Source organism: Seriola dumerili, unplaced genomic scaffold (genome assembly GCF_002260705.1).
Source record: "Seriola dumerili isolate Sdu_G_001 unplaced genomic scaffold, Sdu_1.0 BDQW01000432.1, whole genome shotgun sequence".
NCBI classification, from domain to species: Eukaryota; Metazoa; Chordata; class Actinopteri; order Carangiformes; family Carangidae; genus Seriola; species Seriola dumerili.
Genome location: NW_019174687.1, coordinates 96089 through 240267, shown reverse-complemented (window position 1 = coordinate 240267; position 144179 = coordinate 96089). Strand labels below are relative to the sequence as shown.

The following is a 144179-nucleotide window of genomic DNA, read 5'->3' as shown; positions in this document are numbered from 1 at the left end:
CCACGAGTGGAGGTGACGTCACGGCTAGAGCTAGGGGAGAAGGTGACGACGTCACACCAGGAATCAGGAGAGGCAGTGACATCACACCAGGAACTAGGAGAGGTGGTGACGTCACACCAGGAGCAGTCGTCGACGCCGCTGGAGGACACGAAGCAGCGGCCGTCGGCACCACAGGAAAGACGGGAACAGTCGTCGACGCCGCTGGGGAACACAGAGTAGCGGCCATCGACACAGGCAGGGCAGAAGACAGCGCTGGCGATGCCACTGGGGAACACAGAGCAGCGGCCATTGACAGCACCGGAGGGGCAGAAGATGTAGCAGTCTCAGGAGAGGCCTGAGCCTCGGGGAACGCTGCAGACTTTGGAAAGGGCGGAGCCTCGGGGAACGCTGCAGACCTTGGAGAGGGTGGAGCCTCGGGGAACACTGCAGACCTTGGAGAGGGTGAAGCCTTGGGGGACGCTGCAGCTGCTGAGGAGGGGCTAGTGGCTCGTCAGCCCGCGGACAGGGCATGTGGTGCAGGATTGGGCCGGACCGCTGACAAGACACGTGGAGCAGGAGTGGGCCGGACCGCAGACAGGACACGTGGTGCAGGAATCGGCCGGTCCACCGACAGAACACGTGGTGCAGGAATCGGCCGGTCCGCCGACAGGTCACGTGGTGCGGGAGTGGGTTCAGCAGGGACCAGACCACCAGCAGTGTCTCTCCCACTCCGCCGGTGCTTCCCGCCCCACAGGGAGCGTGGTCCCCCTCGGGCCAGCCGGGTTCCATGGTAGGCAATCCTGCCATAGTCCAAGTCCGAGCCGGCTGACCCGATCCCGTAACCCCTAATCCCCGTGGCGTTACAGGCTACCGGCGAAGCAGGTGAGGCAGGCGGAGCTGCGCGGCTGGTCTGCTCGGCATGTGTAATATTGTGGGCCCAGGCAGCACAAGGAGGACACAGAACTCGCCATCATATATTCCTGGGCTTTTAATCGATGATAGTGACAGACAAAAGAGCACACAATTCATACATCACTTCCTATATAAAATACTTCCTGACAGGACTTCCTGTCAGGTCCACCCATGGATCCTACAGCTCCCTCTATCTAACTCCAGAAGTATTTAGGATACTACAGCATGCTTAGCCGCCTGTCTACAAAAAAACGCAAAAAGAGTTATTACCTTCGCTGAGTCCTGTGTGGGTGGTATCATTCTGTCAGGGTCCGATGAGGCAGGGGTGAGGGTGAGAGACTCAGATGCGGAGGAGGTACCAATGTGCAAGAATTTATTTAAACAAAAAAAACCAAAATCCATACATGAGACGATGACGAAACAGACACCAAACCTAACAACCGACAATGATATCACAAAGACGAGACAGAGCAAGGGCTTTTTAAAGAAACGGAACTGATTAACAATGGAGAACAGGTGGGGAAGGGTTAGGGTTAGGGTTAGACACAGGTGGGACACATCAGGGATGTGTCAGGTTTACACCACCTAAGACATTTAATACTGACACAAAGAAGAGAAAGACAAGAGCGTTATTTCTTACTCGCGAGGAGAACGGACAGAGATATGCTCAGTTACAATCTCCAACCCGCTCTGAGCATATTCCACCGTCTCCTCTCTTTTTATTATCACATAAGGCATTCCAAGCATTCTTTGGTTACAAGTCATTGCTTTATCTTAAAGAACTGAGAATTACACACGAACAATATGATGGGCGCCTGACTATACATAGTTCACATGTTCATCCCCTGATGTAGAAGTAGAACAGGCTGGTTCCAGTCTGCTCTATGCATCGTGACAGCTTGTGCTCTCCTCCAGCAGCTACTACCTGCAAAACAACTTCATCACAAGACAAACTATATGCATGATTATTATCATAAGACAAACTGTATGCATGATTATAGGATTGTAAAGCAGGATACATGGTTAGTTAGTAAATATGAGATAAATTCATATATACAATTATTCCAACAGGATGATTAACAAAAGGAAGCAAAACTAGAACTCAGACACTGGGGTGACATGACTATCAAAATAAAACAGGAAGTGCACGGGGAAACAGAGCACAAGACAGGGAAGATTAAACTAAACACCAGAAACACCCAAACCAGAAACACTCAAAACCCTGAACAGAAACCCAAAAACACAGAAAACCAAACCAAGAAAGTCCAAAAACCAAAAACCTGGAGCCTCCAGGCTGAGACCATGACATTAACAAATCATCCACATACTGAATTACAGTACTTGAAACATCTGAGTGTTGCAGATCTTGGGCTAGCACCCTGTTAAAAAATTGTAGGGCTTTCTACAAAGCCCTGTGCTTTGTGTATATGTGTACTGCTGTCCTTGATAAGTGAATACAAACAATTGTTGTGAGTCTGGATGTAGTGGCAAACTGAAAAAGGCTGAACATAGGTCAATGACTATATACCAGCATTTATCAGGTAGAATATTTGAGAACAGTGGGTATCTCGGCAACAACAATGGAGCTGATGGCTCTTAGGTCATGCACTAATCCATAATCATTAGTATTGAGCTTTCTGATTGGAGTATTGCAGGAGGAGCTTTTTGTTTTTACCAAAACCCCATCAGGCCTTGAATTATGGGCTTGATTCCTTCTATAGCATGCTGCTTCAGTGGATATTGTTTTCTGTATGGCAACTTGGCTCCTAGTTTGAGCTTAATGTGTATAGGTGGCGCTAGTTTAATCTTACCTACGTCAGTATTATGTTTTGACCATACTTCCTGTGGTACCTGCTGTTCTAATAAAGTTTCATGTTCTGGTGTTAATGGCATCAGTGCAGGTGTTCTTTCGTTAAATATGACTTTTTCTACTACCCCTTCATCACACACTCTCAATGATATTCTGATCTGGAGCTGGACCCAAATGCAACCGCACAAGGGAGTAAATGCAAAATGTTTTAATAACAAAAGATCACTGATGAAGCACGGGAAAACACAGGAGATAACAACAGCAGACACCGAGGACCATTTCAGCAGACGAACCGACACAGAAGAGGAGCACAGAGACTAAATAGACACAAGGGAGGCAAGGGTGATTGAACACAGGTGAAACACATCAGGGCGGGGCAGACAATCACCAAACAGGGAAACAGGACAAAGACAGGAAGTACAAACATCAAGAGACACACAAGGAAACTGAATACAAAATAAAAAAGGAAATAACAAAATCCAAACATAAATAGTCCTTCATGGTAAACCATGACAGAACCAGTCTTATAATTAAGATGGAAGTGTCACAGCAGCAGCTGCTCCTTGTGGTCCTATGTATACATCCTGATTAACCATATATAATGGTTTTCTATTCATCAGTTCTTCCCAGCATTCCTCATAATCTTTATGCTTTTGCTGTTCATCCTATAGAAGAGTACAATGGAGTGGCAGTTATGGTTCATCAGCTTTCTCCACCTGAGTTTGTACCCATGGTTTCCATGTTTCCCACTCATGGAGCAGTTGTGATTGTGACATCAGTTTGAGCCAATACATTGTTGGCTGGACTAGGCCGATGGCTTCCTGTTGTGTCAGTGATGGCATTATTCCAGCTGGTGGATCTTCACGGTAATCTACATAGAGGCCATCTTGTGTGCACATGATGTTAGCTTTTAGAGGGCTAAAAAATGTCTCTCCCTAGGAGGTTGATAGGTGTATTGTCCTTGTGCTTTCTTTATTATGGGACACTGAAGTTTGGCTTCATCTTGTTCGTCCTCTTGCTCCCCTTCTGGTCTTCTGTATTCTGGCCATTGATTTGTGGGTATGTCTACTCCCACCCATCTTCCACTTCTCAGGTACATGGGTAATAGTTCTGACATGTCTCTTATGTGGCGTGTCTGGCAGTCTACCAAATCTGACAGTTTTTCGCTGTCTAGCCATCGATTTGTTTCAGGTGAATATTCTTCTGATACCAAGACGCTATTCAGCTGCATCCTCACTCTTTGTGGTAGGCCAGTTGATGCCTGTACACTTTTAACCTACTCCATACTTTCTTTCCATACAGCGTCCATCTTTCTGTCTTCCTCCTTCAGTGTGCTTATCTGCTCCTCTAGTCGAATGGTTTTCATCTGCGTCTTGTGTGCTGTCCTTAGGATGTCATTTACGGCTCCTTTCCAATTTGCTTCCAGGTTTGTATTGTCCACTTGACATTAATGGCAATTGTCTGTTTCTTTTTGGGTTCTTCTTGGGGCTGCTGTCATTACTTGTTGACCTTTGACCTCTTTTCAGTTGTTGCATTTTGGGGGTTTTTCTGCATCTTCATTGTTTAACACAGCAGCTTTTTCCACCACCTGCTGATACTTTCTTTTATCACCTCTGATAAGTGAATCTTCATCTGAACTTTCAATCCGTCTTGTGTTGCTGGCCACTGTCTTTTCCTCTTCTGCTTTTATCCAAACATGTCTTTGTTTTCCCTCTGTCACTTGCTTGTTTATTCCATGTCACTGTAAACTTCCCCTGCAGCTCCCTTTTTATTTTCTGTTTCCTGTTTTCATCTGTTGCCCTCATCACTGGGAATTGTCCCACTCCAGGCTTCCTGTCGGGCCAAGATGGTGGTGGTCTGACAGGCCATGGTGGGGCAGTAGGCTGCTGTTCTAATCTGTTTCTGTCTCTGCAAATGCACTGCTTGCTAGTGATCTGGGGATTTCAAGTATTTCATCAGCAGTAATGCCTGGCTTATATTTTTCTTGCCCTTATAGAGTTAAATTCCAGTCTCTCTCATCTTCTCCTTGGGTTTTAACGATGTATTGGAATCCGCTTGCCTCCCACGTCATTCTCCTGGGAACGATATGATACACAGCCGTGTGTTCACTACTACACTGTTTTTCTGCTCTTTGTCTTGCCAATGGTCCAAGCCCTCTTCATTGCTGTAGGTATGCTCTAACCAGAAATGTGTCCTTATTCCATGTGTCTCTATATCTCCTTTATTTTCATAATGTTCTAAAGAAGACACCTCATTTTCAATACTACTATCTCACTCATTCATCAGTATTGTTCTCCTCAGGGGTAATAACAATAATAATAATAATAATAATAATAATAATAATGATAATGATAATGATAATGATAAACTTTATTTGTGTAGCACCTTTCATACAGGCAATGTAGCACAAAGTGCTTTACAACAAAGAAATGACATGCACCGAGTGCTTCACATGAAAAGAAAAGACATAAAATTAACATAAAACATTGTTAAAAGCATTGATCTAAAATTAAAAACATTAATGTAAAATGAGATAAAATAATAATAATAAATCATTAAATAGGCAGGGCATAAATGTGGCGCAAAATGCAAATTTCAGAGCTAGTTAAAGGCTAAAGTGAAGAAATAAGTTAAGCTTTCTTTTAAAAATACTTAGTAAGCTGGCTTCGTATGTATGTATGTACAGTATATACAGTTGTACAATTGTATGTACAGTTATCAACAAACAGTTTAAATCACTATAAACAGTGTTTTATTGTTTTTTCACAGTTACTATTGACACGCACTATATACAGTGCCACTGTCCCTCAGCAGAGCATGCTATAACTCTCTCGCCATTCGGTAGGCCCCTTAGCAATGCATTCAATAACTTCTCCCGCCGTCCCGTAGGTCCCTTAGCGGTGCATACAATAACTCTCCTGCCATCCAGTAGGCTCCTTAGCGGTGCATGCAGTATCCAGTGTTGTGCATGAACGCATTCAATGAACGGCGTAAACGCTGCATGACGTCTCCATAGACACGGCTCAACACAGCTGGTGCTAGCGGTACAGACTGTTTTAAATGTACCTTATGTATGTGATTCATCAGTGGTATACAATAATTCATTTAGTTTTGGAGTGGCAATGATTTGGTGCAGGTGATGGATGGGTAGAAGGAGGTTCCATTGAAAAAGAATAGCGGCCTATTTATTTAATAAAAAAGAAAAACCTGAACTTGCTAACTAACATTTTCATCTGTATGAACTGAACTTTGAACTAGTTCTTTTTAAGTGTGAACTGGCACAACATTGGCAATATCGCTTATCACTACTCTCTCAGACTCAGTCCCATGCCTGTTCAGAGCCTCTTTTCCCCAGAGTAAGAGGCGGTAGCCGCATGGACTGTCTTATCTTTAATCTCTCATAGACTCAGCCGCTCTTCCAGTCTGACCCTGTCTACCCTGGAGCAGCTCATCACCCAGCTGAAACACTACTGGGTCTACCAGGTACAGAGGCTTGTAATGATAACCAAATCCCCCACAAAACACAAGGTTATAAGCCAGCATGCAATACACACATTTAGCAGCAGTTGATCAAATTAACTCACTCTTTCCGCTCTATGATGATATATAGCAAATATATTACACTTAGACACACATTAAACACACTTGGATTCAACTCTGTTCACCAGTGACTGTAATCTATTCACAGTTTTAGTACTGTTAGTTTTGGTGCCTGTTTTTAAATTTTAACACTTTTCATGCTTAATTTCTCATTTATTTTTGACTAGGTTCTTTAGAGAAGAGACATTCTGATTTACCTCACCTGGGCAGAGACTCACTGCACTCAGTGAGTTGCACTCAGACACAATCAGAATTTGAAGAAATTAAAAAAGGCTCTGCAGGGGCAGGGGTTCACAGGCTTCTGTCTCTCCTGGCTGGCTCGCCAATTTATGTTAAAGAAAAGAAGTCCAGGACTGGAGTCAAAAAAGAAGTCACTGGAGATGGTCAAAGTACTATGCAATAGAATTTATTCTTTCACAAGAATTAAAGCAAGATCAGACCCTGGTCCGAACTGAAGACAGAATGCCTGTGCATCTTATATAGTTATCAATCCCGTCTTCTTTGGTAGACTCTCAACCTATTTTTCTAAAAGGAACCTAGCATCACCTTGGAAATAAGGTGTCTAGTCTGCCCTGAATTTCCCCAAACCAGGCTACCAGGTTGTGATAATGGTGCCAGAAGTCCAGAAATCCCCTAACTTTCCCCAACCTGGGCCTTGCCAGTGCATACTCTGTTGACGCCATATTTTCCAGCTGCTTTCCAATCTTTTTTTTTTTTTTTTTTTAAAGGCGTTACTCCTTCCTACGAGGGTACTTGGTGTAACAGACTTATTGCAGCACTTGGTGTAACAGACCTGCTGCAACAAAGGCTGACTCACATGCAGTCTCACCTCAGATATACAGTATATATAGCTGACACATTGTGATTATATGTTTAACATTCAGTATATTTATAATGCAGAGTACATATTGATATACATGTTAATGAAAGTGTACTACAACACTTGTGTGTAGTAGGTAAATAGCCTGTGTGTCTGTCTGCCTACCTACCTGCCTGGTTGTGTGCTTGTCAGTCTGTGTGCTTGTCTCTGTGTCAGTTAAATTGACAAACTGAAATTAACTGCCAAATTTTTCCTGACTAAAACTGTAGTGAAACATATTTCCAGTGAAAACTGTTGAAATGTGTGTAAATCATTGTCTTGTATTTAGTGTTGGAGCAGTCTGTAGCTGGACTTTGTCAGAAATCAGAGGACTCTGATTTGAACCTCCCATCCCACAGGTTTCCATGGTGACTTTAACTGCTTAGTTTGTACTGAGTGAGACAGCGATTCACTTGAAATATACCTCTCAAACTCAGACTCACCAGGAAAATAACTGTATGAATGTGTGTGTGAATGGATGAGTGGTCAATAAGACTAGAAAAGTGTAGATATTCAGATAGTCACAGTGTAGGCTGGAAAATGGCTGATGGCATGAACCATTCACTCAGGGGTAACTGTTATCACATAAAGGCATATATTTTCTGAGAGAGGAGACTCTGCTGAACGCAGTGATATAAAATATTTGTCTGTGGTACCGAAAATGTGGCATGTGCAATGATATACCTCTTGCTTTTCCTCCTGATTTTCTGCTCTAATTTTACATTACAGTGAATGGGGCAGTTGGATGGTACTCCTGCCCGTTTGAAGGGCATAAGACAAAGACAAATTGCCAACATTCTGGGAAGAATTTATGTGTGAAGAGTAATAGTTGTGGCCATGAGGATGAGTTAGACAGGATTTTTTTATGCAGTTAAACCCATTCTCCCACTCTAGCTGTGATGTCATCCACTCTAACCTCCTTCAATAGACTCCCATTATAAATTCAAAAATTGCCAGAAAAAGTAGTAGTAGTTCTGAAGTTCAAAGAGGAGAAGATTTTAGAGGGTTTGAACATTCTCTCAATTCATTTTAATGGGGAAAAAAATGAATATTTCCAAAATCCTGAGACATATTATTGAGAATTGTAATACCCTGCATGTCCCGATCAAGACACACATTTTGACGTTTGAACTGAGTTTCTACGACAAACAGTGCAGGACTAGTTAGGTGCCAAAAAAGTGAGCAGAAAAAATATGATAAATGAAATTTTGCAACCTGAATGAATTTGTGTCAGTGTCTTCATAATAGAAATAAACTATTCAAATACCTTTTTAACAAAGTTAGACACAGAAGCAGAAATGTGTAAAATTTGTTCTGATAGATCTCATCTCTATGTCACAGACTTGACACATATTTTTAGCTTCAGAATGATTTATACTAGGGATGCCCCTATTGATTGCCCGCCAATAATGATCGGACGATTTTCATTAAAAATACGTGATCAGTAGATTGGAATTAATGCTTCCAGTCAACGATCACCTTAAAACACCTGTGGTTAATATTCTGGTTTCTGCATCTGACAGAAGGGCTGTGTGCCGTGTAGTGAAGTCCAGCCTCCCTCCTTGTTCATTGCGGTGGGCAGAGCTGGCTCTTTTTCATCAGGAGGCTCAGGTCCTTTGATGTCTGCAATGAAATGCTGCACGATTTATCAGTCAATGGTGGCCAGTGTCCTTTTTTATGCTGCTGTCTGCTTGGGCATAACTGTGAGCAGCCCAGAAATAAGTTTCAGAAACTCACAATCACCGATCAAAGCATCTCACATGGAGGCTCCAACACTGATGGGAGCCACAATGGAGATAAACAAAACCTCCACTGGACTTTGTAGACTTTGGTCTGCATCATGGTTCTCTTGCTCACTTGCTCTCTTGGCTATAAAAATTCACCCCGACGCTTGAATTGAAAATGTTCCACTCAGTAAACATGTTCTGCTACTGTAAACAAACACTGAAATATTGATTTACTGTCATGAGATACATAGATTTACATGTCAGCTTCTATTTATTTAAAGCTTCTATTTATTTAGCGCTCTAATTACCTGATGTTTGGTCGTAGCATCACTGTCGTATCACAGCTGGGTAACTATCTCAGTATAGCTCTATTACCTTGTTGGTTTATAAGTCTGTATAGTAGTTGTGTCCCAGTGTAGCTCATTTCTCCACGTCTGCACACTATCTCTCTCACCTCTGCTTTCCTCTTCCACTTTAGATTGTTGGCTCCAGGGGCCCCATAGAGATCAACCCCAGAGACACCATGGCTAAAGAGAGCAGCATCATGGGAGTGGCTCTTTTCTTTGCCACACCGGTACAAAGCAGTGACATCACACAAGCCATGTTTTAAACACACTTAATAATTGTATCTGGTTGGGATTTGTATGGATTTGGGATTTTTAAAGCCTACACACACTTTGGATGAGGTTACATGAGACAGATTCATGCAACATAGCTGTATGTGACTGAGATTAATGAAAGTTGTTCTACGTATAAGCCAATACACTTAACTGAAATGCTGTATACGAATTGGACTGGCAGAAAGGCAGTCAGAGAGCGCAATCCTCTTCCAAGGCCAGTGTCTAATAGAGATGAAACGGTATAAAAATGTAATATCACAATTATAGTGACCAAAATTATCATGGTTACCAGTATTATCACGTTGTTGTTTAAATGTGCCAGTAAAGCACAAACTGAAATAATTTCACCAAATGAATATTTGCATTTAATATGTCAACACATCTATTTCATAGATGAGGACAAAGGACCATTAGCAGTACTGGGTTTGCCTGCTGCATGCCCACTCTGTAAACAAGGGAATAGAAAAAGTATTATTATCATCATTATTATTCTATTAATGTTTTATTATATTATTATATAATTATTGTTATTGTTACTATTTTCTGTGCTGTGAAGTCTTTCAGCACAGACACTGTAGACTGACCTGTTACCTGTCCAGCATCAGGCTACACTGCACTCAAGGATGAAACAGTGATCAGCCCAGAAATAAGTTTCAGAAACACACAATCACCGATAGAAGCATCTCACACCAAGGCTCCAACACTGACGGGAGCAACAATAGCGACGCAACGGATCCATTTTATCCAGTTTACAGAGCAGCTAGTCTGTGTGTGTGCTCTGTAGCTGCAGTTGTGTGAGTCCTCTCCGAACTGAAAGGCAAAGTCATCTGACAGTGTAAAAAGTCAGTCGTCTTTTTTTTTATTAGGTTTACCTACGTTTAAAAAACCTGCTTATACTCACTAATTTTGGTCCAAAAAAAAGGGTATTAGCAGGCTGAAAAATCTCTGGTGATGCCATGTTTCACTGCAGAGTCAGGTGATAATTCTCTGTTCCACCATGTTTTGACCAACAGAAAACAAACCCACGCTGCTTTCTGTGCATGTGTCTGGGAGACTGTTGCTGGTTGATGCCGTACAGTACCTAACGTGAGTTAAATTAACCATGGTAATTGGCCACAGTTATAGTGATAATTCAAATTTAAACCATAATAAAAACCGTCAGGCATTTATACTGTGATTTAGCATGAAACCAGTAACCATTTCATCTCTAGTGTCAAACAATATGCACAAGACATCACAGAAAAAAATTTAAATTCATGTGCCTCAAAATTGAATGGCTTCTTCCCATAATCCTGCTGAAAAATAAATGTGCTAGAGGTAATAATGGACACCAAACAACTTTTGACATGGAGACAAGAAAAACTGATCCTGATATAATACTCTAGTTAGTAAAAATAATTCTTATATATATCTTCCCTCCATCTTCCTTTGTCAGGAGGAGAAAAAGGAGTGTGCAGCATTGCTCTACGCAGGGATGGAAACTGGTTGGCTGCATCCAGTCGTTGGTTCCCAGTATCCACTTGACAAGGCTGCCCAGGCCCATCATGACATTATTGAGTCCCCTGGGGCTGCTGGAAAGATAGTCTTGACCATGTGATGACACAACTGTATCACAAGTTGAAGCTCACCAAGTAGGGTTCAGACGGGGAGACTCTTAACAGGCTGCTACAACAAGCAAATTATTATTAATATGGTTGCCTTTAAGTTTAAGTGTTGCTGAAAATGACCTTTTTACTAAAATACAAACAAGCTTATTGATGTTCAGTGTTGTTCCTCAAATTGAAAAAGGCAATGACAGTAATATTAACTTGACATGACAGGCACTATGACTATCTGTATTTCATCATTCATTTTAATAAATCATGCTTACAAGGAATGATGTAAAAAGTTTCAGGGAGAGTCACTGTTGTATTGTATTCTCCACTTATTCAGCTTGATCTGATCACTTTGTTTTTACAGTACAAGACTAGCTGGCCTGGTTACTTTGGCTACCTATGTAAGTTTTATGAAATTTGCCATGTTCATTGTAGTAAACCCTCAAGTCTCCCTGAGCCACTTAGCTCTATGGGCTGTGATGACATATACTTATATTAAAGTCTGTACCTTTATGTGGACAAACTGATTCCTTTCTTGGTAACTTTAGTGCACAATTGCTGGAGTAGGAGCTGCTCAGGTGCAAGACTAACAAATACTTAGCTTTATGTTTAGCTGTAATTTATATTTTTAGAATAACAGTGTGAAAATGTGAAAGGGTCTGCTCATAGTGATGAACCTACAGATAATTATCACCTGACTCTGCAGTTGCAGCTCATTGTTTATCTCTGTCCTGCAACTTTACTGTTCTGTTTCATTCTCTCACTGCTCTTATAGCAGCAGAAAATATTAAACCTGTAGTACACTACCTGCTCAGCTTGTTAACGCTAATGTGTTAGCAAATAACAATTGCTTATTTACTCATCCAGCAGACACACTGTCCATCTGATGGACTACAAGTTCAGATTCACTCTGCTTAAAGCTCTGTTTTGGTGTCCAACTACTTCAGAGAAAAATGTCTGGCTCTTCAGCTGATAAATGTTCCATACCAGCTGGTTGCTAACAGTCTGGCTGTTGTTTGGTGCTGTGAAAGTAGTCGCCTGGAAATGAAGTTAGTGAGGACAGAGTTTGTGGTTATCTAAAATAAATAAAAATATGGAGCTAAAAGATGCTAAAATGCTCTGTAGAGAAAGGGTTAATGGAATAGTTGGTAACGAATATCTGTGGGTTCATTGTTACTACAAGCAATCCCCTCCACATCACTAATAGTCATTTTGTCCATTGTTTATATAAAATTGTGGTTACTGCAGCTTTAAGTGAATGTTAAAGAAAAGGTAAAGGTAAATTTTGTCCTCATTTGCTCATTACAATTATCTTCAGACCAAAATCCCAAAATGTGACCTGTCTTTTCTCTCTGTGCTTTTAAAGACACAACCAGCAGATAGGAACTCTGCATCTTCCTGCCAACTTTAAGAGTAAAACAAATGAAAACATTTTTTGAAGCTTTAAATTGTGAATGAAAATAAAAGAAATTAATAAAAAAAATATTTTTTATAGATAGTCCTATTAAATGGAAGGTGGAAAGTAAGATAATGGAAAGTGAGTCAGACCTGACATCTGTGCCTCTCAGGTGACAGCCAGCTCTACTGAGCATGCTCCAGACATGGCCAGGTAACCTAAGCTAGACATACACAGTACCTGCTACACCACTATAGCAACCAGCAGCAGACAGTTCCACAGAGCTACAGTTCATTCTTATGGATTAATATGCGAGTGGACTGTACCATCCCCTCAGCAGGAGTGGAACTTTGGTTTCTGATGGATGGGTAAGCAGTTTGTAATGGGTTTTCAAATGATCTTGCTCTCTAACCATTATTTGTTTGGTTTAGGTGGAGGTGTATGGATGTTCAGAAACTGAAGCAAAACAACTGATATAAAGCAAACCAAGGAAATCAAAGACTTTCTCACAAGTTCAGTGTTCTCTTTGGTGTATGAGAAAAGATAGTATGAGAGGTTGACAGCTCATTAACTGGGTATCATGGAAAGTGTGTGTGTGTGTGTGTGTGTGTGTGTGTGTGTGTGTGTGTGTGTGTGTGTGTGTGTGTGTGTGTGTGTGTGTATTTCAGAGGCAGCCTGAAAAGAAATTGGCATGCACTACTTCCAATGCATATGACAGTGACAATAAATAAACTGGAGCTTGATTTAGAGTTTGTTAATCAGCTGTGCATATTTTTTCTCCTAGTGAAATAATTGAATTGTCTCATCATAGTCTTTTCGGATGGAGGGAGAGGATGTATACGTGACCCTTGGGATTAGTGAATCTGATTCAAAGCGTGAAGGAAAATTTGGACCAAAGACTAAAGATGAGGAAAAAATCATTAAAATTTCAAATCACATCTAAGAGAGAAACCTGACATATTTACAACACCTTGTAGACCACACAGTAATGTCGTATGAAAACGCTTAAGTGAAAGCCATACTATTTAAAATGTTTGAGGTGAGTTTGTACTAGTCCTTAAACAGTAATTCATTAACTATCGCAAACTGGCAAGTACACCAAGTCTGGATTACAGGCAAAGTGGGGAAACTGCCCTGGACTGAGACTTTGCAGTGATATGATTACGTTTTTTGGTAGCCTAGAATGCAACCCCTAAAACATAATGAAAAACTGAATAGTTACTGCATTGAGCTAGGTCCTGCATTTTGATGCGTTTTAATACCTTTAATATTTCAGTTGATAGTGTGTTCAGTGAAATAATGACTGTCATACAGCAAATTTGGGGTTGGTGTCTTGGGGTTAATCCAGCCCTGATGTAAACCAGTCATAGACGACACACATTACCAACTGACTCTGTTGAGAGTCAGTTAGTCAGAGTCAGTACTAACTGAGAGTCAGTCAGCACTAACTGATCTCTAGCTAGATCTCTAGCTTTGGATGATCACATCACACAGCAGTAGTGTTTAACTTAAAACTACATTCAGTCATTTTTTTTACGATTTTGATGATTTTATGTTGAGGTTTGATGAGAACATTTAGACTGTACCACAGTTTGTCACGATATTACACCAACATTGGAGTAGCTCTCTGGTTGGTCATGATCACTTGGGTTATAACATGGGAACATTGGTTTTGTGGAGTAACTCATGTTTTTCATCAAAGAGGACAGCCCACTGAAGGAAAGTCCATTAGGAAAAGAGCTTCAGCAGAAACATGATAGGCCTCATTCAGCTACAATGTCTGGCTGTCATCCATCAGAGTTCCCTAGGGACAACCTGCACCTCCTCTGATGATGCCACACATAAAGTATCTCTCTCTCTGTCTCTCTGTCTCTCTCTCTCTCTCTCTCTCTCTCTCTCTCTCTGTGTAATGGGGCTCCCAAAAATCGGATGCCAATCCTGAGGAAGACAATTTATTGTAGAGGCAAATGACTTAATACTATTTTTTTGTAGCTGTGTGTGTGTGTTGGGGGGGTTCATGTCTATGACAAGAATTTTGGACATAAATATCAATAAAAAAATATTTTTTTAATGTATGATTACAAGGCAGCTTTACTTGTATGGCACATTTTAGGGTACCACATTACAATAAGACTACCCTTATAAAGGATTTATAAATGGTTTATAACTAGGCTATTGAGTCGGTTGTTAACACTTTATAAATCATAAATTAGACATTATAACCAGGTTACAATATATTGATGCACGTTCACTATATGGCAAGATCAAGTTAATGCTTACTACTCATTAATCTTACTAATGTGTTTCTACCATTTAAGGAGCCTCATTGTAACTGATTAATAAATTATGATGCGTTTTACACTTTATAATAAGGCTCCTTTTATCAGTTATAAATGTTTGTAACTACCTGCAATGCTAAAGTCCTAAAGAAGATATCAGCCAGAAAAAAGCATCTCAATTTTAATATCCACTGTGCAGAACAATCTGATACCATGAATTATAATATATATGAATTATAATTTATACAAATATGTGAAGAAGCAGCAGGTACAAACACTTGATGATGGAGAAAACAAAGAAAGCTCAATAGCTAATGAGATGTGGCTGAACAGTACAGATACATGTGGGATCACTATTTGGCAAGCAACAGATCACTGTTGCTCCTCCTTGAACCGTCACCTTACCGTGGTGGAGGAGTTTGAGAGCCCTAATGACCCTAGGTGCTATGTTGTTGGGGGCATTTTGCCCCTGGTAGGGTCTCCCAAGGCAGATTGGTCCTAGGTGAAGGGCCAGACGAAGAACGGTTCAGAAGATCCCAATGATGAATACTATCCAGAACCCGAGTACCCGGCCCGGAGGGACACCGCCCTGGAGCCAGGCCTGGGGTTGGGGCCCGTGGACGAGCGCCTGGTGGCCGGGCCTTAGCCCATGGGGCCCGGCCGGGCCCAGCCCGAACCGGCTACATGGGTTCGTCTCCCAGTGGGCTCACCACCTGCAGGAAGAATCAGAGGGATCCGGTGCAGTGTGGATTGGGCAGCAGACCAAGGCAGGGGCCTTGGCGGTCCGATCCTCGGTTACGGAAACTGGTTTTTGGAACATGGAACGTCACCTCTCTGGCGGGGAAGGAGCGGGAGCTTGTGGAAGAGGTCGAGCGATACCGGCTAGATATAGTCGGCCTCACCTCGACACATAGCGTCGGCTCCGGAACCGAAGTCCTTGAGAGGGGCTGGTCTCTCCTCTTTGCTGGAGTTGCTCCGGGTGAGAGGCGGAGGGCCGGGGTGGGCTTCTTGGTGTCCCCCAGGCTCTCTACCTGTACGTTGGAGTTTACCCCGGTGGACGAAAGGGTTGCGTCCCTGCGCCTTCGGGTCGGGGATCGGGTTCTGACTGTTGTCGTCGCTTATGCGCCGAACAGCAGTTCAGACTACCTGCCCTTTTTGGAGTCCTTGTGGGCTTGCTGGAAGTGCCCCGAAAGGGGACTCCATTGTCCTACTGGGAGACTTCAACGCTCACGTGGGCAATGACAGCGTGACCTGGAAGGGTGTGGTGGGAGGAACGGCCTGCCCGACTCTGAACCCGAGCGGCGTTCAGTTATTGGACTTCTGTGCTAGTCACAGCTTGGCCATAACTAACACCATGTTCAAACATAAGGATGTCACAGGTCGCACTTGGCACCAGGACACCCTAGGTCGCAGGTCTATGATTGACTTTGTAGTCGTATCATCAGACCTGTGGCCACATGTTTTGGACACTCCGGTAAAGAGAGGAGCAGAGTTGTCACACCGACACCCACCTGGTGATGAGTTGGATCAGATGGCGGGGGAAGACGCCGCGCAGACCTGGCAGGCCCAAACGGGTTGTGAGGGTCTGCTGGGAAAACCTGGCGGAAGAACCCGTCAAGATGATTTTCAACGCACACCTCCGGCAGAGTTTTCGACCACGTCCCGAGGGCAGTGGGGGACATTGAGTCCGAATGGGCCTTGTTCCACTCTGCTATTGTTGAGGCGGCTGTTGCAAGCTCCGGCCGCAAGGTAGCTGGGGCCAGTCGTGGCGGTAACCCCCGTACCGCTGGTGGACACCGGTGGTGGGGGAAGCCGTCAGGCTGAAGAAGGAGGCCTACAGGGCGTGGTTGGCCTGTGGGTCTCAGGAATCAGCTGACTGGTACTGGCGCGCAAGGGGAGTGCAGCTGCGGCAGTTGCTGAGGCAAAAACTCGGAACGTGGGAGAGTTCGGTGAGACAATGGAGGAAGACTATCAATCGGCGCTCCAAAAAGGTTCTGGCAAACCGTCCGACGCTCAGGGGGGAAGGGCGGCATTGAGGAGCTGCTGACGTCAACTGAGGAATATAGTGGGACGGTGGAAGGAATACTTTGAGGAGCTCCTCAATCCCACCAACACGTTTTCGTAGAGGAAACAGAGCCAGAGACCTGGGGATGGATGATCTAATCTCCGGGACAGAAGTCGCCGACGTAGTGAAACAACTGCGCGGTGGCAAGAGCCCCGGGGTTGCTTGATGAGATCCGCCCTGGGTATCTCAAGGCTCTGGATGTTGTAGGGCTGTCTTGGTTGACACGCCTCTGCAACATTGCGTGGACATCGGGGGCAGTGCCTTTGGAGTGGCAAACCGGGGTGGTGGTCCCCATCTTTAATAAGGGAGACCAGAGGGTGTGTTCCAACTACCGTGGAATTACACTCCTCAGCCTCCCTGGTAAGGTCTATGCCAGGGTACTGGAAAAGAGGGTCCGATCGATAGTTGAACCTCAGATCGAGGAGGAGCAATGTGGTTTTCGTCCTGGGCGTGGAACTGTGGACCAGCTCTTTACCCTCGCTAGGGTGCTGGAGGGAGCATGGGAGTTTGCCAATCCAGTCCACATGTGTTTTGTGGATTTGGAGAAGGCTTACGACCATGTTCCCAGGGGCACCCTGTGGGGGGCACTCCGGGAGTATGGGGTGGATGGCCCCTTGTTAGTGGCCATTAAATCCCTGTACCAAAGGAGTGTGAGTCTGGTTCGCGTAGCCGGCAGTAAGTCGGACCTGTTCCCGGTGAGGGTTGGACTCCGCCAGGGCTGCCCTTTGTCACTGGTTCTGTTCATAACTTTTATGGACAGAATTTCTAGGCACAGCCGGGTGGTGGACGGGTTTGGTTTCGGTGGCGGGAGGATTTTGTCTCTGCTTTTTGCGGATGATGTGGTCCTCCTAGCTTCATCGAACGGCGACCTTCAATTCTCGCTTGGGCGGTTCGCAGTAGATGAAAATCAGCAACTCCAAGTCTGAGGCCATGGTTCTCAGCCAGAAACGGGTGGATTGCCTGCTTCAGGTCAGGGGGGAGGCTTTGCCTCAGGTGGAGGAGTTTAAGTATCTCGGGATCTTGTTCACGAGTGAGGGTAGGATGGAGCGGGAGATCGACAGGCGGATTGGGGCGGCGTCAGCAGTGATGCGGACGCTGAATCGGTCCGTTGTGGGGAAGAGGGAGCTAAGCCGGAAGGCGAAGCTCTCAATTTTCCGGTCGATCTACGTTCTGATCCTCACCTATGGTCATGAGCTTTGGGTAATGACCGAAAGAATGAGATCGCGAGTACAAGCGGCCGAAATGAGTTTCCTCCGCAGGGTGGCCGGGCTCAGCCTTAGAGATAGGGTGAGGAGCTCGGTCATCCGGGAGGGACTCGGAGTAGAGCCGCTGCTCCTCCATGTCGAGAGGAGCCAGTTGAGGTGGTTCGGGCATCTAGTGAGGATGCCTCCTAGACGCCTCCCTGGGGAGGTGTTTCGGGCATGTCCCACCGGGAGGAGACCTCGAGGTCGACCAAGGACACGCTGGAGGGATTATATCTCTTGGCTGGCCTTGGAACGCCTCGGGATTCTCCCGGAGGAACTGGTGGAAGTGGCTGGGGAGAGGGCCGTCTGGACCTCTCTGTTGAGGCTGCTGCCCCCGCGACCCGGATCCGGATAAGCGGGAGACGACGAGACAGATCACTGTTGCCGTTTTTATCTAATGTGTTATAACAACTTATAAATGCTTTATAAAGTGTTGACAAGTTAATTAATAAACTAGTTATAAAATATTCATAAATCCTTTATAAGGGTAGACTTATTGTAAAGTGGTACCCATTTTAGACAGTAGGGCAATTCAAAGTGCTTTACAGAGCAATAAAATATAAAACATAATAAATGATACAGATTTACAATCAAGAGAAAGAAAAGTAAAGAGAAAAAATGACGATTTACAATTTAAAATTCACCTTTAAAAATAGCAAAAGTGCAGACAAGAGGTGCTAAGATCAAAAATTTTGAGTGATTTAAAATTGAGATCAAAAATGAGATAGTAGTCATTACAGGGTGGAGTAGGCAGTTAAAAAAAGGAACATTTTTAGCTTTGACTTAAAATTGGGCTTGTCTCACATCATCTGGTAGGTTATTTCAGGTTTGTGCTGCATGATAACAAAGCGCTGCTTCACCATGTTTTGTTCTACACCTTGGGACGGTCAGTAGGTAAGCCCCAGATGACCTAAGGATCCTAAAAGGTTCATATGTCACGAGCATGTCATAGATATATTTGGGCGCTGAGCCACAGAGTAATTTATACACAAGCAGCAAGATTTACCATTTACCATTACAGTAATATAATCTACTGAAAATTAAGGCATGGGTGACCCTTTCAAGGTCTTGCTTTGACATTATTCCTCTCACTCTAGTAATGTCTTTTAAATGGTAGTAGGCAGATGAAGTTGATTTGATGTGGCTGTGGAAATTTAAATCTGAATCCAGGATAACACTAAGGTTTCTTTCTTGAATCATAAGAAATAGGGATTCAAGGTGAGAGCTGACATTTTCCTTCTGTGGCCCAAAGACAATTATGTCAGTGTTATCTCTGTTAAGTTGGAGAATATTTTGAGCCTAATCATTTATTTGCTCAATACAGTGACACAGAAATTCCACAGGTGAGTTCTCTCAAACACTTGGTGGATAAAGGGAAGCGCTGCTTGCCTGAAATGAACTTTTGTCCTTTGTCTGTTGTCAGTTACTTGCTCCACTGCATTTTAAGGCATTTTTTTTTTTTGTATTTTTTCACCTGGTCAAAACAATATGTCACAGACATCTGCTCTGACTTATGGTTACCAATCGAGACAAAGTACTTCCTGTCATGAAGATAATGACTTGAACCATTTAAGGACAATTCCAGAAAGTCCTACCCAGTCTTCTAGTCTTTGTAACAAAATTGTATGATCCACTGTGTCAAAAGCAGAACTTAAATCCAACTATACTAAAACAGAAAGTTTGCCTGAGTCGGTGTTCAGGCAAAGGTCAATTATTACCTCTATGAATGCAGTCTCAGTGCTGTGATGGGGCCGAAAACTTGGCTGAAAGTTATCAAAGCAATTGTTCAGATTTAAAAACTTGCTAAGTTTTGGGTGGACAACTTTTTCAATAACTTTACTTAGAAATGGTAAGTTTGATATAGGCTGATAATTGCTCATTACAGTGTCATCATAATGCTCTTCTGTAGGAGAGGCTTGATGACTGCAGTTTTCAAAGGATTTGGAAAACTCAGAATGGAGAGAGGCATTAACTATAAAAGTGTATTGTTTTAACAGGCTATTCAGTACTGTTTTAACAAAGCTAATGGGTAAAAAATTAAGCAGCAAGTGGAAGAACTGAGACATAATTTCTTCTAGTATTGTTCTATCATCGACTGACTTAAATTGTGTCATACCTAACAACTTACCTTGGGAAGACTGCAGTGATGGTACTTGCATGTCTGATGCCTTGAACCTTGTCATTAAAAAAAGACTGCAAACAGGTTATATTTGCTGGTGGAAACAAGTTCTGTAGATATTGGAAACAGAGGGTTAGTCCGCAGTAGCGAATAACATACGTGAGTCGATACTGTTTTTGTTGATGATCTTAGAGCTCATCTTTTTGTTCTGTCATGCTTCAATCTCAAATCTAAAATTTGTTGGATTTGGTGGATTAAATACGAGCAGCATTCTCATTATTTTTGTCCAACTAAATCTCCATTCGAAACATAAGATCAAGCTTATAAGAAGTTATATATAAATAATTGATTAAAAGTGACTTATTACCCAGAGACCGGATAATTAAAAACAGGTAATTTTAGGTTTGTTGGAGCAGGGCCGAAGATACTTTGCTTACACCGAATTTAAATAAGATTTGTGGGATTGGAAGATTTTACCGCAATCTTATCGAATCTTTGCCTTGACACTGAAGGTATTGTACTTGGGACATGTTGTCTCTCCCTGGGCCTGAGGTAGCTAAAGGACAGATTATGAATAACAGTTCTTGAATAGAGGCCCAGGGTGCCCTAGTTGCTGCCAATACTGATAGCCGATGCTCTTGTGGTGTCCAAGGCCTTGGAAGCCAGTAGTTTGGGTACAGGTTGAGGTGGACAAAGTAGCCCAATTCGGGCCAGTTGAGGATGGAAGGGCGGGGCACATGGGGGGCAGGTTAGCTGGCTGCTCTCTAACACCATTATTTCCAGGGCCCTTCAGACCATTTAAAAAATACTGGGGGTGAGCGGGATCATTTTAATACCAGATTTTACCAAGTCCTCCGTCTGGCTTTTGAACCTAAGATGTGAGACGGGAGGGAATGGATGTTAGAGAGTCAGAGGCCCTGTTCAGACCTGGTATCAACATGCGTCTTCAGTGATCTGAAGTTGACAGCTCTAAGTTCGTCAGTTCACACCTGGCTTTAAAGTGTGTCTCCAGATGCCTTTCGAGACCACTTGTGATGAGATCTCACTTCCTGCTTATATGCAAATAAACAGGTATGTGTTGTTATTTTTGGACAATAGACAGATGGGTCTGTTGTCTATGTGCTTGTATGTGACTGTGTGTGAGTGAGTGAAAGCAAGCCAGTGAGCATGGCAGGGAGCGGTTGAGCAAATCAATGTGCTGCACACAGGTCTTACAGGGAAATAAAGCTTTCCATTTGAAATGGTAAAATATTTTCGGTTCATTATGAAACTGTGGTGGGACTAATGAGACTGTGGCAGAGGACGTCAGTAGTAGTTGGTCCTTCAATTTTGCCAGGATGCATTTGTGTTCACACTACAAAAAGAATGTGAACATGTGTTCCAGACCACCTACAAATGTGGTCTGAGTGATTGGATCTCAAATGTGTCCTCAGGTGTGTTCACCTGAACTTACAGCTCTCCACTTGTGATCGGATCATCCGAGACAGATGTTAATACCAGGTCTGAACATGGTAAGAAGAGAGTGATGATACAGTTTGGGGGGGGTTCCAGGGCTGGGCTGGGAGTAGTGATGAAGGAGAATCCACAGGGAGGGCAGGTGGAACAGTGTCACTGTTGTCATCCTGCTGCTNTTTTTTTTTTTGTATTTTTTCACCTGGTCAAAACAATATGTCACAGACATCTGCTCTGACTTATGGTTACCAATCGAGACAAAGTACTTCCTGTCATGAAGATAATGACTTGAACCATTTAAGGACAATTCCAGAAAGTCCTACCCAGTCTTCTAGTCTTTGTAACAAAATTGTATGATCCACTGTGTCAAAAGCAGAACTTAAATCCAACTATACTAAAACAGAAAGTTTGCCTGAGTCGGTGTTCAGGCAAAGGTCAATTATTACCTCTATGAATGCAGTCTCAGTGCTGTGATGGGGCCGAAAACTTGGCTGAAAGTTATCAAAGCAATTGTTCAGATTTAAAAACTTGCTAAGTTTTGGGTGGACAACTTTTTCAATAACTTTACTTAGAAATGGTAAGTTTGATATAGGCTGATAATTGCTCATTACAGTGTCATCATAATGCTCTTCTGTAGGAGAGGCTTGATGACTGCAGTTTTCAAAGGATTTGGAAAACTCAGAATGGAGAGAGGCATTAACTATAAAAGTGTATTGTTTTAACAGGCTATTCAGTACTGTTTTAACAAAGCTAATGGGTAAAAAATTAAGCAGCAAGTGGAAGAACTGAGACATAATTTCTTCTAGTATTGTTCTATCATCGACTGACTTAAATTGTGTCATACCTAACAACTTACCTTGGGAAGACTGCAGTGATGGTACTTGCATGTCTGATGCCTTGAACCTTGTCATTAAAAAAAGACTGCAAACAGGTTATATTTGCTGGTGGAAACAAGTTCNTGGGTAAAAAATTAAGCAGCAAGTGGAAGAACTGAGACATAATTTCTTCTAGTATTGTTCTATCATCGACTGACTTAAATTGTGTCATACCTAACAACTTACCTTGGGAAGACTGCAGTGATGGTACTTGCATGTCTGATGCCTTGAACCTTGTCATTAAAAAAAGACTGCAAACAGGTTATATTTGCTGGTGGAAACAAGTTCTGTAGATATTGGAAACAGAGGGTTAGTCCGCAGTAGCGAATAACATACGTGAGTCGATACTGTTTTTGTTGATGATCTTAGAGCTCATCTTTTTGTTCTGTCATGCTTCAATCTCAAATCTAAAATTTGTTGGATTTGGTGGATTAAATACGAGCAGCATTCTCATTATTTTTGTCCAACTAAATCTCCATTCGAAACATAAGATCAAGCTTATAAGAAGTTATATATAAATAATTGATTAAAAGTGACTTATTACCCAGAGACCGGATAATTAAAAACAGGTAATTTTAGGTTTGTTGGAGCAGGGCCGAAGATACTTTGCTTACACCGAATTTAAATAAGATTTGTGGGATTGGAAGATTTTACCGCAATCTTATCGAATCTTTGCCTTGACACTGAAGGTATTGTACTTGGGACATGTTGTCTCTCCCTGGGCCTGAGGTAGCTAAAGGACAGATTATGAATAACAGTTCTTGAATAGAGGCCCAGGGTGCCCTAGTTGCTGCCAATACTGATAGCCGATGCTCTTGTGGTGTCCAAGGCCTTGGAAGCCAGTAGTTTGGGTACAGGTTGAGGTGGACAAAGTAGCCCAATTCGGGCCAGTTGAGGATGGAAGGGCGGGGCACATGGGGGGCAGGTTAGCTGGCTGCTCTCTAACACCATTATTTCCAGGGCCCTTCAGACCATTTAAAAAATACTGGGGGTGAGCGGGATCATTTTAATACCAGATTTTACCAAGTCCTCCGTCTGGCTTTTGAACCTAAGATGTGAGACGGGAGGGAATGGATGTTAGAGAGTCAGAGGCCCTGTTCAGACCTGGTATCAACATGCGTCTTCAGTGATCTGAAGTTGACAGCTCTAAGTTCGTCAGTTCACACCTGGCTTTAAAGTGTGTCTCCAGATGCCTTTCGAGACCACTTGTGATGAGATCTCACTTCCTGCTTATATGCAAATAAACAGGTATGTGTTGTTATTTTTGGACAATAGACAGATGGGTCTGTTGTCTATGTGCTTGTATGTGACTGTGTGTGAGTGAGTGAAAGCAAGCCAGTGAGCATGGCAGGGAGCGGTTGAGCAAATCAATGTGCTGCACACAGGTCTTACAGGGAAATAAAGCTTTCCATTTGAAATGGTAAAATATTTTCGGTTCATTATGAAACTGTGGTGGGACTAATGAGACTGTGGCAGAGGACGTCAGTAGTAGTTGGTCCTTCAATTTTGCCAGGATGCATTTGTGTTCACACTACAAAAAGAATGTGAACATGTGTTCCAGACCACCTACAAATGTGGTCTGAGTGATTGGATCTCAAATGTGTCCTCAGGTGTGTTCACCTGAACTTACAGCTCTCCACTTGTGATCGGATCATCCGAGACAGATGTTAATACCAGGTCTGAACATGGTAAGAAGAGAGTGATGATACAGTTTGGGGGGGGTTCCAGGGCTGGGCTGGGAGTAGTGATGAAGGAGAATCCACAGGGAGGGCAGGTGGAACAGTGTCACTGTTGTCATCCTGCTGCTGGCTCTTGCTCTGTGGGGAGACTTTGGCTGGCAGAGAGGGGGGAAGTTATCAATGAAGTTTCTTCCTTGACACTCACAGGCATTAGAAAGCTATGTATTCAGTGCAAGTAGGTGGCTGATTTATTTATCTTTCTGTCAATAGTTGGGAGAGGCCCACTGATGACTGACTGAACCTTTCATTGTTTACAGCACTGATAGCACAAGAAGGATATCTCTCTCCTTCACAGATTCACAGGCACAGATTCTTTGTCCTTGTGTGCTTGCTCTGTATGCCAGTGTTAATTTCACATCTCCACTTGTGAATGAGATCATTTTTTCCCCTGCTTCCCATTCATAAAAATGCTTTCCGGCTCATTCACATTTAGTTCAAACAGTGGTTGATATTTGTTTTGAGCCGTATGCCTGGTGATGCTGTATTTCTTCTTGTGATGCCAGCATTTCTTTTTCTGATTCCTTTTTGGCTTAGCACCAAGTGTATGCCAGGCGGCAGTGGTATCAGTCTGTTTGGGTCCTGCTTTAACAAGACAGACACTGTATCATCCAGGTTTAGGATATTTGAGGTAGCATCATGATAAACACTACTTTTATTAGTGGTAGCATTCTGGTTAGCCACAAACTTAGCAGTCTTACCACTGGTTGTTACAGCGAGTGTCTCATGAAGTCCTTTCTCAGCTTCAGTTGGGGAAAAGAAATCCAGGTCTGGGCCAGAGTTTAAGTCTAGACCTCTTCACCAATACTTAACTTTCAACAAAGCTTGCACATTTACTGGACTCACAAAAGATTCAAAAAAGAAGTCAGTAGAGATGGTCAGAGTCCAATGAAATAGAATTTATTCTTTTACAAGAATAAAAGCGAGGTCAGACCTGGATCCGAACTAAAGACAGAGTGCCTGTGCACCATCATATATAGTTAGTAATCCCTTTTTCTTAGGTGGGCTCTCCACCTATTTTCTAAAGTGAACCTATCATCGTCATGGGAACAATGGTGTCCAGCCCTGCGTAGAATTTCCCCAAACCAGGCATGCCAGGTGAAAGTAGTGGTGCCAGGTGTCCAGAAATCCCCTAACTTTCCACAACCTGGGCCTTGCCAAGGCTCTAACACCATTTTTTCCAGGGCCCTTAAGACCATTAAAAAAAAAAAAACTTTATTCCCTCCAGGTTCCATTCTATAACAAACTTACTTCTGCAATGGCTGGTTTGTATACAGATATAACCTCAGTTGCGAATATAACTGTTATATTGAGTGTATAAGTTTAACATTCAAAAGTGTTTATAATGCATAGTATATTTTAGTGAAAATTTACTACCACACTTCCAGTGTAAAAATCCTCATCTGTAGGATGGTATTTTTCTGTAGCTATTTCCGACAGTTTTGGCATGATGAGCCTGTTGTGGATTTTTCAGGACTCAACACATTCTTGTCACACAGTTTGTTTATACTGCAGCACCCACTGGTCTGAGCCATTCCCTGTTATTACTGTACTCTTTATCTTCAGGGTCCACGCGACATGCAAGTTTCAGTTTTCACTTTATATTCCATGTAACTTTCGGTGAACACAGGAGAAGTAGAGGTGAAAGTGTGTGTGTCACTTCTCTCCAATCACAGTGAAAGTCTCCAGTGATGAATAAAAATAATACTGTCAGGATTGGTTGCATTTTATATAAAGTATGTCAGTGAGAAGTGAAGTCTACATTCACCTGAGCAGAGCTGGACAGAGGTGATAAGTGATTATTTATATATAATGATGTACTTATATGTTTTAAAAAACCCAATAGATGATGATGACAGTGATGAAGCTCTATTAGGTTACAACCCTATGGAAGAGACCTCACACACAACATGACCAGGGAGTATAATGCACTGTAGTGAAGTAATAAAGTTTTTCTTTTCTTTAGTATATCATTTTTATGCTGGGTTTTTTTAAGGAAATGTGAATCTATCAGCAGGTGTATTGCTGATGTTGCTGCTGGCAGTCATCATGGCCCTGCATGTGTCCCCCCAACCCTGCTTTCTCTGTGGTTTGTTCTGAGGATGCTGTCATCTGCCACAGACTGGCTCACCTTATAGGTAACACACATACTGTACGTGCACACCTCAGTAACAGATATGTTACCCAATCTAAATAAGAGTAATTGTATTGACATTAATTTTCCCTCACATACACTGCATTAATATGACAAACTTTGCATTTTATGTCCCATGAGACCTTGTATGTTTATAGTATTACCTGTTTGACAAGATGCCCCAGACATGACTTGCTGCTAACAGAGGCCTCCATCTCAATAGTCCAGCCAGCCTGAGGCGACCTGTGTCCCATCCACTCAGAACATCACAGTGAAGATAGAGACAAGAGACAGTGTGATGCCACTGCAATATGCTCAGGATCTGGCTATCACTGCAGTCATCTGCTTTATTGGTGAGAATGATACACAATGCAATGAAAGAAAAATGGTTTCTATTTTCAAGTTTAGCTGTCGTATCACTGAATAATCAGGAAAAGTTAAAGATAATTCTTATCCTTATCATAAAAACATTGTTGCTGTCATTAGTTCCAATTGACTGAAATACACAAAATACACAATTTAAACTCCACAACAGATCAGATTATATTACTGATATGATACATACGTACAAATACAATGCGCTCATTTATACCTCTAATGACTTACTGCTAAATTAGATAATTAGATGTTGCATCTTTCATTTTTAATGATCATAACTGTATTTTTATTTGTGCATTCAAACTACTACTTATGTAATCATTACTAATTACCATACATTATAATTGTAGTTTATTAATATAAAAAACTATACCAGAACAACTCAAGAACAACTATTTCTTCACAGTAGCCTATCTGTTTGTCTTGTTGTCCATATTTTGTTGTGCCCCTGCCTTCTCCAGCAGCAGGCAGTTGCTATACAACTGTGACATTGGTTTATTTACTTCAAACACTGTCTACAAAAACTTTCTGCATGGGGGAACAAGCATATTTTGTGCCATGTAAATTGTACCTTATTACGTTGTTTAACTGCTTAACTATTGCTGGCTTGCTAGCAAGGATGCAAGGATCCTGGCTGCTAACATAGAAGGTTTACAAAAAAAGCAGTTAGGTGAGCTAAGCTAGCTAAGTTCTGGGCCACTGTTTAGCAAGCCAGCTAGGTAACTTGTAAGAACTATGCCATATCACTATGTGGAGCCACCTTTAGTCTTGTAGGTCAGTTTATGTGGAATTAGATATGCTGGGACACAGTTACACAGATCAATCAGTTTGAATTATCCAGTCTCAAACTCCCAAAGATTTAAATACTGCAAGACGGTTTGCTATTGTTCAATAGTGAAACTTTGTGTTCATCTAACTTGATATCCCTGCAGATTTATATTGTTCTTGTGAACAAATCTTCTAATTGCCACAATTCTTTAAATTATTTTTTAACTTTTAATTTTTTTTTTACTTAAATTAGTGCTTAAAGAGAAATCTTTTGTATTGCCTGGACTAGATATGGTCTCAATCAATTTGTAATGTAAAATGCTAACATTGTGAAGATGAATATGAAAAGACATAAAGACACCACTATTTAAAACACTCCCTGCCCTGCTGTGCTTCAGGTGGTGTTGGCTTGACCCTGCTGGTAGTCCTGATTTACTATCGAGTCTCTCACAGGAAGAAACTAAAAGAAAGTAAAATACAACTAGAGGAAGAGGAGAGAAGCATCCCAGTGATCAACAACTACATCAGCCACCTAGAGGTTAGTGAGAACAGGAGGGATGATTTTGTGCAGGCCAGTAGCAGTCAGCCATTGGAGAAGATAGCCATGATGTTTGACACAAGGCTAGAAAACCATGGTGGCCAGTTTTGGTCCAGAGCAGATGAGGACGCCGGCCATTTTAGGTGCCTGGACTGTAGCACCAAAGGACAGAGAGGGGTGGGGCTGAATCCAATGAGATGGAACAACAGGATAAACAGAGAGATGGAGGCAGAGGAGGAAAGAGACAAGACGAGAATAAGGGTGATGACAGAGGAAGAGAAGAGAAAGCCTGGGACTCAGCGGGGATTCCTGAGCAGGGACAGGCTTCTTACTCCTGGCAACTCCAACTCTTCCCCTCATCCATGGAAAGAAACCTTCGAGACACCAGAGACCCTATCAGCCTATAAGACAGGAAGAGACATGGACAGCTACAGGACTGGTGTGGAAGGTAAGAGTAGTGGACATGAGACTTTCCACTGCGATAGCTGCCATAGGACTTACAGACCACCAGAGCAGACCATGAGATCAGGGAAGATTCACACCAGCATGAGAGACTCTGTTCTATTTGATAGCTTCCCTCCACAACACAGACTGATTGAAAAGGGTAGGAATGTTAACCACAACCAGTTTGACTTGATGAAGAACCCAGAGATAAGAAGAGAATCAAGAAATGTAAAATTTGATCTGGAGTATTTGAGAACCCTAGAGCAAGAAAATATTCATGGTGAGGACAAGAGAGAGGAGAAGGCGAGGACCTCCAGAAACGAGAAGAAAGGACAAAAAAAGAGACACAATGTTAAAATCCAATCCAATCGGCTACTGAAAGTTAAACTAAACTTGAGCCCTCTACAAAAGAGCAGAGTCCATCCTAAGAGGAAAAATGAGCAGGGCCACTCGGACAAAAGCAGCTCCAAGAAAAGTAAAGAGAAAAAGCAGAATGGAAAAGAAAGAGAAGAGAAAAAAGTCTTTGGCAAGAAAACAAAAGTTAGCAGTGAGACAATGAAGAAATCCACCAAGAGAACTGGCTCTTCTGAGGAAGAGAAAGTAGAAGAGGACAGAGGAGAAGGAAACAGCAAAACAACCTTGAAGCAGAAAAACAAAACTTCAAAAAGTGAGCAAGGTGGCCAGGAAAATACGGCAGCTTACCAGGATGAGAACACACACTCAGACATCACCCAGTCTGGTGATACCACCAGTATTGCTGATCAGACAGCCTCTGATATTGCCACTAGTCAGGGACAAAACTTGAAGAGTGGGAATATTTGTTATCAAAAAGCTGGATTGGTTCTGGGAAATGCTCAGCTTTGCTCCCAGCAGCCCCTGTCTCTCCCTGCTGTTGAGAGGAATACCAACTTGTCTCTGCTGGGCTCAGCTGGCTCACCACTTAATGGCAGCAGCCTCTCTCTTCAAGGAGGGAGTATTCTATTCAATACCATAGCTCCAGGATCTGATGCACTGTTCCCCAATGGACCAGCTAATTCCATTGCTCATAGCATAGCAAGCAGTGGGCCCAACTTGACTTCCAGTGGAGCCCTAGAGAGCTTTAGCAGGCAAACAGGGGTAGGCTTCATGTCTCCTCTTACTTCTCATTTGGCTAACACTGTACATGCTAACCACTTGCAAGCAAGTGCAATACAGACTGCTCCTCTTCATAACTCCCAAGCTGGTGGTTTTGCCCCGAATTTAGCAGAAAATCCAGCTATTTATCCTGCACTCATTCAACCCCTCTCTCAGAGCCAGCTGCCTCCCGACAGCCCCGCTCTTGTACCTAGACTGAAGCATGATCCAGCCCAAGGACCAGGCCTTCGGACTGTGGAAGGACTACATCAGCTGCCCCCAGAACCTCAAGCGTTCCATACGAAGGAGAGCCTCCCTGTCCAGGCTCAGGCACCAAATACAGATGGTTTGTCTGGGGTAACCTCTCAGGCAGTGGGATCAGTGACCACATTGGAGAATTTGTCAAACAATAACAGTCAGACAGGGATTAGACGTGTAGCTGATGGGTCAACAGTCAATATATTAACTGGGGTTGTGGTTCTAACTGAAGGACCAGTGGTGGGGGTGTCTGGAGATGGCATACATGCAGCAAATGTGTCTGTATCAGGTGTCTCTGAGCCTAGTACATCTACACAGAGTGGATCCTCCACAGGCGGTGCTGCACTACTGCAGCACGAGTACATGTCAGAGGAGGGAGGCTCCTCCCAGAAGAGGAAGCTGAAGTTGGTGCTTCCTGAGAAGACATCAAGCCGCCTGCCCACTTCACTGGAGAGGAAAATACGCTAGCAGCTCACACCATAGTCTAAGTTCTCTTTATGCAGATGGTCAAAATGACTTGTGTGACATCAGAAAGTATTCAGAGCCATTCACTTTTTGCACTTTTTATTGTTTCATAGATTTAATTCTGAAGAGATAAAATTGATATTTTTGCCCATCATCTACTCTCAATAACCCATAATGATAAAGTCACATGTTTGTAAAGCTTAATATCATAAAGTCAAACTGATTGCTGTTGCTAAGACTGATGCCCTCATACTTGTACATTCTTAATGTGATTTTACAAACTGCAAAAATTTAATTTTTTGTGCTTAACAGATGTTTGAAGTGGTTTTACTTTTATAATAATAAACACTGGGTAAAAAATTTCTTTTGAGTTTCAAAGTTTATTCCTGCCGTTAGTATCAGGTCAGGAATGAACCTGATACTCAGGTTGATACCTGATACTAATACTACATTGAGTAGCTATGCTTTAGCCTTCAATCATACCACATGAGCATCGTGCACAGATGGACTTTGTTCAGCTGCCATGGAAATGTAGTTGTTCAAATTTTTTCAGCATTTAATGGACTCGTGTGGTTTACAAGTTGAGTGTCAAAGTTCATTCTTGATCTTGGAAACAACCTCAGCCTTTCTGAACTGTTATTCACATCCTGCAACGACTTTTTTCAAAAAAATTCTGAAAAAAAGAAAAATGGTGTGCAACTCCATCTCAGGCAAAATGACCTACAACTCAAAAGATCTCATATATACTTGCGAAACCTTTTACACATACTGCTGAAATCCTCTCACACAAACAACTGAAAAATATGCGCCCAGATACAAAACTGAATACAAGAAGTAGTGAAACCTTTTACATATACAACTGAAACGCTCTCATACACACAACTGAAACGCTCTCACACACACAACTGAAACGCTCTCATACACACAACTGAAACACTCACACACACACACACACACACACACGTAATGCTTGCACACATACTAGAAAAATACTCTCATATACACAGCTGAAATGCTCCCTTATAATAGTGTGATCAAGCAAAAGAATTTCAGTTGAAACGGAAGGCATTTCAGTTGAAATGGAAGGTGATTCGGTTGAAGCCTATGGTTTTTGGTTGTTCTGTTGGTGTTATTGTGAAAGGCATGCTTTTATTTTGAAGTGCAATGAGAGTAGCGACCTGGTCTGTGTATTGTGCAGACAACGAATTTGTAATTTGAAATGTAAATATAGAAATAGGGAATGAAATAATGGAAAACCACCTTCCTGTTTTTTGTTTTGATAATAAAAAACGGACCATATGTTTCATTAGTCTTGCAGTGAATGCGCTTCGCCACAGCTTTTGCTGTTTTCTACCAGGTAATACACTTTATTACACACTTTAAGGGATAAAACTATAAGAAAGGAGCAGAGGAGACAGAGCCAGACCCTGGGAATTGACAATAAATGCACGGTCATTTACAGGTAAGTGAGTTAACTCTTTTGAATTTAGTTTTCCTGCCCAAAAGGATAGCTATCTAACAACAGCAGATAGCCGGTGCTAGTTAATTGATCTGGTTGACAGGCAAACTGAAAGCTAACTGTTGAAGCTGACATACAGCCATATGCTAACGTTACTTGTTATCTGCAGTGCAATAGCATTGAAGGCACATATTATCATTCTGCATACTTATTAGTGTGAATGCCTCAGCATTGTTCTTCAAATCTTTATATTTTATTATTCTTACTTCTTCTGCCTTTACACAATCTTGAACTACTCCTTCATACTTTTTTGTACAGAAACCATTCAACTTTCAAAACCTTCAGCTTGTTCTGTAGATTATCGGATGTATACAACTTTTTTCTACTATTATATTTTTTTAAATATTAAGTTTTTTCTCTGGGTAAATGGAGACCCGCTATGTGCATTGTGTTCAGGTACTGCAACGCTAAAGCACATTTTGTCAGGCTGTAAGGTTAGTCTGTCGCAAGGCCGGTACACGTGGCGACATAACCAGGTTTTAAAAAGCTTAGCTGCAGGAATAGAAGACCTACGGAGGCAGGCAAATTTAGGAGGGTCTAAAACAAAGAGAGTTGCAATAAAGTTTGTGCAAGAGGGAGAGAAAGTTGGTAAGACAGCAAGGAGGCAAGGCAGCTTAGAGGATGCTTGTGATTGGGAAATGCAGGTAGATTTGGGAGGAAAGCTTGTTGTTCCCCAGGAAATAGCCAGTACAAAGTTAAGGCCTGACATAGTCTTGTGGTCTAGGAGTAGAATGAAAGTATATTTCATAGAGTTGACTGTTCCGTGGGAGGCTTCAGTTGAAGAAGCATATGAAAGGAAAAAGCTCAGGTATGCAGAGTTAGGGGCAGAAGCAGAGCAGCGAGGATGGAAAGTTAGGATTTGTCCAGTGGAAGTAGGATGTAGAGGATTTGTAGCAAGGTCTGTTGTGTCTTTGGTAAGGGAGCTAGGAGCAAGTGGGCAGAGTGTGAGGAAAATAGTAAAGGACATGTCAGATGAGGCAGCAAGATCCAGTCAGTGGATTTGGATTAGAAGAAGTAATGGTAGCTGGGGGCCCAGCAGGGGGAGCACTTAGGATAGACAGACTCTTAGGAGAAGCAAGGAAGAAAATCCAGGAAGAGGAAGTGTTTTTAAGTGGAGGGTGTGGCCTGTGTGAGCCTCTTTGAGACCATGCAGTTAGTTCAGGTGAGTTGGTTTGTTTGTATTGCTCTGAATTGGTTTGTAGTGTGTCTCTGACTGTCTAGGCGAGTTTGTTTGTTTTAGGTGAGTTGTTGGAGAGTGGGGGAGTAGGGGGAGGTAGAGCACAGCCTAACCCGGCGGGGGAGAGCTAGCCCAAACAGGCACCTCTCCCTGACTCTACCTCCCTCATTAAAAATGGCCGCCATTTTCTCCAACTGGTTAAGGGAGTTTGTTTGCTGAATCTGCTAGTGTGTTTTGTCCTAGTTGATGATGTTGTGTGTGGTAGCATAGGCAAGGTAAAGGAGAAAATAGTTGTGGTGTGAGGAGCAGTGATGGCTGGCATTAGGGGGGTGACTCTGGGACGCCAGTGATCACTGTCTAGCCTCCTGGAGGTGTCGTGGGACCAACTAGACGAAACACTGGTGAAAGGAGGTTCCCACCTGATGACCCCAAAGACATGTTAGTTATCACTGCTCATTAGTCTGTGTAGCTGAATTGATAGTTATCATAGGGCTTAGGGAGTTATTCACTGAGTCTGGTCCAGTTTTTACAGCACAAGTTTCTTGTGTTTATCTTAAAAAATTTCTTCAATTTTTTTGCTATTCAAATGAATGGAGAGACTGTTCAAATCCTTTAAAGCTTAAGCCTTTTTGAGCTTCAACTACTTCAGCATACTTTCAGCTACAGACTTCATTCAAGCTTTAAATTGTTTACAAGACTTTCAGTTATTAAACTTGTATTCAACTTTTTTTTTTTTAAACATTTATTTATTATGGATTTTGTTCATTTTACAAACAATCAGAGAACAATACAGAACAGCACAATAAGGCACATTATAATGAAACAAACCAAAAACAGAAACAGAAAGGGGTATTGTAATAAAGCATAAATATAGCATATGGTTTGTACTCACACAGAATCCACACTACAATCATAAAGATTACATTATTTATACTTCAATCAAAAAAAAAAAAAAAAAAAAAAGGGACAAGACAAAGACAAAACTAGAAAGACCGGAGAGTAAATAATTAAAAAAATCAAAATAAAATGAAAACAACTCAGTCCTATTTGTCATCCATCCAACCATCTACATCCATATTGTTATTCTCAAGAAAATTATAGAAAATATTCCATATTTTCCAAAACTTGTCAAGTTTGTGCTTTGTTGAGTAGCTTAGCTTTTCTAAAGCAAAATAAAAGGTCATTCCCCTCAACCATTGTGCTGTGGTACAAGGTATGTCCAAGAGCAAGCAATACATCGTTTGGCTTCTAAGAAACAAATATTCAGCAAAGACTTTACTTTTTGGGTGGTAATGAAGCCCTCTGGGTAGAGGTTTAATATGCATAATTTTGATTCAAGAGGAACTTCCTCACCAATGACTTGGCTAGCCAGGTCTAATACTCTCCTCCAAAATGATAGTACCTGTGTACATTCCCAGATACAATGGATTAAGGTACCTTTTTGGTCTTTACATTTGAGGCAAATGTCAGGTATATTGGGATTAAAGCGGTGCAATTTAGCTGGAGTTATATATAGTCTAGTTAGCCATTTGTACTGCAGTAGTTTTGAGTTTGTATTGATGGATTGGGTCTGAACAATGAGACATGCATCTGACCATTCCTCCTCTGTTAAATTCTCCTCTGTTAAGTCCAAGTCTGTTCTCCACGCTTGTAGTAAGTGTTCAGATGACTCTTTAGACTTACTTACAAACAGCTTATACAACAATGAAATCTTGCCCCTGGCATGTAAGAAAGTCAAAGTGTAGTCTTCCAGAGAAGATAGGGGAGGAGGTGTCATACTATTGTTCTGTTTGGAGAGGATGAAGCTCCTTAGTTGCAAATATTTAAAAAAGTGTTTCGCAGGAATCCCATATTTTGACTTAAGCTCCTCAAATGACATAAGAACCAAGTTATCATTGTAGAGGTCAGCTATTTTGGCTATACCCTTAGAAGCCCAGATTTCGAACCCTGAGTCCGCTCTACCATGTAGGAAGTCATCGTTACCAAAAATTGGGGAAAACTGATATAGTTTATTGATTTCTCCCAGATATGCAAGAACGTTGTGCCAAACCATTAGAGAATTCTTGAGAAAGGGGTTATTAGTATGTTTAATTAGTTTTTGTTTGCTTGCAGAGTATAGATAAAGGTTTAAAGGAATGTTAACTAAATGTGATTCTATTAAAACCCAGGATGGAGGAAGATTTCTCTCAAAATAAAACATTGCTGGCCTAATTTGAGCTGCCCAGTAATACCATTTTAGATTAGGTACTTTTAGACCACCTCTATCATATGGTAAGTATAATAGGGAAAGTCTGAGCCTGGGGCGCTTGTTATTCCATATAAGTTTGAAAAAAGCTTTTTAAGTAAATTAAAGAGTGAAGGTGGGGGAGCAAGAGGGATAGATTGAAACAAGTATAAATATTTAGGTAGGATAGACATTTTCAGGACATTTATTCGCCCAATCATAGAGATGGGTAGATTTGTCCATCTATTTATAAGTTGAGTAACCTTTTCTGTTAAGGAATTGTAGTTATTAGGCACAATTTTGTCAATGGAAGGGACTATCTTCACACCTAGGTAAGAGAAACCTTTTAGGGAGATCGTAAAGGGAGTGTGGATTGGAGGGTTTAGTCTCTCCCTTTCATTCAAAAACAGTATTTCCGATTTGGAGTAATTGATTTTGTAACCTGCAAAGCTACCAAAGTAATTTGTTAGGTCAAGTAAAGCAGGTAAAGTCTGATTTAAATTGGAACAGAACAAGATTACATCATCCGCATACAGGGCTATATGATGTTCCATATCTCCTATAGTTATGCCTTTGAAATTAACGCTATTCCTAATTGCCATGGCAAGTGGCTCAATTGCTAGGGTAAACAACAATGGAGACAGGGGGCAACCTTGCCTTGTGTCCCTATACAGCTTGAAGGGAGCTGAAGACAGACCATTTGTTAGAACTTCAGCCTGGGGGTTGGAATAAAGAAGCCTAATCCAGTTATGAAATTTCCCCTTTATGCCGTATCTCTGAAGGACCTCAAACAGGTAGTGCCACCCCACCTTGTCAAGGGCCTTCTCGGCATCCAATGACAAAATAGCAGTGTCCATACATTCACTTTTTTCAAAAATAATATTAAGAACCCGGCGTATATTGTGAAAGCCTTGTCGTCCCATCACAAAGCCGTTCTGGTCAAGGTTCACCATTTGTGGCAGAAGTATATCTAACCGTCTAGCTAATACCTTACACAAAACTTTAAGATCATTATTGAGGAGTGAGATTGGTCTATATGATCCACATAATGTAGATGCTTTCCCTGGCTTTAACAACAGTGTAATTATTGCCATATTTAGAGAGGAGGGGAGGGACTCACTATCTAGAGACTCTTCATACATTTCAAGCAAAGGTGGTATTAATGCATCCTGAAATGTTTTATAAATTTCGATGGGGATCCCATCTGGGCCTGGTGTCTTTCCCCCTTTCATTGTACCAATGGCCGCAGACAACTCCTCACTGGTTATGTCCAGGTCTAAGTCAGCTAGTAAGTTCTCTTCAAGAGGATTGATGTTTAATGAATCCAAAAATTCCTTTTGTTTTTGTAAAATTGAGTTTGAATGATCTGTGCTGTACAAGTTCTGATAGAAACCTAAAAAGGCATTATTAATTTCCTTTGGGTCACTAGACTCAACACCATCATCCAACTGGATTGTATTTATTGTTCTTTCAGTTTCAGATTGTTTAATACGCCAAGCTAGAAGCTTACTAGCCTTTTCCCCTTGTTCATAATAAGACTGTTTCAGTTTCAGTAGGCTTTTAGTTGCCTTATTTACAGATAGAACATTATATTTAGCTCTAAGTCCATTATGTTCCTTAAATGACTGTTGAGAAGGATTTTTGAAATGGTTTGTTTCAATATCTTTTATCTTTTTTTCTAACTCATCCATATCCAACCTCCAGGATTTGTGTTTATAGCTTGTGTAACTTATCATCTGGCCTCTCAGGAAGGCTTTAAATGCTTCCCACCGTATAGTAGCTGACGTTTGGGTTGTATTAATTTGAAAGTAATAGTCAATTTGTGTCCCAACAAACTTCATAAATTCTGGGTCTTTGAGCCAAAATGACTGAAGGCGCCACCTTGTGGTGTAATTTAGAGGCTGTGGCATGTTCAAACTAAATGAAACCGAAGCATGGTCTGAGATGATGATGCTATCATACCAGCTCTTGGGGATTATGGATGTTAAAGAAGCAGAGACCAAAAAGTAGTCAATTCTGGAGAATGTCTGACAGGTGGCAGAATAACATGAGAAGGTTGACTGCTTAGGGTGGGCTTTTCTCCATATATCAATTAAGGCTGCAGTTAAAATCTTCACCTATGATGAAGTTTCCAGGCAAATCAGCCATTGACAGAAATAGGTTTCTGAAAAATGAGGGGTTGTCGTCATTGGGTCCATATAAATTAACAAGATTTAACCTAACTGAAAGAATTTCACATTGGATGACAAGGTATCTTCCAAATCGATCTTCCTCAACATTAATGAGATGAAATGGTAGTGAGTTATGTATTAGAGTGATCACCCCACGTGCGTGGGAACTAAAAGAGGCTGAGAATACTCGGCCAGGCCATCTCCTCCTCACCCTCACTACATCTTCAGGAATAAGATGGGTCTCCTGCAGAAATTGTTTAATCCTACTCATTACTTGCTTTTAGCTTGACAGGTTTATTTAAACCTCTTATATTCCAAGAGGTGAAATGAAGTTCAGATAACATACTATGATACTATAATGTAAATGTGTGTTGGAATTGAGTATTGAACAAAAAGGAAACTTAATAAAACGCAAAATAAATTAATAAATATGTGCCTCAAAAGAAAATCAACATAGCACGGTGTATTTCCCCAAACGAAATACACACACCCCTCCCCTGATCCACACCTCCAATAGGCTACTGAACAGAGCCTGACTATGGAGCTACGCTGGTCCACCATGTCCACATGAAGAGGTACAGCATGCCTAGCGATCATGACAGAGCCCCACACAGAATATCAAACTTGAACATAATAGTAAATTGCAATCAGACAGCCGCTTTGCCGTGAATGATTGGCACAGCATTTAACAGTCCACAAACAGTTGCTGTAGCACTAAATGTGTCCGCATTCTCTCATCAGTTCAGGGAAATATTACCTGTAGTACGTCTGCGTTTGTCAAGCTATTCAGTGTCCATTGTTGTCCCACTTGCACTTGCTTCAGATTTTAATTTTCACACAAAAGCCTCCGCTTCCAATGCTGTTTCGAAAGTCTGTCGCCTTCCCTTGACCGTCACCAGAAGAGTAGCAGGATGGATTATTCCATAACGGACGTTGCGCATAGAGAGGGAGGACAGTTCTTTCTTCGCCACATCAAAGACTTTTCTCCGTTTAAGCAGATCAGCAGAAACGTCGGGGAAAAAACATTACCTTCTTATCGTTGACTAGTATTTCCCCCTTGGTCCTGGCAGCTTTCATAACCAGGACCTTGTCTGCATAGTTCAGGAACTTCATCACCACCACTCTGGGTCGCACAACGATTTGTGGGTTCTCCGCCTTGTTAATCGTACCGACTCTATGTGCCCTCTCTATAACCACTGGCCCAGGAAAGTTTTGTTCCCCAAGCACTTCAGGAATCCATTTTTCCAAATAGGCACACATGTCACCTCCTTCTGTTGACTCGGGCAGGCCCACCATCCGAAGATTTGAACGGCGTGCGCGATTTTCTAAGTCATCCACTTTTAGCATTAGCCCTTCCATAGCCGTTTTCATGTTAGTGGTCTGTATTTTCAGATATGTTAAATCATCTTCATTGGTGCTGATTCTATCCTCAGCTTCAGTCATTCGGCCAGTCAGTGCCTTAAGTTCACCCTGCACTCCCTGGATAGTGCTCAATAGTCCATCAAACCTTGACGTAAAATCCTCCTTCATTGAGTGAATAGCATCAAGAATTTGGTCGGAGCTAGCAGCATCGTCATCTGATTTTGCTAGCGACAAATAGGTATCCGTTGATTTAGTGGTTTTTGGAGCTTTGACCTTCGGTTTCGTTGACATTTTAATAGTTTCTGTAGTTTAACAGACAAATAGCAACTGTTGCTTAATTTAACGAGGCTGGCTGATAGTTATTATATTAAATCCATGTGGGAGGTCTCTGCCACACGTGTGCCTAGCAGTGCGCCATAACCGGAAGTCCTTGTATTCAACTTTTTGATATCTTGTACAGTTTTTGAAATTATCACAATTTCAGATCATTTTTGAGTTTATAATGGGTGTGTTTTGCACGGAATGTTGAGGGCTAGGAATGTTGAGGACAGACACACACACACACACACACACACAGAGAAAGCTGTTTACAAGTTAGTACTCATAGAGCGAGATGACAGTTCAGACTGGACAGAACAACAGTAAATACAGCAGCAGACATATTGAGTTTAATCAGCTCAACCGGTGTTGTAGAGCCTTCTTTTACTTTCCTTCAGTTGTTAACTACTCCTGCATACTTTTTGCTACATAAACCGTTCAACTATCAAAACATTCAGTTTCTTTAGGAAATTTATCCTTTCTTCCAACTTTTTGATAATATTCATCATTTTTGAAATAATAATCTTTTTCTGCAATTTTTTACATTTTTAGTGAATGGAGACAATGTTCAAATGCTTCAAAACGTCAACGTTTTTGAAATTCAACTACTTAAGCATACTTTCAGCTACAGACTTTGTTCGAACTTTAAACTGTTCACAACACTTCCAGCTATTATGAGATTATTTAGCTTGTTGATTAAAGTGAATTTAATTTAATTAAAATTTCTACTGTTTAGGATGCAGTTAATTTTGTTATCATCATTACTTCACATTTTTAAGGCATTTTATTCCTACTTCCACCTTTAGCAGTAAATAATTTGGCTTTCAACTGTTTCAACATTTTTCAGTTCTAAGCCTTTGCAGATAAATTACTTCAGCTTCTCTAGTTAAACATTTTGGCATTGTGAGAAATATTAAAATGTATGTTGCATTATTAAGAGAGTGTTGTTTATTATTTGTTTATTATTTGTTCTTTAGTATTATGATGATTACTGTTGCTATGCGTTGGGGAGCGCTAGGGTGAGACTCAAGGCAGTCACGCACACATAGGGAGACACCAGAAGAACAGGATGACAGGTGACCGCCTCAGATGTTTAAAGTAAGAAACAACTCCTAACAGGGTGAAGAGGCGGTTACAGGAAAAGGGAGAGTAGGTTTTTTTCTCTAGGTGAGGACAGCTCAGATGAAGGAGGCACTGTGCCAAGAGGCTGGGACCAGCCTGTGCACCAACGAAGGGAGAGCTGAGTCTAAACCATGGTTTCTCCCCAACCTTTTCACCAATCAGATAGTTACAAAAATACATACAAAACTCTGTGTAACTGCTAAGATAGACACTCTTCTCTGGGATGTTGGCCACAGCTAACTGCTTGCAGACTGTGGTTTTCAGATCAGAGGAGATCCATGTACATGCTGATTTTGATTCTTTAATAGCAAATAAATATTTGTTTAAATGGATAACTTTGAGTGGAGAACTCTTATTGCAAATAAACGAATGCGCTGACAAAATTGGTGACCCCGACGTGATTTGCAAGAAGAGAAATTGGACTCAGGCCACGACTGAAGATTTTCAGCAGGACCTGACCGGAGCCCTGGACTCCTAGTCACTCACGAGAGCGCTCATAAAACAAGGTAAGCAGAAGCCTGTTGTCTTAAGAACCAAAATTCTGTACATTGGCTACATCTAAATTACTGTGAGTACATAGGAGGTAAGGTGGCTTACGGGACAAAGTGAATAAAGTTAAAAGATACTTGTCATTGTATTGTGTAATATTAGAGAATCAAAAAAAAAAAAAAAAAAAAGAGATGAAGTAAATGAATGAAAGATAAGATAAGATACGTGAAACTGCACCTACAACCTTAAGTTGGGAGGATAGCAATTGGAGTAAAGATATTAGACATCACTGTTGACGCACGGCCTAAGATTGTGATCAGTGGATGTAAAAGTTTGGAACACATCGGATCTCTGTAATACCTGAGATGTGGCTAGTGGAATAATATGAAGTAAAGACTGGAGGAAGACTAAACTCTCTGGTTCGTGAATGGTACCTGGAGCCAGCTGACCGGTCCATGCTAGTCTGAAAAGTACCACTAAGAACTCACATCTGTAGACGTGCAGTGTCTAGTCTGTTACATTGTCAGGAAGAGATAGGTGTGTGTGTGTCTCCTAATGAGCTCGACGGCAGAGGCACAAGCTCAGGGGAGACCACGAAATTAAAAAGTAAAAAGTAAAAATTGTATGGGGAAATTCCTGTAAAAAGCGGACGGACGTGTATTGTTTGGAGCAAAATAGTGTGTGAAAACGCTAACGGAGTGCTCAAATAGTTACATAGTCTTAGGAGACGTTGGGAATTCACATACACGTTGGCAGTGAATAAGAGGCCTTTTTAGAAGTGTGATGCATGCAATGTATGTTTGAATGGTGAAGGGGGGTACTGATCAGCAGTGTCTTGGTGGAATAAAAACAGGCAGTGGAAACCTTGCGGTGTTAACGCAAACTGCTTGTGCTGTGGAAACCTAACGGTGATAACGGAAGCAGCATTCCATCAATTGGGTCAGTTGCTCGGGTGAACTCCATACAAACTGGCTGGCTGTTGAGGGGAATTGAGAGCCTGGGGGAGAGGGAATTGTGAGAGGTCATTGACATGGGCAAGGAGGGAGACTGTAACACTCCATAGCTTCAACATTTGTTGTGACATATTAACTGCTGAAAAACTGTCTAGAACTGTAAGAGAGTTAAAGGACCCCTAGAACAGAATAAGTGTGAAAAGATATAAAACATAGTTAAAAAAAAAAAAAAAAAAATAGTATCTACAGTAACATATGTAAAAATGAATTTAGGAGAATTAAAGGCACAAGTTCTGAGCGAACTAGAAACTAAAGCCACGGAAAAGGATAAAAAACAGACTATAAAAGAAGCTACCAAGATATGGAAAAAATGGGAAAAACAAGGTCTCCTCCTCAGCGACCCTGAAGCTGCATGTCCATCTCCCCAAACAATACTATGTATCATCACAGCAGCCTCTGCAGAACACAGAAGAGCAGTAGCAGATTGGGAGGCAGCTGGAAAACATTCCTGGGGCCCTACCTATACCAGGATGAAGAAAAAAAGAGAGAAAGAAGTAACAACCACAGCATTGTGTGAGATCCTCACCACCATGGGAAAGCAACAACGAAGGTCAAAGAAAGATAAGCGAGGGGAGGCAGGAAGGGAGAAGACGGCAGTCATGACTCCCACCACACACACACCAGAAGAGGAAAACAAAAAGGGTCAGAGCCAGGTTACGACACCCTCCCTGTATCCAGCCCTACCTGTCGAGCCTCCCCCATACCACGATGCTTCAATGAAAGAACAGACTAAAGAAAAAAACATCCAAGCACCTCTATTACAGGTTAAGTCAGGAGTTCTGGACGTAGAAATGCCAACTGATGAAAATAACCAGAGTTTAAAAAAAGAGATGGCCGCCATGACAGGAAGAATAGTGAGTGTAATGAGGATTATGAATGAAAGAATGGGAGAGTTAGAGAGCTCACTCTCCACTAACCTTGCTGATAACGCATCCTCAGCTGCCTCCAATACCTCATGCAGGTCAGAGAGAGACATTGGCCCTCCCCCCCTAGTGGCTGAAATGGGGGCAGCCAGAAGTCAATACACAGCTGACGATGAAGAAGAAACTACTGAGGATGAAGAGGAGGAGAGACAGGAACCATGGTCACTACAGGGCCCTGACCCAAATGGCAGTGATGAAGTGTAAAGGACACCAGAAATTGGATAACGACATAGCCGAAGGAAATGATGCCGCAGACAAAGCTGCTAAAGAAGCCGGAGGCTACACACCCAGGCAAATGGTGATCACAGACTCCTCTCCATTACCTGTTCTAACGGAAGAAGATATCATCAAGATACAAGAACAAGCCGGAGCATATGAACAGAGTGAATGGGCAAGAAAAGGAGCTGTACAAAGGAATGGATTGTGGAGGTCACATGATGGACGACTGGTAGCTCCAGCAAAACTCTGCCACCTACTACTGAAGCAAGCCCATGGACCAGCCCACGAAAGTAAACAAAGGACACAGAAGAACATTGAAGCATTTGGGTGGCACCCTCACATGACCGCCCTAGTGGACAATTACATCACAGACTGCACCACATGTAATGAACATAACCCCAAGCAAGCCTACAGGTGCCCCCTAGGGAAGTTCCCTGTGCCAGAAGCACCATTCCAGGACATCACCATAGATTTCACGGACATGGGAGCAGAAAACAGAACAAAAGGATACAGATACCTGCTGGTAATGGTGGACCGATTTACCAAGTGGGTAGAGGCCATTCCCTGCAAGAATGAGTCTGCACAGACTGTAGTAAAGTGGCTGAAGAATGAACTCATCCCTAGGTACGGGGTTCCCAAGAGCATTCGCTCAGACAATGGCTCACACTTTAGCAACAAAGAACTAGCTGAAGTAGAAAAAGCATTAGGCATAACACACAGGTTTGGAGCAGTGTACCACCCTGCATCACAAGGGTTAGTAGAAAGAGCTAACCAAACGCTAAAACGAAAAATAGCAAAAATATGCTACGGCACTAAGCTCACGTGGGTGGACGCACTCCCTCTAGCGCTTATGTCAATGAGGACCTCCCCAGGTTCAAAAACACATCTAACACCACATGAGTTGCTGACGGGCAGGCCAATGCCTGGACCACCCCGAGAGGGAGGTCATATGCCCTCTCTGGATGTGTGGCAGGTGAGCTGTGATGAGTACATGACTGCACTGACTAATCTCATTCAAGTTTTGTCTAAACAGGTACAGCTGGCCGGACCCGAAGCAACTCCAGCAGAGACTCCAGCAATAAAGGTAGGAGATTGGGTGCGTGTGAAAGTCCACAAAAGAAAGTGGCTGGATCCCAGGTGGACAGGACCCTATGAAGTTACTGAAGTAACTTCCCATGCGGTCCAGGTAAAAGGTAAAGCTGGAGCTAATTGGCACCACCTGACACATTGTGCACCTGCATCTCCACCCTCACGCACTTTGGCGGAGGTTAGAACTGATTTGGCTGAACAAGGTGAGGGTTCAAAGGAGATAGACTAAAAAAAAAAAAAAAAAAAAAAAAGACAAGGCCCTCACCAACACCATGGTTGAATTAAACAGACGACCATGGCACCCCTTTAGGCACCCAGGCTGGTGTGGGCTAAGGGGAACATTGTGTGTGTTTTTGTTCATATCATTAATCATAGTACTCCCCATTATATTGTGGGAGGTTAATAATAATCACACCACCAATACTACTGACAGCATTGCAGCTATAGCTCACCACCGACCGAAACGGTCTCTCACCTCCAGTTTAACCCCACTTAACATACAGTTTACTGAAGGCCAAGATGCAACAGCTAAGTTTGACTTGTGTGCAGTGGTGAAATGCCAACCAGAAGAGGCTTCTCATCAATGGTCAGATAAATATCTCTGCGAGTACTATGGCAAAACAGGATGGCTCTGGACATGTTGTTAGCTGAAAAAGGAGGAGTTTGCAAGATGTTTGGAGAGTATTGCTGCACGTACATACCCAACAACACTGCGCTAGATGGGAGTATCACAAAGGCCTTAGCAGGCCTCACCTCCCTGTCTCTGGAGCTAGCAGAAAACTCTGGGGTAGATGACCCATTTGGGGGATGGTTTGACAGCTATTTTGGAAAATATAAAGCTTTGATTATGTCTCTGGTTGTTTCTATTGGGTGTTTCTTGGCAATTTTAGTTTGTTGTGGCTGTTGTTGCATTCCATGCCTTAGAACTTTAATTAACCGACTGATCACCACCGCTCTCTCAAAAGAGAAGGATCCTCCTCCTTATCAGATGCCCTTATTGAGCAAAGAAATGGAGTCAGATGATGAAGATGAGGGAGATGAGGAGGTGGCTTCTGAAATCTGGATCCCAGGGTGGGCTGATGTCAGTCCTAGGAGAGATTCTGATCCTGAAGAAGATGAGAGGGCTAGTGAAGGAGAATAGTACAGTTCATTGAGTGCTCTACCTACAGGGAAAGAAGGTTACATGATTCCAGGTCACAACGGATGACCTGTACAAGGAGAAGACAAGACTAGGTACTGTAGCCTGTGACTGTTGCTTACTACTGATGGAGGTTTACACCTTAAAAGGTGTAAAAGGAGGGATTTGTGAGAAATATTAAAATGTATGTTGCATTATTAAGAGAGTGTTGTTTATTATTTGTTTATTATTTGTTCTTTAGTATTATGATGATTACTGTTGCTATGCGTTGGGGAGCGCTAGGGTGAGACTCAAGGCAGTCACGCACACATAGGGAGACACCAGAAGAACAGGATGACAGGTGACCGCCTCAGATGTTTAAAGTAAGAAACAACTCCTAACAGGGTGAAGAGGCGGTTACAGGAAAAGGGAGAGTAGGTTTTTTTCTCTAGGTGAGGACAGCTCAGATGAAGGAGGCACTGTGCCAAGAGGCTGGGACCAGCCTGTGCACCAACGAAGGGAGAGCTGAGTCTAAACCATGGTTTCTCCCCAACCTTTTCACCAATCAGATAGTTACAAAAATACATACAAAACTCTGTGTAACTGCTAAGATAGACACTCTTCTCTGGGACGTTGGCCACAGCTAACTGCTTGCAGACTGTGGTTTTCAGATCAGAGGAGATCCATGTACATGCTGATTTTGATTCTTTAATAGCAAATAAATATTTGTTTAAATGGATAACTTTGAGTGGAGAACTCTTATTGCAAATAAACGAATGCGCTGACAGCATCTAACTTTTCAAAGCACTGTTCATCAGTTAATATGAGCTGTTTTTTTCAACTATATTAGCATTACAAGTTTTGATTGTTTTTTTCTTTTTTCTTTGGTTTTTATTTTCAACCAATTTGGGCCATTTAGCTTTCAACTAACCTGTTTTTTACATTTTGTGTATTTTGTACTGTTTTGTGCTGTTTATTACACCTTACATCAACTATTCAGGCCTTTTCAACCATTTCAGGACATTCAAACTCCAATTCTGCTTTTCAGCTATTTATTCAGCTACTTCAGCTATTGCTTCAGCTACTTCAGCATTGCTTCAGTAGTTGCTTCAGCTTCTTCAGCGTTGCTTCAGCAATCTCATTCAGCTGTCAGCATTCACACGCATTTTCAGCAGGAAATGCATTTTCTAATTATTATTATTCTTATACTTCCGCCTTTTTACAGTCTCTAACTACTCCTTCATACTTTGTCCTACAAAAACCATTTAACTATAAAAACGTTCGGCTTTATTATTGGATCACTTCAACTTTTCAATTTTATTTATAATTTTTTAAAATATTAAGCTTTTTTCTGCTTTTTTTGTCATTCAAATGAATGGAGACCATGTTCAAATCCTTGAAAAGTTTAACTACTTTAACTACTTCAGCATTCTTTCACCTACAGACTTCATTCAACGTTTACACTGTAGACAAGCCTTTCAGCTATTAAGCTTGAATTCAATTTTTTGATATCTTCAACAGTTTTTGAATAATCACAGTCATCACCAGAGTAGGAGAAGCTCTAGACTTTCTGTTTGAAAATTCTGTTTAACTCGTCCTCACGGCCACACATTTCAATCTTCACACGTTATGGCTTCCTCAATAGCAGAAAAATTTGTCCTGTTTCTTAGACTGTGTCTCCCTTAGCACAGAGACTTACAGAATTTGAACATGAGTCTCAAAACGATGGGAGTCCCCTCCACCTCTCCAATTAACTGCAATAAAAATTCACAAGCTGATTTCTCCCAAAAATGCAGAAGTGACATTTTCCAGATATGCTGTGCACAAAGGTCTTCTGCCAGTCATGGTCCACTCATGGTTTTGATAGGAGTTACCATTTTTTCACAGATAGCCATTAGTCGTTTGAGAGGCTTGCATAGCTGAAATCACATTCATATTTGTGTCAGTTTGTCTTCCAGCTAGACACAGGTGTTCGAACTTGCTCGTTAAGAGGCTCTTGGTTTGATTGGCTAATTAAACTCATTGATTCTTAGCTTTTTAACTGGAGTATGAGAGCAACTGTAAGATAAATCAACACAGTGTATTTGCGTGTACTTGTGTGTGCGTGTTGATATGTGGTTATTTGCATGTGTGTACATGTCTTTCTATAATTGTGAGGACATTTTTGGTTAAAAACCATTATTGTGAGGTCATTTTGGCCAGTCTTGACAACTTCAAAGGGCTGTTTGAAGGTTAAAGGACACACAAACTCCATCACCATCATATGGATATTAACTGTATAAGTGTCTCAACCTGGTAACACAAGCTTTTTGCAGGCTGTACTGCAACAGACAATACACACACGCACATTGACAGACATACACCGTCTTACATTTTTGATATTCACTGTAGGAACCGCATTTAAGGCTATTTAATTTATTTCTATTCACAGGACATATTAATTGTTTAGGATGAATTATTGATTAGAAACAATGAATTTTATATGTTGCAGTATGTGTGCGCCCTCCTCCCTCCTCAGGTGGTGAGGGCGGGGCTTAACCTTTAAGTTTTGAAGGTTGAGGTGAGACGAGGGATTGGCAGCCAGAAGCAGCGATACTGTCATTGACCGCAGCAACATCAAGATCAGTGGATATGGATAATAGATATTTTGATTTACTTTTTTGTTTTTCATGTTGACAATAAATTCAGTTCATCTCAGAACAACATGGGTCACTGGATCTTTTGTGACTGCGCGTCAAACACCCTGCTCCAACCACCAAGTTAAAAGATAAATAGGACAAGTTAAAGGACAGACTCAACTGGAGGTTTTTTGTCCACTACATTCACCTTCAAAATAAGAGTCTCAACCAGGTAAAAAGAACTTACTGGATGTTCTGTTGGGCAGCTCTACACACACACACACACACACACATATATCGAGCACACACACACACACACACACACACACACACATATATCGACAGAAACACACAAACATCATCTGCACGAATCGGATTAACCTTCAAAATAAAAGTCTCAACATGGTAAGAGGGAATTATTGGCTCTGTTGTACAAAACATTATGCAATTTATACTGCCAAACACAGAAGCACAGACACTTTCAAAATAAGAGTTTCAAAAGATAGGGTATATACATGTCTTGCTATGGTTGTGGGGACAAATTTGGGTTTGAAACTATCATTGTGAGGTTATTTTGGCCAGTTCTGACAGCTTCAAAATGTTTTTTGAGGGACACCTGCAGTGACTGAGGTCAGTGTCAGGATAAGTCTCTAAGACATGAATGAAACTGAAAGTAATGTCCTTTGTACAGAATGAAACTAGAGGAATGAAGTACACGCACCAAGCAGCAGGCACATTCAGAATTTATCCAGGAATTTTCTACTTATTATTATTATTTACTAGTATTATTGATAACAATATAGTTTTTGTATGAATATTTCCACTATAACAATTAACAATTAAACGCAGATACTATAACAGCATTACCTATGGCTATAACTGTTATTATTTTAACTGTTGCAATTAACAATCAACACAATTTTGATAAAAATTTCCAGGGACCCAGAAAGTTAAATTTATGCTTTCTGCCTCTTATTTCCCCTCTAGTTCATGGCATACAGCTGTTCATGGTCTCTCTCTCTCCTCCCCCACCCCCTCTTTCTCCTCTCAAACCCAACCGGTCAAGGCAGATGGCTGCCCACCCTGAGCCTGGTTCTTTTGGAGGGTTCTTCCTTTTAAAAGGGAGTTTTCCTCCACCCTGTCACCAAGTGCTTGCTCTTTGTGGGAACTGTTGGGTTTCTCTCTAATAATATAGTAAGGTCTTGACCTTACCCTGTAAAGTGCTGTGAGATACTGTATATTATGATTTGGTGCTATACAAATTGAATTGAATTGAATTGTCACTGAAAGGCAGGAAATATCAATCTAAATGACATTTTCTATGCACTTCAAAAATGACATTTTCTATGCAAATGAATAATATAAATGTTAGCAAACAGTTGCTTATTTCCGCATCCAGCAGAGAGTGAGAAAAATAATAATTTATTCAGAATCATGTTTCTCGATACCTCAGACTCCAACATTTATTCTCCTTTTAGCTTTGCTTTCGTCTGCACTAACTCCTGAAGAAATATCTGGCTAGCAGTTAAATGCTGATTACATTCAATAGATAGTTGCTAACTTCGTCGGTCAACTGTATGATGCTAGGCAGGTGGTGCACAATGGGTTAAGGATGTTTTCCTAAAGATAGCTGCTAATACTACTAGAAATAAGGTTGAATCCAAACAGTAAAGTTGCACCCTGTAAAACAAAAACAATGTGCTGAAAGAAGCTAAAATTCTACACAGAGATGAAAGGAACTGCAGTCAGGTGACTATTCTCTGTGGGTTCCTCACTACAAGCAGTCTTTGTAACAGTCATTTTTTTCCATTAGTTGCACACTTGAATTAAAATGAATTAAAACCTGTGTGGCTTTCGAGTTTATCGTTTACTGGAACAGCCTGCAAAATATAGACATAGTACATTGTTACACGTTTTGTATACAGTCTTTTGTTTTTTGCTCGGCACACTGCATTACAATGAGTTATTGCCTTCATGCAAACTCAAAACAACAAACAACGTCAAAAATATTACTGTGACTCCTGTCTAGTATCATTGTGATAACAGTTGGGCACAAGTATAAAAACACCTAAACGCAACACCATGAGGTCTCTACATGGACCGGTAAATTAGCTTTAGCTGCTAACAATTAGCTTCATGGCTAATCTACACAGATAACAATAAATACACCATAAACATACACAATGGGGATGAACGGTCAATTTTCCCACATTCTCTACAACCCTGCGGACTTAATACTACAACAGTGTCAAGTTATTAGCTGTTTTATACTTGCTTACCTGCAAAATATAGACATAGTACATTGTTAGATGTTTTGTATACAGTCTTTTGTTTTTCGCTTTGGCGCACTGCATTATGAGTGGCCTGGCCGTGTTTACCCCTGCTAGGGGATACTCCCTCTAGTGGTGTAACAGAGGAACAACTTCTCTTAAAGAACTATGTCTTCCTATGTGAGACTGGAGCGTCTTGTGACAACTACAGAAAACAAGATATTTTGATAACCCGAACATTATAATGAAATAAAGTATTATAATGAAATAAAATATTATTGGGTGGCTTATTTTCCTCCATATAACCATCTTCTTTCCATTACACATTGTCAATATTGAGTATTGCAGCTTTAAAGCCTTTGATCTCAATTTCCAGGGACCCAGAAAGTTAAACGTATGCTTCATGTCTCTTATTTCCCCTCTAGTTGCTTATTCTCCCAGTATTCCATTGTGAGCTTGTGTGGAGGCTTACTCTAAACATGTGTTCACTAATAGTTGCTAACATAGTTTGAACCACAAAATCCCAGCTTACTGTTCCCCTGAAGCTCTATTGTGAACTGTGGTGGATTTCTACTGATTAAAAGTGAGCTGAGTTTGAAGATTGCACCTTTAAGTGAACAAAAAAATAAGAAGGAAGTGCAGTTCCCTATTGTTGTCATCAGGGGGCAGTGTGTACCTGATGACGCAGAGAAAAGCAGCTGTGGATTTATGGCAGTGATAAAATGATGAGAGCTCTTTGTGGAGGTAAAATGTAATTAAAGAGGAGAAATACATGAGCTGCTTCAAAATCCTCATTTCTTTTTTTCACAGATGGACCCAATAATGATAAATGTGTTGATAAAACACAATCCAACCACTTCCGTATTATTGGATTTTCAAAATATGAAATGTATAAAGCTGTCACAGAAAACCTTGTGGAAACTGAGGTTTTTATGAACACTTCAGGATAGTGGTGATAATTAGTACAAGGAATTAGATCCACTAAGAAAACTATAGAATCTATAAGAATTGTTTCTTGTTAAAGATGTATAAGCAATGTTAAAAACTAAGAGAATACGACTAAATGATCTCTCTAAATGCCAGCCTATACTGACACCTGGAGACACCACCAACACCTTGTATTTTTTGTACTAATGTAACTGTCCTCAGGAATGTGTGTGTGTGTGTGTGTGTGTGTGTGTGTGTGTGTGTGTGTGTGTGTGTGTGTGTGTGTGTAAAATGCAAACGTTGAATGCAAGAGAAGAAATGCCTGGTGGGCTCTCACTCACCTCCACACCACTATAGGCTTGTTCCTACTGAAGAGTGAAAATGAACATAAACTATTAGTAGCCCCTCACCACTCGCTGAATTGATTATTAGCCATGTACATGCTCATGTCTGTCAGAACTATAAATATCATGATGAGGATAACTGCAAGGTCCTTCTGTTTCAATACAACATGCTTCTCAATGTCTCTTAATCTTACTATTAGCAATAATTAGCTGCAGAAACAATGATGATCGGAACATCATTGCTGCTGCCAAATTTCAATCATCAAGCATTACTTAAGTCAGATTCTTTATCTGGAGTCCATATATCGATACAAAAATGTATTCAATCCAATGGTATTTCAGTTTGGAACCAAGTGGTGGAATGACTGACTCTCATTTCCATCTCTACTAAAGCTACATGGCTCCCATGGCTGAGGTAATGAAATTTGTGTTAAAATATTTTTTTTTTTACAACATATGATCTGAGTTTAAAAATACATATTTTCGAAGACTTCAAAGGCATCTGTTTTTACAGCTCACCTTCTCTGCATAAATGCAAAGGCCAAGATACAGACATAAGGTGAACTGAGTTACAGCAATGTGGATTATCATGTGCAGTTAATTAAAGCAGTTGTCACAAACTGTTCCAAAATAAACAACATAAAAGAGGCAGGTTTTCGAGTAATGACTGCATATCAATGCAGCACTGACTTTATTCTCAAACACATTATTAGAATCTAAAAATAAAAAAATCTTCATGGTCGTTGATGCCCAGAGTCCTTTCATCTGCCAAAAAACACAGTAATACAAAGGACATAGAGAGCAAGAGATATGTCTCTCATCATCATCATCATCATCATCATTATCATCAACGACACTAAAACAAAACTTGAACTGATTAAAAAAACAACATTAAAACATAGACAACCCACCAATAGTTATAGTTTCTTAAATAGCTTCTCAACACAGAGAAACAGAGACAAAAGAGACCATGCAACCCAATCCATCACTCTCTCATTAACACTTCACACACTCACACACAGTTTGGATCCAAATTATTATTATTATCAACAGACATATGCCAGGAGGAGGAGCTGTCATTCTACAAAGGAGTATTTGTGTTTCTTTTTATTTAACAAAGAATTGTTTGATATTTCATTATTTCAAGGATTAAAATACATTTGTATCCTGCAGATCTGAGCCTCACTGTGAGATAACAATCAGAGTTCTTTAATCATACACAATTATTCAGCCAGTGCACAGTCAAACAGGCTTTCTTTAGCTGAATAAGGCAGTGTGAATACACTTATTATCACAGTCAGAATCATCATGTTTGTTTTCTCTACACAAACTGTGTTGTACCTAAGTCAGTGCTGCATCAAATCAAAGGCTTCGTTTCATATAATTTGGGGAAACATTTTGTGAGGATCTGTTGTATTTGGTTTTTAACCCTTCGTTTGTGTGATGTGAACCTCTGACTTTGGTTGGAGAAGGATATAGTAATTATGAGGTCAAAGAGAAATAAACAGTTTTATGTTACAGGAATTTACACCTGCTCTTCAGAGCCTTTTTGGAAATTATTGTAAACACCATTTTTACTAAATGCGAAACTTGATATGAATTTTTCAGGGCTTTCTGGAAATTCGACAGAATTTGGGGTACATACATCTTTTAGCATGGTTCACAGCACAGTGCCTGCCCACCGCTCCTCGCTGGTGTAAACATTTTCAATTTAAATTAAATTATAGTAAATGATCAGGAGAAAAAGATAAAACCAGTAATAGATGTAATAGCACTGTCCTGTTGTCCCTCAGAGGACACACAGGAGAGTGTTAGTGCACATAATATTCCATCTTTCAGCTGCTTAGCATTTTGTTTGTTTGGAGTTGTTGAACTCAGGTTTAGTTCAGGTTTAGGTGGTCTCTTGGTTGGTGGAGTCCTCCTTGGGTTAAGGTTGGACTAAACTGGCCTATTTTCGTGTAGAGGTGAGGCTGGAGGTTTCCATGATGTGGCAGTTCAAGGCCCTGGTTGAGATTTGTCCTGAGATTAGCTCAGATACAGAGATTTGTCTCTCTGAACACCTCTGGAAGAGGAGAGGAGAAACAAAAAGTGAGGATGGAAAAACAATCGGTAATCAGTACAGTGGATATTTACTGTCCCATTGTTTTAATACATGGGTCTGAGATGAATGTTGAGATGAAGGGTGATACCTCTTGCAGCTTGCACAGCACACAGTAGGCTTGGTAAATACTGCACTAACAGTATTAGTACACTAACAGTATCAGCTAGTTAGTATCAGTTAGTATCAGCTAACAGTATCAACTAAGAGTATCAGCTAGTTACTGAGACACATTTTGACCAATTTCCACACAATCAAGGTTAAAGCTAAAGATGGGGTCTGAGTGCCCTGGTGGCATTTACAACATACCTAACACAAAATCATACATATTTTGTAAGAAACAAATGTTTTATTTGCTGACAAGCCAATGTAAACTTGAATTAAATCCAATTATACAACAGTTAGTTCCGATCAAGTAATTTGATTGGACGAGAGCTATTCCAGGAGTGCTGATATAGAGCACAGCAGCACTGGGACTTTTAACTACATGTATCACTCCATTTTACAGGTGTTGTATTAACTGTTAATTACATTACACTAACGGTCATTATCGTTATGTTAGATTGTAACAGACTATGTAGATGATGATGAAGAAGATGAAAATTTTTTCATAAATAACATTTGAATAATAGCTGCAAGCAGCATTGATTGGGTCTTTGCACTCCTTCACACCCTGACTCACAGGTTAATATTTATTGGACAGACTGTGTGGCAGCAGAAAAGATGTATAGCATTTTTATTTGCATTCTTTATTGTGACCACTAGGTGGAGCAAGAGACCACATAATAGGCACACATGAGGCTCTGTATCAAACCTTACAATGAAAATGTCATGTAAATTAAATGATTGTCACACAAGAGTTAATTCCTGTTTCAGGAGGTGGTGCTGTGACTATGACTTAATATTACTATGCAGCTGTCTACAGTGTGAGACTGTCATCAAACATATGAAATTTGGGAAGGACTGGACAATACACAATAGATTTAAACTTACTGAAGATAATGTATGTTTGCTGTCATTCTTAATTAGGTCCACCAGGTGGAGCCAGAGATCCCGCAAGAGGCACACACAAGGCTCTGTATCAGACCACACAATGAAAATGTAATGTCACTCACATAAGAGTTATGTCATACTTTCAGTAGGTGGCGCTGTGACTATGGTGTAATATTCATATGCAGATGTCTTCAGTATGAGACTGTAATGAAACATGTGAAATTTGGGGTAGATTAGACAAAGTATAATAGAGTTATAACCACTTCCTGTTTCAGAATTCAGCGCACTGCAGAAACCACACCCTTAAGTGAAAACTCACAATTTTCACAATCTTCCATCAGGAAAGATTTTGTGACAAAAGATTGAGGCACATCGGACTTTGTATAATGGATTTAGAGCTACTTTCTGTTGAGAATTTGCTGCGCCATTACAGCCACATCATGGTTCATATTTTCACAATAAAGCATCATCAGGTTGTAGAAAGTATTTTCTGACTCTTGTTTCAAGGGTCAGATTAACCTGCTAGGAAAAGTGAATGAAAAAGTAAAATATAATGTTACATGTGTCCATGAGGTGGCGCTATGAGTACTACTAAATATGAACATATAGATGTGTTCAGGCTGGGATTCCTCTCAAACATATAAAGTTTGAGGTAGTTTGGACAATGCATGCTGGAGTTATAGCGAGTTGGATCGAAGGATCGAAATTCACTGTGCCCCCACAGGCAGGCTGTTCCACAAAAACTCACAGGTTTTCACGACAAGGCATCATCAAAATCTTAAGAATTTCATGACCAAGTTTAAGGTGGATGTGGTTAACCTTCTAGGAGCAGTATATCAAAGTGTAAACATGACATTTCCTGAATATGACATGACATTTCCTGTTGCAACAAGTTATCACTGAATCACTATGAGTATCACTGAATATGAGCATATGAATGTGTTTAAGGCAGGACTCTTATCACACACAGAAAGATTGGGGCAGTTTGGACAATTTGAGTTGGAATGAGAGCAAGTTGAATTTTCATGGCGAATCATAGAAATTTGCTGCGCCACCACAGGCAGGTCCTCCAACGAAAACTCAAAAGATTTACAATTTAATGTTGCAAAGGTCTTAAGATGAGTCTGACCAAAGATCATGTCGATCTTGAATTCCCCAGGAGGAGTTTGTTAAAGTATGTGACCCTTAAATCGCCAAAATGGTGCCAAAATTGCAAATTTAATTTAAAATGGCTGACTTCCTGTTGGGTTTAGAGTTTGGGTGCAAGAGGCTTTTTTGTAAGTCGTGGCTGATACATGTGCCTACCAATTTTCGTACTTGTAGGTCAAACTGCAGGTATAGGAAGGGCCTCGTTGAAATTTTGTAGGGGGCACTGTCAAGCCATATTGTCACGCCTATTAGTGCGACCCATACCAGATGTAAATTTTCACGAGGCCAGATGTGTGTGCAAAGTTTCATGACTTTTTGAGAATGGGAAAGGCCTCAAAGAAGGCAAAAAGTGCTCAGGCCCTAATAAACAGCGAGGTTTCAATAGGGTCCTTGAAAGCTTGGTGCTCAGGCCTTAATTAAATAATGTATGGTCGTCAGAAGAGGGTGAAGGGAAGAGGCCTGGATACTTCAGTGCACACCTCCAGGTGCACTCATATGATATCGATCTGGTCAGGAAAATGTTTATGTGTTGCTTAGCAACAGTCCAGTACCAGCCTCATTATTGCACCCACCCATATGCTTCACTAATCATGCATTGGCTTAAGTGAATCTCAGCTTTTGCCTCATTTATCAATTTTAAAGTAATAATGCATAGAAGATTTAAATTACAGGGTTTTTTGGCTTGCCTATCTAAAAGTTAATTTCAATACCAGGAATGTATTTCATAGCGTAAGACATGTTATGTAAATTTTATTAACCAATCTCTCCAGGATTTCGCTGGCTTTTTTTGGGATTATTGCTGGCTAAAATACCTGATTTCGCGGCAGCTTTCCTTAAAAGTTGCAATGAATGTTGTGATGTTTTTAGGTGTTTTTTTTTTCAATGAAACCGCAGGAGAAAATAAAAATTGTTGCCATCTTCTTTAATAATAATAATAATAATAATAATAATGATTAAAATTCAAAGGCAACTTGTACCAGTGAGATTTCTGCCTATGAAACAGTATAATCACGAGTGGAAGATGATTGAAAGAATTTTTTCTTTTAATCTTTACTGATCAACAATGTAATTCACTGAGTAGCTCACAGGCTATCAGCAGCTACCGGCATCTTTTAAGGTTTTCTTGAGTGTTGCTTGATGCGTGATTGATGTTTGGAAATCAATCAATATACCTTAAATGCCAATATGACAACTTTGACCATTTGTTTTTATCAGCTCTCTACATGACAGAATCTTTAGTGATGATCGGTGTTCAACCGCTTAAAATGTGAATAAATATCAACCGGATAATGTGAACTGTAGATATTTTATTTCATCTGGATAAAAAAAGTAGCAGAGCGTCATTACGATGGCTCCAGCAGCACTACACCTATGTTACAAAACAATTTAACCCCGTTTCCATCAAGACATGAGGAATTGCTTTACAGTCTTTAACAGTAATTTTTGTTCGAAAATGTGAGCCGTTCGTGTCACACATATCTGCAGCTTCACAGCATGCTTCAAAAGAAAGACGTGAGTTTGGCGATGTACATCAAAGTTTAGCAGAGGGAGTGGTGATTGGTGCAACTTGCAGGAAACTATGATGATTTTTGATCAGAAGGGTTGCGGTGATTGGACAAGAAAGGTTGCACAGAATTCACAGGGATTGGTTGAATTTGCTTTAATTATTGCGATCGCAACATTGCAACTTTCTGAAGGGACTGATTAACATATTTTGGACAATAGGCTAAAACGGTGTGTATTCATGTGTGTATTCCATTAATTCCAAACCATTTCCAGGCCTGGAAAACTGTTTTTCTAATTTCATAACTTTTCCAGGAATTTCATGACTGTGGGAACCCTGTGTATAAAAGCAATGTCACACTTGAGGTTGTGATATTGGTTGTGATTCAGTCCTAGGTACGAGGCAACAGGACCTACCCTGAATCACAGCCCTGCTGATATTCTGTACAACATAATTTCTGATATTGCTTAATTTAACAAGAACAGGACACTGGACTTCACTGTTCTAACCAAACAGACCTCAGATATTGTAAAGTTGTTGTAAAAATACCAAATATTGAAATCTACAATCTAGCGAGCCTTTGTTGGGCAATTTAACACTTTTAACTTGACACTCCCACTGCAGTAGTCCATCTCTTCCCTGTCTGAGCTAGTGCATTTCAGGCTACATTTCCTCCTCCTATCCACGCTACTCCGGAGTTTTGGAGCACCTAAAACGGACTTTCAGAAACTCTGCTGGCCCCGTTTTACTTTGAAAACTAGTACAAACATGGATAATGAAATGTTATTGACCTTGTTGTCTTTGCAAGCAGCTGCTGTTCAGTTAAATTCTGCATTTTTTTAATTATTTTTTTTTAGGCTTTTTGTGCCTTTATTGATAGTGCAGTAGAGAGAGACAGGAAATGGGGAGGCAGAGAGAGGGGGAATGACATGCAGCTAAGGGCTGTCCGATGCAGGACTCAAACCGGGGCCAACTGCAGCGAGGACTGTAGCCTCTACACATGGGGCGGATGCTCATCCAACTGAGCTACTTGACACCCCTAAATTCTGCATTTTAACACTGCAGCTGTCTTTGCTGTTCCTCATTCGTAGTATTTTGTGTGGCTAATCATGGCTAGTGTATGTGATTGGTCATGTATGTATGTGTGATAGTGTGGATGGAGATTGTTTTTGTTTGAAAATGAAAACGTAGTAGTGTGGACATAGCCTCAGTCGTTTTCAGATGTTTTAATGCTGAGATATAACGTCTATTTAAGTCTCATTTTAATGTCAGCTGTTAACTTGTTTTACTCAAAAGACCCAAAGTCTCTTTTCTACCGGCTGCAGTTCAAAGCAGTGACTGCAGTTGTATTCAGTGATGTTTCAAGTGATAACTTGCTGTTAGCTTCAGTGACAGAACAGGGGACATGGCAGGTTTTACTGTCCATTATGGATGCGGACCAGACAGGTTTGATTAAGGGTCGGAACTCTTATTATAACACAAGGCGCCTATTCAGTGTTATTCATTACCTTAACCTTTGTTACCGGGTGCTGTTATTTCTATGGGCGGGAAAAAGCATTCAATAGAATTGAATGGGAATATATGTTTGAAGTAATGAAGAAATTTGGATCATATTTTTCTTGGGTGGATTTAGCTCTTATATAAAGCACCTATGGCCTTGGTTTTGACAAACGGTCTGTTATCTGCTACGTTTAAATTGACGAATCTCAAAGACATTAAACATGATGGAGGAATCTCCCAATATCATTTCTTGGTAGAATTAACCTGATCAAGATGACAATCCTTCCAAAAATATTATATTCTACATCTATGTTTTTGTGGTTCTAAAGTCTAGTGATATTAACGATATTAATAAAGCAATGGCAGACTTTATTTGGGCCGGCAGGAAACCTAACGTGAAATTAGAGACATTACAGCTGCCAAAAGAACAAGGTGGGTGGAGCTTATCTAACATACAATACTACATATTGTCTATACAAGCCAGAATTATATCTTCCTGGGTGAACAAGCATTCAGATTCTGCTTGGTTCCACTTGGAGTCAGTTATATGTAAACCATTTTCTCCTGTGAACTTGCTGGATAAACAGTTAAAGGAATTGCGAAAAGAGCAGGCATTACTAGAGTCTACGATCTCTATGAGAACAGGAAATTTAAAGCATCTGAATCATTGAAGGCTCAGAACCACATATCAAATAAGTATTTTTGAAAATACCTACAGGTCACACGTTATGTATATAAGAAAGCCAACTAGCTGTAATTTCAAATTACTGACATCTGCTAAAGACATTTTTCCTGGACCATGGGGAGCTAAAATGTTTCATATCTAAATTTAATTCTAAGATACTAAGTTTGAGTGTGGACAGTCTTTCATGGCTACAAACGTCTTACTGTACACTGTTCAAATGTGTGATGGATAATGTGTGTGTGGGATGGGATCTTGCAGTTGCCTTAAAGATAAAGATATCTATAAAGATATAGTATCCTACATAACATCTATATATCATTGTATATTTACAGCAAGTATAAAGCAGAAATGTCATCAAGTTGTCCCAAATGTAAAACTCATGTTGGTACTAGGCTGTATTGTTTATGGGAATGCAATAAAATTCATTTATTCTGGAAGGCAGTTTGTGCAAACATCAGTATAGCAGTAGGTCAACGGGTGTCAGCAAATCCACTTCTATGTCTGTTTGGAGTTGTCCCTGACTCTTTTAAACAATATGAGGAAGTTGTTCAAGCTCTCTTAATGTTGGCCAGGAAAATCATCATGGTGAAGTGGGTTACGGACGAACCACCGTCTAACTCCATGTGGAAATCTCTGATCTCTGAGGTTGTGACTCCGGAAAAAATAGGACATTACATCGATGGAAGAACTGATCGTTTTCTGCAGAAATGGAATCCAATAAATTTTGGACTTAAATCAGGGAAAAACTCCTGATTTGGGGACATTGTACGAATCTGATCTGTGTACACATCACAATTCATCATTCAACTTTGTTTGTTCAGCATTGTTTCCCTTATTATGTATGTGCTGTGCCTTTTTCTTCTCTCATTTATAGACCAGTCCTGTAACATTACATTATGTTTTTAGGGCCCGAGCGCACTGAAGGGTGCGAGGACCCTATTGAAACTGTATTGATTATTATTATTCCGGCCGGAAGAGAAATCGCCTTTTTGAAGCCTTCCCCATGTTCAAAAACTCATGAAACTCTGCACATGCATCAGGCCTGGTGAAACTTTACATATTTTATAGATCCCCCCCATGGGCAAGGCAAAATGGCTCAATAGCGCCACCTAGTCATTTTTAAAAAGCCCCCGCTTTGTGTTTTACCTATATGCACAAAAATCGGTAGGCCCATGTAACATGTCAAGCCTCACAAAAAAGCCTCATGGACCCATACCCTAAACCTAACAAGAAGCCATTTTGAATTCAATTTGCAATTTTGGTGCCGTTTTTGCAATTTGGCAATCACATACTTTAACAAAATCCTCCTAGGGAATTCAAGATCGACAGGAACTGTGGTCAATCTCATCTTAAGACCTTTGTGACTTTAAATTGCGATGCTTTTGAGTTTTCGTTGGAGGACCTGCCCTCGGTGGTGCGTCGAATTTTGATCCTCCACCATGAAAATTCAACTCGCTCTCATTCCGACACAAATTGTCCAAACTGCCCTGAACTTTATGTCTGTGATTAGAGTCCTGCCCTGAACACACTCATATGCTCATATTCAGTGATACTCATAGCGCCCCCTAGTGGAAAAAGGAAGTGTCATGTTTTACCCTTTGATATATTGCTCATAGCGGGTTGTGCGAATCTTGACCCAAACATGGTCAGGAAATGCTTAAGAACTTGATGATGCACTGTAGTCAAAACTGTGACGTTTTGTGGAACAGCCTGCCTGTGGGGGCACAGTGAATTTCGATCCTTCGATCCAACTCGCCATAACTCCATTATGCATTGTCAAAACAGGCCGAAACTTTATAGGTATGATAAGACTCCCACCCTGAACACATCTACATGCTCATATTTAGTAATACTAATAGCGCCACCTAATGGAAATATAGGAAGCGGTTATAACTCTATGATAATTTGTCCAATATTCCCCAAATTTCACGTTTGATGACAGTGTCACACTGAAGACATATGTATACTAACATTACACTACAGTCACATCGCCACCTACTGAAAATAGGACATAAATCTTTTTTCTCAGATTTTCTCATGAGATTTTCATGGTCTCGTCTGCAAGATAATGCGTGTTTCGTGCATCTTTCGTGCAATACGCCTTCTCCTCCGCCATACAGTTCATGTAGGAAATCTTGCTCATGAGCACGGTGTTGTGTGGTTGTGACAATGCAGGGCAACCGTGACCAGAATCCCCGGTGTCCGCAGGAGTGCGAGGGCCTGCTTAACACTGCTTGCAGCTTTAATTAAAAATTTAATTAGAAAAAAAAAATTTAACAATCAAAGACTAATACCTACCCGTTGCCATGGTAATCAGTGCTCCAGTCCAGAGAGGGGTTGTTATTTGGTGTGTGTCGCCCCATCTGATGGTAGTCCACTGATGATGACATCACTGCTCCACCATTAAGCATACCTCCTCCTATTGGCTGGTAGTCAGACTGGATGGAGGGGAGGTAGCCCTGGAATTAAAACACATCTAGTTATGTAAACAGCATATATGCAGACTGTGTCAACACACTGAAAAAAGAAGAAATAAGAAGAAAGGGTGGCTGGTCATATACAGATGTGTACTCTCCTGACATGAGCTGTGAAAATCCAAACAAACAATATTCCAGCTGCTGATACACAGTGATGTGTGATACCAGAGGAGCAACGCTACTTCAGTGGCGCAGCAAGATGCATTTAAGTGTTCTTGCAGTATTGGTGGTGCTGGAAGCAAAGTGAAATTCATTTCATGGAAGTTGGTAGATTTTACTTTCTGACTCAACTAAAAGTTGAAGTTGAGAGCATCTGATGACAACACATCCAAGAAAAGTGTGAATTTGGTTGCTGGCAAAAAGCCTTGATGTCTCTTAAAACCAGACAAAGTTTTGATTTAGATCTAAGGTTCTCAGACTGTGAGTCACACATCTCCAGGGGACAGGTGCCTGATGATGTTGTAAAATAACCTGAAGTTACTTTTTGTAGTTTAGCTCACTGATTTACTTCCACACTCTCAACAGTTAAGTGGGATTTATTGCCCTTCTGAACTGCATGTCAGATAGTCAGATAGTGTCAGATACCCCTCTCCCCACACCTTGTCGATGTCTGATATGTGTCAGATGATCGGACAATTACACTCACTTCATGCGCTGACTGACCAGCTGTGCAGACGTGAGAGAGGAGCCAGGCAGTGTACTTTCTAGCGCTCTTTCTTCACTGTGGAAGTTTTAATGTCTTTGGGTCTGAGCTCTGCTTCACGAGTGGGACACCATAATGTTGGACCTTCGGCTGTCTATCAATTTATTGGCTATCATAAATTAAGAAAATATTAAAAATATTAATGTTAATTAATAACTTTAAAATGTATTAAAGTCCTCAGGGGCACCAGCCTAAAAACATAGACAAAATAGCCCATATCGGTTCAGTCCCAAATTATTACTATTTATCTGGACCTCTGATTAATAATTAACTTAATAACTATAACCAAATTACCATATCAACAGTAAGTAATGGTTGAAGGATTGGTGCTTAGAGTCATTACTGAGTCAAATCTAAACACAAAGACATATTTGGTTGGACCGCAACAGCAGGGTCAGCTCTACAATCATGAATGTCCGACAGAGCCTGGTAAATAAGAAAGATATTCTGCCACCTCTAACTTTCTGTGATCATTTGATAAGTAAATATATCTGAAATCACAGCACAGTTTTTGTGTTTAATTGATGTTTGGTGATTTTTTCAAATGACAAAGGCAGCTCCTCTGCCTGCCACAGCCTGAGGGAATCACAACAACATCCACACTACACATCTGTATGATGTTTATTACACTTTATACCATTGTTTTATATTGTATTGAATTATTGTATGAATTATATGAAAATCAAACAATGGACTGATCAGTAGATGACACATTGATGATAATTAATGTATTTCAAGATTTTGTAAACTGCTTTGGCAACATGTTTTTGTTCATGCCAATAAAGCCATTTGAAGTGAAACAAATTGAATTGAATTGAATTGAATTGAATTGAATTGAATTGAATTGAATTGAATAATCTGTATATCCATTGCAAACAATAACTGTTGAAGAAGGACAGCTAATTTGGCATATTAATCATGCCACTATGCCAAAATGTGTGAGACTTTGAAAGTAAGAAGTGAGAAAGAATAAAAAGTGAAATATTTTACACACATCACAGTGTTATTGCATGGGCTTAATTGTAAAATGTGTTTACAGTAATGGTGGTTAATATTCCTCATCCTACAAAGTGGATTAGTCTATAGGCAGCTGATGGTTTTTGTGAAGCACTTCTTTAGCAAAATGGTTTCTGATTTACGGGAATATGGATGAAGTCATGTATCCAGCTCAAGTGGAAAGGAAACAGAGCAGTCGCAGGTTCACCAGCGGTAATTACAGAATAATTGCCAGGAGGGAGTAGGAAAGCTGTGCAGAAGTGAAGATGAAAAGGTAAGATAAGAGGAGGAAGCAGTGGAACAGGAGGAGGAGAGGGAAAAGTAGGTGAGCATCTTAAACCTTAAAAGATGGAAGAAGGGAAAAAGGAGTGAGTGTAGTGAATAAAAGTGCAGGAGTGTGTGTCTGTGTGTGTGTGTGTGGGGGGGCAGAGAGGTAGAAAGACAGACAGAGAGAGAGAGAGAGAGACAGAGAGAGAGACAGAAAGACAGAAAGGGAGAGCGAGAGAGTGAGTGAGAAAGTGAGCGAGAGGTGGGGTGAATTAATCCGAGTGTTGTGACTGAAAGAGGACAGCAGGTGGTTGCCCCCCCCCCCCCCCCCCCACCTATTCATCCATTGTTTAGCAAATTCTTCTCTCTCTCTCTCTTGACAAAGACCCCATCTGCCTCTTTTGTCTCTCTCCCTCTCTCTCCTCTCTCTCCCTTCCCCCACTATTTCTCACTCTTCACTATAAGAAAAAGTTTGGACCTCTGTCACTGTGTCCTCTCTCTTTTTTCCTTCACTTTTTTGGGTTGTCTCTTTCACTTTTTTGCTAGGAATATGCAAAATGGAGAGAGAAAGGGGATTATGGGAGTGTGAGATTTAAAAGTCCACTATAAAAAGGGAGATAAAATGGGAAGAGAGACCCAGTGGAAGTCCATCCCCCCATTTCTTTAACAATTTAGAGGAAACACTCGCACCATCACACTATCTCACACTGGATTGACCGCAAGTTCATGTTCATAATGCTTTCACCTGTCTTCCTCTTTCTCCTCTGTTGATTAACTATCAACAGACTAACTGACAAGAGGACAGTGAAGGGGCAAAGGGGCTGACTGTCTCTGTCTACCTGTCTCTAATGTGATAATGTCAGACAGAAGTTGACAAAATAGACCAAAAGTCTGACTAATATCCAATCAAAAATTGATGTCTGCCATTAAAAATAGATTTTACATAGGATGTTTCCAAAACTTGACTATTACAAACATTTTTTTTTTACTTCTACAGTATGTCAGCATATCTGTATCATCCATTTCTAAGTCAACTATTCCATCACCAACCACGCTTAATAACCATGATTAATAACTAGGGTAGGCTGGATTCATTTCCAACAACATAAACTTTATTTAACTTAACTTAAATTCAATACAATTCTATCTTATTAAGTACTCAGGTCCACAAGGAAATGCGGATGTGTGTTCAGCATCCATCTCATCTCCACTGTTTGCGTGTGTGTGTTTTACCTCTTCAGCCTCTCCATCCACCTCTTCTTCTGTCACACATTGTGAAAATGGGTTTGGACTGTGTTTTTTATTAGTCTATCTTGACAGTGTTGTGTTAGTGCTGGAGCATGGTCTGGCTGCATCTATTGTCATTCTGCTATTGGGGGAAAAATGGTGGGCAGTGCTGAGACCAGGATGCAGCGACGGTGACCCTGCAAAATAGTGTTGTGGGGGATTTGTCTTGGTGGAACATTTGCATTTGGTCAAGCAAGCACTATCTTTAAAATGGCTAATTCATCGCAAAGAAAACGACATGAAAACAGCAAAGATGCATGTCAACTGTGTGATTGCAAGATCCAAATCTTCTTCAAAACCTGCCATTTTCAATGTGTAGGTTGCAACTTGGAGGTTGTGTTGTTTGCTGTAGCAAAGGGGAAGCAGAAAGGGAGGAGAATGCTGCCAAAAATAGGTGCCCATTGGCAAGTTTACACGCACAGCCTACATTCAGTGAGTTAGACTAGTTTTTTATAAACTCAGAGGTATAAAGTAAAAGCTGTGAAAATATCAAGTCGCTTACTACTGCCATCCCCTTAAATCCCTGACAAGAAGATGGCCCCCCCAGTTTTGCAAACCACTAAGAATCCAATCCAGTTTCTACATTGAATGGATAACCAATAGTCTTCAAGCTAAAGATTTGCATAACCCCGCCCCCTCGTTGCGTGCTTAATCCCAGGTGAACTGTTGTTGAGACGAGAGCATTGTCACTGAAAACCAGCAATGAAAAATACATCAATCCTGTTGTACTGTGCCAAACAAATCACTGCACAGCCATCTTTGGACACATGACTCGACCTGTCCCAAATCAGGTCTTTTGAGGTGTGTACAGCACATTTTAAATCCAGAGTGCATTCAGTAACAGGGGCGGTACAACATTGGAGTAGTATCCACATTAATATATGTAACTTTTGAGAAAACGCTTTGAGCCTTGGGCGCCCATGACCCTTTTGCCGGTTCACCTGTTGTCCTTCCATAGACCACTTTTGATAGGTACTAACCACTGCAGACCGGGAGTACCCAACAAGATCTGCAGTTTTGGAGCTGCTCGGACCCAGACATCTAGCCATCACAATTTGACCCTTGTCAAAGTCACTCAGATCCTTACACTTGCCCATTTTGCTGCTTCCAACACATCAAATTTGAGGACTAAATGTTCACTTGCTGCCTAATATATCCCACCCGCTGACAGGTGCCATTGTAACGAGATAATCAATGTTATTTACTTGGTCATAATGTTACGGCTGATCGGTATATGGGAAAAAAAGGTGATATTTAAGTAACAGCACTGTCCCACAATGAATTATAGAAGGAGATGGAAATGCTAATGCTAACTGTAAAAAATTAAAATAATTAATTGCAAAAGACAGTACCAAAAAACTGAAAACATATACAAATCTTTTTTTTACAGTTTGTCTGACATCTGAAGGTGCAATGCATCAGTACTTGTTTTTTGTGAAGCAGTAGTGTATTCATTACCAATTGCAGAAACAGTATAGAATAAAGATCAGAACATTGTGCACGGTATACATTCCAAATTAAGACAAAGTAAAAATTTTCTTCCCCAGTTGTGACGCAATCACCATATCAGCCAATTAGGCCTTTGCTCTAAATGCCATGACGTGAATCCTCAATCAAAATGCCACCAAATGCAAACCATGAGCGCATGATAAATGTAAGGTAGTTCAAATTCCAAGTAGTCAATCCAAGCTCATAAAGGTCACCAAACACTTTTTCCTTATATTTGCCCTGATGAAGACCCTGTGAGGTAAAAATAGGTTGGCTTACGCCTGACCAATTTATGGCTTTTGTTCTCACTCTACCTGAAGATAGTCAACTAAAATGTCATGGCAGAAATTCAAAATGCTGTAAAATATGTCATAATTCTTTTTGTTTGCTGAATAGGGAGAGCTTGACTAACACAAGTTCAACTTGCACTATTGATGGACAAACAAGTAAAAAACAGAGTCACACAGTGACTCACCTGTGTAATGGCAGGGGAGTGTGCCATTCCCAGTGAGTGTCCACTGAGCTGCTGGTGCTGATGGTGTGGACTGTGCAGTCCTCCCAGCTGTGTCTGGCTATGGAGGGGAGAGGTGACCTGGAGAGGAGGGGTGGATGCCCCCACCACACTGCTGAGGGATAGAGCTCCCTGGTGGGGGATGTTGGGCCGTGGCATGGTCCCTCTGGAGGACAGACCCTGGAGCTGGGGATGGAGCTGGGTGTGAGGAGGAGACAGGTGGGGGCCAAGACCAGGGCTCGAGGCATGGGAAGGATGGGATGGGTGAGGGTACAACATGTACATGCCCGGGTGCTGAGGGGGAGCAAGAGGGAGTGGGTGGGCAAGTGAGCTGGAGGAAGGGTGATGGCCTGGGTGACCAGGGTAGACTGAAGGTTTGGGTGTAAACATTGAGGGAGAGGAAGAAGAGGAAGACGAGGAGGAGGAGTGGGGCAGCTTCATTTCAGATGGGTCACTGTAACTCTGGAGAACAAGGAAAAGCAGAACAGAAAATCAATTTGCAGAGTTACCCGTTTACTCCTAATCAGTTTAATAGCAGTAAATTGAACTAGACCTGCAAACAGGTATGAACAGATTAGAGTTAGGATTTTAGAGCAATGCAAATCTTTATAGAACCTTTGATCAAAATCTTGTCTAGAATCTATCTGCAGAGTTTTGTGCAGATCGGACTCAATGCCTAGGAGGAGTTTGAAAAAGTAGGTTTTACATATTTCACGATTTTGTGAAACAATATGATAGGAGAAAATGGGCGTGGACTATATCATTAGATTCAGCTACTTTCAGTGAACAAGATAATGTAAGGTTTCTGAATGTGTGTCATATTATATGGGAGTTAGAGGCCAAACATCACAGCATTTAAAATAGTCTTTTGTCGTTTTCATGTTAATTGAGTTGAATATTGTGATAAATATGGAGTGATGGATTGAGAATTGACCATAGGTTGCAGTTAGGCAAACATTTCTCAGAATTCAGTGAATAACCAGAACAAAGTTCAGCTCTGTGAAACCTATGGGTGATTTATTATGCATTTCTTAAATTTGAATGGTGAAACATGGTGAATTTTGATTTTCTGTGATAGGCCACCCTCACTTTAATTAATCATTACCAAAACTTAGGCATGGACTCAGGAATGATGATTAATCATGCACACCAAATTTCGTACAAATCCATACAGCCAATTACGAGATATAAACTTTTCACCTTCGTGGCGCCCCCTTATTGGGGATTAGCCCCAAATTTGGTAGCTACCCTCGCAGTGATATCTGGAACTGGTGACTAAAGTTACATGTCAATAGACATTATTTTGCCAAAGATATGAAAGACTTCCTGTTTTGACCACTAGCTACTGGGAACTGGGAACCACGCTGCCTTGCATGCGTGGTCCCCTGCCCCCTCAGTTTGGACCCCTAATAATAATGAAAATCCAAATAGAAACAATAGGGTTCTCAGCTCTGCTGGAACAAGGGACCACGCTGCCTTGCATGTGTGGTCCCTATTTATCAGTGTGTGTGTGTTGTACCTGTGAGACCAGGCTGGCTCTGTAGGCAGCCAGTTGTTTCAAATACTCCTTTTTAGCTGTCTCTGTCTTCTTCTTGTATACCTGAAAAACAAATATTTTACTTCTCTACAAAACCCTGAGTTTGAAAAAATAACTTGTACAAATTTATTTAATTAGCATTGCTGAAACTGTAAAAAACTATAATTAGTGAAGTATTACTTGCCTACTAATTACAGTTTTTATTATAGTGAAAAAATCTTCAGTATATCAGGTACAACCATCATGCAAAAACTTGACTCAACTCAAAGGATCACAAAGGTCATTAAAATGTATCCTCTGGACATGAATGTCTCTCCGAAAATTTTATGGCAATGCATCCAGTATAGTTGTCAAGATACTTTAGTCTGAATCAAAGTATTGGTCTGACTGATACTAGTGTGGATAAAAAATCTAACTTTTGAATTATTTTTTTTATTTTTTTAACAAACACTCTTTTTGTGTTTTTATGTATCACATTTGAACATCTGAGTTATCACCACATTAATGTTGATGCAGCTGCATAATAACTGTAAAGATTTGCAAGAAAATTGCATTTATATACACATTATGCACACATTTACATCACATCACTTTTCTGCTAAATTATCAGCTGCAGTTACAATCAACCTGTCAGTTTGATTACTATGATATTAATTATGGATTTAATTTCATAACTTTAATTAGTATAAAGAAGCCATAATTATATTTTTTTAAGATAATATGATCGACAACAGTGATAACAGAAAGGTATAGTCAAATCTACCTGTTTCTCTTCCTCTCCCAAGCCATCCCACATGGACGCCACAATCTTTGACACCTCCCCAAAAGTGGCGTTGGGGTTCTGGGCCTTGATGTTGGCTTGGGTATCTCTGAAAAACAAGGCATAGGCAGACACTGGTTTCACCGGCTCATTGGGGTCCTTTCGCTTCTTCTTCTTTGGTGTTTTCGGTTTCTTGGAGATATCTACTGCTGCTGGCCGCTTCTCTGCTCCACCACCGTGCTACAAAGAGAAGAAGGTGGTTGAAAGGAATATAGGACAATAGCTAAATTTGAAGAAATTCCCTCAATGTGTTACTGAGATATCGTGTTCACAAAGCCAAAAATGTGTCTTGTGTGATGATAGTGGACTTGAAATTTGACCTTTAAACTCCTTAAATCCAAGTGAACGCTTGTTTGTTGTAAGTTTGAAGAAACTCCATCAAAGTGTTACTGAGATATTGCAGTCACAAGAATGAAAGAGACTTGAAAACACAACGCCCCCAGCTGGAAGCATAAAGACTGTATGATTCTCTTAGGAGTAATGTCTTTTGTCTTCTTTTGTCTTCGACCTGGCATTTTAACAGGTCTGTTTGTGTCTTTGATGACTCTCTCATCACTACCATGTGACCTCATTGTTCTTGTTTGATGTCAAGCCATTGTACAATTCAGAGATGAACCATGGGGAAACTCCCCACCAGTCAGCAGAACTGAAGCCTCTCAGAGAGTGGTTAAAAATCATCCACACCATACACGAACACTGACTGTATCACACCACAGCAAAAGTAGCACATCAGTGGCAGTACACACATTTGGTAATACTTTGTTTTTCTTAACAGGAAACTTTCACGATATGATTAGGACCTGTAAAAGAAAGCATTACCAACATTTATATTGATTAAAACCAAATCATTTAAAAACATTTGTTTTGTCAAATGGGCAATGAAACATGCTGCTGAAATGCATCCTGTAGACATCAATTAGATATCCATGGTCTGGATGGCTGAGACATGCACATTCTCCTGACTTTCACCTTTATTTTCATCTATTAGTCACAGGAATAATATATCTTGAATATACTGTGTATCCCTGTAGCCAACTACCACCCACTCATGTTTTAACAGCTATGTAACACATGCAGTGCAAAAGCTCTGCTACTAGACTTTAAAAAGGCATGTTATCCAGTTGCCCCCCAACAGCAATATGGAGTTTCAATGTGGGCAACTAGACCTTGTTAGATTGCACCGCTGATGTCAGTGACAACAAAAGGCCAAGGTGACCCTGACCTGTCGGGGCACAGCAGGCTGGGGGTGGGTATCCTCTAATAAGCAACAGCCTCACAACTGCCCTTGGATTTGATTGAAAAGTATGTGACATAATTAACCAGCCAGTGACAAGAACACAGAGAAGAACAAAAGTGCATGAATCTCATGTTAAATAACCAAAACTGTTCTAACTTTAGCAGAAAATTGTATGTTCCTGTAGGAACACATCACTTACAGGAAGAAGATGATGATTAAATTGAAATGACTGATTAAATGTGATGAAATATGGTCTGTGGGCTTTTAAATGAGTCACAACACTTTATTAAATTTGCGGTAACTTATTACTGCACTGAAACTGTATTTCCCTTCTATTCTATTTGTCTCTTTGTATTTCATTTCTTTTCATAATCATGACATACATTTTTTCCCCTTCATTGTGTTCTTAAATGTTGGTCTTATGCATTTCTTTGCCTGGTGCTGACCCCTTAGATTAACCAAGGTTTTAAAGGAGCTATACAAATAAACCAGCCTTGCCTAATATATGTACATTTATCATTTTCTTATGAATACTAAAGGCTATTGGCTAGTATAACTTAGTGAATACTACATGATGTGCAACTTTGCAAAAACAGCCACTGTTTGTATAGGGATGTGTTGTAAAGGTAAAACCAATCTTAATTTTCTTTCCTACAAGATTTTCTTCCTGATGCTAGTATTACTTGTATACTGGCTTAAAATGTTGCCCATCTACAACTCACTGTTCTATACATAGTCAATGAGATGATAAAGCTGGTAAATATACTCAGTTGTCAGTTTATTGGGAACCCCTATCTAAAACTAATGTCCTCTAAAAGTATTGTGATTTTCTAGGCTGCAATTTGTGCTGCTGTTGAACTATGCTGCATTGTACAAAGATGTGTGTCTGTTGTTAAGCCTACCCTCATTAATTTAGATGGAGTGGACAAAATAATAGGAATACCCTTTCAATATAATACAGTGCAGTTCAACAGCACCACAGACTACATCCTCCAAAATTATCTCACAGTTGAATCTACACATTCTTACCAGTTTGACTCAACATTGAAACCTTCATGACAAGTAGAGTTATTGCAGGACTGTTGTATTGGACTGCATTAGTTTTAGATAGGTGTTCCTACTAAACTGTGTATCATTCAGCAGTACAATAGTGGTTTCATTTCCCCAGAATATGATCAGTCAGTTTGGTGCAGAGTGCTTGTTTCAGTGTGAGACACCAAACAGTGATTTCCATCTAGTTGATATGCAGGCAGAATGGGTGTATTATGACACATAACATTAACATAACAACTCTTCACTGTCTACACACACACACATACATACACAACAGAGCAGACCACAAATGGCTGTTACAGCTTAGCAATATATGACTCAGTAACTCATAGAAACAGGAGATATAGTGTGTGTGTGTGTGTGTGTGTGTGTGTGTGTGTGTGTGTGTGTGTGTGTGTGTGTGTGTTTTACCCTGAGTCCATCATCATTCTCATCCTCATGTGCTGAACTGGAGGGAGATGGTGTGGCGGATTTACTTTCAGGGGGTGAAGGAGAATTATGGGCAATGGAGTTCCCACTCAGCCCCAGCTGAGATTGCTTGATGGTAGACAACTGACTTTGTTGAATCATGCCTGATTGGCTCCTGGGTCCCAGAGCTGCTTCAATTGGCTGTTGGCTGCTGGTAAACCGAGAATCCGAGTTAACCATCTGCTGCATCTGTGCAAAGACAAGATGTGATGACAGTGAATGACTTTGATGACTTGATGGTGTTCAACCAACATCTACACAATATTCCTGTCTGTCTGCGAATTATATCAGTATAGCACATTTCTTTCTATTCTTTGTTTGTTGCCATTAATTATTGTAGATTATCATAAAACAACCTGCACAGACATTTTTTCTAATGTTTTGAGATCACATTCATAAAAGATGAGATGTAAAGTTATAGAAGAAACTGAGAACAATTTTAAATAAAAGCTTTAATCTCCTATAATTTCTCCTCCAAAGAGACAATGATATAAAATAAAACAGAAAGTCTTCTGGGCCTCTTCTTGGTACACTCTAAAGCTTCCCACTAGGTGATGAGACTCGGCGCTGAACATGTCGTTCTTCTTGATGATTTGTATCACGTTGAAACAGCAAGATTCTCCCTTGATTCTGACAACCCTGCCTCACTCAAATTTAGCTTCACTTGTCTTTTTTTTCTGTTCTCTAGCGTTCTCAGCAGTGAATGCTGCCGGGAAGCCTATTGTTTTTGTTGTTGTTATTATTATTAAGGGTCCTAGCAGTGAATGCTGCTGGATCCCTATTGTTTTTGTTCTCGTTATTATTCTGTCTTCTTATTTTTTAAGCTTAAAAACTACTGGAGAAAAACTCATTAAAATTGACATATTGATTGCAAATTTTGACCACTACTCAGGCACAATAAATAAAAGTAATTGTCCGATAGGTGGCGCTATAATAATGAAGTATACATTGCAATATCCATACGTGTAATGTTCTCGAAAACGGCTTGGGCTACAGTCAAAATTAATTTGCAAATTTGATCTCTGGAATCTTCTGCATCTTTACTCGAATGATATTCTGCTCTAAAAATGTTAAATTTTTCATCCATTTTCAAATAATCAAATGTAAACCCAAAAAAATCCAGTCCAAAGCTGTTTATCTGATTCTCATGAAACATTATCAAGAGACAATGCTGATGAAATTTTATTGAAAGAATTTCAGTTTGTCAATCCATTGTGAAACACCAACGCTCATAAAACAAAATTGGCTACTGCTATTGGAACCAAACTTGGTGTACACCTGTGGACCTTAAGTCCTACCATTGTTATAGACTCGTGGGATATTCTGCCTCTAGGGGGCACTACAAACACAAAAGATTGTATCTTAGATTTTGCTGTATAGATTCATATGAAATTCGGTAATTTGTTGTAATGATTGATTAAAGTAGCCGTGACTAATTACAAGAAATATACATTTCTAATCATTCCACCTTACAAACTTCAAATAATCACAATAAATTACTTGTATGTCCAACAGAACTGAGATTTTTTCAGCACATCCACTGAATGGTGATGAAAGTTTGCTTCACTGTAATCTATGGTCAATTCATCATCGTCAAGTCATTCACTCTATATTTTCTTAAAATATATAAAATCAATTAACATGAATATCTCCACTAGTCTTGATTCAAATGTCACCAAAATTAATAAAGACATTCTCTAGATAGTAGATATCAAGTGTTTCACGGTGTTTGGATCGGACAAACAGTGAGTCCTCAGTGATATTAATTATCTTGCTATAATTTTTTACTTAATGCGCAATATTTTCTTTTTGCTCAGTGTTGGATTCAAAGTCACCAAAATATTTGATGATTCTCCTGGAACCAGTAAAATTATGTGTTATATTTTTCAAGACTGTCACACCAACATTTTGACCATTTTAAGTGTTTTAAAGTGAAACAAGCAAAAATACTCCTGTTTTGCACATGTGATATAATTTCCTCAACTTGTGTTAAGGCGTGTGCAGCACATGGTTACCCAGTGACACAACCAGTAAGTCACATTCTCTAGGGATACCAAGGTCAGGGGTTTGAAACCACAGAGGGCCTAAGTCCTGCTTCAGTACTGCTTCATCAAAAATTCAATAGAAATTCATACACATGGTATTCAAATGCTTGCAAGCTGCTAGGACCCTAATAATTGCAGCTAAGCGCAGCTATATTGTTGTTTTTGCCATTACTTCTGATTATCAAGTCCTTCACTAAGTTTAAATGACACAGAAATTGCATGTAAACCCCTTGCTTGTACAATATTTACCTTGATCCTTCAGACTGATTCTGTCAATATTGTAGAATAACTGTAGGCCAATGAAAACATCAGTGTGTGTTGTTTTCTACATATTGCTCTCTATGCATCGTTTTAATAATGTTATGCAGCACATAGCATTTGTCAGGTGAATATACTGTACAAGTATTGTTCTGCTATATTTGCAGCATTAATTATTTTACTTTTGTGTGCCATACTTACCTGTTTGGTTTTGAGTTCCTAAACCAGTGGATACTTTTAAATGCATATTAAACACACAATTATTTTGTGACAAAGACAATAAGGCAGTCTTCAAACAGTAAGACTTAAAAAAATGAAACTGTTGCTTAAACCTTAGCCTCCATGCTGGACCGAACAGACGGTGCACTGAAACAATATCTGAGCTACATAATATTGTTCATGTAACAGACCTACTTGGACTTTGAAACAGAGTCTGTCTTTGCATGACAGGATTTGTACAGTGTGCAGCAGTCCAGGATTCACTAATAATGAAATCTGATAGTAGCCATGGCAACAGGCAATACAGGTCAGGGATAAGACAGGATCAGATGTCATTTAAACTGTCAATTCCAACTCATGTAAATACATCCCTAAAGATTTTATACTTTATTTGCTACACTCCAGAGAAGTTGCTAAAGAACTTTATCTGGAGAAAATGTTTTGGTGTACACAGGCAGAATCATACTAGAAGCACAGTTTATTTCCAGGTCTGTTTGCTTCAAGATATAAAATGACCAGACAGTTGGTCCACAGCTTTACAGTGTCATGAACAGAGTTTTACCAAACATTATAAGACTTATGCACGGCACATTTCTCTGTAACATCTAATCTAATTGAATTGAAAAAATAATGCAGAAAGTTCTCTACCGCTCTGGAGAGAAAAGATGATGTATTGACCCAAATATAAGTGTTTTTTTCTGGAAATTAGTTTTAAAAAAGTTGGGGTCACCTTATAGTTGAGGATGGGACAATCACACAGCTCCACATCACCACAGTGTCTAAGCCCTCCAGCAACCAAGGGAAAACCCTAATGAATGCATAATGTTTTATGTGTATTGTTTTCTTTCAAAACAAATGTCCCACAACAGAGGGAATCTTAAATAGATCTCATATAATACATCAACATGCCTGAGTCTATCTATGTACATTTCTATCTATGTATATTTTTTCATTAATACTGACATTTAAATGTCACATTAAAACATCTTAATAAAAACTGCAGCTCCAATGCCAAGAAGCAAGAAGCAGTTTTAAGGCATTCTGGACAAATGGGAAAATGTTATTCCATGGCAAATCTCGGTGTGTGCTCCTCATTATTCAGAAGCCCTGTCTGTCACCCACTGTGTAGTGTAGTTCAGTCCATTGGCATTGCCAAAATGTGAGCAATCTCATAGTGAGCTAGTCATCTTTGATATTCTGTCTATTTCTCAGGAAAACAAAAGTTATCATTGCTAACACTCGCAGCATGGGAACTTTGACACTTATCAGTGCTAATATGAAGACGGGACTGGGTTGATAGCGTGTATTTAGAGTTTCGTTTTAGTACACATTGAATAATAACGGATGTGGTCTGGTACACTCTGCCCCTCCTGGGAACACATTACCTGAACTCAGTTACTGGCACCAGACTTTCAATGCTGCTGTAGTATCTAGATGGAACACAGAGTGACATCTCTCTAACATGGGAAGAGGTTTCAGATTGAAGTACATGCTGGTCGACATGCTGAAAAATAATAGCTGTGGTTTGGCATTTGTTGGGTTGGGACTTCAATAAATGTCATAACAGTAAACAGTCAAAATATGAACTGTCATAATCCTCTAGAAAGCTTTTACTCGCTCATCTCACATACATAAAACCATTTTAAAAAAGTTGTTTCACAACCTGACAACATTGCTGAGCTATTAAAAAAAAAAAAATACATGGATCTAAATTAAAAACTAAATTAAAACTAATCAAAACTTTTTACTGAAAAAAAGTTTTGTAAATATGTTTGTGCGGACTGAATTGAATGATATATGATTACATTATACTGTATGTTACATTATTATCATAACTCTTTATTATAGAATTAAACTGCCTGGCTCAGAATGACAGATTGAAACTCTGAATAACAAAAAAATTTACTTGAGAAAATTAAAATCAAAAGGAAAATTCAAGGCAAGGAGGTATTTCAGCTCTAATCTTAGTGGTTTGGGTGGTAACATCAGTTTACAGGAAAAAGAGATCACAAGGTCACACACATAACGTTATAGCAATTGAAACATACTTTCGGAACTAAACACATTAACAATGGAAAAAATATCAATCGGATTTTCCTTCTGTAGGTCAGAAAAACATTTGTGTAGATAGCCTAAGAGAGTAATAGAGGGGGAACCCCGGATGGCTGAGTAATGACTGACTCATGTCACGAGAGGGGAAGGAGTATTGACGTCAGCTTAATCAATCACATCAAGCTCCACATACATGTGGTTACTGACAGGATTTCAATTTGAAATGTACAGCAACAAAATCACAATCTGTTCTTGCTTTTAGCAATCAGAGCTTGCAATTTTATTTATTTATGTTTATTGTTGCAAAAGAACATACAATATGCTAACCAAATCACAAATCTTTCATCTAAATGATAGTAAAAGCATGCAAGTATTGGCAAGTTGACTGTTATTATAAAGAATAGTCCTATTGTGATTGACTTATCTGACAGAAATTTTAAAATGAGAAATCACTCTGTGTACACTGCTTTAATGTACAGGTTTGCAATATGGACAGTCTGCTGTCATGTTGGATGAAATTTCATGTCACAGTACACAACACTTTAAGTACATTTTCTGGAAATGTAATTAAAAAACTGAGATGGTAATCTCTGTTTTTGGCTGATATATTATATGAAACATTTAATATCAAGGTCCTTCATCACATTGACACAAAAGTCTTGTAAATCCAATATATTCATAAAGAAACCCTGTTCATTAATGTGCAATATTACCAACAATGGCCTAATTAAACAAGATATTAAAGGGATTGTTGATAATTTGAGTCCATCAGCCTTCAATCAGACCAACGAATATCATCTGCACCTGAGTAGTTGCCTCCTTTAAGAATTATACACAAACACACACACACACACACACACACACACACACACACACACACACACACACATACATACAACACACACACACACACACACACACACTTCATAGCCCCTCACCCACCCTGTTAAGGCTGAGCCAGGATGGTTGCTAGGCAATCATAATTCATGGACTAGCAGTAAATGTATGTTAGTATGAGAATAAAAAAGTAAGCTAGAGAGAAGGAGAGAGAGAGAGGAAAGGCAAAGATGGAAAATATGACCTTCTAATCATCATCTCCACTGTTTGTTTTTTAATTTATTTTTTGGCCATTTTTTTGCCTTTATTCCAATAGTACAGTGAGAGAGAGAGACAGGAAAGTCAGGGATCACATGCAGCAAAGGGACGTGGGTCGGACTTGAAACCATGGCTACTGCAGTTAGGACTAAGCCCACGTGGTATGCACTCTACCAGGTGAGCCACTGAGGTGACCCTCATCTCCACTGTTACATACTTCATAGACAGGTTAGTCACAATCAAAGAAAAAAAATTACAATTTAATTCAAAATTATTAAACAACAGTCTGTATTATGACATTTAATAGCATCATAATAATTCAACTACAAACAGGGCTAAGAGGTTATCATGAGGTTTTAAACTGAGCAGGTAGGACTGCCAGAGACTAAGTCCAAGTGGGAGGGGGAAAAGTTCTATTCTTAATAAAATGGGAGAAATCTTTATTACAGATACTGACACATATACACCTCACCCCACTGAATAGCAAGTTTCTATGACAGTTGAAGTAACTGCAAGTCTCTGGTCTAGCTCCTATTTCTTTACATTACATTCTTTATATGACACAGTCTGCCACATCTAAATGTCACAACTCAAAGCAAGAGTTTCACTTTTCGGTGAAATGAAAATATAAGGCAAATGTCACATCGACCATACGCCATGATTGGCTTTCAAATAACACTGCCCCAGGCAATATCCCATTTCACAAAGTGAAACTGAATAAAACATTAAAGAGTATAGTTAAAATATAACTGCTGGCTGTCAGTTCAAATCTTAAGACTCAAGAAGATCCTAAATTTTCAAAAGTATGTTTTAGCAAGACAAAAAATATTAGTCCATCCTAAAATAAACCTTTTGAGTACTATGGTCAATTCAAGTTGGCTTTTTAAAGTATGTAGTTTCCTCACTGATGGGGAGCAGCAGTTGGTTCGGCTGAAGTTCTACTCTGTGTCAGTGATTTCAACTGTGAAAGATTTTTAGTGATGAAATATCTTAATCCACTCGTACAACATAATTCACTTCTCTGCCATCTATACAAATGCATAGTACGTTATAAACAATAATAGACAAACCAAATCTATCTTAAGACACCATCACTAGTAGCACTAGAACTACGAGGGGGACAGCAGCAACAAATCATACAGATGGAGGGGGGCTTTAAGTATTGGTATTTGTATAGCTTTCTTTTATTTCAGCCTAAAAACGTCTCATCCGCTTGTACTACCAAAAACATCTATGAGAGTGTGAAGGGGCTGTAAATCTTTATAACCCTGCCCTCACTCATGTAGTGGTTTAGCAAACTAAAGGTCATGCTTGCTACTGTCATGTGTATAAATCCAACTTTTAAATGACATACCATCTTGCTTCAATTTACATGTCACCACTTACCATTACCATTAATATGTGTGATTTATTTATGACTACTCACCACAGATAGTGTACTGGTCATTGGGCCAACATCTGGGCTGAACGTGCCACAATCTTGGTTCAATATAGCAGCTCCATCTTGGCTACCAGGCACGCTAGGCAGATCCATGCCCTGCAGCTGGTAGAGGTGGTGTGGAGCTGAGCTAGGAGGAACGTCCAGAGGTGGGTACGGTCCAGAGGGGGAATCCTGAGGGAGATGGGGGGGCAGCATGTGGTCTGGCAGGTTGGGGGGAGTGATAGGTGGGATGTTGAAGTCCTCATCACCCAAACCACCCACTGAGTATGTCTAAAAAGAAACAGAAAGACACAATTAAAGACACATACAAAACCATATGTATGTATAACTACTCACAACATTGTTGTTTTCCTTATTGACTCTTTACTGACACAGTATGGGACACATAGTGTATCACACATATGAGAGTCAAGTTTGGTGAAGTTTACGTATTGTGATATGCAACACTTAGAGCTAGGCTGGATGAGCAGAGTGAAAACTTGGAGAAAATTAAAAAGAACTACATAGGGGACTCAAAGTGTCATGAAATATTCCTATCAGAGATAAAACTGACCATCACCACCATCACCTCAGAATGTTGAATCCACTCTGAACTACAGCTCTGTGTTGTGTCATGTTGTCATTCTTAGCCTGAGCTCCTATCACAGACTAATTATCACTAATGATGTTCCCTGCCCGAAGGAAAGCATTGTTCACAAGCACTCACTCATTAAGCAGGGGAGCAACACAGTAATTTTAATATGTACAACTCCCATTTGCTTGAGAGACTACACACAGCTCTTTGTGTATAGAAATACATCATTGCTAATCTGACATGCAAAAAGAAAACCAGGAGCAGTCCCTTATCTGATAATGAATTACTCTGAAAGCAAAGACAAATGAGAGAAAGATATGCAGTGGCAAATGGAGTGAATGAATCATGCAAGAGAAAAGTCCTAGACACAAGGGATGAAAAGTGAGAGAGAAGCCCTCTCATATTAATCTGACAGAGGAGATCTTTTATAGAGACTGACAGCCTTTTCTGCTTGGCTAGCCACACTCTTTTGCTCTTCATTTCGCACCAGCCTTCTTCCTCCACCCCTCAATTTCTCTTTCATCTCCCTCACTCTTTCATTCTCTCTCACTCTTTCCTGATTTATCTCAAACCCACATACAGTTTAGTGTTATGAGTTGCATGACTTGTGAGCTGAGTGATGAGCTATGAGTTGAGTTATATGATGTATACGCTCACTATGTAATGAACAGCCATTGTGGTACACCACAAAATCAGTTAATAGTTTCACCACTTTAAAATACAATGTAGGAAAGAGAAAAAACATAAATGTGCGATAAGAGGTACAGAAAATGATAAAACTCATTTCATCCTCCTTCCATTTACTTTTCATCTCCCAAATATACATAAAGGCCAAATATAATCAAATAAACACTCAAATTATCTGCCTTTTCACTCTTAATTTAACAGGTATTTCATTTCATTTAGGCAGAGTTTCAACAATTTACTGACCTGGTCCAATTACAAATTTAATTTGGCTTCATTGCAGAACATACATTAGACTAAATGTGTTGGACATCTTTCCTTTGTCAAAATGGCTATAAATAATTAGATTAAATAATCTGTAATGTCAAATAAACATGAGCTGGTTACCGCACTGTCCCTACAGTGGACTCCAGTTTTACTGGTTTTATGTAAGATTATAGATTAGATTAGAATAGATTAGAATATGTAAATTTTATCTGCATGATGGGAGTGGCTTGGGCATTATTCATTGTAGCCAACATTGGTATAGCTGCTGGAAACACCTGCTCAGATTAGAAAGATGTCTTTGGATGCACATATACTGTTACGCCAAGTTCATCCATAATGTCAAACATAATGCATTCTAGTTTAGCGTTAGCATGAGCCTCAAACAGCTAACTAAACCAGACAACTTTATGCTGCAGTGTTCATCAACATTATTGCCATAGTAAGCACAGAAAGCCACAACGCAACTTTCTTCTTCTTTGGACAGAAAGGTGTATTTTATAAACTTATTTTATAATATAAGTAATTGATAATAAATTAATCACTGACATGCCTGCCTGTGATCTAAGAAAGTTATGCAAAAATAATCTGGTTGCTTAAATAAACTCAGTCAGATTCAGTTCCTAAAATTCAATGTAAAATTCAGACTGAGCATCCAGAGTATGTAAAGTGTTGTCGTTCTAAAGACACAATAAATCACTAAAGGCACATGTGTAAATAAATATCATGATATTAATGTGTCATGTATCAGTAAAGGTGTAAATGGAGTTGTTTCTTTGTTTTCATTCTTGTTAGTCACCTGCCAAGTTCTCTTCTCTTGTTCTGCAATCAAGAATCTTGTAATTCAGTTTCTTTTATCCATCAGGTCATGTGGTCACAAAAAGTTCATTCTTGGTGTTTGACCCTTCTCTCCTCCTACATGATTTCAGCCAGTACTGTCTCGTGTACCCAACATCATACTCACTACACTGTGTTTTTCACGTCCCTTCAAACCCCGTCCAACAGTCTGTTTCATGGTCCTGTTGAAGCACAGAGCTCTGCATAAATTACGATGCCTGTCTATTTCTGTCTGCCTCTCTCTCTCTCTCTCCCTCCCTCATCTACTCTCTCTATCATTTCTTCAATTTCTACATAAATTACTCATTTCTCTCTCCCTCTCTCTCTGCGCATGGATTCATGTCAGTACAATAACCTGTTCTAGAGCCTGACGGATTATCAGTCGGCTGATACTGGCCTATCACAGATATATTGGTATCAGCGTATATATTCTCCGATATGTGCTGATATGAATACTTTTATCAACAAGCAATAATGCAGCAGAAATGATTGGGTCAAGTCAAATTATATAGGCAGCATTTTATGTACAGTTGCAATCAAAATTATTCAACCCCCATTGCATTTTAGGTTTATTGGCAAAATTTCAAATTTTTCAGGTGTGTGCAATAAACAAATTACAGGAGAACAGTTTAAATAGTTAAATAAAACTAATATTACAAGGATTTTATCCAAATTCAACACTAAATCCTACTTTCAATGACTACTGCAGTCTCAAAAATATTCAACCCCCTGAATAGAATTCCTCATAAGAGCACACATTTGCAAATCAGGTGTGGTCTAAGGCACACCTGATGCAATCAATCAAGGGCTTCATTAGTTGCATCAGGTGTGTTTGAGAGAGAACACCTCAAATACCTGGACTGTTGACGGTGACGTTTCATTGCATGTTAGAAATATGGCTAAGTCAAGAGTCTTGGTTTTGGAGGTGTTCAGAAGGAGGCAGTTCTTGTCGCTCTTTTCACTGAAGGCCATCGTGAGATCCCTGTACTCCTCTTCCTGCCTGTTCCTGATACCACCACAATAACTGTGTCATCCGAGTATTTCTGGATGTGGCAACACTCATAGTTGTATTTAAAGTCGGCTGTATACAGGGATAACAGGAACAGAGCCAGAACAGTGCCTTGTGCCAGTGCCTAGCGGACATATCAGAACAGTTAGCACAGTTAGCATCTTTAATTTGTTTATGTTGTTTTTTAGCTTGTAACTGGCAGTGGCTGACACAGTGTTAATGGTTGTGCTAATGCTAACTCTCACTTGCTCTAAACTGCTGCTGTTTCTTTCTTTCTCTCCCTGTAGGTGGTGCGATCTGGACTAGAACTGCTGGACCAGAACTGTTGGTGAGTTTGTTACACTGAAATGTGTGTGTATGTGTATGTGTGTGTGTGCATGTGTGTGTGCGTGTGTGTGCGTGTAATTTACGACTCATATATTGTCATTTGCATGTCAACATAGCATTTTCAATGCAACCTTGTCTGTGAATCTCTACTTATTCTCGTGGCTCCTTTTGAGACTGCTCTACTATTTTACACAAAATTCACAAATGCAGAGAGAATGTTACATGTTTAATGTCACATAACTCATGTCTCGTAAAACACGATCCACAAATAAATTCAGAGTGATTTGTATCTGTAAATCTGTATGTGCCCCCAATTTATAACTTGTATATCAGAATTTGTGTGTGAACTTTTCATTAGAAATATATTTGTGAATCTCCACCTATTTGTGTGGAGCGCTCCACTGCTCATTGACCTCCACTGGCTACCCAGGGCCACCCAAAATCAGATTCAGTCACTAATGCTGCCTTCAGAGCGGGCCTGCACCATTTACTTGAACTCAATCATTCAGCCTTATGCTCCTTCTCAGCCGCTGTGTTCCTCCAAGGAATGTGGTCTGTCATCACCATCCCTGCACACAAGACAGTCTCAGTCCAGACTGTTCTGGTCTGTGGTTCCCTGGTGGTGGAACAAGCTAATAATGCTATCAGAGCAGGAATGTCTCTCTATATTTTCAAGAATTTCTTGAAGAATCATCTCCTCAGAGAGCACCTTCTCTCCTAACACCTCTAACTCCCTACCATGCCTAACTAGCTCTTACTATGCTCTTTCGTGCACCTCTTTATCTGATATCTTTGCACTTTGCCTTATTGAACTGATTTAGTACTTCCTACACCAAGGTCTTCTACTGCATTGAAGCTGTAGTGATGTTGCTCACAAGTCGCTTTTGATAAAAGTGTCTGCCACATGAGTAAATGTAAATGTAACCATTCTGTCTGGAATCGCTCACTGGACCACAACTCAAAATCTGTGCTGTAGACCTCTGGAGTATCTTTAATTCAGAATAATTTGATAAATGGTTTGTGAGTCTGAGTAATAGTGATTTTTAACTTTTACCGTTCACGTAATTCCAAAATGTTATTTTTTAGGAGTTTGAACAATACATGCCCAGGTCCCACCTAAATTGGTCTGTTGCAGGTCAGTTCCATATTGGCAAATGGCAGTTAAACACAAACCCTTGATGGATAATAGGTATGAGTGAAATCACTATTCATCCTGTTACTGATGTTATTTTGTCATGTGTGGGACTGTTCCATGTAGAGCATTTCAAATGAACTATTAATTCTATAAGCCAACGAACTGTACGTGTGTGCATGCATGTATGTGCATGTGTGTGTTTGTGCATTCACCCAAGGCAGACGGTGTGTGTCAGTCATGTGTGTGTCCCTCCTCCAGTGCTGTGAGGATTGGTTTGGTGACGTCACCTTGTAGAGAGCGTGAGGGGGCTGTGGCAGACGAAACTGATGGAAGAATCATTAAGACAAAGGTCAGAGGTCAAATACAAAGGTCATGAAGAGGAGCATGGACAAAACAAAAGGGAGGAAGAGAGAGGAAAAATTCTTAGGCCCTTGCTCACACACGCAGACACACATTTGACAGTTATCAATACACAGTTAAATAAAGTTTGGTGAGCATTCCTATAGACACCTAGCATTCATGTTAATTGATATTTTGACCTATCACCCTGCAGTGGGTGTCAGACTGTGCCGTCATAAATCTCTTGGGCCCCATGACAACACCATTCACGAGCCTTGACTTAAAGTGTTTTTAAAGTGACCTAACATACCTCTAAGTCGCTTTTAACTCCAGCTCTCACCCAAGCAAAGAGCAGATATTCGGCAGCTTGACCCAACCTTATATTTACATTGTATATGCTTAGCCTAAGCTGTTGGGCTGGTTCCGTTGGCTTGATATTTTACTCCATTATCTGGAGTAGGGTCGCGGTGACAGCAGGTTAAGCAATTTAGCCCAGATGTCCCTCTCCCCAGCAACGCTTTCCATTTCCACCTGGGGGACCCCGAGGTATTCTCAGGCCAGATGAGATATGTAATCTCTCCAGTGTGCTCTGGATCTAGTACTAGGCTTCGGCCAGTGGATGATATCAACGTCAATTTCCAATAGCTGACAGTCATCACAATGATGAGCACTGAGATTATGTGGTTTAAAAAACAAACAATAATTGCTTAAACTTAACGATTATCTGCCTTTTATTTCTATACATTACTTTGGGTTTTTATCCTGTTAAAAGAGCTATTTGTACATTTTGTTTCCTCCCAAATGCGGTTAATTGCTGGGACTGAGTGGTGGTAAATGTTGCTTGCTCTGGCTATTGATGCATTTACAAGACAAGAGCGCACCCTCTGAGCAGCACACAGATTGAAGGCTATAGTGAGTCGCAATAGTATAACTTGCAAATAGCTGCTTTAAGAGATTATCCATCACAAAGTGTCACTGTAGACATCTTCATATGCCAGTTTGCTGAACCCTAAGTACAGCTTCTCAGAGCCACTATCATGGCTGTGGATTCGAACCATTTCAAAAAGCAGTTATTCATTGTAGATGAAACCTGGCTTTCCAGCCCTGCACCTCCTGCTGAGCTTGACAGAAGTATCTAGCTACACTCCAGGAGAAATCTGAGAAAGACTGAACTAAAACTTATTAATTCACAACAACCTCTGACCTAAATTAATGAATGAATAAATGAAGCTGAATCTTGACTTTATGGAAGCTGTGGTACTAAAAGAGTCATAAATTCTTATTCCACACACTACTCCCCATCTTCTTATAGCACAACACTATGAATAAAACATCAAATCAAAGATTTCTATGCCACACAATATTGTCTATATCGTACTCTATGAATAATGTATCTTTAGTGGTGTTTCTCATTAATATGGTCTTTGTTTGGGGGTGAGGTAATGCTCTACTAACAAATGCATCTCAAGACTAAGAATAGAAAATGTGTTCCAGTCCATCCTCAGTCATGGCTTGTTGGCAAGACCTCACAAATATGTTACGCTGGTTAAACACAACACAGAATGAGCACCAAGAGGGCACTGCATCAACTTCATTGAACCCAAATAGGCAAACTTTGAGTTTGAGATAACTTAAGGACAAATTTCAATTTATGCATTTTTTTACTAGTCTTTGGATTAAACCAGTAACGAGCTACTTGCTAACGTTACTTGCTACCTAACTTTACAGGCGATACCCTGGCTGTGTGTGAGTAGATATGCATACATTTAACCAGTTGCAATGGAGCTTAGTCAGAGGGTTCTTGGTCAGCTCTCTTTCCAAGGCCCATGCTCAGTTTGACTGTTCTAGGAAGAGTCCTGGTTATTCCAAATGTGTTCCATTTAAGATTTATGGAGGCCACTGTTTTGTTGGGACCCTTCAGTGTAGCAGAAATGTTTTTGTAGCCTTGTGTAGTTTAGGGCATTCAACATAGCTATGAATTATATAGGCCTCTGCTTGCCCACATTTGTCACATATATGCAGTCTGTGTAGATCTTTAAACTGAATCAGATAGTGCCTTGCACAGATAGCTTTGAATTAATAAAGCTCAACCCCTTGTTCCAGATGTCATCTGCTATTTCTGTCCCCAGTTCTTTCACGGAGCCCTTGTTTATACCGTCCATTTTTGCTTGTCCAAATTCTTGCAATATATCATATATAAATTAAATTGCATGTCCTTCCACTATACGGTCCTTCAGACAATCCAATCTAATTTATCAGGTGCCGCAGTCTCGAAATTGTGAATATAAGTCTTCACAAAGTATCTCACCTAAGGTAAAAATCAGTTTTTGGTAGCCCATACTACTCAAGAAACTGCTGAAATAGCGCAAATTTACCTTGTATGTTTTAGATCTCCAAAGCTATATAGCCCCAGTTCTCTCCAATGGTAGAAGGATCCGTCCATAATCAAGGGTGTAACAGATGGGTTTGCTGCTATTGGTTTCATGAAGGATATAGCTCTGAGTTTAAATTGCTTTGCTATTTGTGTCCAAATCTGGATAGTTCTTTGAATAACGGGGTTGTAACTACAGCATGCTTTATTAAGTCACCTGGGAGACATTACAATAGCACCAACTGAATATGGTAGGCAGTCCTCTCCCTCCATGTCCAGCCAGCTGGTGAGCAAAATCGTCTCATTCAGCCAGTAGGACATACAATGAATATTGGCCGCCATATAATAGCACATGAAATCTGGTAGCACCAGCCCCCCGTGTCTTATGTTTGCACAGGTGACCGTTCCAAATTTTGTGTGTCTTATAAATAAAAGAATCAGAAAATCCTTTTTTTTTTTTTTTTTTTAAATGACTGAGTAAGGTATAAAGGCAGATATTGAAAGAGATATAGTAATTGATAAATCATCTTGAGCATTCAATTTACCTATTAAGGAAATTGGAAATGTTCTCCAAAACTCAGATTTAGTCTTTGAATTTAGTCCAATATCGATATGAAATTAGCTTCAAGTAGAGAATTATACTTTTTTGTAACCTCAACCCCTAAATATGTAAATTTCTCTGTTTTCACTTTGAAGTGAATCTGCTTGAGGACTTCTGGGTCACTGTGATGTGTAGCATCAGTTCACTTTTATTCCAGTTTATCTTGTATAACGAAAAAGAGCTATATAACTCAGTTGTCTCCAGTAGTGTAGGTATGGAGGTCTGTGGGCTTGTTACGTCAAGAAAAATATCATCTGAATATAATTAAATTTTGTTTGATGTATATTCTGTATTATAACTCTGCATTTCCGTGTGTGACCGAATTGCTTCTGCAACGGGCTCCAATGCAAGTGCAAACAGTAAGGGACACCCTTGCCTAGTGCCCCTGTGTAGGTTAAATGGCTCTCAAAGTGTCCAGTTGGTGAGAATTCTAGCATTAGGATTGCTGTATAGCAACTTTCCCAGAATATAAATCCATCCCATAATCAAATTTTTCTAATACCACATACAGTTGAATACGACCACTATACACAATCAAAGGCTTTTTCTGTGTCCAAATGCAGGATAAACAAATCTTCCTAAGGGTGTCTGGGAGAATACATAATATTGAAAAGGTGTCTGAAGTTATGAAATGAACATCTGTCCGAGATAAACCCAGTTTAATCTGGGTGTATCAATATAGCTATGTGGAGGCTGAGTCTTCTTGCTAAGGACTTGGCCAAGATTTTCTGATCTGTGTTTAGTAATGACACTGGCCTATATGAGCCTGCCTGTTTCAAGGCACATCCTCTAACGTATGTTAGAGTGTCTCCCATAGCAGCATCAGTGAAACATCATCTATATCATTCGTTTTGAAAAGCTGCTTCATCTGAGTCTCCAAATATTCACAGAACTGTTTTTTTTTGTGTGTGAGTAAGGATCAAACCTCCAGGGTCTACGTGTATTTGTTGTCTCAAGCAGCTTCAGTGAACCAGAAACAGGATAGTGATCGGATATGAAATATTATGATATTTAATGTTATGCACACCTGGAAAAGTTTGCCATCAAGTACAAAATAATCTATTCTAGTATAAACATTATGAACCAGAAAGAGAAACGAGTACTCTCTATCTGCTGCGTTTAGGATTCTCCATACATCGTGTTATTAATATATGAATTTTAAAAAATTAGACACATTAGATGGTGCTGCTAGTTGGCTAGATGATCTGTCCAGATAAGTATCTAGAGCCACGTTTCCACCACAGGAACTTTCCCCAGGAACCTTTTGAGGAACTATGCACGTTTCGACCGCAGAAACCAGGATCTAAATTTAGTTCCAGGGTAATTAATCGACCCCAAAAAGGTACCTATTGGGGGGGATAGTACTTTCCAAAGGTCCAGGAACTTTGGGGATGTGGTCTGCAGTGTGGAACATTTTTGACTGGTCGAGTACTCGCTGCATTTTATTTCACCCGCGAAGTCTGCAGCGAGTGAGTGAGCACATTTTCCACACCGCAAAACAGGTCCGGGGGAGGGTAAAAAAACAGAAACAAAAAAATAAAGGACCACAACAACCGGAGTGGCTAGGGTTGCCACCCGTCACATATAATACAGGATCGTCCCGTATTTGAAAGTAAAATGCTGTGTCCTGTATAGGATTTAAAGCAATGGTGGAAACACCAGCACATTTGTCGATGCAGCAGGGCATTAATTATCAGGAGTGCCATGTGTTTGCGCTCAACGAGCGCTTCCCAGTCTCAGCAGAGCAGTGAAGGTACGTATTAGTGATGTGTCAGTTATGAACGAGCCGGCTCTTTTAAGTGAAAGATGGGAGCTGTGGAAGATCTTTTTCTTTTTTTGTAAATTAATGCAAGGCAGACCTAAGGAGGCAGCACCTCCTCCTCGAGGGATTGAACAACTACAGAGCAGTTATCTATCTTGTTCAGTGTTCAGAGACAGGAATCGATAAAGAATCGGATCGATAAGCAGAATCGATAATGGCCTTGGTATCAATAAAATCTTATCAATTCCCATCCCTAGTCCTGTATTGAATATATACAGGATGCAATTTGTCCCGTATTTTTGTTCATGTTATGTCCTCAAAGTGCTGTGAATAATGTAATGTCTAATAATTTTGCATAATCTTCCTGGGACTTTAGGCCACGGTGGAAACACAGACAACAATGGGCCACAGGAACCCTTTAGTTAGAAAAGTCTTTTCTTTGATTTTTTTTAGCTTAGGACACCATTAAAGTCAGCTCCAATTATCAAGTTTGTAGGAGAGAATCCAGAGTCAGGCTGAATACTTTCCTAAAAAATTCTGGGCCTTAAATGTTTAATAGTAGAAGTGGTGTGGACTATACCTTGCTTGAGATCAGAATATACCTCTCCTCTTTATCTGCAATTTTTAACTGATGTATAAATGGGACATTTCTGCGAATTGTTATAGGTACTCCCTTAGCCTTCTTCGCAAACCTGATGTGATAAATTTGACAATCCATCTGGCTCTAATTTTATCATGTGCTTTGTTTTTCAAGTGTGTCTCTTGTAAGAAAATCATATCTGCCTTAAATTCATTCAGGTGAGACAGTACTTTGCCTTCTTGTGCTGGCTTATTAATTCCTTTCACACTCCATGATCAGAAAGTCACATTTCCTCCTACTCCTCCCATATTACCTGTTTCAGTAGTCATAAGGACAGATTTTCCTGAAACATTTCCTGGTGCATTGCCACCCAGTGCTTAAAAGCTCCCACCTAAATAGTACTCCTCCTAACCTCTTTCACAGAGGCCTCTGCCTTCCCCCAGCTATTCATTGACTCTTCCTCGGTCACTGTCCTAAAAACCTGTCATGGTAGCTCCACACTCTTATACTAAACCCAAAACCACAATCAGTGTAATTTAACTGATCTAAAAATAGTCAAGTCTTTTTTTTTTTGTTTTGTTTTGTTTTGTTTTTTTATAAACACATTGTTCGTGTAAAAGTCAATAGACAAAAAAAAATTTATAAATTAAAGGTCAGTCATTTAACTCAAAATTCCTCCCTGACTGTCCTTTGCTCTTGTGTGTCTTTAACAGCCTCTCATTATCAGATTTGAGGTATAGGCTTGTGTAATATATTATTTCTGCACTTCTCTATGAGGCAATATAACTAAATAAGAATTAAGTGTAGTTAAACAATGGTTAAATTAAAATAGCCCCCACGTAGGAAGGTTAAGTGTATGTATGTTAAATTTAGGCCAGCTCAACATACTAAGCCCTTGACCCCTTATCAAGAATACTAATACTTTGGAAAATGTATAACCATATACTGTTGGTAGGCTCAAAAAGTTCAGACCCGCTCAGCCTAATAAGTCATAACCCATTGTGAAAACAATAATAATTACAGAACGTGCCATTAAAATTTTAACATAGGTAATAACCTACGGCCCGGGCTATTCTTTCATGGTCACCTGCTGGAGGATATTGTTAGAGTCCCCCTTCATGCTTGTATGACACTCTTAGCTTGGCTGAATATAGAAGTATATCTGTCGCGTAGCTCCTGGCTGATGTGAACGCAGCTTGGCGCCTGACCACTTCAGGTGGGAGGTCTCTTACAAGAACATAAATTGATTATTTCCATTTTAAAGGCTTTAAAAATAAATAGTGGATTGATTGAAAATATATTATTAGTTTAATGAATGTTTCTGTTTCTATGCAAACATCCTAAATAAAGAAACCACTATCCATGCATAATTCTATATAATAATTAATTTTACATCAATAATAATCCAATAGTAAATATAACATCTTTTGGTTCTTCTACACTTCTGTAAGTATAATAGTGATAAGACAATATAAAGGAATTTCCCGCTAAAATCTTGAGCATGAATAATGGATTTGAAATGTGTGCATAAAAGTGATGATTTTTTTTGTGCACACAAGATGTGTATACTTGCATCAAATTGTTTCACATTAATAGGTAAATGTTTGAAGAGTTCTTTAACAGGATGTAGAATATCCAATGTTACAGCAGAACCACAAGACATTTGTTCCATTTAGAATGGATGCAATTTAAAAACAAGGAAATGTCAGAGCGACACCTTCACGCACTCAGTCCCTCACACACATACACACGTGCATGCATACTCACACACACACTATACTACCTGATTGGTTGAGGGGAAGTCAAGGCCTGCTTCTGGCATACTCCTGAACATGGCGTCCCCATCCAGCTGGAGGAAACAAAAGGCAACAGCAACAATGTCAATAATTTGTAACACAGCCAACACAGAACAGTCAATAAGGACACAATAAGTGGAGATGGAGGCAATAGATTACTGGGTAGCAGCCAGTCCACTCTCTGTGTGCCATCTCCTTCAGACACTGAAAATTCTACCACTGGCCTGAGTCATAAGTGGGAAAAGGTTGTGATCAGACTTACAGTGCCACGGCAAAGGTCTAACTACTTTTTTTAAATGAGATATTTCCATAAATTGGCAAACATTTCCAAAATGCTTTCACTTTGTCATAATGGGTTATTGAGTGTAGACTGATACAAATTTTAAATTAAATCTATAACACAGTACATACACAAATACATCTAATGTTGTTAAGTAGTCAGGTGTTTCTGTGTTTCACTTACAGTGGGACTAGTATTGTATGGGGACCATAACTAATTAATAACTGACTTTCCCCAGTGAGGATAATAAAAACACTGACAGGTTTGAAGAATATTAGGTATGGGGGATATTGACCAAAAATCATATCTATGTATATTGAGGCTGAATGGCAATAAGCTATAGATATCTCTGTATCTTCTCTCTCTGAAGTTTCTCTGAAGTGGCCTAAATGTTCAGACAAGCACTTTTATTAAAACACGCTGATAAAATGCGAAGACAGTGTTTCCTTCCCTGTTTGGAAATATACAGCTATATTAAATAAAAATAGACCTATCTCTAAGAATGCTCATTCAGTAACAATAGCAAACTGATTTAAATACAGTACAATTAGAGGATTTCCTCTCCTGCTTAAACCCACTTATAATCATGACTAAAACTATGTGTACGCACAAAATCAGAAAGATACATACATATTCTTTTTGTTAGAATTATAAAGACATGTGTTTGCATGGTTAAGCTTTATTAATCTTACTTACTGAGAAATTGAGCACACGTGCACAAGCCTCATTTCCACTCCCACAATTAGCCATAACTGGATGAAGACACGCCTTTAATCAAACAGTTTGCATAGAAAAACACTGTTTCCACCACAACTTATCAGACACAGAGAAATGAGAAAGAAGCATAATTTCACCAATAGTGAAAGGTGTGACGATGATAGTGAATAGTGAAGGGTGATAGTGAGAGGTAAAAGTGTTCAGCAGTTTACTTTAGAACAATCACTCTAATGTAAAGTCCTGTTTTACTCTGAACTATTGGGACTACAGACATCTTAATGAGGCTCCACACAGGCTCCAAAACTGCGATTAGTAAATATTACTATTAATATCACAATAAATAATAAGGAGATTAAATGATTATAAAGGGAACATTGAGCATTGTGATGGCCGCACAAGGAATGATGGTAACTCTTTTCATTTGTTTATCTACTTTAAGAGTCTTTCTTTCTTAGCAAAAACCACATATGCAAACAGATAAAAAAAATTATACACAGGCGTTGGTTTGGTTTGGTTTTATTAGCAATACTTGACAGCATGGTTATCTATTTGGCATGGACACATTTATTTAACTTTTTTGTCAATTTAGTTGAATTAGTTTAATAAATTTAAGTTGTTTGTCATGGTATTAAATTAATTAAGTTTTCTTTGAGTTACCAGTTCCTGGGGGTTGCTGCTGGAGTGGCCGGGCTGGCCACCAAAAGGAGTCCTAGCTCCATCAAGCCTGCTTTAACGGGGACTGATTGCTAATTGGACTGCACCATGTTCCTCCAGCATCATGGGAGGGGGCAGTGTCTTTATTAGGGCCCAAGCACCGAAGGGTGCGAGGACCCTATGGAAACTGTAGGTAGGGCCTGAGCACCGACAAGCAGTGCAAGGACTAATATACTGTATATAAAGGTAGGCTACGAGTTTGAGTTGGTGTGTGCACTGCACTGTCTGTCAATACCAGGGCTCAGTACCCATCCCTACTCATATGCTCATATTCAGTGATACTGATAGCGCCCCCTTTTGGAAACAAGAAGTGTCATGTTTTACACCATGATATACTGCTCATAGCAGGTTGATCGAATCTTGATCCAAACATGGTCGGGAAATGCTTAACAACTTGATGATGCACCGTAGTCAAAACTGTGACTTTTTGTGGAACAGCATGCCTGTGGTGGCGTGATGAATTTTGATCCTTCGCCATGAAAATTCAACTCACTATAACTCCAGCATGCATTGTCCAAACAGCCCCATAATTTTTAAATGTGATAAGAGCCCTGCCCTGAACAGACCTATATGTCCATATTTAGTAATACTCATAGCGCCACCTCATGGCACCATGTGATATTATGATTTACTTTTCATTTATTATTCCTAGTGAATTGACTTGGTGCTCAAAAAAAGGTCAGAAAATTTTTTTTCAAGATGCTGATGTCAATATTGAGTTTTCACTGAAGGGCGCAATTCAAAGATCATTGTTGGTTCATTCTCATCTTCAGAACCGTGCAATGCTACATTGCAGAGCACATCTACATGTTCAGATTTAGTAATACTCATAGTGCCACCTAATGGAAATATAGGAAGTGGTTATAACTCTATGATACTTTGTCCAATCTTCCCCAGATTTTACATGTTTGATGACAGTCTCACACTGAAGACATCTGCATACTAATATAACACTATAGTCACAGCGCCACCTACTGAAAATAGGATGTAACTCTTATGTGAAAAACCTTTAAATCTTTCCCACTGCCACACAGTCTGTTCAATAAATCTTAACCTGTGAGCGCAGTGTCCAGTGGTCGTTACGATGTGCAACTGCTACAAATGGCATGCTGCGAGCCCCCTCACGTTGTGCAGGAGTGCAAGGGCCTGATCTACACTGCTTGCAGCTTTAATTTGTTTAGTATTTTTCCTCAGTTGATATGGTATAGCACTATGCTGACATGTTTTGTCATTATCGTAGTTTGTTTAAAAGGTTATGTTTTGGCCTATCCCTGCGTGTATCTGAATGGCCTGATCAGCCACTATATATGTTCTCCCCTTTGTTTCAGTCAGCAGGTCAGTTTTGTGCTGTTAAGTTCGCTTCAGTTAGTATTTCAGTTTGGTTCGGTTGCATTGACGTTTTTATGGGCCCTGAATTATAGTTTTTAAGCATTTTTTGACATTGCTTTTCCTTTTTGTAAAAAAAAAAAAAAAATGGATATCAATTTTCCAAAGATCTGTGTCTCTGTGGTCTATCTGCTGTATACTATTATAATATTTCTGTTTATGAATTGTAAAGTTGTCATTGCTCTGTAAATGGAAAAACTTATAATGATGATAATTAAGGAAGCTCTGTGAAGTTGGTTATTTTATTTTATGTTAAATTATGTGTGAGGGCTGCTCGATTATGGCAAAAATCATAATCACGATTATTTTGATCAATATTGAGATCACGATTATTCAACATGACTTCTCATTGACTTTGGGGAAAAAAGTGATTTCAAAACAAAAAGCAATGTAGTTTGTCCTGTTATACACAATATAAGTTAAAGATATCTGAGATACCTGAGATCACCTGTGTTTCTGTCCTCTCATGAAAAAGACTGAACCACACTTCAAAATGATTAGTTGTCTCCAAAGACAATAAGAGCAGGGTCTGTGTGTGTGTTGCATGGTGCTCCAAGGTGTGTGAGAGCGCTACCCCACCCCTCACACAAAGGGTCAGAGAGAGAGATGCAGATGAACTTCTGCGTAGGAAACAGCAAAAATGCATCATCATCAGAAACGGAGTTTGTGAATATGCAAGAGAACTGTTGCAATAACAAATACGAAATCTATTTTCCTAATTTCTTCAGTAACGAGAGTGGAACCGATAACATCGGATGGTTTTTGTAGCGGGGATGAAATTTGTTGTGAAACAGAATGTAGCACAATAATCGTTTTCTCTCGATTATCTTGTTTCTATAATCGTTGGAGGCCAAAATCATAATCGACAGTAAAATTCAGTTAATTGCCCAGCCCTTTTATGTGTCTTGGCTTATTTTGTATTTTCACTTCACGGTAATTTGGATCACTCTGGAAAACTGCACACGCATGGTCACAGGAATGTATGAGGTGACAAATTCTGTGTTTATAAATACCAATTTATGTCAAGGGAATGGCAGACACATGGTTTTTGTGTGTACATATCACTGCATCTGGCCTCAGATCTTCAGCATTTCCCACAGATTGAAAATTCACTTGTGGTGGTTTGTGGCGTGAGACTGATGTGTACGCAGAGACTTGTGCAGTTTAGAACAGAAAAGTGTAACCCATCTTATTTTTTGTAGCTACAATTTACCAATGTTCTCCAAATTCCTCAAATACAGGCTTTTAGCAGATGTTAGCTAAGCAGCTGTGCATTGAGAAGGCTCTAGTCCCTACTCAGTTACTGCAGAGCACGCAACTCAGACAGGTGTGTGGCCTGTGCATAGGAAACACTGGGTTTTCTTCAGCAGTGTGAACTGGCACTGTGTCTCCCTCCATGTTGCAGAACATTTGAGCGAGTGGGGCTGACAGAGGGAAAGTGGGGGCAGGGCTGTGCGGAGAGTGCGAGAGAGGAAAGGTAAACGGTATTGTTCTACCTCAAAAAATCAAAATACACTGCTCAGCCCTCGATATTGTGGAGTAAAACAAATTCCAGCTGGAATCACAGAGAGAACCTCACCGTGGTGCATTGTCTACATAGGATGTCAGACAATTCAATAACAAATCACACACAAGAGATCACAAGAATTCAGTTCACATAGATTAAACTAGTTCACATTCACAGTTCCCAATTCTGAAGTTCACAGTCCCAAAAAATGATCTAGTTCACATTTATTTCTTGTGTATTTTTTTTATGAGATCCTGTTCTTTTTCAGAAGAACCTCCTCCTGCCTGTCCATCCCCAGCCCCCAGTCATTGCAGAAAAGACCCCACAAACAATGAGCTCTCTCCTTAAATGTCTGGGGTGGTTAAGATTGAGAGACAGAGTCTTGTCACCTGGTGGTCGGCCTTCTCCCAAGAGTCTGGAGCACAATCACTACAGGGACAGTATGTATGTTATGTCATATCACGAAATAAAAAGTATGCTTTATAAACCCGACTTATTAACCGACTTCTGTTACTGTTTTCTCTTTTCACTGTACCACTTTCAGACATCAGACCTAGGTATGATGCAAGTGTATCAGGTCTACGCAGTACCAAACCATTTGAATTACATCAAATGGTTTACCATAAAAGTTTCAGTTTCACCTCTCTGTCTATCCATCTACACTCTCTCTCTTTTTTCTTCCTCTCTCTCTCTCTATGTCTGTAGGTCGGTTAAATTAAATGAATACATTAGCATCATTTAATTAATTTCGTTCTGACCCATTCGGATATAAGGTCACTGCATATTTCAGTGTATACTGCATGAAATAAGATTTGCTCAAGCTTTTTTGTTGCAATCTGTTCAACACAATACTGAACATGAAGGATGTACATGAGACCAACAGTATATCCATACATTAGAATGTAATGCTGACTAAACAGAGATATTCTGACAAGAGAAACAACCAGATAAAAAACATCATTCATCAGCTGTCTATTGCAGTTCTACACTTTTTTTTTCTTCAGATTACATCATAACCCCTTCTACATTTCCCTTTAAGGGCCAGTACACTCAAGTGCTTGCCAAATGGTCCAACCCTTTCTCCAAGAAATGTTGTTTATATACAACTAATTTGGAAAACTCTACACCCCCACTAGGAAAACAAAAGACTTGAATCCATAAAACATATTTAGTAACAATGGTGTCCTGGGTGCATAATCACAAACTTGGTTGACAAACACACAAACACAAGAACGTTTGAACAGGTGGGTAGAAGTAAAGCACCATCTCACGTACACATACACACAACCTCGCACACTCAATTACACACAGGTGCACAGGTGGACAGACAGGTGTAACTACCCTGTCCATTCACCAGCTGTTGGGTTTTATGCAAATAAGGTGTAGGTTTACCGAGTCAACAGAAAGCCAAAACACACACACACACACACACACACACACACACACACACACACACACACACAGAGTTTGCTGGCTTATAGAATTAATAGCTCATTTGAAATGCTTTACATGGAACAGTCCCACAAATGACAAAATAACAGCAGTAACTGGATGGATAGTGATTTCACTCATACCCATTATCCATCAAGGGCTTGTGTTTAACTGCCATTTGCCAATAGGCAACTGACCTGCAACGGACCAATTTAGGTGCGACCTGGGCATGTATTCTTCAAACTCCTGAAAATAACATTTTGGAGTTACGTGAATGGTAAAAGTTAAAAATCAATCACTATTACTTTGACTCACAAACCATTTATCAAATTATTTTGAATTAAAAATACTCCATCCAACCTCCCATTCTTAAAAACAAGCTGGAAGGGATGAGGGTGGATCCCTGCTTCACGTCCTGGATTGTGGATTAGACGACCACAGTACGTTAGGCTGGGTAACTGCGTCTCAGGGACAGTGATGAGCAGCACTGGGGCTCCACAGGGGACTGTTCTGGCTCCATTCCTGCTCACCCTGTATACGGCAGACTTTGAATACAACTCTGAGTCCTGCCACATCCAGAAATACTCAGATGATACAGCTATTGTGGTGCGTATCAGGAATGGCCAGGAAAAGGAGTACAGGGATCTGACGATGGCCTTCAGTGAATGGAGCGACAAGAACTGCCTCCTTCTGAACCGCTCCAAGACCAAGGAGATGGTCACGGACTTTCGGATGTGTAGGCCCACCCTTCAGCTAGTCAACATTCGAGGGAAGGACATTGAGGTGGTGCACACATATAAATACCTAGGTGTGCACCTGGGCAGTAAACTGGACTGGTCCCTGAACACGGATGCCATCTACTGGAAGGGACAGAGCCGGCTATTTTTCCTCAGGAAGCTCAGGCCCTTTGACATTTGCAGTGAAATGCTGCACATGTTTTATCAGTCAGTGGTGGCCAGTGTACTCTTTTATGCTGCAGTCTTCTGGGGCAACAGCATGTTAGACAGGAACACAAGGAGACTGGATAAGCTGGTCAAAAAGGCTGGGTCTGTGCTTGGCAGGAGTCTGGACTCACTCAGGACTGTTGTGGAGAGACGCATGCAATGTAAGATGGAGGCCATCTTGGACAATACCGGCATCCTCTCCACAACATTCTGGCAGGACAGAGAAGCAGCTACAGCTGCAGCAAACGTCTCATCTCACTGCGCTGCAGAACAGAGAGGTTCAGTAGATCCTTTGTTCCCACTGCCATCAAGCTATATAACACCTCAGCCAAAGGAAGTGGACTAATCAAATTATCTATCTATCTATCTATCTATCTATCTAGAGGTCTTCTGAACAGATTCTGAGGTGTGGTCCAGTGAAGGATTCCAGACAGCGTGGTTACATTTAGATTTACTCATGTGGCAGACGCTTTTATCCAAAGCGACTTGTGACCAACATCACTAAAGCTTCATTGCAGTAGGAGACCTTGGTGTAAGAAGTACTAAATCAGTTCAATACTGCGAAGTGCAAAGATATCAGATAAAGAAGTGCACAAAAGAGTATAGTACGAGCTAGTTAGGGATGGTACGGAGTTAGATGATTCTTCAAGAAATTCTTGAAGATATAGAGAGACATTCCTGCATTATTAGCTTGTTGCACCATCAGACAGACAGTCTTGTGTGCAGGGATGGTGTTGACAGACCACACGCCTTGGAGGAACACAGTGGCTGAGAAGGAGCATAAGGCTGAATGATTGAGTTCAAGTAGCTGGAGCAGGCCCACTCTGAAGGCACTATTAGTTACTGAATCTGATTCGGGTGACCGTGGGTAGCCAGTGGAGGTCAATGAGCAGTGGACACTCCACACAAATAGGTAGAGATTCACAAATATATTTCTAATGAAAAATTCTCAATTCACACACAAATTTTGATATACAAGTTATAAATTGGGGGCACATAGAGATTTACAAATACAAATCACTCTGAATTTATTTGTGGATTGTGTTTTACAAGACATGAGTCGTTTGACATTTAACATGTCACAGGCTCTCTGCATTTGTGAATTTTGTGTGAAACAGCAAAGCAGTCTCAAAGGGAACCACATGAATAAGTAGAGATTCACAGACAAGGTAACATTGAAAATGCTATGTTGACATACAAATGACGATATATGAGTCGTAAATTAGAGGCACAGACACACATTTACAGATACAAATCACTCTGCATTCATTTGTACATTGTGTTTTATGAGTTGCAGAGCTTGACATTTGTTTGTGAATAATTTTGGGTGTATGGTGTTTTAACACCATATGCTTCCTCTCTTGGGCTCTGTTCAGACCTGGCTTTAATATGTGCCTCAGCTGATCTGATCTCAAGTGGACAGCTCAAAGTCAGTTCATACCTGGTATTAAAATGCATACATGGGTCTTGTGTTCAGATCTACCAGTCAACCATCTCTGTCCAGCTCCTTAACTGAAATAATCTCCATCCATACCTGAAACACCTGAAAACACATAGCACATAACCATTTATGTACACTGGGCATGTGCATGCCGGTGTTAACAGGAAGCAGATTGTCCAGTCAGCAGTCTCTCAACTGCAGTCAGTTGCTTGGTTGCAGAAAATACTATGAATGAGAAACAGCAAACAGGCAAAAGACCAGAGATTTCTTAGTATTATAAAATGCAGAATTTAATTTCACAAAGAACTGCTAGAAAACACAAGGCCAGCAGTGCTTGTAATCTGTTATCCATGTTGAATTCAACACTGGTAGACGAGGCTGATGCTGTTTGTTTTGTTCCAGAAAAGCGTCATGTGATAGGAGCAAATCGGCTGAACGTCAGCCAATTTCCTCTTTAAATTGGAAGGATCATGCAGACTTCCCCAAGTGTCTGTTTCAGCTTCCTCCTGAACCAATACCTATGTTACAGATAGAAACATGATGTATACACCACTATAATGACATTAAGAAATTCTATTCTATTCTTCTTTATGATGAAAGCTTGTTGATGCCCACTTAATGTTAATTAGAGAGAGAGAGAGAGAGAGAGAGAGAGAGAGAGAGATTCACATTATGTCTGTCATTGTGAAAATAATATAAACAAAGACCCAGGGCTAAATAAAGACCACAGTGTGGATAAGCTCCGACATTGTCGGTTCTGCTTTTTGTACATGAAAAATTAAGAAAATAGATTGGCGACATAAAAGTTCTCCCGCACATTTTATCTCACCAATTTCGTTTCTGATTGAGACATTTGTCTATGAATGATGCATTTCCCTGTTCTGTCCCCTGTCTCTGAGCTTGTGTGTGTGAGGGGCGGGGACAGCTATGTGTCATACGCTGGCGCACCATGCAGCACACACACACAGACCCTGCTCTTAGTGTCTATGGCAGAGAGAGATAAATGTTTGGAAGTGTGGGGAAGTCTTTTGCTCATAAGAGTGGAAACACGAGTCATCTCTGGAAACATCCAGTCAAAGTCTGTCACATACAGACTAAGAAATGTACAGTTTTTGGCCAACTAGTTCACAGTTCATCCATTATTGCGTCACTTGTGTTTTGTATGCTGCAGCCTGGAGCTCACACACGGAGTTAACTACTCGGGATCAACTGATATGGTTTTTTCAGGGCCGATACCGATTATCGGTAATCAAGGAGACTGATAACCCATATTTGGAACCAATATGTCAACACAACACTACTGCTGTATAAGGACACTCACTGAGGCGACCAGGTGTTTCTATTATGTTGTTCACCCCATTTATATGATGGTAAATAACAAAAACACCTCTGTATAATATAATACAGCTTCACACACTACATCCTCCATAAGGATCATACAGTTGAATTAACAACTGTCTAAAACAATTTTATTACAAACTGAGCATTATAACCTTCATGAAGGAGGATTTACTGCAGGACTGTCGTATTACTCTACATTAGTTTTAGCTAGATGCTCCTAATATACTGACAACTGAATGTATATATAATACTTATCCATTGTATGCACAGGCTGCAAAGAGCCTGACTGAAATTAATTGATTGATTTTGGTGTTGCTCTCACCTGTGAACTGATCTGATTCACCTGGCAATAGTTCTATCCTATATTATTATTATTATTATTATCACCAAATAAGAACCCCCCCCCCCCCCCTTCATTCACAGTACTTTTTAACTGATTTACTTTGTACTTTTATCTGAGAACATTTTTACACTGTAATTTTACTTGTACTGCAGTAAAATGTCTTTTCAGTAACTGTAGTTAGTGGCTGTTCATGTTCTGACATGCTGCAGTCAGTAGAGTGTCTCATCTCCAGTTGCATTAGTTTCTCATAATAGTAGTGTTTATTGATGCTCTATTTTGTCACAGGTAATGCTTCCTTTTTTCATCACAGTAACTAACTACCAGCTACACATTTAAACTTACACTAGTTTTGCTCCAGTATATAGAACTCTCTGCTCCTTTTGGCGACTTTCACTAATTCAGCAGTTGTGTACATACTATTCAGATCAGCTAGTTACTTTAGCTTAGCAGTAAGCCCTAGCGTCTCTCTCTCTCTCTCTCTCTCTCGGTGTGTCTTGAACCAACAGATGAACCTCTTCATCAGAGTGTGGTGTTGTTGTAACTTCAGTGTACAGGATTGTGATATTTATTACAACTTCAGCAATGTCTGCTGTCCTTAGACACACAGCTCCACTCTTTAACCGGAGCTGCTCCCCTCTTTTACCACCAATAATTGGCCAGGCCGATAATCAGTCAATCCTACATTATACTAACATGAGTTAATGATGAAAAGTAAACATTAGCCAGCTGATTGTTACAGGTGTGTTTTTAAATTCATATATATATATATATTCATATGCATAGTCTGAACTGTCGTTCAGAAATTCAATTTCAGGTCTGGGGTGGGTGGATGGGGGGAGACGTGGGGTTAATGGGTTGAGGTTAATTGAGTGCATATGAGAAAATAAGCAATGTTAATATTGTTCTTTATTTCTTTTTTTCTATTACAAAATGCCAAAATGTACCAAAAAGAGTACCGTTAAACTACTGAACCGATATGTGATATCGATAAAAGTAGTATTACGTTAAAGTCTTAACGATACCATCCCTAGTATTGATCCTGACACTGTAAATCATTTTACGTTTTTCAACTTAGAAATGTCAGTTCTCCTGCTGCCTTAAGTTCAAATTAACTGAAATTAAATAGTTAGTTCAATGCAATACAGCAACAACACATAAATGATCACACAGAATCAGCACTTCTCTACAACTATTTTAAAAAAACATTATAATGGAAGATTTATTTATTAATTTATAACCTTATTTTGGGGGAATCAGTCATACCAGTGATCATAAATGCACACCTCCAAATAAATAGATGGATTTAATCAGGCTGAAACAAGCAATTTTAAAGTTTGGATTTGAAGCCCCTGCTTTGTAGCATATGAGAGCAGTTAAAATCCAAGACTGACAATTCCCACTGTTTATACTGAACAGAAGGAGCAGATAAATCACAGGTTAGCAGCAAACATTTTTAAAGTCAAAGATAGTTTATGATGGCAGAAGGAAAAAGGGTAAACCGACATAAGTCCACACATTTCAAATGTGACAGATTTATTTCAATCTACCCACAGTAATTTGCACTTCACTACAACATTTATGACTGTATGATGAAGAACAAAAGCTGACTCTAACAACTCCTGTTGTAATGTCTCAGGAACCGATCCAATCTCTTCCACCACAAGTTAATTGATCTAAGCCATTCTAACTAATGAAGCACACACACATACACACAAAACAATGCAGCAATGATTGCATTATGTGATATTATTGCAATATGCTTGTTTTGGAAACAAAATTCTGATAATTAGTCTCTTCTGGCAGTGTTCTATTTCCATCCATCTGTTCCATTTGGCATCCCTCCACCAACCACGAGTCCCTCGTCGCTCCGTCCCCATGATTCAACCAACTGAAACACCTTCAGCCACATCGCTGCATAAGCAACAGTGCTATAAAACACCCAAACATCAGGGACTATCAGGGGTGGATGGGGGCTGAGATTAGTCTGGCAGGATGTTCTGTAGCAGGAATGACAGCCAACAAGGACAGACGGACACACAGATTGATTGGTTGTATTCTGAAAGATAATTAGATGTGATGCTTTGGGTTGTTAGAAAACAGTACGAGGAGACAATAGTAGTATGTGTTACTGAAAAAAAAACACTGGAAAGGGGCCAAAGGATATGATAATTAGATTACTAGACGTGCTGTATATCTTTTTAAATAGCTGTGACTGAATAACCAAAATACGGCTGAAAACCAATTCTTATTCATTTCTGTAATTCTGACCCAAGTCTGTGAGGGTTGTTATTTTGGCTGACACAACCTGAAGCAATGGAGCTACATATATTCTTCAGTTATTTATTATATTATGTCACAAAGTACATGGCAATTATAATATACGCAGTGGAGCACCTTATATACACACCACAAATAGAATCTAATTCTGTTGGAAACACTGAGTGATCACAATAGGTTAACTCAGCCAACTCATGTGGAGCAGATTTAATATTACAAGAACATAAGAGTATGTACCTCGCACATAAACACAAAGCCCAGCACAGAGGAAAGTACGGTGTGACGATAATAAAATGTCCCCCAAGGTGATTAAGAATCACAGCCTATTGGTGAATTCTGGGGTGGATGAGGGGTTTATGAAATGCTCTCTGCCCAGTAGCAGTGGTTGCAGCAGTTTCCTGTGTAGCAGCAGCACAGCAGAGCAAAAGAATGAGAAGAGGCTTCAATAGAACATCTTTCTGTAAAGACTGTGTTGGTTAAATGTTGCAGTGAGTACATCATGCATGGGTATAGTAGGCATACATTTGTCCTCTGGAACTTGCTTCTGCATTTAGCCAATTGTTATTCATTGTTTAGAAACAGACAGAATGGACAGACAGACAGACAGACAGACAGACAGACAGACAGACAGACAGACAGACAGACAGACAGACAGATACTTTATTTATCCCCTAAGCCAAAATAGCGAGTGTGTCCCGTTTTGCTCGCCTCTCTCTCTCTCTCTAACCTGAGTTAGATGACAAATACATTTTATGGCTATGTTAAAACAAAATCATCCTCACAAATAATGCATCTCTCTCATCGACTGAGAAACCAAACACAATGACATGTTCTGTCGGTCTGTTGATCTCCTTCGCTCTTAAATCACAAGCACAGCACCTGCAAGCATGGTTATATGCGATTATATACGTTAAACTGTGGCAGGGCAAATTAAATTTAATATTAATTTAATACTACAAACAATAAGGTACTACATTAATGGGAAAACAAGTCAAATTCATCTTGACATTTGCAAAGGCATGAACAATTAGCGATTGTTCTAATGATTGTTGATCACCGATATCATCGTCCATCAGCACAACCCTAGTGAGCGGCCATTAGGCTACTTCCTAGTTACAAATGAAAGCGATGTTTGAGGTCAATGAATGACAGGCGGATCTTTGCCTGCAGAGTTTGCATGTCACCTTAAATGGGGTCATCATTCAGCCTCTCAAAAATAATCCCACAATTCCTGCCTGACACAGGTTGTTTCGATATTTGATGAGATTTCACTTAAGTAGTAAAAATAAAGACGTTGCTGTTCATTGTGTTACGTTCGTAAGTCCAGCTAATTATCTTTTTGTTAAATATGCTCAGTTAGGTGAACCCCTGATGCTCTGCGTTGCCAGTTCCCTCTGAGTTTGACTATTAGGAGGCAGCCCTAGTATGTAAGCATCCAAAGACTGTCTCCAAAAATGTACATGAATTTGTGACAAGCCACACTTTTGTTTTTATCTGTAATTTTGGAGGCTCAGATCCCACCTAATAGGAATCCCACTACAATAAGCCTTTTTTCCCAGCAGACATGTTGACTTGTTGTAGTAGGAAAAGTGTAGGTGTGTTACTATCTCTGCTTCTCTACACTTTTAAAATCTAATCCAGTCCCCTGTGCAATTTCATTGTTTCTCTCCTTCACTCTGTTCTCTTGTTCTTTGCTAAGGCCAACTTCCCTCTTCCCTGTTCTCTCTTCCTCTCTATTTGCTTTAGAAATACCTCACCCAGCTTTCACAATCATCATGTTTACATTAGGCCCTCTCTCCCTCTCCCTGTCCCTCTTGCACCCAACCCTTCCTCTCTTGTACTCTATTTAATATTCCATGTTACAACTTATTCTCTTCTATTTGAAATTAATAACTCATATTCATGTCTGTGGATGCTCATGGGCAAAGTTACCCCATCAGAGCTCAGCATGGCTCATTCACCTCTGTACATCCATCCAGCCCTTCATGTCACTAAACTGTGCACAAGTATGACAAACAGAGACACTGAGGCAGCTGCCAGCCACAGAAACACCAAGTCTGACACTTTGATTATGACAAGGTGCTTTGTTAACAATTGTAGTAAAAAAAGAAAAGACACACAGAAAGAGAAAAACTGTGTTGCAGTTCATGCATCATTGTAGCAATAAAAATATGCACAGCCATCTGTTATTTAGGGCACAATCCAGCTGATGTCAAATCCTGTTATAAATAACACAAAGGTTGAAGTGGGACATTTTAAGATTCCATAAATCTTAAAAGATCAGAGAGTGATCCATTGGGTCAAAAAAGATTTACTGAAATGAATATATACCATATATGGGCATGTGTCCATATAGTGTTTTTCTCTGGCAGAAAAGCACTGGTAAAATGCTGGGAAGCACAGCATTTCAAAAACAGCTGGATTTCATTTCCCTGACAACAATATCTTGACAATATATCACCGCCATTGTATAATACATTTTGCGTTTTATTACTATTTGTTCGATATTGCTTTCCACCATGAAAACAGAAGCAGACTGACATTAGCTAGGTAGCTAACTTAACGCTATGTTAACAGAGGGTTGACTACACAACTAACATCAAGCTTAAAACGCGTATGGTGATAAAAGCATGACATTCACCTGCAACATTCAGTCTCTAGCTAATCTGCTGCTACAAATACGCTTTTCTGTCTTTGTTGTGATAGTTTTTGTCTGACATATCAAACAGCCAGAACAAGCTTCTCCTTTACTTTCTTGGTTATCAGGGGGACGAGTCCCAAATAATCTGATTGGTTGCCTGAAAAGGCGCTACAGTGAAATCACAAACACCTTTCTTTCAGAGATTTTCATCTCTAATCACTTGGAGTAGCAACCCAAAAAAGTCGGGGTGCTCTGAAAAAAACACTGGGTGCAGGATTTTTACTCTAGGCAGCCACATGCATCTGCGTACGGTCTCTCCTCATTAGGAACAATTGAAAAAATATGCTGGAACAAAATGCTATATGAACAGCCTGTTTTAAATAACCAACTGCCACAATAGAGCAGTGACAATAATTTGTCGATTTCTAAGGAGCTATTTTTAAGTTTTGGTATTTTGGTACATTTTTTTGCCACCAATACCAATAACGATCATCTATAAGTGAGATCGGCTGATCTACAGCCAACACCAATCATTTTTGGCATGCATTGCAGATGGCATACGTTATATCAGTCTCACCCACTTTGTAAAAGTTCCACACGGTTGACATGTTGTCTTGTTTTGGTAGCCTGTCGCACGCCGACGCATTGAACAAGATGGTGGGACTACACTACACAGAACACAGTGCTTCTCTCAGCTGCAGACACCAGAACATTAACCACAGGTCATCGGTTTTATGTGGATGAGAGACTAAAAGCATTAATCCTGATCTTCTGATCACATATTTTTAATGAAAATCAGTTGATCATGATCGGCGGGCGCTCAATCGGGGCATCCTTAGCAAAAACTGAAAGGATCAGAATACTTAGACACTGTAATTTCTCCACACACACCCTTGCTGTTCCCCAACACAGTAATATGATCTCTTCTATCAGGCCGAAAGAGCTGTGAATAAAAAGACACAGACAGAGAAATGTAGCACAAACCTTAGTGGCCCCGGCCCCACCCCCACTGCACTATGCCTCTTTATTTCTGTCTCTCTCTCTCTCTCTCTCTCTCTCATCTACATCATCCCTACCCCCAACAACCCTCCCACTACCTCTCACCAGTCCCTACCCCCAACCACACAGCTCTCTATCTACATCCCGTGCCTCTCTTTCTGAAACAAATATGCTCACTGACAACACAGTGCTTTGCTGTGAACAGAACATGTTAGATTCTGAGATTAAGAAGCAGGTTGTATACAGCACAGTTAGTTCACCCATTTACCATGTACACAGGACATAGTACATAACTATAATCTAGCTGATGAAGACATTAATGTGATATTCCATTCATGCTCAGTCAGCATGTACTGTGGTCAGATGTCAGACAGCTTCAGAACTTATAAGTAATGACTTCCTGTGTCCCAATTCCAAACTATACTACCTGTATACAGTAATCACTATATAATAACTGTCTGTTTTTTCAAATAATATACACAAAATCAACATTTGTGCACTGTCGCATTTTTATCAAACTGTATCTCTGGACTGACACTGCCAATGAAATGTTTCTACTAGTTTTGCTGTACTATCTCTGTTTCCTTTGAACCCTGCATTGTTGAACATAGAGTTTTAGACTTTTCTTTATTCAGCAGTGACCCCTGAAGGAGGTATACAGACAAAACAATACTGTTCAACAACAGGAAACTGAAGACATTCAACGTACCCAAAACCTGCTTAAAACTAGAACGTAGCTGGACCTTAGATAATGCAAAAGTCCATACAGTGTTGGCCATTAGGAAGACACCTGCTAGCTGAGGGTTTGAACCCCGGGTATTTGGGTAAAGTTATTTGTAACCACAACAACACGCTGTTGCTGGGAGGTTAAACAGAAGAAAACAAGCCTGTCAGTGGTTCTGTGAAGAAACCATTGTTGTGTGAGCAGGCAATAGGGCTGGGCAATACGACAAAAAATGTTATCATGATAAAAATATTCATATCAGTTGATATCAATAATTATTGATCATTTTTAATGACCTATATTTAATAAAGACCAGGTGAAAAGTAGTATGCTACTGTGTGAGTTATGTCCTTGTACCGTTTGGATGTTTTGTCATATGGTGTTGGTGCTGCACCTGAAGCTTGTATGCTCGCGAGATCTCTTCGTCTAGTGAGAGGAGTGGAAGGAGGGGGAGAGCCAAATGGCTGAATGCCTGCTGCCAACGGAGGCTCGAATACAACACAAAACCACCGTCACAAAACCACTGTCACCATGTAAACTATTGATAAAATATCGATAAAGCGCTTCAAAATATCGATATAGTATCACGTCATGAAAAAGCGCAATATTTTAGTGTATTGATATTTTCTTACACCCCTATAAATGATTAGCTGTTTGCATGTCACTTGTAGCACACTCCTTTACCAGGGGATATGATAGGCTGTTTATGAGCCAGGGAGGGAGCAAGCTTGGTGTTTGTGCACCCGAGAAACTATCGGACGTTCTAGTGAACAATTTTCTTATTGCTATTGATGAAGCGTCTGTCACTGGTACATATCCCTATCATCTTATCGCCATGGTCTAGGGAAGACTCAGACAACCAACCTAACCAACCAACCTAACCAGTGCTATTGGTATATTTTCAAACTAGATGTGGGATGAGACAATACAATTTATATCAATTTATTCTGATGCTGCATTACATCACTTGTTTCTTCCGTAAAGCTGTGCCAGCCACTCTCAAACTCTCTGTGCAACCCTGCCCCCACTCCTCGTCTGTTCACAAGTTCTACTAAAACATGGCGGGAGACACAGCACCGGTCTATGATGCTGAAAAAGAACCAGCATGTCCTGCAGTAACTGAGTGGGTAACACGTCGTGCCACAGACCACCACAAGTAAATTCTCAACCTGTGGGAAACACTGAAGACCTGGTTTGTAAAAAGGAAAACATCTATTTGGAGATGGTTCGGATTTAAAAGATCAGATAAGCAGTCTTGTTACTGGCAGTTTTGTGTTTTGTGTTCAAAAGAGAAGCAAAGAGATAAAGGCTAAAACTGGCTGACACTAGGCTGAATGTAAATATAATTCACAAGAGTTTTCAACTACATCTTCAATTTCACAAGGTTTTGGCCTAGTCTTATTTTTCAGTGAAAATTAAGTTTAAAAACTTCCAACTAAAATCATGGCTCATATAATCACAATATCTGTCAAAAATAATTGCAATATCACTCTACTTCCTACGTTTGGGTGGAAACACAGTAATACATGGTCCCTGGGTGTTTGAAAATGGCAATATTGTCCATTTCAATACTGTCATGGAAAAATTCTGCTCTGCAGTGTGGCATATATAAGCCCTAATAAACACCTTTAAAGTCTTTGTCCTGCACAATTGTCTGTGTGGTCCTGTGACAGCTTCCCTCAGAAGGGAGAGTGCTCTGCCCGCCTAAATGACAGACTGTGTGTGTGAGCTGTATATATTGTTCAGTCACTTATTTGTCACAAAGTAAGAATGCCGGTCAACTACCACCACAAATACAACCAGATTGTGTGGGAAAAACTGTGAAGATATCTATAACCTGCTGTGTCTGAACTGAGACAGAGGTCTCTGTACAGCATGACTGCAGCTCGCCACAATTTAACAGCATAAAATGTTTAATTGAGGTTAGTTAGGTGTATTTTGATATTATTTTAAAGTGAAAATAGTACATTTTGAAATAAAAGTGACAAGGGAATAATGTATATGTTTCAGTTTTGCTAAACTATGGTTGACGAGAGGTTAATAATCTTATACTACCTTCACTCATCTGCTGCACTTAAATAATTAAGCAATTCATCACTATTAATAAATAGATAGATAGATAGACAGATAGATAGATATGGAAGAAGTTTCTTACAGCAAGACACTCTGTAGTGAATCTGACCCTGACCTTGCTCTCTACGGAGAAAGACATCAGAGCTTCTCAGACAACAATTAACTATCACAAAACAGAAAGAATTCCAGTAAAGATCAAATATTTTGAGCATTCAAACACAGTTGTGCATGTTCTTCTCCACTTCTTGTACTTATAATGTGGAGCATATTGAAACGTAACTACCTTTTAGTTACCCGCAGTAACCAGTAGTTTTAGTTAAAGGTGTTTTTAAATCATGGACAACAAACTCAGAATTATATTACAACCTGTATATTATCTAGTAAGTGGATATGATCAAAAGAAATGAGGAACAGCTACTGAGGGGATATGGTTACCTTCAGTTAATTAACTTAATTTCATTTTCAAATTCAGTTTATTAGCTGTAGCCTACTAAAGCAATTAAATGGCACTTAATTGGCAGGGCAATAAAGATGAATACACAGTGAGATGCGATTGTTCAGGTAACACAAAGGTGACTTTCATGTCTAGACAATGGGAAACAGACGTAGCTTGTGTAGGTTTCTTTCTTTCCTTCCTTACCTTGTTGGGCCCAAAGGCCGGATCAGGGTAGGAGGGCTGCCCTAACCTGGTGTGGCTTGACACGGCCAGAGGCTGAGGAGGAGGTGGGTAAACTGTTACATCCATGGCTGAAAATACATCCACTTTTCCTATCGTCCAAGTTTCTGTCTTCTCTGTCCTCTGTGTATGTTGGAAACAACTAAAATAACCCGCTTTTGTCTTTACAAAGTTGTGAGATTTAGTGAGTCCCTGAGCGGAGAAACAACTACGATCCAATAAAACAAGCTTCTTTAGGAAAACAGATACAGGTTTGAAGCATATAAGTCGGTGAAGTGAGCATAAACCCAGCGTAAAGAATCAGTGAAGTTTAGGTCGATGCTCTCCCTCCACATCTGCTTTCATGCTCCAGTGGTCGCTGCTCTGAGTAGCAAACTTCCCGGTAAAAGCACTTCTTTGATACCTGACGTTAAAAGACAACGGTGCACTTTAAATATCATCGGTTTCCCTGTTAACTTTGTCTTTATCCAGTAGCGGTCCGTTGTTGTACCCTGTCTGTCTGTGGCTGGAAACCTGTGATAAATGATCCTCCACTGTTGCTGCTGCTGCCGCGCGTGTGCTCGGCGCTGCGGTTCCTCTAGACCACGCATACAAAGAGCTCCGTCATCAAGCCCGTAACAGTTAGTAACGAACCCGGAACTACATCTTCTCACAAAATAAAAGCTCAGATTCTGTCAAGAGAAAAAGAAGAGCTTTTAAAGAATAAATCAGACACACCTTATCCTAACCTTTATGTAATAAATACATTAACCACGATCACAAAAACAAAGCAGTGTATTGTTTAAAAGATTATTGTCGCAGGAAGCCGTACTGTATTTTGACAGTAGTCCATTTATTTCTACCTTGACAAGGATCCGGAGGGGCTTATCGGCAGAATGTGCTCTATCTAGAGATCCAGTCAGGTGTGTCTGTAGCCGACGTGAACATGGTTTGTGCGTTTCAATTACATACTCGTTCAAATGTTTCTTTAGCTTTTAACCTTTCACACTTTTCTTTCTTTATATTTAATTGTTATGATCTATTGTTCAGAAAGCATTTTCCTGTACAGTGTTTTGTGTATTAACGTTTTTGTTTATTTGTTAAATTTGAATCTGAATAAGTTGTCAATTTTGGCTAGTACATCTAGTACAATCTGATTTTTTTTTCTTTGTCAGAGATGAACCTGTGTTTTATATGAATCATCAAAAGTCAACATTCAACAGTAGTACCCAAACAGAAGTTTTCAGAGTGTCAAAAACTCAAAGTTGTTCATGGTTTTCAGTGAAAAATGGCCTGGCATTGCTTTTATTTTTAGTGCTTGGTAAAAAAAAAAAGAAAATGTAAAAAAGTGGCAGTTGTTGAACTTTCTTTCAGGCGAGGAGCTGCTCCCCATATTTGTGTCTCTGGTAAAGGCTAGAGTTAGAGTGGACTTCAGGACTTCAAGTTTCACTCTGATGAACAATGTTGATGAGTTTATTTATCAATGGAGTTTCATTTGAGCCAAATTTTCTGTGTTGTTGAAGCGGAACTTTACTGATCTGGTACCTATGTCCTGTGAGTTTTTTCCTGTTTACTGATAAATATAAGTGTTTTAAAAATCAAGTCTGTCTCTCACAGTCTCTCTTTCTCCCTTGCTCTCTCTCCCTCTCAATTCAATTCGATTTAATATGTGTAAGGAGACTGACTACAGCTGTCATGTGTTGTAGTGCTGATGTTCTCAGTGTCTGATCCCTCATGGTGGTCAGATAGTCTGCAGCTGTGCACTGTTTTTACAGCTAAATAACACTGAAGTTTATGTTGTGATTTTGTGGTACATGTCCAGTAGTTAATGTACTTGTCATTTTGTTGAGTTTGGTTGGTCCAGATAGTGTGAGGTGTGAGTGCTGAGGCCTGGGGCCAGTTGCACAAAACAAGTTTTCGTTAGTAATAATGTGTAAGATCATGCTACTTGCTCCACCTCCATAGAGGGGCAGCATTTCACCACTTTGCCCCTGTCCAGTTAATCATGTTGTTTTTTTTCCCCCATGTTCCTTATAATGTATTATTTATATGTGCATTTATTGTTCATAGTTAAAATTGTTGATAGCACTGAAACAAATTATTCGTACTTGTAGTACAAACAGTAAGTTTTTATTTACCTATAGAAATATGAAGGCAAGGGGATACTGCATGACACATGGGTGACAGGCTACAGCAGCATGAGGAAGGGATGATGGCATCATCACAAAGGCAGAATCAGAAAATAAGGTTTATTGCCAGGTAGGTTTTTACTTACAATATGGTGTTTGGTGCAGTATACAATAAAATATATTAACAGGAAATAACAATAAAAACTCAAAAAGATAAATATAAATATACATAGATACACATATTTAAAAAAAAATAAAACAATGAAAAAACTATGTACAAAAGTATTGACCAAACTCCTGCTGAGCAACAGATCACAGTATAGACAATATCTGTTATGTGCAGGGATAATACTCTGATGTGTTACTGTAATGTGGTTGTTGATGATTGATGAGGCCAGACGCAGAAGAAAAGGCTGGTGCTGGTCCATCACTGGGGATGACTGGACTGGAATTCTGGTCCCAATACAGACAAACATGTGATAGGACAATTAGTTTAGATCATACAAGTTCTTTATATTCAAACATATTAGGTCTTGGACAGATGGTTTGAAAGGGGAGTCAAGGAAGCCATCTATGTAAAAGTGGAGAGGCCATCGCTAAACAGGGGAGGGGGTCTGCGACACCATCTATCCCCCATCTACAATGTCGCCCTTTCATCGGTACCCAGGAGAGTCAACAACATAACCTCAGACGACTCTCAACGATCGTCATCCACCAGGGGCTCACCTGACCCTAACGACGGTCGTCCACATGAGACCACAACAATGGTCAGGTGAAACCAGTACTTTCACAGGTACTTTGGTGGACCCACCCACAAGAGGTTAAATACCTGGGTCCTACTCCACTTTCTTGGTCAGACTAGTGCGGACTAGAGAGACCAATACATAAGAACTGATGAAGCCGCTTGGATAAGAGGCGAAACGTCTTCCACAGACAAATACAAGTCCAGTAGCCTTTGATTTAATTTGAGAGAGAGATTAGGTCTGTTGTGTGCGTATAATAAATAGTGAGGATAGATATGAAGATGCTAAAATAAATACAGTATTAGGCAGTGGATCCTGAACCCACTGGTTCTGGATCAAACAGTCTCTTTGTCTTACTTGTAAAAGAAAAGTTACTGACGCATTGAGCTGGACAACAGCCACAGGAACAGACTATATACTACTACATCACTAAAACGTCTGTTGACATCATCAATTATACATTTATGCCACTTCAAGTGTTTGTCGGTACAGTTTGTCATTTGCACTAATGATACATTTCGCTACAGACCAACATTATATGTTACTCACTAGTCTAAAAGAAAAGATGCAGCTTGGCAGCAAACCACAGCTCTTTACTCACCCGGAGCTGTCTCCAGCAGGGGAAAAACACACCTGGATTCACCTTTAAGTACGCAACTTAAGTTTTAAGTTGAGGGAGCAACTTGTTGCACAGAAAAAGTTAGGGCATTTGCATTTGCAGTGACAATCCATGGAGATGGTTGATTTGCTGCCTAAAGCACTTGGGATACCTGTTATCACTTGTGGAACATTAAAGAAGTGCACCACTATCTCATCCTCATGTTGTTTTGACAGGAAATCCCCCATGTTGCAGTTAAGATACAGTCAGAGGAACCTTTTGTTTTTTGGTTTAGTTTTAGTTTGGTCGCTAAGGTCTTTTGTGCAACAAGTGACTTTAAGTGATTCCTTAAGAATAAGGTTAGGATAAGGATTTTAAGGAAACCTTAAGGAGGAGACTTAAGGAGGGTATTTGTGCAACTGTTTTTATTTTCTTAAAACCTCAACTCAGACTTAGAAAAATCTTAACTCAAGGCGCTTTGTGCAACAGGCCCCTGGTGCTGTTGGAGGAGCTGAACCTCAGGATCAGGTGGATGAGGGGACTCTTCTCTATGTTCTCCAGTTGGCAGTGAAGGGCTTTGCTCTCCCTCTCTCACTCTCTCTCTCTCTCTGAGCTGAAACTGGTTTGGGTTGTGACATTGGAGACATGATCAACAGTCCTCTAGCCCCTTCCAGCCTTCTCCAAAGATTTCCACTGTTTTTAGTTTTTGAGAGCTGAAGGCAGCACAGACCACTAGAGAGACAGCTGAAGACCCATCTGTCTTTCAAGGTGTAGTTTCTCAATGTTGTGTCCTGTCGGAATGGATAGCTAACTCATTCATGAACAGAGGCTCCAAATAGACCACCTAATGCTTCCAACAATGTTCTCAAATTTAAGCTTAGGTGTGACAAAAATTTGTAGTTTGGATAGTGAATAACTGGCAGATTGCAGTTGGTGAAGTATGTCCATGAATCTCTGCAGTCCACCACCACTCGCTGCTGTTCCTCTCAACTAGAGACTAAAATAGCAGTGCTAGCAGTAAACAGGTTGATTTGGGCTGTAGTTCCTTGTTGTCTACCCTGTTTGTCATGTGTTGTGGGACCTTTAAAGGCAATTAAACAGTTTATGTCTGTGTTCTATTAATCTTATTTATGTGTGTTGACCTTGAGTTCTTAGAGTCTACAAGGAGACAAAGGTACTCAAACACCTGTCCCTTCTATGTCTGCACTACTCCTCTGATCAATAAGGAGCTTGTAAACACTGTTCAGCACTTCCTTGACACTTGTGTGTGGAACTGGCTTCAGTAATTGGTGGACTAAAAAATAACCAGTCACATCATTGTCCATCGGTACCTGCACTGGACGTTCTTGTTCCTGTACATGGCAGTCATGGCGGTGTACACCCTGGAAAAGTTGCCAGCCTATAACAGGACTGACACATAGAGACAAACAACCATTGGGAGGAAGCCAGAGTACTTGGAGAGAACCCACACTGGCACAGGGAGAACATACAAACGCACAGAAAAGCCTGGCCGGCAGGTTCAAACCCAGAACCTTTTTGCTGTGAGGCGACATTGCTAACCAATGCACCACCCTGCTGCCCTCTCGCTAGATCTCTCTTTTTTAATTAGTTAGATAAATATTTCTGTCACTTTTCATGTGAACAACCATAGTGTAAAGTGTAACACTATGAATGCCTTACCAAGTCTGCAAACGTCTCCTAAAGTTGTTAAATGATGCAGCATCTTTGGGTAGGGGAAGTTTTCTTTAGGTAGGACAGTCTTTCTCAAAGAGTGGGAAAGGCTTTGTCCGCAATCTTCGCCAGTTTACAGTTTATGTTTTACAATTTACGTCAAAAATGATCAGCATGACATTTGAAAGGAAATGTGGATGAAGCTAACAGTTAGCCTGCCCTAAGATTTTATATATATATAGGCCTACACAGAATATAAGCAAAATCTAATAAGATGTTGATGAACAAATGCAAAGGGAATTTACTTTGTTACTGGTTCACATATGTGGCGCTGTGACCCCCACAGTCACAGATAGGGGTGGCGATCTGGTAAAAAAAAGATCATATGATAATGTTTTTGGGTAGAATTGCAATACTAGATCTTGCTCATCATTTTCATTCGGTTTCTGCTCTGATTTTATTCTGAAAGTCCAGGCCGGATCTTGTGATTCCTATCTTTCCACTGCTTTGACGCTTCTTTCGGATGTTTGTAAGCTCGTCCACCCGCAGTCACATATTAAACGTTTGACTGACTGATTCACTGAACATGTGTTATTTTTTTCATATCACACATCGTGTGTCGTCTCTGTCAGAGGTTTGTCAAGTAATCAAGAGAACCTTCGGAACTTCCTTTCCGAATTTTTCCGAAGAAAAGCTCACAATAGCTTGAAATGAAGCATTACTGCAACAAATGAATAAATTTAAAAGGACTTTCTCGCGCTTTTTCTTTTCTAGGCAAAATTGCTTAAGAAGGAGTGATTCTGCGGGTAACTGTTGCTGAGACTCTTACAGCATTAAAGTTATACCTCAAATGTCTAACATAAAGAGGTGCAATAAACAGGATTGGGCACTCACCTGTCTAAGTTAAGTCTCCCTTGCACAAAACAAGTTTTTGCTAGTTATAATGTGTAAGATCATGCTACTTGCTCCACCTCCATAGGGGGAAGCATTTCACCTCTTCACCCCATCCAGTTAATCATGTTGTTGCTGTTTCCCTTATTTTTTATTATTTATATGTGCATTTATTGTTGATAATGTTAAAATTGTTGATAGTACTGAAACAAATTATGAATACTTGTAATACAATCATTGACAGATAGATAGATAGATAGATAGATAGATAGATAGATAGATAGATAGATAGATAGATAGATAGATAGATAGATAGATAGATAGATAGATGGAGGCAACATGTCTTCAAACTGGCATTTAAGGGTTAAAATCCTGAAAACTAATAAACATTTGGTAGGTTTGAGCAGAACTGAAGTGGTTTAAGAGATGTATGCAAAAAAAGCAGAAAAAAATATTGATATATGATGATTTTATAGCATTTTCTTTGTGTGTCCTTTTTTGGACGCGAGGAACCCCAGAGGGTACAAAATGTGTTACCAGTGTATAATAGACCTGTAACAGTAACTGACATTAGATTTTAAAAATATGTCAAAAAAGACACTTTCTTGCAGAAATCCATACCTTCAGCTGTAACACAGCCAAAATGATCAGCAAATCAAAAAAGAAAAGTGAAGAAAATGTCCAAAAAAGGACAGAGGGACCCCTGAGGGTTAATAAATCCCATGAACCGCTATTTAAATTACCACTATTATGTTTGTTTCTGTGCTAAATTTAACATTACTGGGGAGGAGAGCAACGCGACTAGAAGTGACAGCGAGAGAGGGCTAGTAGCTTCTCCTCTCCTCTGTCTCATCGGAGACCGTCACAACTTCATTCACTCATTTAACAAAACAAAAAGAAAAGCAACAAAGGAAGCAGTAAATGGACTTACATATTTAAGACCTAACTAAATGTAATTTAAGACCTAACATGCGGCTAATGTAAAGCTAGCGGAGCTTGGAGAGTTGGTTATCTGGTTGCTAGGCACGCACACACGCACACAGGTCAGGAGCTGCCGTTGCCATGGCAATGTGAAAATCTGCCCAGAATTTGGCTTCTACATGGCTTAAAACAATTGCAAATTATGAGAAAACCGTTACTTCTTTTCAAAAACCGAAAACACCGTGACAGACACTGAAGCCAGAAGTTTCTTACAGTCTCTATTTTATTCAGATATTCCTTAAAATGAGTGAGTAAGCTCAGTGCGAAGACAGAGTGAGATTCTTTTGAAAAAAAAAGACGATTACATTAGGTGTCAATGAGAGTGAGACAGGTATTGCTGCCGGACTCGGCACCCCCGTTTAAATTTTGTGCAGACCCTGCCTGTCAAAGTTACATTTTATGAATCCCAACAACTATGTCTACATTTTCAGAAAGAATTATTTGTCTCCTTTTTACGGTTTGGCCGTGAGCTCGAGTTAAAAATAAAAATAAAGGTTATTTTTTACTGCTTCACACACTCTAGCCAACTGACGCTGTCACTCTAACTTTGAAGAAAAAGTGATTTCCACTCCTCCTTTGAGTGCTCATAGTTTGAAAAGTTTACATGTTATGTAAAAACAGTTGCTGTGTTTTGGAGAGAGCAGAAGTTTTCCTCCGTTTTATAGTTTGAATCACATTTCTACGTGCAGGTATGAGAGAGCTGGGTGACTCAGAAAAAAGGTGAAATTTTGTGGGTTTTTAAAGAAAATTCCAATGCATTCCTAATGCATTATTTATTCCCAGTATTTTGGGAATAACTTTGGGAAAAATTGGAATTTTAACACCAAAAATCATAGCACCCCTTTCGGGATCAAGACGCACGTTTTGATGTATATATTACTGGGGTTTTCTCAAAGGTGCGGGACGAGTTACGCGCCAAAATTTGGCGGAAGAATAATAAACCCGAAACAGAAGCTGTAGAGGAGTGCCTCGGAGCTGAGCACCCGTGGCACTAATAAGCCCGATAAATGCCCCAAGGCACTCCTCTCAGCTATTCTAGCTGTAGAGGAGTGCCTCGGAGCTGAGCACCCGTGGCACTAATAAGCCCGAAGGCACTCCTCTCAGCTATTCTACCTGTAGAGGAGTGCCTTGGAGCTGAGCACACGTGGCACTAATTATATTAGTCCACTTCCTTTGGCTTCCTTCCAACCATTCTATCAAGGTCAGGGTACTTGCTGTTATCGTTTTCCTGTGACTCCAACAGTACATTCCAATATGTGCACTCAAAACAATCTTTTAGACACTCACTGGCCTCCAGGGTCCAGTTCCTGAATGAGCGGGTGGTTGCAGCTTGCCTCAGTACACAGGGCTTGTAGGAAGGCTGAAGAAAAAACAGATTATGATCTGATGTGGTGGTAGAGCTGAAGCAGAGTAGGCCGATATTGCAATGAATGCATCAGGGTGCTGGGTCTGTACTCTCGCAACAGTCTCGTGAATGACGTCACATGCAACTGCAGACTCTGCTTGTGGTTGAATGTAAACAACAATGGTAATGATGTGTGACAACTCCCTCAGTACATTGAACGGTCTAAGACCAACTGCCAACAGTTCAATATCCCAACAGCAGATCTCCTTCACTGTGATATGACCAGGGTTGCGCAATCTCTTTGTTCACAAGCAGAACCAGTCCTCCACCTTTATTCTTCTCATTTGCTCTGGCGTCTCCGTCCGCTCATACTGCAGTGAAGCCGGGTAAATCCACACAACGGTCAGGAGTGTTGTCATTTAACCAGGTCTCTGTGAAACACATGAGACTACACTCACGATATGCTTGCTGGTTCTTCACAAGCGCCTCCAGTTCATCACACTTGTTAGTCTGTCACAACCTGCTCTGCCTTCACCTGCAGCTTCAATAATTTTCCACCTAACCCTGGTAGGTCTGTTGTGTGTGTAAAATAAATAGTATGGATGCATATGAATATGCTTAAATAAATACAGTATCAATATTGGCATGAATATGCTGAGATATGCACAATGTGAACACTAACAACAGTATGAATATTATGAAATGTAATTTCAAAGAAATGAAGAGTAAACCACTAGAAGCAGAATAAGAATTCAATGTACACACTATATAACCAATAAACAATAGAGAGTAGTACAAATATGGATATACTTTACAAATACATAACCAATATAGGCAGTGGTATAACTGTGGTATATTCATTATTATGAATCAGCAGTATAGACATGTATACACTGTAGGTCTGATATAATCACAGTGGTATAGACAAGTGGTGCAGAGTGGAGCAGGGTGACAGCTGGGGGAAAGAAGCAGATCCTGAAACCGCTGGTTGTGGAACAAAGATTCCAGTTGCAAACAGTCTTTGTCACACTTGTAAAAGTGAATGATGGTGACAGAATTATACTTACCTAGACCCTCCTCACTTGTGTCTGTACACTCTCTGCTGTTGGTGTTGGTGGGACAGGTGGAAGCGGTGTCTGTACTGGCTCGAGTCCTGATAAAGACAGAGGTTTTCTGAAATCTCAGAAATGTAAAGGCCTTCTGAACTGCCAGTCCTGCCAGATCTTGTAACAGTAATGTAAAGTGGTTACAATATGGTGAACTGATCTACATGTATTCACTTGGTCTATTGGATCCATACAATCTCAGTGTCCAGTCATTTTAAAAAAAGTCTCAAGTTACTGCTGTAATTAGCTGGGCAATAACCAGCATGATACTTTTCACTAAAGAGCCAACATTAGATGTTACTCACCAGTCTAAAAGAAAAGATGTGAGCTTGGCATCAAACCACATCTCTTTACTCACCAAGAGCTGTCTTCAGCAGTGCAAGGCCACACAAGATTTAATCATGTTTTGTTTCTTTCCTTTGCCACTGGACGTGGTTTGTTGTTGGGAGCTTTGGGATTGAGATAAAGGTCACTTTCTAGGAGTTTCAGCTATCTCTGTGTTTCTGTGATGCAAGTTGGGAGCTGTAGCTAGCTTCAAGCTCTGGAGGAAGCTGTCCTTTTTCGTAGAACTGAGGGTAGACTAGGCGCTACACTGACTCACACAGCATCTAGTGTCAGAAAGTGGTATTACAACATGGGGCTAGCTGGTTAGCATGTTAATTGCAGTAGATATCTCTGAAATGCAATCGATGGAGATCTTTGTCATGGTATTATCACTGTGGCTGGTTCACACACTGTTGATAGTGTTAGTTTTTAACTAAAATTCTGGCCAGATGTTCCACACTGCACCTTTTCACCTTTCATAGAAGTCAGTCAGTCTGTCAGTCAGTCAAGTCCAGTCAGCAAATGATCAGGATCCAAGTTGCTGGGTTGTGAGTGAATATGACTGGCTTCCATAAACAGAGTGGAATGTGGAATGTGGAGTGAACGGTGAGTATATAGAGTAGTTACCAGAGGATGATTGCATTTCATAGTACACACAAGAACTGCCTGTCTGCTACCTTTAGGTTTCCCACACACACTCATCGCACGAGTTAAACAGCAAGAGAGAGAGAGAGAGAGATTGAGTATTTTAGTGCTAAAGTTAAGACACAACACCACGATAAAACTCTGATTAGCCTACCACAAGCATTCAAAGACCAACCATCAGGCCTGAAAATCAACAAGAGCAGCTAAACAGGCTACAATATAGTATTATATAGTATATTGAATATCTCAGAGAAAAAAAAAGTATGCCCGGTGCGTACAGGATTATGGCTTCTGGCGCCACTGAGAGTTGTTTCAGTGCAACTATATAGTCCGATACAGATTTGCTCTCTTGTTGATTTCTCTTTTGAAATCTAAATCTCTCCACAATGACAAGTGGTTCGGGCTTGTAGTGGTCGCAGTGCCATAGTGCCTTGGTCAGTTCATTATAACTTTTCTCACTCAGTTTAGCTGGCATGACTATATTTTTCTAGTCTGTAGGCATCTCCTCCAATAACTGACAATTTTTTCCTGTCTCCACATTATTGGCAATCATCCATTATTGCAGCCTCGGTAGTAAGATTCAAAATCTTCATTACCCCTCCTTGTATTCAGATATACTGCCGATCTGGAACGCCATTGTTGCCATCACACTGTTGCTAGCTTATAGGTCATCTTAGAGCTTATTAACTTGTTTTGTAATCCACTTTTGTAGGGCTACAAACTTCCTTCCGTGTGATCTGCCAGCTACAAACTTTATATCTCATGTCTATAGGAAAGCATTGTCCTCATTTCTTCCTTTGCATCCCATCCTCGTCGCCAAATTGTAATGTCTTGGTGTGGGAATCAAAAAACAGACAGAGACCGAACTGTGCGTGGAGACTGGGAACTTTACTCATCAAACTGTTGTACCGCAAATGTCCAAATGGTGGCAGCAAAGCCACATAGACTAGTCTCAATAATATCCTAATAGATTTTAACCATGACTGAGACTCAAAGTACATTTGATGACCTCTGGTCAGTGTTTCATTTTTAACTGTGGTTTCATTTCCAGAGCCCTGGATCCCAGCCTCTTCCAGTTGATGTGTGGCCTGGAGCCACCACTGGAGCAGTTTGACTGGCATGTGTTGCCTGACCCAGACGTGCAAAGCAAAGTCAAAAGGGTACTTTATAATTTTCATGTTAATATTTATTGTGATTTGAAACAAACAAAAATGGTTACATCTACATTGTTCTCACTCATTATTTCCTCTGGAACTGGAACCACACATTGGAGACAGTTATAAAGGACATTGGTTAAAATCTTTTGGTCCACATTTAGAGGTGAGATTGGTCTCCAATTACTACAAAGAAGCAGGTCCTTATCTTTCTTAAGCAACAGTAAGATAGAAGCTTGCGAAAGTGTTCCTGGGAGCTGACCATTTAAGAATGATTTATTCTACATATTTTGTAATTAAGGGCATTAAAGGTGAGAAAACTTATAAAATTCAGCTGTATATCTGTCAGGTCCAGGGGACTTTAATTAATGGCTTCTTTGGTCTCACAAAGTGAGATCAGTCTGCTAAGGTTGCCAATAAGTGTTTTGTCAAGCACAGGGTAGTGTATATTGTCAAGGGAGTTTATTGTGGTCCCAAATATCTGGGGGTCATTCAGAGGAGCAAAGATCGGAATAGAAGTTTAAAGAAGTTTTGTTTATATCTCGTGTCTGAAAGGACAGCACCAGTTGGTGATTTTATTTTAGTGATGAGTCTAGAGGCAGCTGCTGAGCGAGCTTCATAAGCAAGAAGTTTACTTGCTTTGTTTCCTGTCTCAAAAACACACTGTATGTATATGTGTAATAACTCAGCCTTACTTGTTGATAACACATCAAACTCGGCTTGGAGGTGGTAGGGGGTGTGGTCTGTAGTGCTGAACATTTCTGACTAGTACTCGCTGCATTTTATTTCACCCGCCATGTTTAAAAGCCCACAGCAAGCGGCCAAAACTTTTCTAGTTTCCACACCGTGACAAAACTGAAACAGGATGACAAAGAATAAATGACCACAACAACTGGAGTTGTTGTTTAATAAGTACTGTATTTAAAAATAAAATGCTGCATCCTGTATTGAAACTATATGGGATGCAATTTGTCCTGTACACTGGACTGGAGGTGTAGTGCATTTACCTCCATTGCGTTTCCATACATCATCAGCCTGGTGGAAACGCAGACAACATTGGGCCACAGGAACCTTTTAGTTCCTGAAGAAAAGTACTTGGAACTAAAAGTTCCAGGTACGTAAGATAGAACTTTTATTACCTACCTTACCTCTTACCTCAAAAAGGTAAGAGTGAAAGACTGGCCAGGTGTTTTAGTTACAACCAAGCAGGATTAGACCACCTCAAAGAGGTAAGGTGCACACCAGAAACTCAAAGATTTCACCAAATGCAAACCCATTTCCCATACACTGAGTTTGTAGGAGAAGAAGCAGGTCTGAGTACAACATTGAAAGTTTAATAATGACTGTGCACATACTTTCAGGTGAATTACACAGTACTAAGAAATTTTCTGTTTTCTGTTGATTTATTTTAGATGATAGAGGTGCAGACCTCTTGGCATTTTTGAGGGAAAGGCTGGCCAGGTCTTTCTTAGTTACAACCAAGCAGCATTAGACCAGCATAAGTATTTCAAGGCGGCAGCCTCATCGCTTGGTCAATTGCACGCGGAGGTCCATGTATCAGAGCCCTGGATCCCAGCCTCTTCCAGTTGATGTGTGGCCTGGAGCCACCACTGGAGCAGTTTGACTGGCATGTGTTGCCTGACCCAGACGTGCAAAGCAAAGTCAAAAGGGTACTTTATAATTTTCATGTTAATATTTATTGTGATTTGAAACAAATAAAAATGGTTACATCTACATTGTTCTCACTCATATTTCTCTCTACGATCCTACAGTGCAAGACCGCAGGGGAACTGACTGTTGTTCCATCCGTTGCATTTTGAAGAAGCTGCTGTTGTTCAGTTTGAGTGGTTGTGACACAATCACTGCTCATTCAAGGTCTTCATTGTTTGCTTGTAGCTGGGTGAGCTGTACACCATGTCTTGTTAATCCAGCTTCCAGATTTTCTTAGCTGTAAGGGTCCTCTCCAAAGACATTGTTGAGAGCCGTTGACTCCTGCTCACTGTTGATTAGCATGCCCTCCATCCAAATTTGTGTCTGTGTACAGTTGTTAGACAACCTGATTCCTTGGTTGTTCCAAGTCTGATTAAATGCAGTCATTTTTGGCTTTCTGACTTATAAACTACTTTGGGGTTGAGTATTTGTTCATCTTTGAATGAATAAAAAAGCCTGTAGAAGAAGTGCACAACCTGCATGAAAACATCTATCCAAAGATGTTCAACTCTTTGGTTGTGTACAGACTGGCCTGTAATGTGCCTTGCATTTCCTTGACCCTGCAGAAGGGTCATTAAAAGAGCAACCAGAGTGTTCTCCCTTCCGTGGTCCAATCGGACCCTGGAGGGTTACCTGTGCAGACAGGTGGCTCGAACAAAATAAGTCAGCACTGTCAAAGCTGAGTTGTCTGTGCTGCAGTTAATGTAAGTTATTAGTCTGGAGTTCGGCCTGTGCATATTCTCATTTGTCCAGGTCATAGTATCCTAGAGGAGTTTAAATCTGACCAGGCTGGGACTGGTCCCAGCCTGGTCAGATGCGTACATGAACTGATGAAGCCTCTTGGATGAGAGGTGAAACGTCTTCCCAGACAAATAATCAAGTCCAGTTGTTTTTTCGATTTAAACTCCTTTAGGAGTCTGGAGTTCCCAGCAATACCAGCATGTGTGACAAGGACCCACCTGTAAAACATGTAGAATAATGGAATACTTCATTTCATGTAAAGCCCTTATAGAAAATTCTAATACATTTGCACCAGATTCATAGTTAATATAAAAATTTTGGATAAGAAAATGATTTTTGAGAGGCGGAAGAGGAAGATGATGAAGAATGAGGCTGGATTTGGAAGAGGTTGTATTATGTTAAAAAACACATACACAGTTAATTTGAGTCTGCACTACCCATAGTACACAGAAATACAAGAGCTGACCAAATAAGACACATAATGCAATTTATGTGTCACAAACTATTAGTAAATGGTACATAGTATGTTTTCTTAGCCACTGTCTGGCTCAACACACAACCATTAATGTCTAAACAGCTGGCAACACAAGTGAGTACACCTCTCAGTGAACATGTCCAAATTGTGCCCAATTGTGTCGTTGTCCCTCCCTGGTGTCATGTGACACGTTAGTGTTACAAAGTTACAGGTGTGAATGGGGAGCAGGGCTGTTAAATTTGGTGTTTTCTCTCTCATACTCTCATACTGGTCACTGGATATTCAACATGGCGCCTCATGGCAAAGAACTCTCTTAGGATCTGAAAAATGGAATTGTTGCTCTTCATAAAGATGGCCTAGGCTATATAAGAAGATTGCTAACACCCTGAAACAGAGCTACAGCACGGTGGCCAAGATCATACAGCGGTTTTCCAGGACAGGTTCCACTCGGAACAGGCCTCGCTAGGGTCGACCAAAGAAGTTGAGTCCACGTGTTTAGTGTCATATCCAGAGGTTGGCTTCAAAAAATAGACGAATGAGTGCTGCCTGCATTGCTGCAGAGGTTGAAGAAGTGGGGGGTCAGCCTGTCAGTGCTCAGACCATACGCCGCACACTGCATCAAATCAGTCTGCATGTCCGTCATCCCAGAAGGAAGCCTCTTCTGAAGCTGATGCACAAGAAAGCCTGCAAAGAGTTTGCTGAAGACAAGCAGTCCAAGAGCATGGATTACTGGAACCATGTCCTGTGGTCTGACGAGACCAAGACTTGTTTGGCTCAGATGGGGTCAAGCGTGTGTGGCGGCACCCTGGTGAGGAGGACAAAGACAACTGTGTCCTGCCTACAGTCAAGCATGGTGGTGGTAGCATCATGGTCTGGGGCTCCATGAGTGCTGCCGGCACTGGGGAGCTGCAGTTCATCGAGGGAAACATGAATTCAAACATGTACTGTGACATTCTGAAGTAGAGCATGATCCCCTCCCTTCGGAAACTGGGCCACAGGGCAGTTTTCCGAACATGATACGACCCCAAACACACCTCCAAGATGACAACTGCCTTGCCGAGGAAGCTGAAGGTAAAGGTGATAGACTGGCCAAGTATGTCTCCAGACCTAAACCCAATTGAGCACCTGTGGGGCATCCTCAAGCGGAAGGTGGAGGAGCGCAAAGTGTCTAACATCCACCAGCTCCGTGATGTCATCATGGAGGAGTGGGAGAGGATTCCAGTAGCAACATGTGCAGCTCTGGTGAATTCCATGCCCAAGAGGGTTAAGGCAGTGCTAGATAATAATGGTGGTCACACAAAATATTGACAGTTTGGGCACAATTTGTTCACTGTGAGGTGTACTCTCTGGTGTTGTCATCTGTTTAGACATTAATGGCTGTGTGTTGAGTTATTTTCAGAGGACAGTAAATCTATACTGCTATACAAGCTGTACACTCACTACTTTAAGTTATATCAAAGTTTCATTTCTTTAGTGTTGTCCCCTGAAAAGATATAATAAATTATTTGCAAAAATGTGAGGGGTGCACTCACTTTTGTGAGATACTGTACATAAACCTACAAGGGAATATTTTGTAGTATGCTTACTTCTGAGCCTGATCTTGGAAACTGGTTGTGGAGTCTCCTGACATGGTCCTGTAGGTTAGCATCACTAATGGGAGTGTATCTTTTTCTTGCTGAAATCTTTTTTATGCAGATATGAGGAAGAACAGCCCAACATCCTTGCCATGGCTCTCACTGTGAAGCATTGAGTGAGGAGCAGCTCGATTATCTCCCTTGTTATGTCAAGTGCAGGTCTCCCTTGTCTTCCTAAATTATGAAAATAAAAGTTATGGAGTATCAATACATGGACAATAACAATAATAGGATAATCACATTTATGAAAGGAAAAAGCTCAGGTATGCAGAGCTAGGGGCAGAAGCAGAGCAGCGAGGATGGAAAGTTAGGATTTGTCCAGTGGAAGTAGGATGTAGAGGATTTGTAGCAAGGTCTGTTGTCTCTTTGGTGAAGGAGTTAGGGGGAAGTGGACAGAGTGTGAGGAAAATAGTAAAGGACATGTCAGATGAGGCAGCAAGATCCAGTCAGTGGATTTGGATGAGAAGAAATAATGGTAGCTGGGGGCCCAGCAGGGGGGGTACTTAGGATAGACAGACTCTTAGGAGAAGCAAGGAAGAAATCCAGGAAGAGGAAGTGTTTTTAAGTGGGGGTGTGGCCTGTGTGAGCCTCTTTGAGACCATGCGGGTAGTCCAGGTGAGGTGGCCTATATTGTTTGGTTGCATTGTTTGAATTGGTTTGTAGTGTGTCTTTGACTGTTTAGGTGAGTTTGTTTGTTTTAGGTGAGTTGTTGGAGAGTGGGGGAGTAGGGGGAGGTAGAGCACAGCCTAATCCGGCGGGGGAGAGTTTAGTTTAAAAAGGCATCTCTCCTGGACTCTACCTCCCTCATTCAGAATGGCCGCCACTTTCTCCAACTTTTTTTTTTTTTTCTCCTTTATTGAAACAGATACAAACAAACAAGGCACAGCATAGTCATACCAAAATCACAGACTTTTGCCTTGGGTTGAGCAACCTCAGTAATACAAAAACTACATTGTGAACCTAATTATAATGCAAAATTAAATAAAATCAAAGAAAAAAAAGAAAAAAAAGAAAAAAAGAAAATCACAAGGGCCATCTCATATTAAGTCAAATCTTTTAAGTAAAGAAAATAATTTAAGGGCTTTCTTCTCTTTAACAAGACTTAAGGACTTACACAAGAGTTTTAGCTCATTCCTCCAATGGGTCTAACACGGTTTGGTCTTAAAATATCTACACTTGTGAATGAAGAACTTTCCTAATAACACCAAAATATTGAGGACAAAATCCATATTCTTATCTTCAACAAAAACACCAAATGTAACTGTCTTCACTGTTAAAGGTAACTCAATTTCCTTGGACTGTAGCCAGCTCTGCATCTCACTCCAGAAATATTGCACTGAATCACAATGAAAGAAAAGATGTTGTAAAGTTTCAATTTCCCTTTCACAAAAAACACAATTATTCAAATCAAAATTAAATCTTAATCTTAAAAACTAATTTGTTGGGTAAATTTCATTTAAAATTTTGAAGTTTACCTCTTTTACTTTGGGAGGGAGTGGAAATGAAATATAATTTTTTCTTATTTTACTAATCTTTTCCGCTTCAAATTCCTTGAGGATATACCTTCTTTTTACTGGGTTAGGGTAATATTCTTCTAGTAAAATGTTTCTAATAAACTTTGTTAGTACATTTACGGTCACCAAAATCTAACCCTTTGATGCTGAGCTGTCTCAGTTCAGGAGAGACCTTAGAGTACCAAATGTCTTCTCTAACCATTGACCTCAGAGAAATTGGTATGGCTTTTATCACTCTATTATAATGCTTATCATTACATTGAAGTTGGTATTTTTTACAAAAATCCTCATGCTGTAAGACGTTTCCAGTATCATCCAGAAAGTGTGCAACAGCCCAGACTCCCTTTGATCTCCAATCTTCTATATACACAGATTTCCTACTAAGCAATATGTACCTGTTGTTCCACACAGGTGTGTTGTGTGGTGTAAAATTATGACTATAAATTAATTTCCAATAAAGAAGGACTTGCTGATGGAAAGCAGAGAGATTAAGTGGTAATGAGCTACACTCAAAGTCACAGCGCAGAAGAATGTCTATTCCACCCATTTTTTGGAAAATCATATTAGGAACAATAAACCAGAAGGAATGTCTATTTGTAAGGAAAGATTTTAACCATTTCAGTTTCAAGACACCATTCATAATATCAAAATCAATCGCATTCAACCCCCCATCATCATAGTTTTTAACCATGTCAATCTTTCTTATATATTGACATCTATTTCTCCATATGAACTTAAAATTAACAGTATTAATCATTTTGATCATTCTTGCTGAGATGGGTAAGGAGAAGGCTGGGTAAATTAGTCTGGACAGACTATCCATTTTTGATAATAAGACTCTGCCAAAAATTGAAATATCTCTCTGCAGCCACCTGTTTAGTATTGACTTACACTTGTCCACATTGTTACAAATATTCATCTTTTCAGTTGTTGTTTTGTCCTTGGAGATAACAATCCAAAATATTTGACTTCCTTTTTTATCTTTATGTTATACAGGGATTGTAGATGATAATCATGTAATGTTAAAATTTCACATTTATTTAAATTCAGCTGTAAACCAGAAGCTTTTGAGAACTGATTGATAGACCGCAATGATAAGGGAATTTGATCTTCATTTTTCAGAAATAACGTTGTGTCATCTGCCAGTTGACTTATTACAATTTGTCTGTCCATCACATTTAGCCCTTCAATGTGACTGCTTTTGATTAGAATAGACAACATTTCGGCAACCATTATGAATAATAATGGTGAGCTGCCGCAACCTTGTCGAATACCCCTCTTAATCTCAAATCTGGAACAAGTGCCATGTCCTAAAGCTACAGAACTGTTGATTCCATTATACAGCATTCCAATCACATCTATAAATCTACTTCCAAAACCAAAGTGACATAAAGTTTTTAAAATAAAGGGGTGTTCAACAGAATCAAATGCTGTATAAAAGTCTAAAAATAAAATAAACCCACTTTCTTGAACCATCTGACTGTAATCAAGTAAATCCAATACAAGTCTAATGTTATTGTGAATTAACCTTCCTTTTAGAAAACCAGATTGCGTTTCACTAATTATGGAAGAAATACCTTCTTTTAATCTAGCAGCAATCACTCCTGAAAGAATCTTATAGTCCGTATTAAGCAGTGTTATTGGCCTGAGGTTATCTAATATCCGTTTATCTTTTCCAGGTTTAGGAATCAGGGTGATTAAACCTTCAAGGTTGACATCAATTCTTTTTTCTCTATACATTCCTTTAATGCATCAAATAGTAGATCTCTTACATCTTTCCAGAAGAATTGATAAATATTTGTTGTGAGCCCATCTGTTCCAGGAGATTTGTTTAAAGCCATTTTGAAAATAACTGAATCCAATTCGTCAATTTTAAAGTCTGACTCACACAGATCTTTAAAGGAGTCATCAATACGAGGGATAGAGTTCTCAATCTTGTCAAAAAGGATGTCAGTATCTACTAAAGAATAATTGGAAGAATATAATTCAGAGTAAAAGGAGTAAACCTCTTTTTCTATACTTCTAAAATCTTTGTTTTCTATCCCATTAATCATTAGACTTGTAATAGAGTTTCTCTGCTGTCTGCTTTTTTCCAAATTGCTAAAATATGAGGAATTTTTTTCACCTGCTTCAATCCATTTCGCTCTTGATCTTATGAAGGCTCCCTGAGCTCTTTCAAGATAAAGATCATCTAATTTGACTTGTAACTCCATTAATTTGTTCTTCTCTTGAGAGTTTAGGTCCGGTTTACTACAGCACATACTTATTTCCCGGAGCAGATTACTTTCATACTCTCTCTTTTTCTTATTAAGTTCTTTGCTAAATTTAATGGTAAATTGTCTAATCTTAAATTTAGTAAATTCCCATCTACCCATGTTATTTTCAATTGATTCATTATTTTTATTTTCCTTTATTAATTCTCTAATCTTATTACAGTATTCTTCATTTTGTAGCAATCTGGCATTAAATTTCCAATACCCTTTATTCCTAACTTCCTTCACTTTGGGTTCTAAAACTACATCCAAGAAACAATGATCAGATAAAGGTGCTTTAGAGATTTTAGTATATGAGGCATATCTCAAAATGTCATCACTCACCAACCAGTAATCAATTCTGGACTTGTTTCCTCCATTGGGCTTAAACCATGAATAACTTTTAACATCTGGGTTTAACCTTCTCCATATATCAGTTAGATTATTATCTGTCATGAAACTTTTAATAGTGTCATTATATTGTGGTTTTTCTAATCTTGGAGGCATCCTATCTACCCATTCATCCGGAGTCATGTTCCAGTCGCCTCCTACTAAGACATAGTCAGTGGGGTACAGCACTTTAAGATCTGATATCACATTTGTTATATTTTCCAAAAGTTTCTTATCTTGTCCATTTTTATTATACCCATAAATATTTGTTATAATAAGAAACAGACTTTCAACTTTCAATACCACCGTCAGCCAGTGACCATCTCCATCAGCTCTATGAGTTATAATTTCTCCAGGACATTTGTTGAAGCATATTGCCACGCCTCCCGATCGGTTAGAGCCATGACTAAATAAAATTCGGTCTCTCCATTGATTAGTCCAAAAAGTTGCGTCCAGATAAGCAGAATGAGTCTCCTGTAAAAAATAAACACTGAGATCTTTGCCCTTTACAAAATAAAAAAAGTGCTTTCCTTTTCACAATGTCTTTCAAGCCCCTAACATTTAATGAACCAAAAGAAATATTAACATTTTCCATGAACACTAAAACAAAACAAGAAAAGTGAATGCAAGTATAACACTTGTTTAATTCGCCCACTCAAATAGTGAATGAACCTAAACCTTTAAAGAGTTTTAACGTCCCTTTGTAAAAGTTTCCACTGTATCACAGTCATATCAAATGATTTCACCTGTCATCTTCAATCCGGCGTCCTTCAATGTATCCGTGAGGACCCCGAAAGAAAGCCAGTTTTCCAGTGCGCCTCCCTTGTTCAATTTGCGGCCATAGACGTCTTCTTTCCTCCCAGTCCTCCCGTGGCAACACCTCAGCAAAACGGATGCCTTTATCCTTGCAGACCTATGAGTTCTTGGTCCGTCGCCAGATCTCTTCTTTCACCCACCTCTTGGTAAACAGAATGATGACATGCCTGACTTTATTGTCCATCTTTCTTCCCACTCTATGGACGATGTCGACCGCTTCCTCCATCTGCGACTTCAGATCTGGCGCAATTTTCTGGAGGGTTTCGGTGACTTGTGCTCGGATGTCCTCCTCTTGTTCCTCTTCCAAGCCTTTAATCTGGAGACACCACCTCATCCTGTATCTCTCTTGTTCTCTTACTCTTCCCTTGAGTTCACTGTTGTCTTTGCAAAGCCGGTTGTTTTGTTTCTCCAAGTCTTCAACTTTTTTTTTTGCATTCTCTCACCTCCTCCGCGTTGAACTGAACTGCTTTCGCTAAGCTAGCAATCATGATGCTGCTTTGTTTTGTCTGCTCCTTCAAATCAGCCAGCTGTCCATCCACTCGTTTTTCAAGACCCAGTATTGCCTCCAATATGGCGTTAGAAACTTCAACACTCTCACCGTTATCTGCTGGCTTAGCCTTTTTCCCCACGGTATTCTTAACTGGTGTCGTTGGTACAGAGTCGTCACTGCGGCCCCTATTGTTTATAAGAGCGGTGTCCATAGCATAGTCGTGCTCCGGTGTATGTACGTTATCTTTTCCCCCGACATTCGGCAAAGTTTTCTTTTCCTTGGAGTCCATTGTGAGTTTGGCCGGTTTAATTAGCTTCTTTGCTTCCATTTTGTCACTCCAAAGTGGATTTTCAACAACTTCAAATTAAACTTTGGGACTAATTTAGAAGAGCTCCAGAAAACGCGACTGCTCAACCCGCCATCTTGCCGGAAGTCAATCACTTTCTCCAACTGGTTAGGGGAGTTTGTTTGCTGAATCTGCTAGTGTGTTTTGTCCGAGTTGATGATGTTGTTTGTGGTAGCATAGGCAAGATAAAGGAGAATATAGTCGTGGTGTGAGGAGCAGTGATGGCTGGCATTAGGGGAGTGACTCTGGGATGCCAGTGATCACTGTCTAGCCTCCTGGAGGTGTCGTGGGACCAACTAGACGAAACACTGGTGAAAGGAGGTTCCCACCTGATGACCCCAAAGACATGTTAGTTATCACTGCTCATTAGTCTGTATAGCCAAATTAATACTTATCATAGGATTTAGGATGTTAAGCTTAGGGAGCTATTCACTGAGTCTGGTCCATTTTCTGTAGCACAAGTTTCTTGTGTTTACCTTAAATAAAAACATGTCATAAAGTATATAAGCATAAAGAAAAACAATTGGTTTGCACAAAGTAAAGTACATTTACTCGAGTACTGTACTTACAATTTAGAGGTTCTTGTACGTTACCTGAGTATTTCAATTTTATGATACTTTATACTTCCACTCCTACAGTTCAGAGGACTATATTGTACTTTCTACTCGACTAAATGTATTTAACAGTTATTTAGTTAGTTAGTAATTACTTTTAAGACGAAGATTCTGGGGGACGCTATGCAGCCACGAACCAAGATAACGTGGAAGCTCCGTAGAGCATTGTATGCAAATACCTTCAAAACCCAAAGTTATCCATGCCAATTAAATTTTGACTATGACAGAAACGACTACAACCTAAGACTGATATTTTCACCAGGAGACGTCCCTAAAAGCCATAAGTCAACATTGCACTGACAGAGCAAGAGAAGAAAGCTAATTCTAACAGCATGGCGGACCTAACGACCATGCTAACTGAACTGAAGTCACTTTACTCTGAGTTTGGAGGATTTGGATCCAAACTGGACAGTATAGATGACCGCCTCAGGACAATTACCAGCTTAGTTGCAGCTTTGGAAAACAACATATCAGAAATTTACAAACTTCCATTGCCGCATGAATGGGAGAAGCTAAAAACCAGGTAATGTCTGCGGAAGAGCACCTTGATAGAAACAATACTGAACTGCCTAACTGAAACGCATCGCCTACCTGGAATCAAAGACAGAAGACCTGGAGAATCAACAATTGTTTGGTGCCGAGGGAAGCCGGCCACCTTTTGAGGTCATACAGGACATGCTGCGGCGCTGGCTACAGTCGGAAACCAGCAGATCCTTAATCCTAGAGAGGGTCCACCGAACTCTAGCACCATCAAAACCAAACCAGAACAGAGCAAAGAGTTTGGTTTCTGAAATTCCAGGACCAGGAATTTGTCTAACGCTCCACTAAACAGCTTAACATAGCTCAAGGAAAATAAACTTTTCTTTGACCAGGACTCTCAGCTGAGACCATGCACAGTGGAATGAGTTCAATGCAGTCAGAAGATTGTTTGTGGAAAAAAGAACTTTCTTCAGATTTCAGCATAATTCATGTAGGATGAGGGTCCTCCACAATGAGAAGATTCACTCCATGGACTTGACTTAACATATATAATGATCAATATTTGAAAGTACTATAAGGTGTGTGGTTACTGGACACCAGAACTGCCGCCTTAACCTCACTTTAGTCTTAAAAGGTTTTGTGTTTAGGAGTTGCTTCAACTGCCATGATACCTTCATTGTTTTTTTGGTTTGTTTATTTATTTATAATTATTTTTACTTCCATGGAGAAGGGACTCTCAGGACCTGAATGGACAGTATTGTTGGACAAAGTTAAAAGTTAACATAAGGTGTGAGATTATTAGATATTACCATTCGCTGTCACCAGACTGCCAGGGTTAAAAGATATTCTGTTTAAAGAGATGCAGAAAGAAAGAAAGAAAGAAAGAAAGAAAGAAAGGAATTTTATTATTTTATTTTACATATATATATTATTTTGATTAACTCTCATGCTCTGAAACCTTATCTATACTGAGATGGGGCAACTTAGTTGTTGGCTAGATTTCATTCTTATCTTGAACGGGTCCAAAGGTCCAAAAATAAGGTCCAAACATACAATAAGGTTGCCAGTTGCCCTTGGAGTTAGGTTGGCATAGTTCAGCTACTCCATAAGGAGAAGCAGAAAAAGCATTTAAAAGCTTCGTTCAAGAAAGTCACCTGACAATCTCAGATATTAAACTAGTTCGGAATAGATTACCTGGTCAAGTTATGAATGCAACATACAAACTATGCTAGAAGTCTGCTCATTTACAGAACGATACCATTCCAAGCTGTTAAAACAATCCAAGACCCAGCTGGAAGATATGTTATCACCCAAGGTAACCTCCTTTCTCACTCATTAAATCTGGTCAATATATACAGCCCAAACAAGGACAAACCTACATTTTTTTGAGGACTTTTATATAATTGGAGGAGACTTTAATTGCACTTTGAACCAAGCAAAGGGTCGCTCTACTGGCTGTGATACCGCTAAGCACAAAGTAGAAAATTGCTAAAAAAATATATCGTGGATATAAATTTTGTAGAAGTATGAAGAGAACATAACCCTGATAGAATAGAATACTCCTGTCATTCAAGTGCATTTAAATCTTGTTCTTGTGTTCTCGTTTTGAAGGAACTCTTATCAAAGACTTAAAGTTGCTGGTACGATAGCATAGGAATAAGTGACCTTGCTGCTATTTCATTAAATATTCATATAGAGAAATTAATTCAGAGTCCTCCTAACTGGAGACTACAGGGGACTACAGAAACCAGACTTTATTAAAAAATACTAAAATTGATAACTATTTGGACTTGAATACAGATCAAACCAGTGCCAGCATGAGGTGGGAGGCCTTTAGGGCCTACAACAGAGGAGAAATTATCAGCTATACAATCTCTACAGGCAAACAAGAAAAAACAGAAATGTAAACTATGTAAAACAAATAAAATCATTGGAAATAGATATAAATGAAGGTGACGATCCAACAAAACTAAGAGATTTGCTTCGTTTGAGAGCTAAATATTAGTTTGAGAGCTTCATTTGAGATTTGCTTCGTTTGAGAGCTAAATATAATAAATTATCTGCTAATAAGGCCTCCAAAAGTTTAATGTGGCTGAAGTAGCATTATTACGGTCAAGGTGAAAAGCAGGGGAAATCCTGGCATGGAGAATTTAAAAATTACAGTCTGAAAGAACAATTAATATAGTGACTTCCTCTGGAAACCTGACAGTTGACCCATTACAAATTAATAACAGTTTCAAAGAATTATATGAACATTTATACAAATTGGAAAGCCACCTATCCTCAGAAGAACAGTGTTGGGACTCAACCATTCAAGAGACCAAATGTTTCTTTGCTCCACTGGACAAAGGAACTCACACTCCACAGTTCCTCACCGTTCACACCTGGGGACGACCCTTCCCCCCACAGACCTTACTGGCCAGCCAGTGTGGGCAGCGTGTGACATGTGACCCCCAAGGGTGTCACCAAACAAAACCAGATCTCTGGCCCTCTTCTCTCTCTTCTCCTTTTGCTTGCTCTGGAGAGCAGCTCCAGCTCTCTCCTTTCAGTTCTTCAAAGGGCAACAAGGCCCCAGCCCAGGTCAGCCCTGCTACCTGAGAAACCAGCTCTCTCGCCGGCCCGCTACCAGCAGCCTGCAAACACTCTTCTCCTCAATAGCAGCGACCTGCTTCGGATTAACTGTGAGTGAACCAAATCCTCTTTCAGAATCAGCAGCTACGACACAAGGCCAGCTGGTTTTCCAAGCAACAGGAGTTGTAGAAGAGTTAGCATGGAACAGCTAACTCTGTGAGGAGAACAAAGGAGATAACTGCAAAGCAACACCAGCCAGACAGGACTTTACTCCACTAGGAAATCTCCTAACTCACTGGACTTTACACCAACACTGGAAAGGACCTCTTTGCTTGTTTCCAGGACTGGGTAACGTTAACTGACTGGGCCTAACCTTTCACAGCATAGCACAGCACAGCATAACTAAGCAACAGAAGTCTTAACTTTGTTAATGTACCTGTTGATTGATGTCTTGTTGTTGTAATGTTTGCTTAGGTTGTGGTCAGTCATACAGTTAATCAGTACTCGTATGTTCACACACATAGCAGTACGTCTCAGTTCTAGAACCTGCATGAAGCTAACCACACCCTCTAACCTGGTACCTTTAGATTACATGAGCTAGGCTACAAGAAACTCACACTTCCCTCTCACACACCCCAGGTGGTCCAGCGGCCATTTTGAGTAGTTTCTTTGTTTACCGCCATCTTGTGTAGTCTTCTTTGTTCAGGTCATGTGGTCACAGTGACCACTTTGAATCGGCATCTTGCCTTTGTTTGTGTCCCCACAAACACACCCACAAAACACACACACACACACATACACACACCTGTATATACTAGATCAAACATTGTGTTTTACTCTGCTCCATGGTAAATAAATGCCTTTAAGTACAACTACTGGTGTGTTTAATGTTGCACAAGTGTGAATGTTGCCAACCTCTACTTTGTAGAATTCCAATCCTTCAACCTTAACTTACTGTTGATTTGGTAGTTTGGTTATAGTTAGTAAGCTAATTGTTAATCAGAGTTCCAGATTAATGGTAATAATTTGAGACTAAAACTATATTGGCTATTTTGCCTATTTGTTTAGGCTGGTGCCCCGTGAACTTTAATTAATTTTAAAGTTATTATTTAACATTAATATTTCTAATATGAATATTTTCTTAATTTATGATAGCCAATAAATTCATAGACAACCGAAATTCAACATAGTTGGTGTCCAGCTCATGAGGTAGAGCTCAGACCCAACAACAGAATGCATATCTTGATCAATTTCGATTCCAGACTTTGACAGATGAGGCCAGAAAGGAGTTAGACAATGATTTAACAACTGAAGAGATATCACAGTCTATACAAAATATAAATAGTGGTAAAGCGCCAGGGCCTGATGGCCAAGGTCAAAATAAAACTCTTCTGCCCACATTAAGGCTAGCAATGATAACACTGATTTTGAAACCAGGAAAACCTTCTACGCAGTGTTCTTCATTTAGACCAGTTAGTCTGATTGGAGCTGAGACGAAAATACTTTGTAAAGCCCTAGCAAGAAGGTTAGATACGCATATCCAACACAGTCCATAATGACCAGAATGGTTTTGTGCAGAAATGCCAAGGACTGCATAATATTAGAAGAGTTCTTAATGTAATTCATGAAAAATCTGATGCCAAAAATACAGCAGTATTATCCCTGGATGCCTGGCAGGCCTTTGATAAAATAGAATGGCCGTATTTATTTAATGTCTTACCTAGATTTGGATTTAGAAAAAACTTCCTTAAATGGATTCAGATTTTATATACAAACCCAACAGCCAATGTTATAACAAACATTGTAGTCTCAAAACATTTCTCTAGAGTGATCTGACTGCCTGGGATGTCCCTTATAGTCAGTGTTATTCATATTGGCCATAGAGCCCCTGGCTATGGCAATTAGAACACAAACAGGCCTGTCAGGCATCCAGCTCGGAGAACAGGAGCATGGATATCTTTATATGCTCATGATGTGATTGTTTTTCTAACAAACCTGGCTGTCAGTATCCCCAATTTAACTTGACAGATTGAACTCTTTGGTCGATTCTCCGGTTACAACCTTAACAATTTAAAATCATCAATACTATTTTTAAACGAGAAAGATTAAAGATTGAGACCAATTATAGATACCCCATTTATTAATGCAAAGGAGGGATTTACTTACCTTGGTGTCAAAATTACCCCCGCAGTTAAAACAATCATCCCAATAAACCAAGACCCACTGGTGAGGGAGACATTAGATCGATGGATGACAATATACCAACATTTTTATACCTCTTCCAATCGATCCCGCTCCCAAGGTTTGAAAAAAATAGAGGACCTATATATGGATGGTAATCTTCTTACATTTAATCAGTTATGCCAGATGTACTGTATTCCTAAAAAACACTTTTTCAAATATTTCAAATTAAAAATGTTTCAGTTCTCAATCAAAATGGGAGGAAACAGATTTCTTTATTCTATACAGCCTTAATGTCACAGGTTAGAAGCATGGCGATTGGATTGATTGGATGAGCATAGAAGAGACTGAGTGTTTTAAGGCTTTTAAGCATGCCTTTTCCCAATCAGCCAATACGAGAATGAAGCTATTACAATACAAGTGGTTGATGAGGACTTACATTACGCTAGCCAAACTTAACTGATGGTCCCCTAGCGTCCCTGACACTTGCATCAAATTTTTAGAGGAAAGGGGCACTCTGTTTCACTGTGTAAGAGAATTTGAAACAGTGTGGAAACTTTTAGTGGAATTCCTTGGCCGTCAAGGAGCAAAGTTATTTTGAAATAGCTCTGTTGCTGAGTATGTCAATATGTATTTTTTTCTAATTGTCAGGGGGGGTTTTTTGTTTGATTTTTGTTTTTTTTAATGTGCTTATTTTATTTCTTTGTTAAGTATGTCAAGTACATGGACCGCAACTCATTTGTGATAGTTTTATTAATAGGAATTAATCTGGAAACTTTCTTGAGCAATACACCTTTGTATATTAGAGTCTTTACCCAATACACTTTAAAAATGAGAACAACTGGGTCACAAAATGAAAGTCTTAAATATATAAAATGCCAAATTAAAAACACGTAAACTTTATTAACATCTGGTTGATACAACAAACAACTCAAGTGGATAGGCACCAACTTTCACAGGCTGATGATCTGCTTAAGGGGATTCACAACAGACAACAGACAAGATCAGTGTCCATTGGCATTTGATAAAGCTTTTTAAAAGAAAAGAATCCAGACCAAAAACGCTACGCACATGTCAGGATAAAGGACATTTTATCCCTTTCTACTAAATCAGAGAAGTCCATCTGACAAACTGAAACAGTGAAATAATATTGACTAACTTAGCATGAAATCCAGCACATAATGCATTGATAGCTGGGGGCGCAGTGATAACAGACATAACATCTGATAGACTCTGAACTATATCCTGCATAGCCTCAGCTCTAATGCTATCTTCGACTCTTCTCATGTTAGCAAGAGAGATGTCAATAGCATGAACTTCTCATTGACCTGCAGATCCTCATTATATGCTCGTTCAACTGCAGAACATTGTCTTCTAATACGTCTCAGGGCGGTGTCCGCCATGTTTGCATTTGATTCTCTGTGAAATACTTCTGTAACAACTGAGCAGATTAACTCCATTGGCCAAAACTTCAACGAATTATATTAAAAATCACCTTCTTTGTACACCCCTATACAACAACAACAACAACAACAACAACAACAACAACAACAACAACAACAACAACAAAACCAGAGAGGTGTGGAAGGGGATGAGGAACATCACTGGCTAAAAAGAGAAGAACAGCCAGGCAACATCAGGTGATGTGGACAAGGCCAATGAGTTCAACCTGTTCAACAACAGGTTTGACACAGCCTCACCTGTTCTCTCTCCCAGTACTTCAGCTGCAGCCTCTCCTATGACATCTCCTCCACAACCTGACACTGCAGCTGCAACTCCCTCCACACGGGGTCAAGTTTCCTGTCCTTTACAATGGAGGATGTGAGGGCGGAGCTCAAGAGGCTACGCCCTGGAAAGGCAACAGACCTGGATGGTGTGTGTCCGAGGCTGTTAAAGGGCTGTGCAGCCCAGCTGGCTGAGCCTCTCCAGAGGATCTTTAACTTAAGTCTTCAAACCGGGAGGGTTCCGGTCCTGTCTTGTTCTGTTACCTAAAGTAGAATGATTGGCTGAGACAAATGACTACAGACAGGTGGCCCTCGCATCACACATCATGAAGACCCTTGAGCGGCTGCTTCTCCACCTTCTGAAGCCACAAGTTGAACATGCACTCCCCTGCAGTTTGCCTATAAAGAACATATTGGAGTGGATGATGCTGTCCTTTACATGCTCCACCAGGCAAATTCTTATTTGGATGAGCCAGGTTACATGAGAATAATGTTCTTTGATTTCTCAAGTGCATTTAACACCGTTCAACCCCCCATTCTTAAAGACAAGCTGGAAGGGATGGGGGTGGATCCCTGCTTCACGTCCTGGATTGTGGATTACCTGACCACAGTATGTCAGGACAGAGTAACTGCGTCTCAGGGACAGTGATGAGCAGCACTGGGGATGCAGAGGGTACTGTTCTGGCTCTGTTCCCGTTCACTCAGTATACGACGGACTTTAAATGTAACTCTGAGTCCTGTCACATCCAGAAATACTCAGATGACACAGCTATTGTGGTGCGTATCAAGAATGGGCAGGAAAAGGAGTACAGGGATCTGACGATGACCTTCAGCGAATGGAGTGACAAGAACTGCCTCCTTCTAAACACCTCCAAGACCAAGGAGATGGTCATGGACTTTCGGAGGTCTAGGCCTACCCTTCAGCCAGTCAACATTCGGGGGAAGGACATTGAGGTGGTGCACACGTATAAATACCTAGGTGTGCACCTGGACAGTAAACTGAACACAGGTCCCTGAACACAGATACCATCTAGCGGAAGGGGCAGAGCCGGCTATTTCTCCTCAGGAAGCTCAGGTGTTTTGACATTTGCAGTGAAATGCTGCACATGTTTTACCAGTCAGTGGTGGCCAGTGTACTCTTTTATGCTGCTGTCTGCTGGGGCAACAGCATGTCTGACACAAACACAAGGAGACTGGATAAGCTGGTAAAAGAGGCTGGGTCTGTGCTTGGCAGAATACTAGAATCATTCAGGACTGTTGTGGAGAGATGCGTGCAATGTAAGATGGAGGCCATCTTGGACAAAACCAACCATCCTCTCCACAACATTCTGGCAGGACAGAAAAGAAGCTACAGGTGCAGCAAACGTCTCATCTCACTGCATTGCAGAACAGAGAGGTTCAGGAGATCCTTTGTTCCCACCGCCATCAGGCTATACAACACCTCAGCCAAAGGAAGTGGACAAATCTAATTATTATTGTTCATTTGTTATTAATTGTTTTTAATATGATGATGATTATTATCATTATTATTATTATTATTATTATTATTATCAACAATGAGCTAATGGACACATGAATTTCCCCTAGGGGATAAATAAAATATCTATCTATCTATCTATCTATCTATCTATCTATCTATCTATCTATCTATTTCCACCTCCTCATTAAGGTTTTGTGCAACTAGTGAACTAACATTTTGTTGTCTACTAGCGCTACTAGTTAACTAGTAAAGTCAAAAGACCTTAATTGGTGTTACTTGTGGTTTGTAAACAATGAGTAAGACTCATTGTTTACAAACTACGCTATTTATATATATACACATATATATGAACACTATTGTCTGTATGTTAGATGAGTTATTGCCACTGATTAATATAGTATATTATTTATACTTGTCAACAAACGTTCATCACCACATGGCTTTTATTTTGAATTAGAGAGTGGATACTTCCTTTCCTTGTATTTCTGTTGATAAAACATTCGTGTGACCATGTTGAAAGGAAAGAGAAGCAAAGAAGCAGGGGAGCTGCTTTTCTGTTTTACTCACAGTAGGTAATGATACATACATTAGCTTTGGGTCTCACTGTTAAAAAGGCAAAAGGCAAAATAAAGCCCTGACTTTTCACAACAGAAAAATTATTTAATATCTTTTGTTTTGTTTTTGTCTGTCATAGAAAAAAACAGTACTTGCAATTACATGCTTCATTCTGTATGGATAGTAAGCAAGGATCTGGTGTTTAATAATAATTTAAAGCTACTCAGGCTTTAAAGGGTTAAATTTACCTGGGTGGAATTCTTGCTGGAGAGCTGCGTCAAAAAGCTGATAAGTTTGGATTTTGGTGCTATTAGTGCATCTGGTGTCACTAGCAAGGTTTGTGTTGGAAATAGTTCAACAAAAGTGCCACTGAAAAAGAGTGACTAGTTAGAGTTTTTGTTTGACTAGTCAGACAAATGCTGAACTACTGCAATCAAATGTCCAATTAGTAATAACAAAGATCGAACTAGTAGGGAAACTGACCTCTGATATCAGGGATATGGAATAACAGCTCAAATGTCTTTCCATAATAATTTCCAAAGGTGGTCTGTATTATCTGTTGTATGGTCATTCAGTCGTAGGATGAGGTCTGAGAACAAAGAAGCGCTGCGGTGGGGTTATCAAAAGTGTGGAGAGATTCCTGGAAACTTCAAACTTCATGCTGGCGTGGTAAAGCTGTGTATTGAGGTCCTTTTGCCTTTGTAGGACAGCTGTCCATGTTTGCGGGATGCACAGAGAATCAGCTCCTTCATCTGGAAGTAGCAGCTAAGAGTGTACGATGCACTCTATCTACAACCAGTGTGCCGGCAAGTATTTTCCCACCCAAGATTTTCTTCAGGAAGGGACCTATAAAGGCGGTTGGATTGGAGCCCTCTTCGTCCTCAGGTATGCCAATCACACGTATGTTCTGTTGATGGGAGCGATTTTCCTGGTCATCCACTGTGGCCTTGAGCTTGGCATTGTTCGTGGCTAGAGTAGCGCAATGAATCTCCAGGTCCACCAGCCTGTCTGTAACTAAATTTTCTGAGATTTCCAGGGCAGCGATTTTGTTTGCATGGTCAGCCACTGTTGTTTGTAATGTCACCATGGAGTAAAGTTATTTTACTACTTCTTTGCGCATAGAGCAGTTGTGTGGAATTCAGCCATACACTCCGCCTGTAGAGCTTTCACCTCGGAGCATATGGTGGTAATTACATTGCCCTCGATGTTTAGCTCCACCATTTTACCTGTTGTTTGGCTTGCTGGCGGGGAGTTGTCGGTCGCTTTTGTTGACTTGCATCTTCCCCCACGGAGCTTGTTCTTCCCAGACTTTAAAAATAAGTTGGTAATCAGTGACAGGAGCAATGTGAATTACTTTGAAAATTAAGTATGAGAGTAAGAGTAGAGAGAGTGAGAGTATAAGAGTATGTCTCACTCAGTCCTGTCCAAACCGGAACTCCAAGCTTAAAATTTTCTAAAGCAAGATGAAGCTTGATGGGATATGTTATGTTTGCAACTGTATGCATTGTATGATTAAAAAGGCAAATCAGCCTTGAACTGATGATTATGGTTGTTTATGAACATTGTGACACTGGTTGCCGTTTGAGATTGCAGAATGATGTACAGGGACAGACAAGAAAGTACAAGTATGACATGTTTAGATAACAGGTTCAGGTCAGAGTGGTGTAAAGAGAGAAGAGGTGGAGTGACCCTGTTACACAGAGAATGTGTGTATAA

The 144179-nt window shown here is 40.1% G+C and overlaps 2 protein-coding genes across 3 annotated transcripts in view; one reads left to right on the top strand and one right to left on the bottom strand.

Moving 5' to 3' along the window:
- Positions 1 to 11708, top strand: part of cryz (crystallin zeta) — a 44472-nt gene extending 32764 nt beyond the window's left edge. The window contains exons 7-8 of the mRNA XM_022761899.1: positions 9366 to 9461; positions 10943 to 11708. Of these exons, the coding sequence (XP_022617620.1) occupies positions 9366 to 9461; positions 10943 to 11104 (258 nt within the window). The 3' untranslated portion in view covers positions 11105 to 11708. The remainder of the gene's footprint in view (positions 1 to 9365; positions 9462 to 10942) is intronic.
- A 40657-nt stretch (positions 11709 to 52365) lies between these two features.
- tox (thymocyte selection associated high mobility group box) lies at positions 52366 to 111472 on the bottom strand. Of its 2 annotated transcripts, none has more exons than XM_022761828.1 (10): positions 110889 to 111472; positions 91418 to 91483; positions 84194 to 84304; positions 79137 to 79421; positions 71985 to 72230; positions 69227 to 69463; positions 68446 to 68526; positions 66891 to 67388; positions 61496 to 61656; positions 52366 to 53330 (listed from the first exon to the last, which is right to left on the bottom strand). In XM_022761828.1, exons 1-10 carry the CDS (start codon positions 110991 to 110993, stop codon positions 53294 to 53296), a joined length of 1827 nt encoding a protein of 608 aa, XP_022617549.1. In that variant the 5' UTR covers positions 110994 to 111472; the 3' UTR covers positions 52366 to 53293. The 2 variants fall into 2 exon arrangements, with proteins under 2 accessions (XP_022617549.1, XP_022617548.1); XM_022761827.1 differs by lacking the exon at positions 52366 to 53330 and adding an exon at positions 54374 to 54442.
- Positions 111473 to 144179: the final 32707 nt, after the last annotated feature.

Bases quoted from the DNA above. Each gene is read 5' to 3' on its own strand.
- tox (XM_022761827.1), bottom strand. From the start codon at position 110,993: ATGGATGTAACAGTTTACCCACCTCCTCCTCAGCCTCTGGCCGTGTCA. The intron at 84,305-91,417 runs GTAGTATAGTGT...TTCTTCCATCAG, and splicing joins ACTTCCCCTCAACCAATCAG to TTTCGTCTGCCACAGCCCCC. The intron at 68,527-69,226 runs GTAGATTTGACT...TTTGTTTTTCAG, and splicing joins TGGGAGAGGAAGAGAAACAG to GTATACAAGAAGAAGACAGA.